General features: G+C 38.3%; 3 protein-coding genes across 3 annotated transcripts; 2 read left to right on the top strand and 1 right to left on the bottom strand.

The window, feature by feature from the left end:
- Positions 1-12128: 12128 nt before the first annotated feature.
- On the top strand, positions 12129-37604 carry LOC139744313 (polycomb protein eed-like). The gene is made up of 11 exons (XM_071654760.1): positions 12129-12290; positions 22421-22612; positions 23233-23391; positions 24465-24590; positions 25137-25218; positions 26053-26144; positions 26600-26733; positions 27402-27507; positions 29000-29158; positions 30570-30643; positions 36980-37604. The coding sequence occupies exons 1-11, from the start codon at positions 12135-12137 to the stop codon at positions 37104-37106; spliced, it is 1407 nt and encodes a 468-aa protein (XP_071510861.1). The 5' UTR covers positions 12129-12134; the 3' UTR covers positions 37107-37604.
- A 7014-nt stretch (positions 37605-44618) lies between these two features.
- Positions 44619-52524, bottom strand: LOC139744304 (eukaryotic translation initiation factor 1A, Y-chromosomal-like). The gene is made up of 5 exons (XM_071654752.1): positions 52361-52524; positions 49449-49532; positions 48530-48633; positions 47589-47825; positions 44619-45851 (listed from the first exon to the last, which is right to left on the bottom strand). Exons 1-5 carry the CDS (start codon positions 52374-52376, stop codon positions 45846-45848), a joined length of 447 nt encoding a protein of 148 aa, XP_071510853.1. The 5' UTR covers positions 52377-52524; the 3' UTR covers positions 44619-45845.
- A 7517-nt stretch (positions 52525-60041) lies between these two features.
- On the top strand, positions 60042-104043 carry LOC139744303 (ribosomal protein S6 kinase alpha-3-like). The gene is made up of 3 exons (XM_071654751.1): positions 60042-60232; positions 63771-63812; positions 103621-104043. The coding sequence occupies exons 1-3, from the start codon at positions 60173-60175 to the stop codon at positions 103756-103758; spliced, it is 240 nt and encodes a 79-aa protein (XP_071510852.1). The 5' UTR covers positions 60042-60172; the 3' UTR covers positions 103759-104043.
- The last annotated feature ends 5489 nt before the right edge of the window (positions 104044-109532 follow it).

Raw genomic sequence — 109532 nt, 5'->3', positions numbered from 1 at the left:
CGTTTCTAAGCGCACTTTGCTACTCATACAAATAGACTAGAAAACACAATAACATTAACAAAGCTGTAAAGTTAAAGAGATTTGATTGGACTGTACTTGTGTTCAGCAGAAGCAAAGCATTAGAACTCTGGAGAAATTCTTGAGACATCTTCTTCAACATCCGAATGTGACAGGATGATATGCCATTATGATTACAGCATGTAGAGTGAATATGAATAACATGTTAAGTAATGTGAATGAAATCGGCAAATGTGCAATCAGTAGAATAAGAAGTAAGTGATTTGATTTTATTGACTTCTGTTCAAATGTTATTTTTTGTTGCTGGTAAGATACTGTTAAGTTTCAGAAAGCATACCCTTGCAGCGTGAGGATCAGTCAACTTTGTTGTGAAGTCATGGCCGAATCTGTTAAGCCAGGGTGCATTTGTAAGCCATTGCGCACTGGACCCTGGTAGATCCCTTGCTAAGTCAATGGAGGTCTTAGAATCCTGGATCGAAGTGGGTCAAACGATTTATTTTGAATCAATTAACAGTCAGTGTGCAAATTGGTTAATGTGGTGAAATGAAGAGTTTATATATGATGTGCTGTAGGTGAGAATGCCTTGAATTTGTGGACGCAAAAAGATATTGCCTTTGTGCTATGATTAAAAGAGGCTGCATGTAGAATTGTTAGTATTTAGGGTGTGTTTTGTTCACAACATCAGCACAGACAAAACACCTTTGCAGTTTCCCAACAGGTTTTGTTGAGGTGTAGGTTGTTATTTTGTTTTATTTGTGTGCCATGATCTTTTTTGTTTCATAAGAAATCTAAGCAGGTCACTTAGAGGGTATATTGCTCTGTGCTTTTCAAAATGTACACTTTGTAATGTTCGGATTTGTTTTTGATGAGAAAAATGATAAGTTTTACCCTTACTGCACTGTAAAGGTTATATATATCCCTCTTGTTTATACCTGTACATGTACAGCAATAAATGTATGTTTATGCATTATTGGGTAATCTAGAAGGTCAAATGAAAATACTTTTGACCTTTTTTTAAAATGCTGGATCAAGAACTCACTGACGTGGATGAAGTTGAGCAAGAAATCATTTTCTAATTCACTTTGTTGCCTGTATGTATGATTTTTTACTTATATCGTGTTCATAAAGAGAACTTGTACACCAAAGTATTTTAGGTGAAATAGGAGATAACATCTCCAACCCCTTTCACATATTTTGTACTCGGCACACAAGGTTGAATAGTGTAAGGTTGTTTGCCTTGAAGCAAACTGTATAAATGGAGTTCCAACATAGATTCGTGGGTTTTTCTTTCAATGCTAGAAATATACAACCAGTATGTCTTCAGTATTCAGTCTCTATGTGCGTAGACACTGAGCTGTAGTATTTTGCATTCAGGATCACTCCAAGACTGGACCTAATTGTAATTTATAACTAATCCATTCAGCTGTAACAGTGTGCCTCTGTCCAGCAGAGAGGCTATGCATGCCAACACAATAGGGATTGAAGCTATTATATAATCTAGCTCTATTCATTGGTTAGTAGTCATCTATGCCAGTCAGCACAGAAAGCATGCCAGTGGCTGTACCAAGAAGCATATAGTACAGAGTGCTGTAACGCTTGAAACATTTCTGTTTGTTTTTAATGTATAACCAGTAAAAGCTTGACTTCCAGGAACACATGTAATGAGAACTTGTACCCCACTTCACCACTGTGCTCAATACTGTAAACATGGAAATTTTGATGGAGCATAAATTTTCATGTATTTCTCTCGCTACTTTGGGCCGGTGCAAATTCTAAAACTCACAGTTTTGAATGGATTGGCAATTGCTTAACACAAATTCAAGAACCACAAATATGTTTTTGAGCTGCTCAGCTTTAAAAATTAATCATGTGAAAATATTGATGTTTATAGTAATAATTAAAAACACCCACATATTTTACCATAGTGCCAGAACTCCAGAAATGCTTCCACAAATTTTATCATCCACATTGTTCTTGGCTTCTCAACTCTCAAATATTGATGATGCCATAGTTTATTGTTACTAACTATCTTGTTGCAAGTCTATGTATTTACTATCAAGCATTTCCTACAAAACATGTGAGACATGGTACAGTGTGTGCATGACTAGTAATGCTGTTTATGCAAACTCTTCAGGGTTGTTCCTGTTTATATTTTCCTTCCATGTACACCAAATGGCTGAATAGTGTAAACTAAACAGGGTATTATATTCAATGTGCCTGCAAAAAGGTGCCTTACTTTCAGAGTTGCATTATTTTGTGAGATATTTATGCACACACTAATGAAAAACAAAAATGCATCAGGATTTCTTCAGAACAAAAATGATATGCAGAATTTATGAAATGCAGCATAGTCAATATTAAATTAGCAACTACAAGAAATTATGAGGAAAGTCTTGCTATTTTGAAATGCAGTGAGAAAAAAAAAACTTTGATTATCTTATCTTGAAGGCTTACTTGATATGTAACTGAAGTGAAACAGATTAAAGTCTTTTAAAAGGTAATATGTTACCCAGTGTATATATTACTCACAATCACCGCTCCAGTGTTATTAAATATGAATCTTGATGAGTCTGTACTTTAGGATGAAATATGAAACGAGTAATGGCTGTGACAATGATAGGCAATGAATGACATAAATCCCACACTTGATAGAGGATGTTTTTATTTCCTGTACAAAATCTGACACATTGTGTACTCCACAGTTCTTGAACTATATACCTGTGTGAAAATCTTAATGTAAATTGTATATCTAATTTGAATGCTATATAATACTATACTTTGTCATACTTCATCCTGTGGTACAATATGAACATTCCATGATACTTCAATTTCTTGCTGATCAAAAGTGAGCTTCTTCAGTGTGTCTAGGATAAAGTGGTACTATTTTATGGTCCATCAAATTTGAACCTGAAATGGTATCATTCTCATTGAGAATGACTCCTTACTTGGCATTTTTACACAAGTTTCAAATACCCATGTGAGATTTTTTTTTCAAGTCATGCATATGGATATGGACAACTTAAATTGCCTTCCAGCTACATGGTATTAGACTTTCAGGGAATTATCATTTTTATATTTAGAAAAACAGATAACAGATCAAATACAGATGCAAGCATCAGAACAATTTGAATTATGCAAAATACAGTATTAACATTATTGCAGTCTTGCACATGATTTAAAATAACCCTGTTTAAAATTCGGTGAGTAAAAGTTTCAATTTAGGCAACCAAAGTCATTGTGCAAGTAGCATCCAGGAGATAGTAAATCTGTAATGGCACATCTCTTGAATCATAGCATTACCTGAAAATATTGATGCCTGTGATTTGAAGGAAAAGAATACTTCAAAGCAATTTTGTACACAATGACTCTTATTATAAAACACATCAAAGTTGTATTATACATATTTTGTGGAAATTGGTTATTATGCATTTTGTGCATGAATTATCAGGAGATCAAAATCTAATTATGCTGGCAGAAAGTATCTTACTGAATTAAAATTTGAATTAGCGTTTTGTATAAATTGCCACTGGGCATAATTTCCATAACTCTGGCATGTAAGGGGTCAAAATTCAAAATGATAGTAACACAAATTATGAATTTAAATTGTAGCAGTAAAAAACCTCAGCCAATGTGCTTCAATTGTTATTTATCTTTCCAGTATGTTCCAGGATGACTGTTTTTTTTTTTTTATTGTGCATTGTCTATATGTGAGTAAGTGACAAAATTCAAACTTTATTCAAAAAGCGTATGCATTCATACATTGAAAATATGTTTTAAGTCTGTAATCTAAGACAGCTTTGTATTTCCAGGTATTTTCTCTGATATGAATGACACCAATCCATTAATATTGTATAGTAACCATGACAAAACTACCTTGAAGCTAAATTATACTTAACAGTATGCCAGTTTTGTAAAAGTATGTATTCTCCATGCACCCATCATTGAAGATGTACGTATCAAAGGTATTGCTTGTGACTTGCAGGGAATGAATGCCTCTTGTAGGCATGAGACAGTGTCAAGTTCAGTAATGAATAATTGACATATTATCAACTTTTTGAGCTTGCTTTGTTGTTAGCTTCTTTCTCTCCCCCCCCCCCCCCCCACTTTTCTTTTCCTCTTTGTCTCCGTCTGTCTGTCTATCTTTCTGTTTATCTCTCTAGCTTTCCTTTCTTCTTTCTATCTCCTTTTTCTTTCATTTTTCTGCCCATATGCTTGACTGACCATCTCTATCTGTTTTTATCTTTCAATGTGACAAATTTTGGCAATATGTGCATATTCATGTAATTTTCTATGACATCTGTGTCATTGGTACTTTGTAAACTATAAGTTTGTAAATTCAGACGTGCTGCACAGTGAACAATGGATCATAATGTGAATAATGTGAAATAAAATCATGAACTTCACACGAGGACAGTTTTCTGCCTTTTAGTGCAGTAAGTGTTGCTTCTCTGTGTTGTAATGTGGAGAGATACTCATGCTTGATTTAAAGCACAGATTTGATAGCAGATCGAGGTAACTTTTTTTTAAAAATCGCATCCTCATATTAGATTAATCTTACTATCTATCTTTATGAAACAGGCCCCTGAACTAATTGTTGTCTTTGACGGGGAACTTGTGGATGAAGACGAAGAAGAAAAGACAATTGTGTTTGTGCAAAACTTAGGTCTATGGATATAAAGTTAACAATTCCATAACTGTGGGGTCCTAATTCTCTGTGTCAAAATTTTAATGAAACTTGTGTTCCCTCTTCTATTTCTTTTGACTGCGGTCGTTATAACCTAACAGATTAAATTTGAACATGGAATAGATGTTTCCTTTAACTTATTAATTTCATTCAGATTCATGCCAGGTTTATGCCAGATTTACTTCTATATTTATTAGTATAGATGATTCATGCATTATAGATCTGTTTATTTTTGCTGATCAAGGTACTAGTAGTTTATTAGAGCAAGTGTTGAGAATGAAGACGACTTATTACATCCCTACATTACAGTCATACACACATACACAATGTGTACAGGCTCTACATAAAGAAACAGAAATTTAGGTAAGTAAATAACCAAATAAATCAAGGAGGAAAAAAAAATCAATTGTTGTTTTTGTTGTTAGTTTCCATGTCACACTTTGATGTCTTCATTTGATGTACAAGTAAAGTGACTTCCCACGTGTCCTTAATATCAATGTTTTATTACTTAGTACATTCATTCTTCATATTTCTCTTCTTTTGCCAAGTGTTTATCAACAAAAACTAGAATCTTTAGGGCCTAGTAACATCTGCGAGGGAACGGGGTCGTTCACATCCATTGCATAGGTTACTCTCTTTGGTACTGAGCTTATCCTTCCGTGTACCAGGGAGGTGGATCTCTTTCCACCTCTCTGGGTGTACTACTAGTCAGGTTCCTTATGTAATTTTGCCGTTGGTTTTTTTTTTTGTGTGTGTGTGGGTTTTTTTTTTTTTGAGAGTATCAATATTATACATTTTTGGAAAGCTTATTGTATAAGAAATCAGGAAAACAATGTTTCCATTTGCCCCGATACCTATATGGCCGCCATCTTTGATTTTTCCAAAATGGCTGTCATAAAACAGGTTTTCTTCAATATATTGGCTTCTAAATAACCTAAAAGTTTGATTTTGACAGCAAAACCACCATTGCAACAAATTTGAGTTCAATTGCTTCAAAATTGTGGAAGACGTTCAGTCCACAACATTTTCAAGAAAATATACCATTACCATGGCAATGCCTTGGTGGGTACAAATGCAAAATATGTCTTGCATAACACACCTATAGATCAATATACGTACCAAATCTGAAATAAATTGCTTAAATTCTGTGGAAATAGTTCACTCCACAAGGCAACGCTTCCCCCAGCAAACACAAAAAACATGTCCTGCACATCTACACCTCAATGTCATCATGTATACCAAATTTGAGTTCAATTGCTTCAAAATTGTGGACGTAGTTAACTCCACAAGATTTTCAAGGAAATATACTGTTACCATGGCAATGCCTCGTCGGGTACAAACAAAAACTATGCCTTGCATAACTACACCTGTAGATCATTCCACAAAATTGCCTTTAATAATACTGTGGAAGTAGTTCACTCCAAAAGGTTTTGGAAAAAATGTGGTTACCACGGCAACGCTTTTTCCGACAAACACAAAAAACATGTCTTGCACATCTACACCTCACTGTCATCATGTACCCCAAGTGTCGTTGAAATAGCATCAAAACTGTACAAGGAGTTCGCGACGCAAGATTTGCAAAATAAAAGGGTTCACACAGAGCTGGGAATAAATTCAGGGCTGAAGAAAATGTACTGGCAAATTAAAGGGTCTACACAGAACTGGGAATGAAAAGGTCATAGAAAATGTATTGGGAAATGAAATGGTCTCTATAAAATTGGGAATAAAAGGGTTATAAAAACTGTCTTCCCAAATGAGATGGTTAACACTGAGCTGGGAATAAAAGGGTTATAGAAACTGTCCTGCCAAATGAAAGTGTCTATACTGACCTGGGAAAAAAAGGGTTATAGAAATTGCCTTTCCAAATAAAAAGGTCTGCACTGAGCTTGGAATAAATGGGTTATAGAAACTGTCTTGCAAAATGAAAGTGTCTACACTGAGCTGAGAATAAAAGGGTTATGGAAATTGTCCTGCCACATGAAAGGGTCTACACTGAGCTGGGAATAAGAAGGTTAAAGAAATTGTAATACCAAATAAAAGGGTTTACACAGAGCTGAGAATAAAAGGGTTGCAGAAACTGTCCTGCCAATTGAAAGGGTCTACACTGAGCTGAGAATGAAAGGGTTATAGAAAATGTCCTGCCGAATGAAAGGGTTTACACTGAGCTATGAATAAAAGGGTTATGGGAACTGTAATACCAAATAAAAGCGTTTACACAGAGCTGGGAATAAAAGGGCTATAGAAACTGTAATATCAAATGAAAGAGTTTACACTGCTTGGAATAAAAGGGTTATAAAAACTGCCCTGCCAAATGAAAGGGTCTACACCAAGCTGGGAATAAAAGAGTTATAGAAACTGTCCTGCCAAATGAAAGTGTTTACACAAAGCTGGGAATAAAAGGGTTGTAGAAACTGTCCTGCCAAATGAAAGGGTCTACACTGAGCTGGGAATAAAAGGGCTATAGAAACTGTCCTGCAAAAATTAACGAAAGGGTTTACACTGTGCTGAGAATAAAAGGGTTATAGAAATTGCCCTGCCAAATGAAAGGGTCTACACTGAGCTGGGAATAAAAGGGTTATAGAATTTGTAATACCAAATGAAAGTGTTTACACAAAGCTGGGAATAAAAGGGTTATAGAAACTGTAATACCGAATGAAAGAGTTTACATAGAGCTGGTAATAAAATTATTACCTGGTAATAAAAGGGTTATAGAAATTGCCCTTTTAAATAAAAGGGCCTACACTGAGCTGGGAATAAAAGGGTTATAGAAACTGTCATGCCAAATGAAAGGGTCTACACTGAGCTGCGAACGAAAGGGTTATAGAAATTGTAATACCAAATAAAAGGGTTTACACTGAGCTGGGAATAAAAGGGTTATAGAAACTGTAATACCATGGACCTACTGTAATAGGTCCATGGTAATACCAAATGAAAGCGTTTGCACAGAACTGGGAATAAAAGTGTAATAGAAACTGTAATACCAAATGAAAGAGTTTACACAGAGCTGAGAATAAAAGGGTTATAGAAACTGTCTTGCCAAAATTTAATTATGAAAGGGTTTACACAGAGCTGAGAATAAAAGGGTTTACTAAATTGCAGTGCCAGATAAAAGGGTCTATACTAATCTGGTATTAAACGGGTTATATAATTGCCCTTCCAAATAAAAGGGCCTACGCTGAGCTGGGATTAAAAGGGTTATAGAAACTGTCCTGCCCAAACTAGGAGTATCACTAAAGGTGATTGATACCCCCGCTCCCGCAATCCAGATTCCTATGAAAAAGAATTGAACTAGGGTTTGATAAAAGGTTATGTGTATGTGTGTAGCACCTTGTGAGCACCTATAGTGAGTTTGACTGACTTCACAATTGCGGAAGTATTTCACTCCACAAGATTTTCAAGAAAATATGCAGTTACCATGGCAACACCTTGTCAGGTACAAACACAAAGAGTGCCTTGCATAACTACACCTATATATCATTATAGGCCCTACAAATAAATTGCTTAAACACTGTGGAAGTATAGTTTGCCCCACGAGGTTTTGGGGAAATTGTGGTTACCATGGCAATGCTTTATTCGACAAACAAAAAAAAAACATGTCTTGCACATCTCCACCTCAGTGTCCTTACATCAGGGCCAAGAAATCCAATGGTACAAAAATCGATAAGCTAAATTAAACAATAAACGCACATAACTGACATTTTCTATGTTCTTTATTGTTTACGAGTGACCGGATAATAACATTGCAATAGTGTCTACGGCTGAAGGACCAACATTCTGCTCCTCATGACAGAAATGGATTTAATCTTTTAGGCAACTAATCTTCTTTACAGAAGAAGAATTCCAATGACAGAGGAATCCTCATTAGATTCAATCATGAACTTGCTTGACTGTTCCTGTTTCATCAGCTGTATTACCGGTAATCAGGCATGAACGTTCCATTAAAGGACAAGTTCACCTTCATAAACATAAGGATTGAGAAAATGCAACAATATTAGTAGAACACATCAGTGAAAGTTTGAGGAAAATTGGACAATCGATGCAAAAGTTATGAATTTTTTAAATTTTTGTGTTGGAACCGCTGGATGAGGAGACTACTACAGCTTATGAGTCATATGCGTACAACAGTATAAAGAAAATGTAAAAGAAAATTCAACATATTTTCACTTTTTTCGCATAATAAAAGAGCACTTGACTTGCCTCTTTCTAAAGGCAGGGGGAATAGTATTACCCATAACATTTGTCGGTAACGAGTCAGGGGAATATGTACTTTTTTCAAAAGATGGGATTTGGTGAAATTCTCTTTGTATTTTCCTTATATTGTTGTACGCATGTGACATCTAAGTTATTCATACACTGCAGTAGTCTTCTCATCCAGCGGGTACTGCACAAAAACTTCAAAAATTCATAACTTTTCAACGGATTGTCTGATTTTCCTCAAACTTTCAATGATGTGTTCTACTAATATTGCTACATTCTCTCAATCCTTATGTTTATGAAGGTGAACTTGTCCTTTAAGTTGTGTATAGTGTCTAACAAGAGAACAAGCACGCTCCTCATGGCAGAGATTAGTTTAATCTCTAAGGCAGCCAACTTTCTATTATCATCGTCTATTTCACGCTTCTTCTACGTGCCCTCTTCATTTTGACACTTCCAGCCGCAACGAAAAAGAAAAATAACGATTAAAAAAAATCTACCATTTTCTTTTCATTGACTGTTTTAAAGTGAATAGACTTATAGACGTTGAATTCCACTTTGATAGTATTCATTACGAACCAACATACTCCTAATGACAAAAATGGGTTTATTCTTTGAGGCAACAATTTTCTCTACTTTCTCAATCATTGTCTCCCTCAGTTCAATACATTTGTGCTTGCTCTGAGTGTCCTCATCATTCTGGCACTCACTGCCTCACCAGCAAAGAAATACAATGGTAACAAAAGACAAGCTAGATTCAACCATTTAACTCATTTGAATTACATTTTCTGATTTATGAAATATTTTACAAGTGATAATGAGGAGACAACATGCTCCTAATGACAGAAATGTGTTTAAACTGGGAGGAAACCAATCCTTTTTTATAGGCCCTATTCAAGTTCAAGTTCAAGTTCAAGTTCGAATTTATTCGTTTTTCCACAATAAAGTCATACAAACATAAATCTCACTTTCTTGAGTGACAGAAACAATGCATGTAAATTCGTACAAAGAAAACAACAATAATGGGAAAAACTAACAGTATCAATACATTGCAATTGTTGCAGAGGTAACGAAAATGAAAGAATTGTCAATATGCACTGTGTGAAAAAACGGAGGGACCCACTAAAAAGACAATGCTTGTAGAGTGTGGGCCCCTCTTGTATTAAAAACTCGATGCAAAATTTGACTAAATATAGCAACAAAGCAGCACGAAAAGTTTGGCATAAAAAGTTTAGCAGCCCACTAAGAGACAGACGGACAAACAGTTACACACAAAACAATAACAAACAAAATAATGAGCATGAGACAAGACTGGGACAGCAACAAGACTACTTATAGGGAAGAAAACTGACTTGACGACACGACAGGAAACAAGACTACAGCGCGACGAAGAGGTAACAAAATAGACAGTCCAACTATGCAACAGAGACAACGATCCTCGGAGGTTTGAGGAAGAAAGAGAAGAAGAAGAAAAGAAGAATATACAACAAACCCTTCAACTGCGAGGTATAAGTTAAAGAAGATCTTATAATAATCAAAGCTAAGGCAAAAGTAACAATAATAAAAAGAACGGCAATAAAGATTTTGCGGACAGGTAACAAAATAAGCCTATGAACTAATCTGATTCAGGGGGTCGTCATTATAGGATTGCAAAAGAAAAAACTTCAATCTCCTTTTAAAGGAGCGATATAGAGGGAGCAGATTTTATATCGTGGTTCAGGGAATTCCAATAATCAGGTCCACTCAGTGTAAATAAGTGTATTCTTTGTTAGAATCGTTCGAAGAAGTGGTAAATGAAACTCGTTAGAGCGTCGGGTGGGGTAATTATGGAATGATTGATTTTTTTTTTTGAACATAGAACCAAAGATAGGTGGCAGTAAACTGTTATCATACATATACATAAATTGGCCTAAGTTGTATAAAAATAATTCGTTAATTTTTAGTAGCTTATTACAGTTAAACAATACATTTGTATGTGAACGAGTGGGAGAATTGGAAATGATACGGAGGGCTTTCTTTTGCAGTAATAACACTCTATTCAGCAGCGTCTGATGTGTATTGCCCCAAGCTAAAATTCCATAATGAAGGTAAGGGAGTATCAAAGAGGAGTATAACACAAACTTTGTAATGTCTTCATATAACATTTTAGTCTGTTCATAACACCTATATTACGAAAAATAATTTTGCAAATATGATCAATATGTATTTTCCAAGAAAGTTTATTATCTACAAAAATACCAAGAAATTTGAAATATGACACACTTTCTAAATTACAATCATCCAGAACTATTTCTGAATTCAAAGAATCAACAGTATTGCTGAAAAGTTTGTTTTTTGAACATTCAATGACAGCTTGTTAGCTCTGACCCAGTTGGTCACTTTTTTCAATTCTGTATTAACTTGTTGAACAAGAACATCGATATCGTTATGGGCAAGAAAAACACTGGTGTCATCAGCATAGTGTATAAAGGAAAGTACCTCTGAAACAGAGGAAAAATCATTGATATATATTATGAATAGCAGCTGCCCTAAAAGACTTCCCTGTGGAACACCACACTTTACATCTCTTATAACTGAATTATTATCTTTAATTGAAACAAACTGTTTTCTGTCAGCTAAATAAGTCTTGAACAAGAAATCCAGTGATAAAACTGGTAAGCTAGATCTAACCATATCAAAACTCAATTAAATGATATTTTTTGTTTCTGTTTCTATTTCACAAGTGATCAGACATGAATGTCCCACTTAGACATCTGTGTCCAACTAAATTTGAACAAAATACTCCTCATGACAGAATATAAATAAATGGGTAATATAATCTGTTAGGAACCAACCTTCCTTCCTTACATGTATCATCTCCATCGTGATAATGATGGAAAGTAATCTTAGTAATGTGACTTCCCGCGTGTCCTTAATATCAATATTTTATGTACAATTTTATTCATTCTCTTTATATCTCTTCTTTTGCAAGTGTGTATCAACAAAAACTAGAATCTTTAGGGCCTATATAGTAACATCTGCGAGGGAACGGGGTCGTTCACATCCACTACGTAGGTTACTCTCTTTGGTACTGAGCTTGTACTTCCATGAAGTTCCATGTACTGTACCAGTACCAGGGAGGTGTAGTGGATCTCTTTCCACCTCCCTCCCCGTATTCCCGTGTGTCCGTATGTTCTTGTACAAGCTGAAGCGATGGTGGCGCGCGCCAATCTCAAATGCGATGAAGCAGTAAATCAACATGTCGGAAAAGAATAACAAAGGCTTCGGTGGCGACGTGAATGAAGACGTTGCTTCGGAAAATGGCGACTTATTGCCTAAGCCACCCTTCAAAAAATCTAGAACGTCGGGTCTTAGCGATGAATCCAACACTTCAATAAGTATCGGTGAAAACAATGTGAGTATTCTCGAAATTTATCCAGTGGAGTGGAAGCACGCTTATAGTCAGTCCCATATATTTAAAATTGCGTAGCGTGGTAATTCGATGCAAGATTAGCTCGTTATAAATTTACACGAACGTTAACGTTATTTCTTCTTCCGAGTAAGTGCAGTCCACCGTCTGGTGTATTTTCGCACTGTTTGGCGGGTTGGAAAGAGTTCCTTATGCCCCCCCCCCCCCCATCAACTTGCACAAAATAAACGAACCACTGCACTATTCCCCGATCCCCCTTACTAACATAGAGTAACTGCGGCCATGCGGCAGTAAGCGGCCGTGCAGCCGTTCGCGGCAGATACAACATATTCGGTATATACCGCTAAACACAGCATTGCACTGTTATATGCACACTACACATATACTAACACACTACCAATCAACAAAAACCAACGAATGAAATGAGCACGATCTCTGACGAAAGTGAAATTTTCTCACCTAAATGACAACATATCGCATCCAAAAAAAAATTTCAGTAGACCATCTACTAGAGTAAAATATCCCGTTTGCGGCAGTTTAAGCATTGTTAAGGCCGGGTTTTTCCAACTTGTAAACAAATCAGGCAAATTATTTTCAACCATTTCATATATCATAGACAATATTATTTATTAACGCAATTGTTTTCATAAAAGAAATTTACCATTGACCAACGCAGTTTTCATGATTTGCCAGGGCAAAACCCGGCACAATTTTCGCCGATAAGGGCGATATGCGACGTAGTATTTCTGCTTGCGGCACGATGTACAATCCCTATGCAATACGCGCGTGCTCCGCGATCTTTAGCTGAACGCCTTCACATGTCTCGCGAACATTGCGTAAGCGCCAATTCCCATTGCGAAAGCACGTGAAAATAGCTGGCGCACATGCATTGGCCGCAAACAAGATCGCAATTCTGGTGGTGTTGTGGATGTCTTTCTCGTGTTTTTCTGAATTTTTTCGATGGTAACATCCACTTTCTGACAAAAATGGCGGCCCACATCGGCTCGCGAAAGTTCTATTTTATGTGAGGATATGTTTTCAAAATCCATGATGAGCATCGGGGAAAACGACAAAAAAATCAAGTTTCTTGGACCATTATTTCTTAATTGTTATGTTAAGAAGTACCGAAAATTTTATTTTGGATGCGATATGTTATCATTTAGGTGAGAAAATTTCACTTTCGTCAGAGATCGTGCCCATATTTTTGGTTGGTTTTTGTTGATTGCTAGTGTGTGTAGTGTGCATGTTTGAGTTTTATTTTATTTTTGAGTTTGAGTTTTATTTTATAACAACAACATATGTACAGGAAAGTTTGAATACATGTTTATACATCAATATTAATACATACTACATTTAACATTCTAAACGATCTAAACAAAACATATTGAATATAATCTATAATATGAAATTATAAATGATCATGTAATCTAAAACTATTAATCTTAAAAAAGAGCTACAATATGGCAGTGTTGTACACAATGAGGTTGCTAAAAGAACCAAGAGGTAGCACAGGTGCTAGTACGTGTAGGTGTTGGTCCTTTTAAACATGTATTACGTAATGAACTATTGAAATACATTTAAAAATACTGTTATAACTTTATTAATTTGTAGTACCATTGTCTATACAGATTTAATGTGTTTTGCTAAATTACTTCGGAAATTTTTCCTGGTATTAATACTCCTTAATTTTTTTGGCAAAGCATTCCACAATTTCACTCCGATATAAGAAAGTGAGAGTTGGCCATACATAGTTTTGCATTTTGGTAGATAAAGCAAGCCTTCTTTTTTACCCCTTGTTGAATAAGAATGTTGGATGTTTTGACAATATTCTACTAGATCATGTGGCATATTTCCCTTTGATAAATCAAATATAAATGTACAGATGTAAAGTCTATGCTGTTCAAATACATCCATTACTCTCAGTTTTTGAAATAGGGGATCAGAAGGTGTTCTGAGTGGACTGAAAGTGATAGCTCGCATGGCCATTTTCTGACTAAGACGAAGGCAGTTTAGATAAGATTTGCATGTACTCCCCCACACTTCAATTCCATATGTTATGTTGGATTGGATAAAGGATTTGTAAAGTAGAATAAGTGTATGTTGGGGGACACAGTGTCGTAATTTAAACAGAATACCAACCTTCCGTCTTACACATTTATTTACAGCTTATATGTGACTTTTCCAAGTCAAATGACTATCAATACATATTCCAACAAAAGATGCCTCATTCACTCTACTAATGACATTATCTGATAGATTCATTGTTCCTTTTACTGTAACTTCCCATTTTTTACTTTTTATAATCATATAATTTGTCTTTTTTCAAATTAATTGTCACTTTATTAGAATTGCACCAGTCTTGAATTTTCCCTAAATGCAGATTGATAATCCCCATGTCAACTTCCCTCTGGCCAACATTGAATGTATGAAATATATTTGAATCGTCAGCAAATAGTTTAAAATTAAAAAATTAAGTTGAATTTGGTAGGTCGTATATATTAAGAAGAGCGTTGGCCCGAGAACTGATCCTTGTGGTACACCACACTTCAAGGTATTCGGACTGCTGACTGTTTCCTTGTAACATATTACTTGTGATCAATTTTCAAGATAACTCTGAAACCATTGTAAAGGTTTGCCGCGAATGCCATAAAAACTCAACTTGCTTATTTAAGAGGATCTTGTGGTTTATTGTGTCGAAGGCCTTTTGGAAATCAATAAATACACCAATAGTGTGTTTACCTTTATTGATAGATGTTAGAAGTGAATTCACAAGGTTGATTACAGAGAGCTTAGTACTGTATTTTTTACGGAAACCATATTGATTTTTGTATTTTAAAATACTGTGTGTGTCCAAAAAATCCACCAACCGCTTGTTGACAATTTTTTCAAAAATCTTCGCAATTACTGGCAATACTGAAATTGGTCTGTAGTTGCATGGTTCTTCCCTAGAACCTTTCTTGTAAATTGGAGTAACTTTTGCTATTTTCAGAGCATCTGGGAAAACTCCATTTTCGAGTGACAAATTGAAGATATAAGCCAGTGGCTCAGAAATTAGATGCGCTGAGTCCTTTAGCAAACGTATTGGTATATTGTCAAAACCATGTGCTTTCCTTTTATCCAATGCCTGGAAGTAATTGCAGATTTCCCCAGGTGTAACTGGTGCCCAAAATAATGATTTTTCATCTCTCAATGAGAGATATTCCATATGATTTCCACTCTCTGCTGGAATCACTTCTGCTAACTTTGGGCCAATGTTCACGAAAAAGTCATTGAAGGTCTCAGCTATATCTTTTTCAGTTGTGATAATCCTTTCTACTCCATCAGTATTTGTTACCAATTTATCCACTTCAGTATTCTTTTTACCTCTATTTCCGCCATTTAGTAATTCATCGACGGTTTTCCAGGTTTTGCTAGTATCATTCTTATGCTCATGAAATAAATTACTGTAATACATTCTCTTTGCATTTTTCAAAACAGTTCCAAGAGTATTTCTGTATCTTTTGTACTTTGCGGTATGAATTCCTTCAAAGTTTAGTGCCTTGCATGCCTTACATAACTTATGTTTTTAGCTCACCTGAGCCGAAGGCTCAAGTGAGCTATTGCGATCACTCTTCGTCCGGCATCCGTCGTGCGTCGTCCGTCGTCCGTCGTCCGTCGTGCGTAAACTTTTTACATTTTCATCTTCTTCTTGAGAACCCCAAGACCGATTTTCACCAAACTTGGCAGGTAGCATCCCTAGGGGGATAGGATCTCAATTTGTTCAAATGGGCACCATGGCCCACCTGTGGGGTCCCAGGGGGCCCAAACACCCTAAAATTAAGGAATCTTTAAAAATCTTCTTCTCTAGAACCAGAAGTGATAGAGCTAAGTTAATACTATGAGTTAGTACATTGATGACTGTAGTTTCAAGTTTGTTCATGGGGGAATCAGGGGTGCCCCCCTTAGGACCCAGGGGAGGGGGTGGGGAGGGGTCCTAATGGGGCCTAAATTGTACATTTTCATCTTCACTTTGAGATCGCCATATCTGATTTTCACCAAACTTGGTAGGTAGCATCCCTAGGGGGATAGGATCTCAATTCTTCAAATGGGCACCATGGCCCACCAGGGGGGCCCCCAGGGGGCCCAAACCCCCTAAAATTAAGGAATCTTTAAAAACTAGAACCAGAAGTGATAGGGCTTAGATAATACTATGAGTTAGTACATTGATGACTGTAGTTTCAAGTTTGTTCATGGGGTATGCGGAATCAGGGGTGCCCCCCCCCCCCCTTGGGACCCAGGAGAGGGGATGAGGAAAGGTCCTACAGTTGTAATGGAGCCTGAATTGTACATGCTCATCTTCTTGAAAACCTCATGATGAATTTTGACCAAACTTAGCAGGTAGCATCCCTAGGGGGATAGAATCTCAATTCATTCAAATGGGCACTATGTCGCTCTTTGGGGGCCCCTAGGGCATCCCCCCTCCCACATTAAGGAATATTTAAAATCTTCTACTCTAGAACTAGAAATGATAAAGCAAAGTTAATACCATGAGTTTGTACATTGATGACTTTAGTTCCAAGTTTGTTCATTGCAGATCCAGGGCTGCCTGCCCCCCCCCCCCCCTCCCTGGAGTTGAGGGGGGGGGGGGATCCATATGCAGACCTAAGTTTCCAATGTTCTCAGGTAAGAGTGTGCAAGAATGCATGGAAGGTGAAATTGCGATACTCAGGTGAGCGCGTGACCCCCGGGTCTCTTGTTTGTTGATAGATTTTAAGATTGCTGAAGTCACCCATGGTTTTCTAGGGGAGTTTCTCTTTTTGCCTATAAAAACATTTTGAATCGGCGCATACTTGTCACGTATGTCTTTCAGAAATTGATAAAATGTCAAGTAAGCAATGTTAACATTACTACATCTATAAACTTTACTCCATTCTACTTTGCCCAAATCCTCACAGAATGAAGCAGCATCATAGTTTCTATATGACCGTGTAGTCCTTTTAGTTGGGCTTCTCTTGCTTTCACTGGAAAAATGTTCAAAAACGACAAACACAGGAAAATGATCGCTTAAATCAGTTTCTATGATCCCTGAGTGCATTCTGAATTGAGAGATGTTGGTATATATGTGATCAATAAGAGTAGAGCTGTCCCTAGTCACTCTGGTGGGAGATGCGATTATTTGATGTAAACCTATGCTCTCCAGGGAGGTCAATAATTCGACAGCTTTACCATCTAAACTTGTTGGTATTAAATTCACATTGAAGTCACCAACTAATATGACATTCGACTTGTCAACTGACAAATTATCAAGAACACTCAACAAGCTATTCTGGAATTGGTCCAGATCTGTATTTGGTTTACGATAGATAATGTCCACTACAATTTTGCACTCTATGTTAATTTCTATCCATAAACTTTCTGCAAACATAACTCTATGATTCAACAGGTTATATTTCAGTGTAGAATTAATGTAAGCTCCCACACCACCTCCCCTTAATCCACTATCTCGGCATTTGGCTTCAAGACTATAACCATTTAAAGAGAAAATATCTGTATCGGAAACATTCCAAACTTCTGACAGTGCAATGATATCAAATTTGAAATTCAACGTATATTCAAAAAGTAAGCTAAGATTACTGATATTTTTAGGAAGTGATCGTATATTTACGTGACATATGCTAAAAGAATCATGTAATTTGTCCTGAAAACTGCTGTCAAAAAGATTAGGGTCTATATTATATGAAACAATATTGGGTATATGATTGTCATCCATAGATAGTATGGTGCATAGTGAAAACTAAACGGCATTTCACTAGTAAACAGTTACAAGATTCGAAGCTTGAAGTCGTCATACTTGACATCATCACACCCAATGTCAAACAAGTCATCAGGTGATCTGAGCGTCACAAAGTCATTGTCTCCCATCTTGCAAACGATGTTTCCTTGTCTCGTTGTCACCCCCTTCACAGTTGGTGTGTTCTTTGCTCTCATCAGGAGAGCATAACGGAGAGGTGTTAACAGTGCAATGCTGTGTTTAGCGGTATATTACCATGTATGTTGTACCTGCTGCGAACGGCTGCACGGCCGCTTACTGATGCAGTTACTCTACTTCTTAACATAACAATTAAGAAAAAATGGTCCAAGAAACTTTTTTGTCGTTTTCCGGATGTTCATGGATTTTGAAAACATATCCTCACATAAAATAGAATTTTCGCGAGCCGATGTGGGCCGCCATTTTTTTTTTTTCGGAAAGTGGATGTTAAAAAAAAAAAAAAAATCAGAAAAACACGAGAAAGACATCAACAACACTGCCAGAATTGCGATCTTGTTTGCGGCCAATGCATGTGCGCCAGCTATTTTCACGTGCTTTCACAATGGGAATTGGCGCTTACGCAATGTTCACGAGACATGTGAAGGTGTTCAGCTAAAGATCGCGGAGCACGCGCGTATTGCATAGGGATTGTACATTGTGCTGCAAGCAGAACTACTACGTCGCATATCGCCCTTATCGGCGAAAATTGTGCCAGGTTTTGCCCTGGTAAATCATGAAAACTGCGTTTGTCAATGGTAAATTTCTTTTATGAAAACAATTGCGTTAATGAATAATCTTGTCTATGATATATGAAATGGTTGAAAATAATTTGCCTGATTTGTTTGCAAGTTGGAAAAACCCTTAACTCTTTATGTGCCACGTTCGCACGTCCGACTCAGTCGACGGCATGCCAACTTCGCATATTCTGCTGAACAGACAAAGCCGCCAAAACCGATCGATAAATCGCTAATCACTGCTAATCCTGTGGCACAATGAAAGCATTTCTCGTGCTTTTGTTCCTCTCATATACGGCTTGCATTCTATGTGGTGATAGACTATCAAGCGGTGTTCCTGACTAGATTTGCTCGTACATTCTAAGTTTCTGTCACGGTTTTATGTGCAAAAGTCATGCCTTTACAGTAATGTAGCAACTGGTCATTCAAAAGAAAAATTGAAAATAGATTCGCCATACAATTTATATCGAAACAAAGCTTGACATTCTTCTTTATCTTTGCCTACTATTATGCCCATCTTTACAGAAATTTGTAGAAGTTATACACATTGGAAAAACAGAATTCTTTCTCAAAGCATAAATACCTTTGTGTCTCAGAATAACGTGGCACACAGGGGGTTTCCACCATGGCACATAAAGAGTTAACAATGCTTAAACTGCCGCAAACGGGATATTTTACTCTAAATAAAGGTTATGGGATGTTTTCCCATAAATGGCATAACCGTTATTTAGTCCATTATTAGTAAAAAAAAATAGCAATCTATCCATTTTGCGCAAACTAGTGGGGGGGGGGGACATAAGGAACTCTTTCCGGCGGGTCTGGTGTGGTGTATGTACAGTGCCGTATAAAATAACTACATGATAACTAAGTCACAAAGTGCAGCTAAAAAACAGCATTCCCCTTCTGTCGGAGCTGGAGTTTCTGTACCTCCTGCCTGACACTGTCAGCAGAGGTACATTTGATGAGGGCTTCTGGCAGAGAGTTCCACAGCCTTATGGAGTCAGGAAAGAATTATATCTGGTAGGGTTTGAAGCTGTTGAGAGTGTCCACGGTTTGATGTTGTTACCGGAAGTAGATTGGTATGAGGGATGTCTGTGAGGTGATTGAGGATGCGATACTATGGTACATCACCATCATCTTGAGCTGAGCTCGGCGTTCTTGAAGAGATGGCCACTGGAGTTGGTGCAACATTGTTGTCACGCTGCTTGTCCTGTGGTAGTCTCCTACGACAAAGCGGGCATATCGACGTTGAACCATTTCCAGCCTCTTGATATTTTCCTGGGTATGGGGGTCCCAAACTGTGCTGGCATATTCCAGGATGGGACAAACTAATGCCAAGTAGCACAACATTTTGGTTTTTTGAGGGCAAGGTCTGATGTTTCGTTGCAAGAATGCACTGATGCTACTTGCTTTCTTGGTGACAGCTTTTATGTGGGGAGTCCAGTTCATGTTGTACTTGAGATGGATTCCGAGATATTTTGCTGTTTCTGCTTTTGCCAGGATCTGGCCATGGATGTTGTAGGACCACTGGACAGGTTTCCTCTTGTTTGTGATGGTGAGGACTTGGCACTTGAGGGGGTTGAATTCCATAAGCCAGTCACTCTCCCATTTTTGCAGGGCGTCCAGATCCTCTTGCAGGTGTTTTGAGTCGGCCTCTGAGTTGATTCTTCGATAAAGCATGCAGTCATCAGCAAAGAGCCTGACGGTGCAACCGAGCGAGACATACTCAGGTAGGTTATTAATGAACAAGAGAAAGAGGAGCGGGCCTAACACACTACCCTGAGGGACACCAGAGGTGACCTTGGCAGCACCCGATGTTGACCCTTCAAGGATTACTTGTTGGCTCCGGTTGTGAAGGAAGTCGGTGATCCATTTGTGGGTGTTGTCACTGATGGCATAATGATGCAACTTGTGAAGGAGTCTGGCATGGGGCACCTTATCAAAGGCTTTTGATAAGTCAAGTAGAATGACATCATGTTGTTCTTTGTCATCAGTGCCTTTGGCGAAGTCCTGAATGGCAAGAATGAGCTGAGACTCACATGAGCGACGTTTGCGAAAGCCATACTGGGCATCAGAGAGAATGTTGTTGTCTTCCAGATGATTCATGATAGCACTGTGTATAATGTGCTCGAGAATTTTACATGAGACCGACGTTAGTGAGATAGGACGGTAGTTTTCCGCTTTGTTTCTATCACCCTTTTTGTAGATTGGCGTGAGGTCTGCTTCTTTCCAGTCATCTGGGATTTTTCCTTGATCTAGGGATGTTTGGTACAGAAGTGTGAAGGCTGGAGTGAGCTCCAGAGCCAACACTTTCAGGAGTCTGGTTGGTATCTTATCAGGACCTGATGCTTTGTGTGTTTTGTGTAGTTCAGACAAAAGCTTGTAGACACCGGCAGGGTTGATGGTGATCTTGCTCATTGGTGGACATGGCTTCCCAAGGTTTTTGATGTTGTTTGTGGGCTCTTCACTGGTAAAGGTGGAGGTGAACTGGTGATTGAGTATGTCTGCCTTCGTTGGACTATCAGAGTAGGTGATGCCATTTCCTGATTTCAAGGGAGATACTCCTGATTGGTCACATTGCCTGCTTTTGATGAAACTCAAAAACGTTAGAAGTAGAACTGAGTCTAGCTCTAGACTAGCTAGATGTGTAAAAAGAGTAAGAAGACTATATCAAAGACTCAAACCTGGATCTCGTGCTCAAGATCATACTGAATTTAACAATGCTGCAGCTGCTGCTTAATCACATAGAGTTTATGTCACATGACTCACATTGGGTCATTGAATGTTGTGACAGGCCTACACTGGCTACAGCAGGTTAACTGTTACACAGTAAATTACACTAGACAGCTGAACTGAGCGAGCACCAACAGTAGTGCAACACTGTCGCTAAAGAAGTTCAGTAGGCCCTAATGTAAGTAAATGTAGCATGTTAGACGGAAGGTACAAAATACCAAATAAATTATGTCACTACAATTTTATTGATGTTATAGTAAATAAGATCACAGACACTTTCTACATTCTACATTAATTAGTCTAAATTATTTGCCAGAGTGGGTAAAAGAGATAAAATTCCTTTCCAGATGGACAATCAATATTTGCAAATGTGTAAATTTACAGGGGTTTTGGGGTTTTTTTTAAACAGCATTTAGTTGTATGAATATCTAGTATTGACTTTGTGTTGTATGCTTGAACAGTAGACCCTGCCTGTGGCTTTATAAATTACATCAGACTCGGGGACTGTCTTCCGATGTCCCTGCATATAATTTTTCAATAGTCAGTCAAGTGTCATATAGATCTATGCTGAAATGTATCAATGATTTGTCAATCTATGTATTTTGACCCAACACATGTTTGCATTGTAATGTATACTTGCATCATCCTTTGAGTCACACAATCTTGGATTGTCAGATGTTGTTTTATAGTGATGTAATTTTAGCAATGGCAACTTTAAGTTTACTTTACAGTGGCTATTGGAACAATGCAAAGCAGTTTGAAATGTTTATGTGTGTAGCTGCAGTCAAAGGAAGTTTTACAGTCTGAAATGTCTTGTCATGATACAATTCAATATCTGCCATTTTCCTTTGTGCTGTCAGCTGATGGATATTGATGACTCCAAGAGTGAGACCACGACCCAGTCCCTGGACAGCACCAACTCTCGTTCGGAGACACCCACAAGTGTGACTAACACAGGTCAAGGGTCATCACTAGTGTCCAAACGCTGGGGTCGGGGGAAGTGGAAGGTCAAAAAGTGCAAACTGCAGTACAAGTGTAGTTGCTATGTAAAGGTAAGAGAGCTCTTAAACATCAAACTTTGTAATGAGAGCAAAAGCTTGCATGATCTCAAGTCTATTTTTTTTTTACAGATTTCTGAACAAACCTCACTTTCGTAGTTTTCGAAAAGGTTAAAAAAAAGCACTTGTTAACCGTTTTCCCTGTCAATAAGCATGTGCTGGTATGTCTTGATATTATAACTGTTTTTAAAAAGAAATGCATTTCTGTAGTCTATGATGTAAATTTTATCATGAAAAAAAAAAATTATCACAATTTCCAAGATATTTAATTCTTGTGAAAGGAATATAATTTGTCTTTCCATTTAACCAAATTCTTTCAAAGGATGTTCTGTTCATGTTTCAGCTTTTAAGGAATTCAGAGAAAAATCTCAGAACAGGTTGCACTTCCAAACAATCCAGAATTTGATGTAAACATTGTTTCAAATGTGGTACTGTGTATACCAGCCACATGAATCAGCATTTTGTTCTCCTTGGCAGGGCTTGCAATATAGTGGGTTATTGAGCTCTTTGTTACTAAATAGATCGTAGAGATACTCAAGATATTGAAATATCTCCCTGTTGTAATATATTCGATGCAGCTTTCTATTTTCTTTTTGTTCCGGTATCTTACCTAGGAGGACCATGGTCAGCCCATTTTTGGTGTGACCTTTAACCCCTGCAGAAAGGACAGTGACCCCATAGTGTTTTCTGCTGTAGGCAGTAACCGAGTTTCCATCTATGAGCTTCAGGATGATGGGAAAATCAAGCTGCTCCAGAGCTACCTAGATGCAGACGTATCCTTTTTACTAACCCTTTGCTTGTTAGCCCGTTCCATACTGAATTTTGAAGCCCCATAGACTTAATGCACAGGCCAGCAGGTTCTGTATGGAACAGGTTAATATTTTGGGCAGGGAGTGTGCCTGGCTATTGCTTCTACAGTCTATGATACTTCTGAAGCCCAGTGAGTCTTGCTGAGCAATGTTGTGTCTTATTATGCCATCCCCTCTAGTAGACGATAGGATAGGACGTAAAATGGAGGTGGTGTGAAAGAGTCAAAACTCATGCATGTAAGAGATCCCGCTTTATTTATTCATTGCAAAGAGCAGTGGAATAACCTAGTTCTATGACATTTGCTCCTTTACAATTGCTCCCATGAAATATCTGCATGCTAAGCCAAACATAAAGTCTACCCACAAACACAAACCTAAACCTAACCCTAACCCTAATCCTAATCCTGACATCAAACTAAACCTAAAGCCCTATCACTACCCTAACCCTGACCCTTAGTCATTGGAGAAAATGAGACTGGAGCAATTCTTGCAGGTGCAAATGTGTCACCGCATAACCCAGTGATGTGGTCCACCCCAAGTACATTGTTCTGGACCCATGGAAGACTAGCTAGGACATCTGTATATGTGCTACCCAGCCATCTTGCCAGATTGAAAAACAAATAAACACTCTAACCTTAAGTTGTCTGTATACGGATGATATCACAGTCCCGCAATAATGTTTCTACTCTTTGCTCGGGGAACTGTGTGTTGGTACATTTATGCTGTGGAATAACTCAAAGGAGATTGCAGTATCTTTGGGGCAATGGATTAAATAAGGTCACGCCAGGCATCAAAAAGACTTTGGTGCAACCATAAATGCATCTCTCTGTAACATGTGATACAATATATTTTCAGTTCTCTTGAGTCAACTTCAATATATAATCATATTCTGTCTTGTCGAAATAATCTACAACTGTAAGAATTGGATTTCTACTTAGCAATGAATGTGGATGTGATCATGTGAAAGACAGAGACCATAGTTGCTTCCCTTCCAGCCCTTACCTTAAGGATTCCCTTGACTATGAATGGCATCAAAGTCTGATGAGAACTTCTACACCTGTGCCTGGACGTACGAAGAAACAACGGGGCTCCCTCTGTTGGCAGTGGCTGGCTCAAGGGGTGTCATCCGCATTCTGAGCCCCATCACACTTCAGTGTATCAAGGTGAGATTTAAAGGAGAGTCTCATCCTGGACTGTTTCTTGACTGTGTTCAGTAATTTGGTGATCATATACAATATAGCAGGTGGAAGATGAGGAGTATTGACAAGTTTAATGTAAGTTGATATGTTATGCCACCCAAGAGTGGTCATTCTGATCACATGACTGCATACAAAATCCTTTGTCGCTCACAAGTTATGATTTTGCTTGTTTCAGTCGTAAGAACAATTGACTTTCTCACCCTTGGAAGGTGTGTCAGAACATATCCTTTGTATTCACTTGACAGAGAGATCATTAAAATGAGAATAGAATGAAAAAAAAAAACATGTTACACCTATAACAGGTCATCAAGAAAATCAATGAGATGAAAGAGAATACTTACCATGGTACCAGCAGTATATTTCTGTGTAGCCCACTTTTGTGGCCCAGGCAACAATCTACTTTTAAGCTATAAATATCCATCACTTCAGCCTCAGATGCACAGGAGTATCATAATTGTGTTGAACAATATCAACATTGTTACTGTATTTAACATTTCTCTTCAATTTCAGCATTACATCGCCCATGGCAACGCAGTCAATGAATTAAAGGTTCATCCACATGACTGCAACCTTCTCTTGTCTGTGAGTAAAGGTGAGTATTTTTTGAGTGTGTGTTTCCGTGATTATGTTTTGAAATAAGGGTTTGGAAGGAAAGTGAAATTCATATTTTTCATGTGCAAATCCTTCAAACATAAGTAGATATTTTACTCAAGTTCTGCTACTGCTACAACTGCAACTACTGCAATAGCCAATTCTGGTACTGCAATTAACCTTAACACTACCACCACAACTACTTTCTCTGCTAATTCCACTACATGTTGCACTATTACTACTGCTTCTTCTACTACAGTGCACTCCCATTATAATTACCACGGTTATAATGAAATTTTGGTTACAATGAAGTAAAGATTCATGCCCCAAACATTATCAGCTCTTTATTTTTTGTTATTAATATGTTCAGTTACGATAAAATTTCAATATAATGAAAGAAAACTGCCAGTCCTGAGGACTTCGTTACAATGGGAGTCAACTGTACTGCTAATCGTACACATACTATTATCACAACAGCCACTTCCTCTACTACTACTACTACTACTACTACTACTACTACTACTACTACTACTACTACTACTACTACTACTACTACAACTACAACTACAACTACAACTACAACTACAACTACAACTACAACTACAACTACAACTACAACTACAACTACAACTACAACTACAACTACAACTACAACTACAACTACAACTACAACTACAACTACTACTACTACTACTACTACTACTACTACTACTACTACTACTACTACTACTACTGCTTCTACTTTGCTACCATTGATGTCACTATAACTTCTCTAACCACTGTTGTGATGATTAACAGTACTGATAACTTTCACTTATTATCTCCTGCCACTCAGACCACTCGGTCCGACTGTGGAACCTTAAGACTGACACGCTAGTGGCCATCTTTGGTGGGGTCGAAGGTCACAGAGATGAGGTGCTGTCAGCGGTAAGTAACAAGTAGTCACATCAGCCACTTGTCTTGGTAGGAGTACTGGTGATGTACCAAAGATAAAGATGGTGTATGGCACCTTGATGGTCTCGACATAGATGAAAGAAAATTTTTTACAATGTCATACAACTATTCAGTATTTTGCCTGTATTATTTTGTGACTGTTCAAAAACAACAACAAACAATTATGTGACTGATTTGACCTGTAAGCATGATGGTGCAGTACAGTTTTAATGTATGCTTTTATGTTAACATTGTCTTTCTATTTTCCACAATTGATGTCTGTTTTGGAGAGTCCAATGTTTACTTTTTTCTTTGTTTGCACACAACTCTGATGAAATCGGCATATACATGTATTACAAAAGCATGTACTAGCTTCTCGAGTGTGAACAAGTTTGTGGTGGTAGTAGGTGGGGATACACAGAATTTCTTGTTAACATCTCCCCGAACAGGACTTTGACATTGAAGGAAAGCGGATAGCCTCTTGTGGCATGGACCACTCACTCAAGGTGTGGAATTTCTCTAAGGACAATATACAAAGTGCCATTCAAGCCTCCTATGCTTACGTTGCTTCCAAGACAAACAAGTGAGTTCATGTTTTTAGGCGTCTAGTGTGTTTTATGCCGACAGACATTATTATGAATAGACTGTGAATTGAAGAGATAGAGGCACTCTGCAAGTGAGATCCTGGTTTTGTTTTTGTATTAATGGCACAGCCAGAATGCTATTTTTTTCCCATCCAAGGTGTGAAATGTTTCTTACATTGGCAAAGAATTTACACAGCCATGAAGGAAACAGCAGGTCCTGATATGATTGCTATAACATCAGATAAGTGGTAGAAGTAGTAGCAGTATTTTTATTGTTCTCAATATCATTACTATAAAGATATAAAATACAAATGAGGGTGTGTTCAGTCAATATGAGGGTATCTTGCATGTGGAGCAATGCTGAGAGCAAAAGAAGGTAGTTTTGTAAGAAAGGAAATTTGTTCATAAAGAAAAAATATAAACTCAGGTTATAATCCATCTCTTTGGTTTGATTTCTTTTGTGCTTTGTCCAAGTAAGGCCAAAAAGAATGTTAATGTCAGTGGACTCTGTGAGATTGTTGTTAAGGAGATTTCTTTGCTTGTATGAACCCAAATTGTGACTTTGTGACAGTGACAATTGTTGGTACTCAATGAATGTAGAAATTTGCTTCGCAGCGTTGATAAAACTGGTGAATTTCTCCTTCCTCCGTACATTGGCCACTGTCAGACCTTTCAAGTCACTCTATGTCAACACCCCGGACTTCACCACCCGTGACATCCACAGGAACTATGTGGACTGTGTCAGATGGCTGGGAGATTTTGTCCTGTCCAAAGTGAGTTGATTGTGTTTTTTTGTTTGTTTGTTTGGGGTTTTTTTTATGCCTCCGCCACGAAGTGTCGCCGGAGGCATTATGTTTTCGGGTTGTCCGTCCATCCGTAATGAATTTTGTGGACAGCATAACTAAAAAACCATTTGAGGTATCCTAATGAGACTTGGTATGTATATACATGAGTGGACGAAGTTGTGCCTATCAACTTTTGGGGGCACATGCTCAAGGTCAAAGGTCAAAAGGTCATGGTCAAATGCTCAAAATATCACTATTTCCCCCATATCTATGCAATGCCAGGAGGTTTTTTTCTGGAAACTTGGTGTATACATGTAATGCCAAATAAAGATTCTCCAGAGAGTTTCAAGTCATGAGGTCAAAGGTCAGAGGTCAAGTGAAAATGTTAAGAGTTCACTTTTTTCTCCATATCTTGGAAATGGTTCAAGCTATCTTCATGGAAATTAGTGTAAATGCATGTACTGACTAGCAGTGATTATCTAGGGAATGTGGGGGTCATGGGTCAAAGGTCATGGGTCAAAGGACAAGGTCAACTCCTCATAATTTCACTTTTTCGCTCATATTTAAATGCAATACTTGCCAGATTTTGCTTGAAACTTGATATATATACATGTATAACCCAATAGGGATTCTCTTGGAAGTTTCTTGCCCAAAGGTCAAGTGAAAATGCTAAATTTCATTTCTTGGTCCATATCTCGAAAGTGACTCAAGGTATCATCATGAAACTTAGTACATATATCTATGCATGTTCTACCTGACAGTGATTCTCTTGGGAATTCTAGGGTCATAGGGTCAAAATTCCAGGGTCAAAGGCCAAGTTAAAATGCAAAAATTTTACTATTTGATAGTGAAATTACACTTTTTCTCCATACCTTGAAAGTTTAATCAATGCATAGACTTATAAAAAAAGGGTCAAAAGTGAAGTAAAAATCCTCAAATCCCCAAATACCTGTGCTCTTAGGCAGCATAGCCATCCATCCTATTAAACCTTGTTCATGGAAAGTGAACATTTAACACATTTGTGACAACCCTGTCATTTTACTATTTTGCCAATTATGTGAAACTCATCACACATTGTCAAGACATTGTACTATACAGTGTAGATCTATTAGGAGAACCATGCATTAAGGCGGAGGCATACCAGTCGCCATCATAGCGACATTTCTAGTTGTTTTTTTTTTATTACCATTGTGTGACAGTTTCTTTATCAACATTTGATGATAGCTGACAATGGATTTGAAAACATTGCACCAAATGACTGAGTGTGGATGTTACATAGATCCCCATGTTCTACGAAATTTTATGAACCATGTAGAAGTCTCAGACAGAAGTGCAAAGAACAAATGTGATTCAGTTATGCAGTTTGCTTCATAGATAGCTCACAAGATTTAGGAGCGTGATTGAGTATGAGTACAGTGTAGGAGGATTGTGTATCGCATGAATACCATTCGTCTGTCCCACTTCTGTCCATTCTGTCCAGTCCTGTGAGAATTGCATCGTGTGCTGGAAGCCAGGTCTCATCCATGACGCACTAGACGCCATCAAGCCGTCCATGTCACAGGTCACCGTTCTCCATCGCTTTGACTACACCCAGTGCGACATCTGGTTCATGCGCTTCAGTATGGACTACCGACAAAGGGTGAGCGTCTTGAAATGGGACGGCCGAGTCTGAGTTCATGTGAAATCAATAGCCTCATTGGCAGATCATTACGATGTTAGGGGGAGGGGAGGCTCTGGAAAAGATTAACCCTAACTAGGCCGGGCTATTTAGGTAGATGATAGAGCGGGGGGGCCTCCCAGGCCCCCCTTCCAGATCTCGGCTGTTGACCGCGCGATCGTGACGAAAATTGGCACACACATTGCCTATGACATAATCTAAAGTACCATGAAATTAATTTTAAAAAAGATTATAATTTACGCTAAATTATGCTAATTTATGCATAATGATGCATGAAATCAGACAATTTTGTATAAATCACTAAATAAAGCTCAAAACAGGCACATTTTTTGTGTAAATATTCTTTTTAGTGTCCTTAGCAAATGTAAAAGAAAAAAATTGTGCTATCAGAAAAAATTTCTAAAGTATTTTATTGTTTTTTTGAATTTCTTTATGTATTTTGTTGTTTTTTTCAACTTTATGTTTTTCATTGTTTTTCCGATGAAATTTGTCCGCGACATTGTTCCGAACAAGAAAATATGTTACTAATTGATTTTAATCAATAAAACATCAAAATAATGCTTTTATGAAATTTTGCCTGTAAGCACAGTTTGCATTGAAATTGTACACGAATTCACGTTTTTGAGCAATTTTTGGTCTGACATGCACGTACATATTTATGCGCAACTTCGGAACCGCGTGCCCGGGCATCGCAAATTTGGTGTCAAAAGATGCGGGAGACTCGAAAGAAAAAAGTCATGAAACGTCGCGGCGAGGGGGGGCCTCGGAGGCCCCCCCCCCCCCCGGCCTAGTTAGGGTTAAGAGAAGTCAATTGGAGCTGAAATTCAGCACTTCAGCGTAAGATGTACCACTTCTAATTTAACCCATTGAGGACAAGTCCCGAGCATACTCGGGCAGGTGTCTATGGGAAATGCGTGTTGTAGCAAAATCAAGCCATCCTCAACGGGTTAAAGTCAGTCATGATAATTAGCCCAGTTGCTATATCAGACAGGGACATAACCTAAATTGATTGTGTGATTGTGTGGCTAGATGTGCAGTGCAGTCGCTGGAAGGGAGATTATGCTCAGAATGTCTTTTCAGAAATGTCAGCCGCCCACTATCAGCTACTTTGACAGACAAGGAGGAGATTATCAGAGTCTTTCAGTATGATCATAGCGCTAGAAGCTGGACAGACAACATACCCTTGACCTCAGAACTGTCGTGTCAACAAATGATGTCCATTCCGGACAATTTCACAGGCAGTAAAACCAGACCCTTTCGTCCGATGGACATCAACTGTGATAGCTTTTGGCATTGTGCTATAATGATGAATGTAGACGTCACATATCATGTTGACATCACTGCTCTTCCTTTCTCTCTCGTGCATCACCAGATCCTGGCTCTCGGCAACCAAATTGGCAAGATCTTTGTCTGGGACTTGGAGGTGGAGGACCCAGCAAAGGCTAAGTAAGACTTTGATGATGTTAAAACACTAAATTGCTTTTTAGATGCATGCTGTTTGGTACAGGGAGTACAATGTACAGTGCACTCCTGTTATAACAAACACGGTTATAATGAAATTCCGGTTACAACGAAGTAAAAATTTAGGCTCCAACATCATTAGCTCTATGTTCTTTATTGTTCATTTGTTCGGTTATAATGAAATTTCAACATAACGAAAGGAAACTGCCAGTCCTGGTATCTGGTCTTCGTATCGGAAGGACGTGTTTTCATGAGCTCCCGGATAAGTGCACTTTTTTCCAGTCAAATAGCAGATTCACAGGACGTTATTATACCATTCTGACGGCAAAAGGACGGTGGTGAGAACTACGTTATTGATTTTTCTTAACTATAGGACATTTTTTAGATTTTGGCCATTTTATCCAAATATTTTGGTCAATTTCTTCACTTGACTTTGTTTATTTTCTGAGCGTGAGCGCGGTATATAAACACTTTGCGCATATTTTCACCTTGGATACTACGCATGACTGTGAGCACGAGTATGCGCAAATTTTGTGTGCGCAAGTGATTTGTGTCAGCTCTACGCGGTATTGCTAAGCCTTCTGAACTGGACTATTATGACGTCACAATGGTCATTGTTGATATAAAATCCCTCCGCGTAAAGGAACTTAAAGCGGAACTCCAGAAACGCGGTCTTAACAAAAACGGTGTGAAAGACACTTTAGTGAAAAGGCTGCAAAGTTCAATAGACAATGAAGTAAACGTAGATTTCCGTCAAACAAATGTCAGCAATGGCAGTCAAATTGACAAGGAGACAAATACGGACAACAGTGATCTTTACGAGCTTTTTAGCCAAGTACTATCAGCCGTTAGCGAACTCTCCATAAGAATCAACAAACTCGAAGCTATCGCAAGAGTTAATAATGAGGAGCTGGTAGAGGAGAAATTAAATCTCCACGGAATAGTGGGAACCGTTTCCAAAGTGCGTCTCCCTGGCCATGATGAGGGACACAAAACGGACAAAACTACCTACACCATCCCGACACAGAATCCATTCGATGTCCTCGCGGATGAGCACGGCGATCTACCTGGGCCTTCTCCTGTGATGTCAACAAGCGACCAAATCAAAGAGTATCGTGAAAGGCACCATCTCCGCTATCTATCTAAGCGACCTGAAGTCATCCTTGGAAACACGAATGCTGGTAAGTCTTCTGACGAATTGTCGACAAGCGAACAACAAAAGCAGTACCGAGAAAGTCATCGCCAAAGACGCTTGGATGTTTCTGTGCTTCCTGAGGCTGCTACCTCGGCGTCAATACCAAATAGCGGCCAGGTAAGTGAGTGCCCGGAAGACAATAGACAACGCCATGTCACTGAGTTACCAGATGTTGTCATCGTAGGGGACTCTATGATAAAGCACATCGACGGCCGTCTTCTGAGTCGAAGACGCAAAGTGTTCTGCCATCCACACCCGGGTGCGAAGGTGGCAGATATCTCCGCTAAGAAGGTTACCGAGGGTGTAAAGGCGAAAGGAGACGTCATTCTACATATCGGGTCAAACAACGTTTCGCACCCCTCGCATGGCAATGGAAGTACATCCACCGCAGATGACATCATAGCCTTAGCAGACGGGATTTCAAATGAAGGATGTGAAGTTGCCTTATCTAGTATCGTGCATCGTAGATGGGAATCAGCTCATCAGAGGCGCCTCGTCGATGGGGTGAATGAGCGTCTGCATACCGCTGCCCGTGAACGGAGCTGGGGTTTCATTGACAACAGCAGCATCGGTGACAGGCATCTTGGGCGAGATGGGGTTCACATCAACAAGGCTGGGCAAGCTGTTCTTGCTTCGAATATGCGAAATTTCATCAGGCGACCCAGAGAGCAACCCACTGCATCTTCTCAACAGAGATCGTATGCTGAAGTGGTGGGATCCTCAACACCGAATTTCAGGATGATTCCACCTCGAGGGCGGCTGAAATCGACCCCCACCCACCCGTGGCTTCCACTGACAAAAGCTCAACAGGGTTGGCACGAGCACCTACGTCTCGTGACGGCAACATGCTGTTAACCTCCCGCTCTAACTTTGGTGAACACTGTGCGGGTTCTCGTTTATTGAAGTCAAAATCACAACCAATTTCTAACAGTGCCTTGAAAGTTTGTACCGAAAATTTGAATTGCAATGATAATGTTAACACTGGCGAAGCACAAAATTCTCTTCAGGAGCGACCACATGAACTAATCAAAAGTAAAATCAATAATTTGATGAATGGTTCAATTCCTCCGCTCAGAAAGAGGGGTCTAAAATTTGCCCATTTGAATATTCGTAGTTTAATTTCTAAAATTGATGAACTTAGATTACTTCTGAGACATACATCACTTGATGTCATTGGTTTGAATGAGACATTTTGTGATTCCATGATTGATGATTCTGAATTGCATATCGATGATTATGTCCTATTACGTAGAGACCGTACAAGACATGGTGGCGGTGTGGCTGTATATATTTCCAAAAGATTCAACTATAAAATAAGAGACGATTTGAATTCATCTACTTTAGAATGCCTTTGGTTTGAATTGCATTATCCAAATAAGCCTTCCATCCTTGTAGGGGAATTTTACAGACCTCCGAATTCTCACGTCGATTTCTTTGACGAATTAGACAGGACTTTGGACTGTGCTCTCTCGGAACATATGAGTTGTATTATATTAGGTGATTTCAATTGTAATTATATGCCACACCAATATGATGTGAATGCCGAAAAAGTTATGTTTTATACCAATATGTACGGACTAAGTCAGTTAATTGATACTGCCACAAGAGTTACAAATACTGCTTCTACTTTAATTGATTTGATATTTGTATCAGACAAAGAACTTTACAGTGAATGGGGAATATTTGAGACTAGCATTGGGGAATATTTGAGACTAGCATTAGCGATCATTATTTGGTATATGCTATTCGGGACTTCAGTGCAAAGATCCATAAAAAATCTGAATGTGCGGAATTTCGCTCATTCAAAAATCTTAATGAGGAGGAATTTTATAGTGATTTGAGAAGCGCTCCGTGGCAGGTCATAAAAGATATAGACGACGTTGATGATGCGTGGGATATGTGGTTGACTCTTTTCAATGATGTTATCAACAAGCACATACCTTTGCGCAAAAAGCGGATAAGAAAACATGCATGTCCATGGATATCTGATGAGATTGTTAAGCTCATGACGGAACGTGATAAAGTTCTCAAAGCTGCTAAATCTAACAATAGTGATGATCTTTGGAATACCTATAAATATCTAAAAAACAAAGTTACTCATCTCATGAGAATAAGAAAAAACAGTATAACACTGACCAAATTTTACAAAATCGTAACAACAGTAAGAAAATGTGGAAGAGCTTGAGGGAACTTACGCCTAAATCATCACCCATTTCTCCCAATACCATAAAGGTTGATGATGCAGAAGTATCGGACAACGCAAGTATTGCTGAAGCATTCAACAATTTTTTCATATCTAATGCTACTAAAATTACAAAAGACCTGCAGAGGAATACTTCGCAAATGATATTTGATGAGGACAAAGGCTTTGTTCCATCTCATTCTCAATTTAATTTAAGTATGATAACGAGAGATTTTGTATTGAGACAGATCGAGCTTCTTGGCATAGATAAAGCAACCGGAGAAGATCACATCGGCTGCAAACTTTTAAAGATGACAAAGAATGTTATTGCAGAATCTCTTTGCGATATTATCAACAAATCCCTGTCTACGGGAGTTGTTCCACGTGAATGGAAAAAGGCTCGGGTAGTACCGATATTTAAAGCGGGAGATATTTCTTCGTTGAATAACTACCGCCCCATCTCAATCTTACCAACAGTGAGTAAAATTATCGAAAGGGCCGTACATCAACAACTGAGCGAATTCATGAATGCGAATGATTTACTACACCCTAATCAATCTGGTTTTAGACCATTTCATTCCACATCAACTGCTCTTGCAAAACTTGTGAATCAGTGGTCTTTGAATATAGATAATAATCAAATTTCTGGAGTTGCCTTCATAGATCTTCGGAAGGCATTTGACACTGTAGATCATGACCTACTTTTACATAAATTAAAGTGTATAGGGTGTAGTAAGACGACTGTAGATTGGTTTAAATCCTATTTAAGTGACAGACAGCAAGTGACGCAATTCAAAGGAGCCAAGTCCCACCCTTCAACTATTAAATTGGGTGTACCTCAAGGGTCAATTCTTGGTCCCCTTTTATTTTCAATATATGTCAACAGTCTACCCGAGTGTACTTCAGAAGGTGTTATAGATATGTACGCTGACGATACGACCCTCACTGTCAGTGCTAATGACGCAACAGTTTTAGAAGAAAAGATAACTGTTGCACTAAATAAAGTAATGGGGTGGATTAAGAAAAATCGGCTCGTCCTTAACACTGACAAAACTTCTGTCATGATTATCGGCTCCCGTGCTAATCTCGGGAAAATTGAAAATTTCAGTATTTCATTAGATGGTAGTCGGATTAAAAGAGTTCAGTTCACTAAATGTTTAGGTGTTTTAATAGATGAAGAACTGAAATGGTCTAAACAAATCGAAAATGTATGTAAACGTACCCAAAAAAGTGTCTGCATGATGAAGAGAGCGAAGGCCTTTTTGCCCCAACAATCCCTAAAATTACTTTATAATAGTCTAGTGTTACCACAATTTGATTACTGTTCTGTTGTTTGGTCAAACAGATTTCAATACCATACAACTAAGCTAGAAAAAATTCAAAAGAGGGCAGCAAGAATAATTTTGGACAAAACATATGACACACCGTCGGCTGATTTATTCAAAAGTCTTAAATGGATGACACTAGACAAACGTTTTGATTTCAGCCGCGTTATGATGATATATAAATGCGTCCATAACTTAGCACCTTCGTACCTTCAGGTGCACTTAGTTAAGCCTAGTGATGTACATGAACATCATACAAGGCTAATAGACAGTGGAAATCTATGTGTGCCAAGATTTCGCTCTGATTGTCACAAGTGCAGCCCAATCGTATCCTCTGTACTTGAATGGAACAGGCTAGATCATTCAATTAGATCAGCTTCTTCCATATATTCATTTAAGAGATTGTTTAAGCAAAGTTGCTATTTGTAAGTAACACACGAAATTCATTCTGGGCTTTATCATTCCTGTATAATAGCGCTTTTAATTGTTATTTCGGCATTCTGGTGAACTCTTGCTGTGGCATGTACTTTTTATGTTACTTTGCAATGTACAGTATGCTGGTATGTATCTACACTGTATTATGTCATCTTCTGTATATACGTTTTGCTATTTAATGTACATATGTTCATCAATATTATTCAGGGCTCCATGGAAGACCACTATTTATTGGTGAATGGACTACCCTGACAAAAGATTAGAAATAAATAAATAAATAAATAAATAAATAAATAAATAAAAGTCCTGAGTACTTCGTTAAAACAGGAGTCCACTGTACAGGGAGTACAATGTATTTTGTTTGAAAGGCCATTTCGTATTCATATGAAAGATAGAGAATCTTTTCCACAATGGCTATACTAGGATAACTGGGGAAAGAGCAGCCACACTGCTGCACTCGTGCAATGGCAGAGGGAGCTGGAGGAGGCTTACGGCATCAGTGATCGCCAACAGGCAGTGATGTCCATGGCAGAGCAGAGAAAGAAAGATGGAGTATAGTCCTAAAGATACAAATCAAAAGTTTGATGAATGATGACAGATGATGTTGCTCATCACAAACACTCTGTCAGAAAGGAAGGCCCACGCCACACTCTCTTTCCCAATGCACACTATGTGATTGTCCTATGCATGTGACTTTCCATGAACTGTCTAATGCTATGGTCAAGTATATTCTTAGGTGTCATCATCTTGCTTCAAATGACTATGAGGTACCCAATAATCAGACATTTCACCAAAAGTGGTGACAAATGAGATTCAAATATGAATTCCATTGTTGTTTTTATGTTGTTTAGTAAATAGAATACCAGTATACATATATACATTTTAGTCAGAGGCAGTTACCATTGCATGCTTTGTTACAGGCTGCTCCTGTTGAAACAAAGTCCTCAGAACTGGCAGTTATTTGTTATATTGAAATGTTGTTATAGCCTAAATATTGGGACCTGAATTTTTACGAAATTTTGTTTTAACTATGTTCCTTATAATGGGAGTGCACTGGCTTGATGCATAGGTATGCTCTGCATCAATGAAGGCCAGGTAAATGAAACCAAAGTGTGCTCATTTGTTCCTTACGCTTAGATTTGTAGTCAAATTAAAATCTAAATTCAATTCCGACTGTTCTGCAGGTGTGCCACTTTCACCCATCCGAAATGCGTGGCCGCCATTCGTCAGACCGCCCTCAACCATGACGGGAGCATCCTCCTTGCCGTGTGTGATGATGGGACCATCTGGAGATGGGATCGCATCAAGTGAAGTGCTGAAGGAGTGGTTGCCGACGTTCATAGACCAAGAAATCCTGTGAGGAAAAAAAAATCCTCATCTGTATCCGTAACAACAGACTTTTCACGCATCTTGGAGTGACAAAGAGAACTGACATCTCACAGTTTGTGCATTCCATATATGAATTAGTATGTCATGCACCTCAATGGGGAAAAGGAAGCAACACCAGTATTTATATTTTAAGGTAGATTGAGGCAAAGGTAAGGTATCTTGACCTTGTATGTCAGTTTTTCTTTGACATTATTGTGCAAGAGTCAACCTTTCGTGTTTCTTGGGGACTGTTACAAGAAATCTTGTTTTTTGCTAACTCGCTTTCAATCAAGTAGCAAAACTTTGAAGTGCATTTTAACAAAACACTTCAGACATGTGCCAAGAAAATGTAAAGAGTACAACTCATACACCTTTCTACAGGAAAATATAATGCAAAAAAGATCCCAGATTTTTAAATGTTTCTCACATATGTCCATTCATCAGTTGTTACAGTGGTTATATTGGTCACATGAAAACTTCAATGCTTCTCTGATACATTATCTATGAAGCACTCTGGTTTTCATAAAGTGGCACAAAATAAAGACTTTTTTATACATGTACTTTTTATGGTACAAAAGTGCCATCATATCAAAGATGTAGTTATTTTTTCCTTTAGCTTTGTTGTTGTTGGTGTTGTTTTTAGGGGGGTCTAGATCGAAGATTGATGAACTGGGGAAAATGTGGAGGAGGAATGAAGTAATGTAGAGCACAGAATTTTTGGTGCCAATTTACAATGATGTCCTAGATAAATACATAGCATATGACTAAGCCTCAATCGTGGGTTTGTGGGTTTATTTATTGACAAGAAGTACTTTGTAAGAGCTCCTCCGAGAAGAAGAGCAGGTGCTTTGTGGCTTACTCAGTTAATTTTTACTCATCCTGTTCATTCCACTTCTATTATAATTTGTTGATTGACAGACAGGAGGTAGTGGGTAAGTTAGACAAATTCTCCCCCTTTGACATGTGAAATTATGTACATTGTGAAAATGTAAATAAATCCTTTTGAAGGAAACATGCAAACTAATCTTATTTGCCTGAATTTCAGGGTTTTTTTCCCTTTGTCTGTCAGCCCTCTCAATCCATGGCAGACACAATCAGCCTCATAAAAGTCACAAAATCCCTCTGGGTCAATAGAATGCCCCGCACAAATCCTTCTCTTCCTTCTGCTCAATTCTTTTTGTGTCATGTTCGCACATCTGACTCAGTCGACTATGGTGTGCCAAGTTCGCATATTTTGCTCAAGCGCGCAACCCCGCCCAAACCCATCAATAGATCGCCAAAAGCCAGAACACAATGAAAGCTTCACTCACAATACTATTCCTGACACAGATGTCAACCTGGCAAAAGATTACACAAGTGTTGTCCTCTTATGGAGTCATTTGGATTTGTTGAGATGATTAACAAAGTTGTGATATATGTTTATGAGTGGTGTACCTGACGTATAGCAAAAAAATACAACTTGTAAGTCCTTGTCTGGTCGTAGGTACCCTTTAAAGGACAAATGAAAGTTAGACAGAAGTCATGACACTGCCTACAGATGAATTTGCTCCCAGGTGAGTGCAAATCATGTAGAAGATATGCAGGGTTTATTGTACGTATAAGTAGGCTTTGTAGTACAGAAATCAAAGTGCACTTCCAGTCCATGTTCAATTTAGATTTTTAGTATATGAATGAAATTACACAAATGGAAGGATGTAAACTTCATCCCACTTGGACATGAAGTTTCTAAGTTTTACAGTTTCATAGAACAATGATGTTGTCAAACCAGAAACATTCGCAGCATGAAACTTTTGTGAATTGTCGCTGACATTTTTTATGTGCTGTGTTTTGTGTAGAAAAAGAAAATAACTTGTGCTTGCATTATACTTTCATGAATCCTTACTCCTTGTGAAATTCGCAAAAGTTTCATGCGTGTGGAAATTTTTGGTTTTACAGTATGAGGACCACCCATTCAAATCAGATGAGGTAAGCCTGTTATTTCACCAGTCCATCATTAGTCTGCGCACAAATTCACAAAAATCACCTGTGGAATAATCGAAGAGCAAAACCTAGTGTCTTTCACGTCAAATCATGTGTTTTATGTTGCACTATCTCAACCATGATAACTTTTAGGGCTTAAGGTACATATATTGTAAGGTAAGGTATCGTAAGGTTTTATAGAGGCTTTATAGGTAAATAAGACCCCCCCCCAAAAAAAAAAAAAAAAAAAAATTATGATACATGAGATGTTGCCATTATCACCTGTAATTTATGTAATTCTCATGGAATTCATATCTACATAATTATGTACAGTTTAATGAGATCATGACATCACCATTACACCTCCTGTATACACCATATAGGCCTACTGTATTTGGGTTCATAATTTTAGTGAATTGCACAAGTTGAGTGCTATCCAATTTTGAACAAGCGAAAATATTTACTCTGATCCAGACATGAATGCGATGTGCATGCGTTCATTTCTCCATCCACTGCTGTACTCCACGGTCACAAAATTGTCTCTGTCTGCAAAAAAAAAATAGACTCGCCATAGAAATATATGGCATATACAGTGATTCATTAAAAGACACCACAGTATAATGTGAACAATTTCACAGCAACATCTGACAACATTATGGACAGATTTTTTGTGTATAATTACACAAGAAAATGTGAAATACCACCTTTACTCGTATATAAGTCCCTATTTTCAAATTCATGAAGGCCCACTCAAAATTTGAATGGCAAGTCACCCAAGTAGTCAGCTGTTGGATGCATTGACAATACATGTACTTCTACAGACATCGAACTTTTTCATCATGTGGCTGTATGTTGCACCAAACAAGTTTGTTGGATTCCTGCCATTTCTGGAAAAAAAAAAGGAAAAAGAAAACATGTGACTCATCCTGGCGTCAGTCAAACTTGCCACTCTATCAAAACACCCAATACTCACTGAACCAGCATTACACTCTTGCATTTCCATTCGAGTTCAGCCCTTAATATTGGTCTGACGCCCCACCCCCCACCCCACATCCAACTGTCGCTTACATTGCAGTGTTGCTACAGTATCCACCAGTACCCAAATCCTGTGTGAGGTTTGTGTGTCACCAATCAAAATACATAGTAGCCACAATGTGTCGTATCCCGATTTCCTTCATAATTCCGTATGTCCCCCAAAAAAATTACAACGGGACCCTATTTCAGGGTATGAAACTATAACTCATTGCCCACATCTTACAGAAAATTCCATTCGATTTGCTTCAGTGGTCAAAGAGGAATGAGGAATTTTGTTGAGCATATGTCGGGAATCTCTTCCCTCCAAGTTCTGTCTATTGTGTTCACACACGAGAGCATCCAAGTGCTAAACTTGGAAGAATCAGACTCATGACATGCTTTACAACAATCCACATTTCTCTGTGACCGCTTAACCAAATGGAATGAGGTTTTCTGTAAAATAGAGCTAAGATGTTATATTTTAAGACCCTGACGTAGCATTTAGACAGTTTAATCATATTGGGTGTTGTCAATGCGAAAATCTGATTGTAATTTTTTGGGGGACTCTGGGTGCGTTCGAGAGCTCTCCTAAAGCGAACTGTACCAGACCGTATCCGCGCCAGAGGAGCACCCGAACGCTCCTAAAGTGTACCGTACCATACTGTACCGAGTCAAAAGTGGACCACTTCCCGACGTGCTCCAAAAGTGTACCAAAGCGTACCAAAAGTTTGTTGTAAAGCAAGCGCGTATCATGCGCATACGTCACAATGGAAAGACATCATTTTCTTTGTTCGGGACAGCTGTAAGTTGTTCAAGCGCCAGGTGGATGACATTCTTGCTTCAAAAATGCGTGACCTTTCCTAAAAACAACTCGCGAGGTACGCTTTCTCGACAGAGTGCTCAAACGCTTCAAAACTGGCACAGTTCGGTACGGTACGCTTTGGTTCAGTTCGCTTTGGTTTGCTTTAGAGCGCTCGAACGCACCCTTACTGTACATGTAGAAGTGAATTTTGGAATTCAAGGACCCCTCCCCTCCTCCCCCCCCCCCCCCCCAACACACACACATAACACCACCACCACAACAACAACAAAAAACCAAAAAATACATGTACATTAAAAAGAAACAGGCCTAAAGAGAGTAGACCGAGGTAGGTAGGAGAGAAGTCTTCCGAAAGTAAATTAACATTTATGTCTGACTTTTCACAAATTGGATCAACACAGGGTAGTCAACCTCACGAGTCCATTCCGTTGGGACTAGCTTGCCAAGAAATCCAGATGTTTTCGATTCAGCAAGCGCTGAGGGCATTGACTGCTCAGTGACTGCCATTCCCCCTACTTCAATAGCTCAGACTTGCTTCTGTCTTGCCTTTACTAAACCACAGCCAGTCACATTATTATTATTTTATTTGGCAGAAAACATGTAACACATAATCAATTACAAAACTCAAAATAATCAATCAATACACTAACACAAAAATACCCAAACACTGAATGCAATTGACAGGGCTGCCAGGCATTGGGCAAAGTTAACTAAATAACTGTAGTCCGTGGACCGCCCTAACCTATATCCCTTCCAGGCGCATTCAGAGTTACAGATTTATGTGCCACTGATTATCATAATAAAATATTCATAACTGTACCTTTTAAATCTCTTACATAAAAATACAAACTATGTAAAAATCCTTATACAAACTGTATTTCACAATATCAAATCACAATTTACAAACTCATGATCACACCGATAAAAGCACAAATCCTGACAAGGAGGGTAAAAACTTTTGAAAGGGGATACAATTCGCATCTGAGTCTACCTACATGTGCATGGAAATCAGCTCTGTCATTTAGGAGTGTGTTTGATTCGACCACCCTACATTACCATATACATTGTAAGTGTAATAGATTTTAGTGCTGTGTACTAATGTTTAGTGCTACATCATCATCATCATCGTCATCATTTATCATCATTATCATTCTCATCATCAATCATACAATCATACCGTTTCCATTCTAATGACTATGGCAAAAAAAAAAAGATGTGTACCATGTATGCAGCTGTGAGAATGACATGTGATAAAATTAATTTAATGGTATTTTGAAGTGAAAGATATTCGTTTGACCATCTTTTGAAAATTTCATACTGCTACATGTATTATTAACTAGAGAAAACGCACATAAATTCATTAACAGATATCTGAATGATGATATTGGGACCTGAATTTTTACTGCGTTGTTACAGGAACTTCGTTATAACTGGAGTGCACTATACACACATGTAATTTACTTGGTTTTATAAATGAAGACCAAATGCAAACAAGAATTTGAATATCCACAACCAACTATGAGCAATATGTTTTCAGTTTATTTTTCATACACATATTTTTATAAAATGTAGTCAACTTTGCTTAAAACTTATGCTTTGGGACTGACAAAAAAAAAAGATCCTCTTCCAAAAATCAGAGGATAGCTCTCAAAATTACTTCCATCATTCCTCATGCAGTGGGAAGTGTGAAAAAACGCAAACGAAAATGTAGTCCTTGATGCAAACTGACATTTACTTGGAGTCCTAAGAGTCGGGGGGGGGGGGGGGGGGGGGGGAATTGCCAAGCACTGATTTTCTCAAATTTTTCCATCGTCAAGTCAAGTGAATCATGCAGTCAATTAAAGAAGAAAAATGTATACTGTATGAGCTGTAATTTTCGCGTACAGATATTTTCATCAGATGTTGTTTTCGCGAATTGACACTGATGCTATCATAATGCACTATTACCCTTGCGCATGGCGACATTTCCGGGTGTTGTTAAATTCATGGTCCAACAGTGATTTGCGAAAATAACAGCTTACCGGTATACAGTATTCTGACAAAATAACTTAAAATCTATGTTGCATATCCATTCACAAGATTGTTTTGTTTTTGGTTTCCTCTACAGGAATAAAATTGATAATGAAATCCATAACAGATTATCTTGGGAAATTAAATCTGCTTCATCAGCTAAATATCAATTTTGCAATACATGTATTTAAGTTGACACCTTTCATCTTTCTTAAGACGAGACACATTGCAATATACATAAACACATCAATCGCAAAATAATATGGTACTAAAAAGGAAAAAAGAGTCATCAATACTTTTTTTATCTTGACAATAAATACAGTTGTATGATTGTGATTTTCTCAATTTCAAGAAGACAACAGGAGTTGTCTTTAGCAAGCCAAATTTTCAACCAGAACACATCCAGATCAGCACACTATACATCGAAGTATAACTATGATTATGCACAGGCCTTTCAAGCAAAGTAACACTTCCGTGTACATGTATTTCCCTAAATCATTTTCAGGACCAGTTTCATCTTCCTCATACGATACCTCTGATGAACGTTTCTTGATTGGTTTTTTTTTTAATGTATGTGAAAATGAAAAAAAAAACTACATTCATGGAGGTCAACTAAAGGGGAATGCAAAGTTACCACGTACAAGTGAAACAGACTAAAGAAAATAAATGAGACTTTGCCCTAAATCATCCATTCCTATCATGACAAAACTTGATGACGCTCCTTTCAGATATCAGACATGAAGACACAAGTATCTATACAAACTGTCCTATGCACACAGGTAATTTCCTACAGATTACAGAGAATATATAATGAAAATAATTGCATACACGCATGTGCATGTAGAGAAAAGTATGAAATGACATGAAAATGGTGATACAAGACATAGAAACATTATGCATTAAGTTGCCAATTTGGAGAGCAGAGCAGCACACAGGCCGGAAGTGAAGACTGAGGTTTGGCTTTCTAATGGTACAAGCAGAAATATTCAATCAGCGACACTGGTTCAACTTGACAGTTTTTAAGAGGTGCTTCAGTCGAAGTGTTTTTTCTTCAGCTCCAGTAAGCATCATCCTATGAGCCTCTTGCACCTCATTCTTAATATCAACATTAAAATTATGATAATAATTGTGATTTACATAGCACATAACAATTACTCATCAATTCTCACAGCAGGACAATTTCCTTTTTGCAGACATTCTCGTTTATATTTTTCAGTTAAATACACCTAGCGCCTGCTACTTTTTGTGCACTTCAAAGACAATTGTACTAAAGTCTCCTGTGTTTCACTGACAGCAGATCCACAAAGAAAGGAGAAAGTGCAAACTTGATTTTACTTTGCAAATATGATGACATTCTGGGAAAAGAAAAAATGGATTTATTATTCTTTGATTCCCCAAACCCTGCATTTGTTTGTTTGTATGTCTGCAGTTTTGATGTTGGCACGCCCAGCTTAATATATTCATAACATTAAACTCAACCTGGGCGAAGTGTGTAAGGCTGCGGTTCAAAACGACTGACTCAAAAGGAGATTACGTAACTGGTGGTGTTTATAAACATTCGCGATCGTGCACGTGTGATCGCACACACATGATCATAAAACATGAAGACCACATTGTTAAGTGATTACATGGGCAAATTCGTAACAATGTCAACTGAACTTTTCATACTTTGGTGTACAATTTGTTGACTGAAGTCAGAGGAAAGTTGATTACATTGCCAGCAGTCATTCAGATTTTGTCAAAGGCATTTCAAAAAGTTTTGTATATTCAACATGGCTTATATTTCAAGAAGATGAGGTTTATATTCTTATTCGCGAAGTAACTTCAACCTTGTCACACAAAATAAATTAAAAGGGTTTCACCAACATACCAATTTATTCTCCATTATAATTCTGATTTTTAAAAATTTTATTACAGTTTTGCTTGGCGAGGTCGACAACAGTCATCTCAGTAGAATAAAGGACTGCCGTATCAAGTCCCCACATGCTAACATATTTGTGGCATCATCAGTGGAAGAAAACGACACAGAACTTTCACATGCTGCTGGCTTCACTGCATCGGAGAGAATCCACCTCGTCCCCAATAATGATCTTCACGCGACATCCACATCTCCCTTCAGAAGGCTCCAACCAATAGACATGTTGATCGATTGTTTAGCTCCTCCATGGCGCGCATGCAGGCATATACTTCTCAGGCTACATGCATGGCTCTAATTTGTGTTTTACTGTAGGCATGCAAATTTGTGAAGTCAAAACATTTTTTTTTTTTGGACTCCTGCAGAAAAGTTCAGTGTCTTGTTTGTTTCAGATGACATACAATGTCTTTGGCAGAACATGGTCTTCAAATTCCGCTGGCTGACTTGTGCAATGTGATTCAGCGAACAATTTTTCTAAAACTTCCTAAAATTTTCCTTTCAATATTACCTTAGATGCAATTCATCCTTAAATAATTTGCTACACATTCCATTACTGGATGGGGCCTACAGAGCCTGAAAATACACAAATATTCAGCACAGCATATGGTCAGTGATGGAATTCTACTCTGGAAATGTCAACACATTGGTTATCTGGTCACTATGTGAGTATTGTTACGCCTTGTCTCCACAATGGTTATACAGGTGAATACCTCGCATGTGTATTCTAAAATATGTTTTCACTCATTCTGGCTTTCATGAAATGCAACTAAACTTCTTTGATATGTGACACCACACTTCAATGGAGCACAGTCTTGGGTTCATCTCAGTCTAAGAAGGCTCTCTTTTGTTAAGTGTACAGGCCCTTTATAGTAGCAGGTAGTCCCACAGGGAAAATCACATTGCACAAGTCTTGAGATCGAGGCACGCATTCCTACCATCTTGGCTGTCCTGGCATCTGACACTGCTATATCTGTTATATGGAGAGAAGAGAAAAGCAAAATCAGCAAACCAGTAGTGGAGTATTTCTGGTGAAAATCAGGTCAATTACAACAGATTACTCGTTTCAATTGGTGTGAAAGCTATGTGGAATCTCCCACATTGTATCATTATGCCATGAACAGATGCTGCAGTACACACTCATAAATATTCTAAGGTGTCAATAAGCATCAACAATGCTATGTTCATTTTAAAAAAAAATGAGGGGGGGGAATTATTTCACGTACACATAAAATACCACTTACGTAGTAGAAGATCAGAGGGATATTAATTCACCATGAGGCACATTAGGTACACTCTACGAATGAATTTTTTGTCATGCAACTTGTTGGCTATCTATTATTATTTCAATCTGAAACATCACAGCATTTATTTAAATCGTCCTTGCCCACAGTGTATTAAATAGCCATGCTCACAAAATCTAAACAGAATTTTGCAAGATGCTAATATGAAATCCAAAGACACTCAACGATGACATAAAAGAAAATAAAGATGCTATGCCTTCAACCTTCACTAATTTGTGTGCCAAGAAGTTAATATTATTATTAATTACACTTCCGATGATTCATCAACTAAGATATATAGTGACAATGGAGGAGCTGTGATACCTTAACCCTAAAAAGACTGGGGGGGGGGGCCTAAAAGGCCCCCCCCTCGACATTTCGCGCGATTACTCAGCAACACGCAATGCTCTCGCCGCGATGCTCTATGACTTTTTTCTTTCGAGTTTTCCGCACATTTTGACACCAAATTTGTGATGCCCGGGGGTAGGGTTCTGAAGTTACATAACTTTTTGTACATGCACGTGAGACCGAAAATGGCTCAAAAATGTGATTTTGTGTACAAAGTCAATACAAATTGAGTTTTATCACATGGTTCATATAAATATGCTTATTTTTACTCTCAATGGCTAAAATCAATTTGTTTTAGTAGTATTATGCTTCAAAAAGGGCCTGCTACAAATTTTGCTGAAAAAAAACAAAAAAAAACAAAAGGTCGAAAAAACAAAGAAATACATAAGAAATTCATAAAACAATAAAATAAATAAGAAATTAATTTTGATACCGAATTTTTTTTCAAGTACATTTGCTAAGAATGCTACAAAGAATATCTAGACCAAAAATGAGCACTTTTGGAGCTTTATTTACTGATTTAGATAAAAAAGTCTGATTTCTCTCATAAATTAGCATAATTAATCAAAATAAAATAAAAGAAGACTATTTTGGAAAATTTAAATATACAATCTTTTAGATTACATCGCACACTACCATTGTGCAAATTTCCGCGGCGATCGCGCGATCCATGGCCGAGATCTTAAGGGGGGGCCCTTTAGGCCCCCCCCCCCCCAGTCTTTCGAGCTACCAAAATAGCCCAGTCTTTTTAGGGTTAAGTTGTATGGGCATGTGGGTGTCAGGATAGGTCTGGGCTCAATATCCAAGACAAGTTTCTGGCTCTAATAGTTATGTTTTTACACTAGAGATCATTCAATATCTCTTCTCTGTACCTCCTATTATTACTGGGTCCTTCAGTGCAACAGAACAGAAGTCTTGCAAAGAATGAATTTAGCCTTATCCGAAAGTGCATCCTACTTTCGAATACACTCACTACAAATTGGTTCTATACACACGTTAACAAATGATCAGGACTAATTAGACCCCACATTATCGCTGATGTTACCACATGAGAAAAAACACATTGCAAATACACTCACTCCTGCAATGTCGTCCCCTATTTCATCATCAAAGCCTTGGTCATCGAACGCCACATCATCGTCCTCGTTCTCCTGGCCAAATGTGACAGACTCGTTGATCTTGGCCGTCTCAGGCAGCTCGCCATACATCTTGAGGTTCCTGGCCTCGTCCACATTGTACTTGAGGATGACATCGGCTTTCTCATCCTGGTAGTCACGGAGACCAATGAGGATGATGTCACCCTGGTTGATCCATACCTGAGTTGCAACAAAACACAGGTCACTAAATGAGCCTGCTCAGCTTACAATTGACTGCACTATAAATTTTGCAACTACCAGTTGCTCTGAGTGTGACTCCAGGTTGGTCCACGAGGGGTTTTAGCATGTCGCTGCAACATGCTAAAATTCTTGTGCAACATCCTCAAAAGCCAGCAACATGCTATGCAACATCCTCAAGAATTTGCAACAAGCTCAAAGTAAAAGTATTCAAAAATGTGCAAAACATGTGCATACCATAAGAAACATCAAACTAACTGGTACATTTGTGTGCAAAACATGAGAGAGAACATTGAATGTAAGCAGCACGAAGAGAGATAAGCAGCAAAATATTGCGTACTACATACTCATTGTGTGCGCTCCGCGCATATTCAATTTCTGCAATATTCTCAGATTCTGAGCTTGCAACATGTTCAAATTTCAAGTTGTGGACCACCCTGGACTCATAATGAATTATGTCCTCAATTTTGACATTTATAAAAGAACCACAAAATTAAAGTTTCAGTTATGTCGTTACACCAAATGTGTGACACAGCACTGATATTTCTTTGCCAGAAGCTATACATGCACTTCCTCCAAGTTTCCAGATTTTAGCTATTTTTTTTTCTTTTTAATCATGAGGCCTTGATGTCAACTTAGTCTTACTTTTTTTTCTTAATTTCTCTCTGATGTGAACTTCGTCTTACCTTCTTTCTTAATTTCCCTCTGATGTGGCACAATCTTTTCTTTCCATCGAAGCACAATGCCTCTAATCTGCCATTTCCAAGCATTTTGATGACCTGTGCATATTCTGCAGATATCATAGAAAATGAAAGGCTATAATATTCAAAATGCACAAATGATTGCAAGGAAAGAGGACATCAAATTGCTGCATTGCACCTGAAATTTTCAGAACTTTTCACTGTTAGACATTTTATTATCAACTTGACCATGAAAGAATGACTTTCCCAAATATTTGTCAAATGTCAGGCTTACATGTGTACAAATTTGTACCTGTGGTATGGCAAAGAGAAGGCAAGCAATCAGTATTTCTACCATTAAATTTTTACATTAGCTGTAAGATACAGCTTGGAAATGATTTGTTGGGGGTATTTATCTATTTTTATCTACATTTTTTAATGCTTTTTTTTTTCCAGTCAGAGATTTATGCATAAGTGTGCATGGAATTGTACACAAATCCAGAACCTCAGTATCAGCATTGGTTTCATACCTGGATGGCACCGAGCAGTTCTTGTGTACTCGCCTTTGGGGACAAAGACTGACCATCACTTACATGCAATTAGTTATTGCTTAATAGTTTTACATCTATACAAACTGTAGCTATGTAGAGTACTTTGGGAATTTGAATACAGGCCATTGAATTTTAAGTATTTATTGACCAAGCATCTTGTCACTCTCTTCAAGCCTAGTGGACAGGGAACAGAATGCAAGAAGATACTAAATCAGTATTTTGGACATGTTGAGCTCAAGCATTATCAATACCACCATCATTCTTTAAACACAGTTCTTGATATCAAATGTTACAAACCTGAAGATTTAACAATGTTTCTTTTTGATACTTTTTTTTTTGGGGGGGGGGGGGGGGGGGGGGGTGTGCCTCCTTACCTTGACCATCCTCCTTGAACACCAGCTCACGCTTCTCTGATTCATTCTCATTCTTTCCCCTCCTCCTGTTTTTACCTCCCTTTCCTTGGAAACAGAAAGAAAAGAGTACATAAGCATAAATGAATGGAAAATGTACACTTGAAATAGAATCCTCCTACATTTAAATGTCGGTAACCGGTATCAATTATTCACATGGTTGTAAGGAATATTTTTCTGTGCAGGCTGTATGAAAAGTCATATTTGTTTTGTTTTGTTTTTCAGGCTAAGGGGTCTCATAAATAAACATTCTATCAAAGCAAGAAGATATCAGACGACTAAAACAAATTCACTGCTTGTATAAAGAACTTCCGCAGATTTTTACTCTGGACATTTATGATTCAAATTACTTCAGCAGTACACACAGTACCGGTACACACACTACAGACTGGTATAGTAGTGTAGTGTAAAGTCTGGAACGGAATGACTGTCCATACATCCATTTACATGCAATTATCAATGCACTAGAGTACACTGAATCAACCCTTCTAAATGAAACAATAATAAGTTCACAGAACACTGAAATTGTAGGCCTACATTAAGAATGTAATTTACCCAACTTGTACGGGTAGTAGTACTAGTACATGTAGTAGTAGATTACATATCAGTTCGGGAAACCCACTCACAAGGGGGGCCCCTCCTTATAAGTAACCCGTCCCCCTTATAAGTAACCCCGTCCCCCTTATAAGTAACCCCCGGGGCACCCCTTATAAGGAGTCTCCACGCTTTTTTGCAATGCAACGCGAAAATGAAAGGACTGCGGCAATTCGCTTGATTATGTCCATAAAGCTTCACAAGTTTCCTAGTTACTCACGAAATTTGAGCAAAATCGGTTTGAGGCATCATATCTAAAATCATGGATTTAAATGCCATGTCAAACGACCCATGCGAATGCTGAAATGCGAGCGATTACTGGCGTGAGTGTCGCCAGGCGCGGCGGCGCGGCAATGCTTGAGTGCAGACGTGGCGACTGACTCAGTCGCCACGTCTGCACTCAAGCATTGCCGCGCCGCCGCGCCTGGCGACACTCACGCCAGTAATCGCTCGCATTTCAGCATTCGCATGGGTCGTTTGACATGGCATTTAAATCCATGATTTTAGATATGATGCCTCAAACCGATTTTGCTCAAATTTCGTGAGTAACTAGGAAACTTGTGAAGCTTTATGGACATAATCAAGCGAATTGCCGAAGTCCTTTCATTTTCGCGTTGCATTGCAAAAAAGCGTGGAGACTCCATATAAGGGGTGCCCCGGGGGTTACTTATAAGGGGGACGGGGTTACTTATAAGGGGGACGGGTTACTTATAAGGAGGGGCCCCCCTTGTGAGTGGGTTTCCCGAACTGATATAGAGATTGCATTTACAATAGGTGAAACACACAAAAAATTCAAACATGATACATGGCGGCACATGCCATGTCATAAACTCATTTAACGTTAACGACGTCGGTCATAAACTCATATCATTCACATTAGGGCCTACCATAAAAAAATTAGATTCTAATGTAGTAATAAACATGATAAATGATTACAATTCCGTGACTCAACAACACGTACGCAACTTGCAGGTGGTACAGGTAGCACACTGTGAAAGTAGTATTGTACCACCACAATGCCCCCAATGGCGTAACTGCGACCAGCAGCCCCAACGTACAACGTACAGTGTTGGGGCTGCGCCGTTTTGGCCTCGATATTTTAATGTTGTACCAATCGGGTGCCGTTCCGGCGCTGTATTTCCTTAATTTTTCAACAAAAACTACTGGGAATACTTACATGGGTGGACTAAACCTAAATGATTCACATCGGCGACTGTTTGATGCATTTCATTGCTTATGATGCAGAAAATGCTGTCTTATAAGGCAAATATCTTCAGCTCACCGATGCTCACTAAAACTCACAATCACTTGCACATGCGCACACAATGCATTCAGTGCAGTGCATTGACAGCTGTATTACTCGCTACATGATGCATATTCACCGTGCGATGATGCATTATTCATATCCTTTTGCGTCCGTAACGTTGACGTCATTGTTTACGCATGCGTAGATGCATACTGATGGATATACACGTTCAAAATAGCAGCAAAGCTCTCCACTAGGGCAGACCACCTACTCCTAAAAAATGTGGAAAATTATTCAGTTTCCAGATAAATGGTGAGAAGGACCAAGGCAATGGGGTAGTGTATATTTCATTTTATATTGTCACTGTGTTTATGATGGACATTTAGCCATGGTTTATTTGTGAATTTGCCGTATATGTGGCAATAGGGAGTTGTTCGTGATTCTCACTTGAACGAAACTGCGGGGTAGCCGCCAGGACCCCGCCGCAGAGCGGCGGGTCTCCGGGGCTACCAATGGCGATACCTTTTTGTGTGAACTAAGCCCTGGTAACTTTACGATCCCCATCCGGCCCCAGATCCAAGCGTGCCTACTACTAGTACTACACCACCGACCACTGTTAATTATCTACTGACACTACAGTACTGTAGCGCACAGTCTCTGTAACGTTTAGAGATTCTCTGTAACTTGTTAGGACGTGAGAATGAGTTTCCCAACGCGACGTGAACACATTCAATATGGCACGTTCGATTCACATAGATTCTACGTGAAGAAGTACCTATTTTATGACGGAGAGTTAAATCATAATCATACAATATGTCTGGAAGTACTGTACTACTGTATATTTTACTATCTACTGCAAGTAAATTGGTAAAATTTTACTCATCAGACAGTAAATTTACTAGAAACCAGACCAGATCTAACGTTAGTATAATTGTGCCATCATCACAGGCATCGATAAGCAAAATGCAAACTGTTCCTAACCAGACCTCTGCCACATTCACGACATTATCTTCGAACTATTGTAACAAACGCTTACCTTTGTTTTTGGGCATAGTGTGTATTTGTCGTAAAACAACTGATCAAACTTGGAAGCAAAGTCTCAGGGTGTTAACCAGAGTTTGACGTTTTATTTCTGTCAAATAACCTCACAATGCGTAGCCTAGGTAGAGACCTACGGAAACACGCAGTAACTGTCCGTAGCTCGTAAGTAGCTAGCTAGAGCGGATAGAATGAATGGATTTCCGTATGTGTGCGTACGCAAACGAGTACCCGTGTAGCTAGCAATACTGGTTGCGCGTTGTATCACACCATGTAGCTACAACACCATGATTACACCAAGGCAGTCATTGATCAGACACAATACACATTGCATGCAGTGCACTAGTGAGCACACGTGAGTGTTGACTGGTATTGCGCGCGTTTCTGCGTTACAATGGAAATTCGTCATCTTTGACTCTCAAAGCCTGAGGTTTGACGCTCTATTAATGTAAAGACCATGCTCAATCAGTTGGATATTTAATAACTACAACGTATGGCTAACAGCAATATCATGCTTTCATTGCGCAAGAAAAGTTTGCTCGGTATTGTGGGCATGGATTTCCTGGGTGATGCATGCGCTCATATTTTATGGAAAATATAGGGAAACTGCCAACATACGAATAAATCTGCAAGTCACCAGCATTGGTTGTAATTTTATGTTCGATAGAAGTATTCTCCATAACTTTGTGAGGTTTTAAGTCTTATTGCTCTCATGGATTTTGCTTCCGGCAAGGATTTCATATAAAGTAATACCGTAATAATCTACATCATGTCTTTGTCTTGAGATGAAATCAGAATTAGAAAAAAAAACTGTAAAGTTACTGAAAACAGCCTATCTAATTAAAAAGCGGGCCAGTGGAGCAAAAAATAAAAATGGAGTCAAAGGGACCTTATATATTACGAAATGAAATGAAATAAGATTTAAATAAATTCAAATTGAATTATATTCGATCAGATTAAATCGAATGTATAGTTGATATATAGATTTATGAATTAGATTATCCTAATTCTCCCCGTCTTCAAATGTATGTTCATATACACTTTGAAATATATTGATTCTTATATTATTGTATTTGAAATAGATATTTGAAATTGAATTAGATTTGAAATGAATTGAATTGAATGAAGATTTGAATTTGATTAATTGTTGTTGTTTTTTAACATGATTGTACATAGGTTAAAAAAAATACCTGCTCTGTTAGAATATCCAAACATGAGTGGTAGGCCCTATAGGCCTATAGTGCAATTTAATAAATGTAGATAATTTACAGATGTGTAATATATACGAAAAGATAGATAATTATGCAACATACGGTTGATGTGATTCGAGGCCCGCTATTGGTAGGCCTCAAAGCTACCGTGGATTGATGTATACGTCCTTTCCAAAATCCAGTGTCGTCGTTTAAAAAGGCACCAAACGTTTATATTGTGGGTAAGGAAAGGAAACAGATGGTGTAAATGTATAGCTATGGAGAAAAGAAAAATTGGATAAAGGGAAATGCATTTATCACACCTGCATTGTAAACTCTTCCTTATAATCATGATGTTCCCTCAACCAACCTTCCTTGTATGCCACTTTGCACATAATTATATAGGCCTACATAAAGTGATGTATGGTGTTTTCAGATGTCATAACCGGGACAATTATTGTTCCTCCATTTAATAGCCATAGCGACACAAAGCAGATAATTATGTCAATCATCAGTCAGAATCTAGCCTTTACTATAACCTTTAATAGTTTCAAAGGGGAATTAAACAGAAATTGAGTGAATTGAGCGATAGAACACATCAGTGAAGTTTAAGGAAAATCGGACAATCCTTTCAAAGAATCTGTATACATGTATGAATTTTAAAGTTCCAGTGCAGCCGTGTATTCCAGAAAACTTCAGTTCGTGACATTATTCGTCACAACAATAAAAAATGGATAAACGATATAGAGAATTAAAAAAATTTTTTTTTTTAAATGAGTAGTGTACATTCCTTCGACTTGTTAATGACATTATATCAAGGGTATATTCCCCTGCTTTCTGAAAGAGGTAACGCTAAGTGGAAATATGTTGCGTTTTCCTTACGTTTTCTTTGAGTGATTTTCCATACTACGTATACAGTCTTCTCGTCCATTCTATGGCTTCACCTAACCTTTAATGCTCATAACTTTTCAACGGATTGTCCATTTTTTTTTCAACTTGACTTGTTTCTCTTTTTTACAGGATATATTGGCTTTCATTCTCCTTCATGCCATTTGAGCACTCTGACTGAGTGCTAAAAAGGGCATTATGAATACCCTCGATAATTATCATTATCATCATTATTCAAGGACGCTTCATAACATGGACAAATACCCCGAGAGGCGAGAGATGACATGACCCCAGACCCAGTGGCGGATCAAGAGGGGCCCGGGGCGCACTGATGGGCGCGCGCCCCCTCTATATTTTTTGTTAAAACAAAAGAAATAAAATGAGATAATTTTGTAAAGGCGCCTCCCCTTTACCGGAGTTTCTGGAGTCGCCCCTGATACCCCTTATTCAATCTATTCAAGTCTTAGGGGAATGTTTATCATTTCTCTCTTCTTCTTCTTTTTCCTCTTCTTCTTCTTCTTATAATAATAATAATAATAATAATAATTATTATTATTATTATTATTATTATTATTATTATTATTATCATTATTATCATTATTATTATTATTATTATTATTATTATTATTATTATTATTGTCATTATCATTATCATTATTATCATTATCATCATTATCATTGTTATTATCATCATCATCATTATTATTGTTATTATCATCATCGTCGTCGTCATCATCATCATCATTATTATGCATTCATCCTTATCTTTATAACTTTCATGATTATAATTCTAAATGTATTATGACCATCAAAGTGTAAAGATTGGTTACAATAATCATAAAGATGATGATCCTCATAATATGCCAGCTATATCAGACACCTTTTAAAAAGATTCATCTTCTCATAAATGAGATGTAGTTTAGGAGTTAGTTTCCATGACTTGATTCCCTCGTATAAAACGTGTGTGTGTGTGTGTGTGTGTGTGTGTGCGTATCTCTCTCTATAAGCAAGATTATAAATCTCATCCTTGATATCATTATACTTCTCATGTCATCAACAGGGATGCCAAGTTCAAAAAAAATTTATGAGTGAGATTTTCATGACTCGGCATCTCGGCATGCGAATGTGCGCGAGCGAGGGTGTGGGAGGGGTTTTTCCCCCCTGTGGCCTCCCACGGTAGGGATCTTTTTCAATTTTTAGCTCTTGATGGTGCGATCAGGTGCATACTTAAGTGATTATTTTTTACTTATTTTGAAAGACAAAAGGGAAATATACCTTCAATTGCAACTATCACTTTAATCTTTTGAGCTATATGCTCATTATTATAGGCCCAAGTTGCAGACTTCGCCCGATGCGTGAGAAAAATTGGTGTCATGCGTGAGATCGTGAGATGGCCCCTAAATGCTTGAGTCTCACGCAGAATGCGTGAGACTTGGTAGCTCTGCATCAATTCTGATGCCACAATATTCAAAAGGTAACCATATCGATCGGGAAGACATGCACAAACAATGAATAATAACCATTGATGTGATGGATACTAGTTTTTCTCTTTTATTTCACCTCAAAATAGGGGAAATTTGGCGAAGATTTGTATTACTAGTATTATAAATATATATCTATATAAATATATATATATATTTATAATGTGAGACTTGTGAAACGATGACAGCGAAATCTTGACTTTTTAAGCACATAACAAACGCTGAAACTACGATAACCTTCTTATCTCACATTCAACTTTGCTTTAAAGTCCTAACAGTTCTGTCTGTCTGTTCTCAAGATTTGGCAACAATACTCGAATAATTTGAACATGCGGGCATTTCACGTAGCCGGTAGGACCTATAACTTATGTATTTTTGTACGATATTCTAGCTAAAACAAAAGATAATGCCCCTCCCACCCATCCACCCCACCCCCCCCCCCCCACCCACACACACACGATCTCACAAACACTGAAAACGAGGAAAAAACGACTAATGTAGGGACAAAGATTCTCTCTCTTCATCTCCACCTATAGTGATTGGTGACTTGAGTATACATCCACTTGATATGTCGTATTGTTTGGACAATATTTCCGAAGCCATTACCCTCGTCAAGCGTTTGCTTATAAATAATCATGGTCTCCTTGCATGTATATCTGTTATATTTAAAGTTGCTTAATTTGTCTTTTGAACGGCAGGTATATAATTTGCATAAATGCATAAAATAACACCTGCTCGTTTTCATTTTTCATTGTTATGGAATAATGTCGGACATTTTATTTTGAATCAGTCATATCTGCTTCAATTGTTAGATTTGAACAATATAATTGTACTCTATCAATTCTTTCAGTTGACTTTGTATTACATCTATGTTTGAAAAAGAAATTCAGAAATGAAATCAATCAATCAATCAATCAATCAATAATTATTAGTGAATGATGCTAATCTAATTCATCATTTTTTTTAAAGTATTCAAAAATGTGCCAAAAAAAGGAGTGTGCTATACCTGAACTCACAAAAGATATCGGGTTTACCTTATTATGGAAATACTGTTTTCATAGGCCTACATGCAGCGATAAGAAATTATATACAAACTGTACATGTATTTTTAAGCGACCTTTTCAGAAGTAAAAACATGTTTTTAGTACTACATGTATATGTTGAGTCACTCCGACCTTCAAAAATAATTCAGACTACCGCAATGGTAGTTTGAGATAGATTTTTTCAAAATCATAATTATTATTGGGCAGTGGAGGAGGTGGTAAGAATATGTACCTTTATAGGAAATTGAGAGAGTCTCCTATGAATCAACTACAATATATTCAATACTGCTTCATGCTAAACATTATAATATTTTGGATAAAATGACGTCTCTGCTTTTGACGGCATTTCCATTTTAGTCTTGTACTATTTATGAAATGACGTTGCAAGGCAATTGTGATATCACAAATAAATTCTGACATCACTCGCTGTTTCGAATGTCAATGTGAAATGTATATATACAACAATTTCTAACAATCAAAACAATTGTGATATCACAAAGCAATTCTGACGTTACGCGCTGCTTCGTCGGTCACGAATAATAATAATAATAATAGCTTTACTTGTATAGCGGACAGGTCCACTTTTCAGTGCTCATGGCGCTTCAAAAATGAAAAGATATCATATATTTACATGCATATACATATTCAAACATTTCAACAAAGAAGAAAATGGTAAACAAAAACAAATATATACCAAATAAAGAATACAACATATACCAATTAAAAATACAATATTGATCCAATATTAATGGCATACATCAATTACAGTCCTCAGTATGAAAGGAACAGATAAGTTTTAAGTTTGGATTTGAATGACTCTGTAGATGACAGTTCCCTTAACTGAAGAGGTAACTGATTCCACAATTTTGGTCCCATAACGGAAAAAGCACGATCACTATACCCATGTTTTACTCTGGGTGTTTGGAGTAAGAATGTATCTGATGATGAACGTAGCCTTCGTGTCGGATTGTATTTTTGAACAGAATTACTTATGTATATGGGGGAAAAAGAATGAACTGAATGATGTACTAATAACAGAATCTTGAAAATAATCCTTTTTTCTACAGGTAACCAATGTAAGGAACGGAGAACTGGTGACATGGAATCAAACTTATTAGTAAAATTTGACAATCGGGCAGCAGAATTTTGCAACCGTTGAAGTTTTGTGACATCTTTTTTTGGAAGATTACACAATAATGAATTCGAAAAATCCAACCGAGAAGAACTCAAAGCATGAATAAGTATCTCAGCTGCAAATTTAGACAAATATTTCCTTATGAAACTTAAATTACGCAACTGATATCGAACATTCCGCTGAATATGAGTACAGATGACTTCGAAATGACATTTCCTGATCAAATATGACACCTAAATTACGGGCTGTTTTCGACGGAGTAATGCAAGTGGCAGTGCTACCAATGTTGACATGACAATCCACATGACTGATAATCAACTTTGCTTAACATATGCTTTGATCCCAATAACAGAAACTCAGATTTATTATCATTTAGTTTAAGGCCATTGAATGTAAGCCAGATTTTCAGGTCTTGCAAACATGCTTCGAGTTTTGCGATGGCGGATGACAATGAAGACACAGTGGGTTTAAAAGACAAATAAAGTTGTATATCGTCCGCATAACAATAATAACTAATACAATGCTTGCGAAATACTTCACTAATTGGTTGCATATACAGAGAAAAAAGCAGCGGGCCTCCAACAGAACCCTGGGGTACACCAAACTTTGTTATAGTTTTACAAGAGGTAATAGAATCACCAATTCTGACATAATGAGATCGATCACATATAGTAGGATATAAACCAATCAAGAACAGTTCCTTTGATGCCCAAATATCTCAATCGTTGAATCAGAATAGCATGATCGACTGTGTCAAAAGCTGAGCTCATATCAAGCATGATAAGAGCAGTGATGTTACCACCATCTAATTCTCTGAACACAATATCTGATGTTGACTAACTGTGTTTCTACACTATGACCAGGCTTGTACGCAGATTGAAATGAATCAAGCAATTCATTATCTTGCAGATACGTTGTCAGTTGTGAGAAAACAACCTTTTCAAGCAATTTACTTAAATAAGGTAAATTTGAAATTGGGCGGTAATTTTTTAGACACTCCTGATCTAAGCCTGCTTTTTTCAAAGTTGGATGAACAACTGCTTTTTTACACACCTGTGGAACTACACCTAATCTCAGGCTAGCATTTATGATTCTTGTGATAACGGGTGCTAAAACTCTGCCACACTTCTTAACCAAATCTGTTGGGATTGGATCAAGTTCACATGATTTGTTAGGTGAGTTCTTAATAAGCTTTTCTATCTCATTAACAGTGACAGACTGAAACTCACTCAATTCTGACTTGACTTCACAAACAATGTCATTTGGCTGTTCACAACAAGTTGGGAAACTTGGGAAACGAAATCAATTTAATGAAAATAAAATGGCACAAATAAAAACAATTAGTTGTGACATAATGTAATCGCACCCTGCTTCATACCCTTCGTAACATCGCATCCACCAATTCTTGCCTCATATTTTCTCCTTCTTTGTTTAAATTTTTGATCCCAAATATAAAAGAAATATATAGCTTCTGGTTAAAACTATGGGTCTCGGTATCTTCAAAAGACGTGACAAGTACTATTTTGGAGTCCCCTCTGCCAACAGTAGTTTTAACCAGAAACTCTCAAGGCAAAATGGTTTTGGCTTGTTTGTTTGTTTGTTTTATTATTTTGTTTCGTTTTTGTTTGTTTGTTTGTTTGCTTTTGCACACAAACTGTTATTTCACGTCTTTTGTTAGCTTCGGGCATTTTTGATGTAACAAGTTAGTAGTCGAGAAGCAGATAGCAGTGCTCTTGTGATTCTCCTCTGTTTCGAAAGAGATACTAGTATACCGCCACCTTTTGTCCCCACAAACCATGCATAAGTCGTCCATTTTGTGGAGCGCAGTGAGTGAAGAGGCTACGGGTGTGATACCAGTCAGCGCGCTACCAGGCCGAAGAGAGCGAGATCGGCACGGCAAGCACGGGCATTAGCTAGCGAGAGCGATATAGATAGGCAGAAAGTCAGCCTATTATAACGGTGTGTGTGATCGGTGCCATGCATGTGAAATCATAACCCGAAAAGTCGTTGACACCACCTTCTCCCCGGACGTAAATACCATCTCACAAAATTTTCCTAGGACTCCATTCCAAGATGCCGCTACACCAGCTAGCGGACCCGTGGCAAAAAGTGCCAGTCAAGCAGCTTGCGGAGGTATGATATTTCATATTATTTTTCTAATTTAGAAGGTGCATGTTAAAGAGTTCGCTATTTTGGTTTGGTGGGTCATTGTGGCCTGTGGAATGTGTATAAACCTACACCGGAAAACGGGATCACCGTTGTGTTTAGCGTACCTCATCCTCATCGGCTCACCAGCCAGCCAACCCAGGGCAGAGTTTGAGTGCTACCTACCTGTCGGTACCAGGAGTTGCACGACCACTCCAGTAATAATGCTTCTGCTGTACGTGCAGAATCAACATTTGATGTGGGACCATTTTTTAACTAGCTTGTACTGCCATGACTACACGTAAAATCACTAACAGTTAGTGTCTCGGTCTGCTTGCCCGCTACCAAATGTGGCCATATACACAATTACACAGTTGACCTAGAACAATTTTGCCTAACTAGAGTCTAGTATAGTACTATGACAGTGCAAATAAATTCTTCAAAAAATAGTAGAACTGTCTACAGTTAACCTAATAAACCTCAAAAAGGAGAAATGCAAATGGAAGAGTTACTTCAGGGTTGGAACCGCTAGCTGGTATCTTCTTAAAAATCAAATTATTGTTTTAAAAAAACCCAACTTATCGTATTAAAGTCAAATATCAATGTACCAGTATTTTTTTACTATTGTAAATGTTGGATTGATTGGAAAAAGTGATCAAGGGAAACGGAAGAATGTGTGTCGCCATTAATTAGATCCCTACTTCAATACTGAGCACATAATGTCTTTATCCACTTGGATTACCTGGAACTAGACCAAGCTTGACACTCTTGGAACATTCATTGCTGTATTACACAGAATTTCAAGGATAGGGGGTCTAGAGCTTGTTGGTAAATTTTATTACCAATGGAGCGAAAAGCTGTTGGCAGCTGTGCATATCATCCAGGGATATTACTGGTATTATAATAACCATATTTCCATGGTACAATGTGTGTGTGTCCAACTACCAAGTGGTATTTAAAAGTTTGATGTGATTTTGGGCAAACCACATTAGGGCCTATGTACTTGCCTCCTTTTCCAGTATGTTGATGTGATCACGAAAAAAAAAAGATGAATTCAAAAAAAAAAAAAAAAAATCAGCTGTTGAATGGTAGGCCCTACTAAATATGTATGTGAATGTTGATATTTGTCTAAACAGAAACAGTAATGATCATCATTCTTTTAGTTTTATCTTCATCATGAAATATGTTGATAGTATGTCACCCAAGTATCATAGTGGACCATGATTTTTTTCCCTTCCTTGGTTTTTATGCAAAACTCATCTTTTCTTCTGAATGAGAATGTACAATATAATTACTAAAATATCAATGTCCTTTGTGAGTTTCAGAACACATGCACATTTTGTATTTAAATGAATTGAACCTGTAATTGGAAATTGAATAAAGTTATTGACAATCTTGTTCAACTTCAATTCATCCTTGACTAACAAAATATCTGTCAAAATGACTGAAATCTTTACAGGAGTGTGCTCACCCAATTCAGTATAAAAGAGGCATACAGTTGAACCTCTCTTATCCGGCCTCCCTTTATCCGGATCTCTCTATTATACGGACGCAATCTCGCCGTGATTTTTTTTTTTTTTATAATTACGGGAGGAAAGGGGGATTCCCAACTCCTTGAGAACTCCTACACAAACACACATGAATTACATATACTTGATACATTTCTTAATAATTATTTAGGTAAATCATCCTAAGAATTTATAAAAGAAAATGATTTCATTCTTGCAAACACGAACCTCTATTTTGGGGTCTGTTCCCGAGTGTAACAATGAAAAGGTTGCAGTATACACATCACTACATGTGGTACTACAATGGGCTACATCAGTACATGTGCATGTATGTACATGTATAAAGCATCGAGTCTCCCGTATCCGGCCAAATCCCTTATCCGGATGAGCCCCGGTCCTGACTTGTCCGGATATGAGAGGTTCAACTGTATGTGTTACAGCATCAGTAACTTCTTTTTGAAAAGAAAAATAAGTTTAAGCTTTGTTACAAAATCACTCGATGTACTAAATCCCCTCAGGGTGTAAAAAGCAAACAAAAATAATCATCTCAAAATGATAAAATGCAGGATGACTGCTTAAATATTATCCGACAGATTTGACACAAAGACCTGTATTTTTTAAGATTATATTTTTTGTGTTCCCTCTCCCTCTTTTCTCTGATGGATTCCCAAATCTAACATATGGCATGAAATAGAAGTCCCTTGTGTGAGAGAGCCTACAGCTATAGTATGCACTTCACATAGAACCCCACTTCACTGTTCACTAGAGAACAGAATCAACACCTAGTGAAGGGCTCAGCAGAACATGTGCACCCTTAAAGAGCAGTAGAGAAGATATGAAGCAGAATTGACCTACATGTAGAAGAAGTTTCTTTCTTATCAACAGCTTGATTATAAATGGTGTCAGCAGCTTTTTGAGATGATCGTAATGAGCGGGTTAACCATTCACTGTTTATACAAAGGCAAAGCAGCAGATATTCACCAAACAACAAGTAAAAAAAGACTTCATTGTATGATTGCAATGTGGGATTTGATATTGATGATATTTATTGTGTGCTATAACTACAGACATCCGTCTTTTCGCTGGTCTTTAAAAGTCTGCTGTGAGTAATTCCATCACATAAACACAGTCACACCTTCAATCTTTGAGGCCACCTGTTTGAAATGGCAGCCTCCCCTGTGGACAGGCTGCTCAGCTCAGGGCTGTGACAATATCCACACTGTCATTGTGTATTCTGTACTAGCTGTCCGGCTGCATACACAGCAGCTATTGGTTCATACGTAGCTTGGAGTAATGAGTGAATATATGCCTGCTGTAGTAGGTCTAAGGGGGAAAAAGATAAGAGGGACTGTTGCAAATTACCTTCTTCATTTTGATAATAATGTCTTTATTTCTGGAGTGAAAATTTTTTTCTTTATATTTGTTTTTTATCTCAGTAGAGCTGCATTATTATTTTTTCTTGTTGCATGAAAAATACAAAGTTCCTTGATCTATTACTGAGATACTAGAGACATATACACTGCAGTTTTCCATGCCTACTAAAGGAGCTGCATATTGTAGGTCATAGATACCCTTCACAGGCTGCCCATAAAAAAGGGAATTTGTATGAGTTCTTTTTGGTATCATTCTACTATTGTAACATGATATATTGTTGAATGGATAGCCTGATTTTCCACAAACTGTTGCTGAGTATTTCACATATCATTCGGCATTCATTGAATCCAAGTACATACATATGTGTGTCAGATTTTGTGTGTTAACCGGTTGAGGACAGGCTTATTTTGCTACAACACTCATTTCCCACAGACACCTGCCGGAGTATAATCGGGACTTGTCCTCAACGGGTTAATAAACCACAAAAATTTCGACAAGTATGCAGTCATCTTTGATTGTTTGGATCCACCACACAACCATGTTTGTGAGCTGCTGCTGATTTTAGTTCTTTGTTTATTTACAAGTGCTCAACAATGCAGGCTGTTTTACAAATACGTTGCTGTCTTTTTTTGTTCCTTTTGCAGGGAAAGAGCCATGAAGAAATGCTGGACGTCAGTAACAGTCATGTAAGTATTATACCATCTGTCGTCATGGTTACCTAAGAAACAAAACAATAAGGGATGCATTGTGCACACACAGACAGTATTAAATTAGAGTATTGTATTTTTTGCTTTGATGAGACGTGGTAGTATTGACAATATTAGTATGGTAACAAAGCCAACTGCTGGCTGTATATTATATTACCTCAAATAGCATTTAGAATTGTTTAGAAAAAAACTTTTGTGCTGCATCAGGGGAAAAAAAAAGTGAACACAAATGCAGTCCCTTTACACATAGGCGACTGATGACTGAGAGTTTCTGCACCGCCAAGAATTTGACCTCTCAGATTTTGGCAAGCTCCCAGTTACCTCGGGATTACTCAGCAATAATATGAAAAGTATTGTAATGTTAGAAACTGTATACCTCATGGTATTAAAGCACATGATCATGAATGTTGGACAGTTTAATGCCTTTTGCTGATAGTGTTAATTGGTTTTAAAAAGGTGTAGGCCTACCTGTGTAGTCTTTGAAACATTGGCTAAATCTTACAGCCACATACAACTGTACCCTCTTAATGGAGCATGCAGTCCAGCCTAACCAAAAAAATGCTGGAGGAAAGCTGTGTTGAATCTTTCCATACAAATAAAGAAATCAAAGTGGAGTGAAATGATTGATTTAAGGCTTGTAAATGAACATTGTATTCAGTGATCTTCATGTGTTTGCTGTAGCTGACTGCATTGGAACCCTGTTAAATACTCTTAACCAGTAGTAGACTGTGTCAGATGTTGTGGATAAAACAAGGTACCATGCAAAGCAGGATATGTTTCCCTTGATAGGTTGTTGGTGAGGACTTGTCCCCCCCCCCCCCCCCCCCCCCCCCACCACCACCACAGGTAGGCTAAGCAAATACTTCAGTTTGCCACTCCTGTGTCACACTCTCCCTGTGATCTCAGCCTGTGGATTTCCTTCCAATTAATTTTCCCATGGGGCCTGGTATCTGAGCATTAACCATGCATCATTGCAAGCTCCCCCATTACCGACACCAGGCCCGGGCTTACCAGTGCAGTACACAGTGTCATGTGAGGGATCACCTGATGGGAATTGTGTCTGAAGTGAACCTGACTTAATAACCATTTAATGGCTTCCCCTCAGAAGAGAAGCCATTGTAGTTGTGATTTGCGTCACCAGGAGATACGGAGGCATCCAATTTATGATGGGTATTTGTATGGAAAGCATTCTGCCTGACAGCCAAATATAAACAGCATGGGTTATTAGCTCTCATCCACATGGCACCTGAGTACCCACTGGTGATGCCAAATTAGTGTCCTATCAACATTTTCTGCGCTGTGTTGTTTTGAAATTGCTCAGGCAAGCTTCTATGCCAAAATGTGGTTGACAGTGCAATAACGAAGGGACATTTTGAAATACATTAAAGTACTCTGTAAAGATTTTTTCTGCTACATTGAATGCTGTTGACATTGAAGATCATAATAATGTGATTTTGCAAGGGCACCCAAACAAATAGAGAAAGGCAACCAATGAATAATGTGTTCTATGCTTCTGCACAAAAGGGTGGTTTTGATACTAAATTTTGGGTTTGTTCAAATGATAAAAACTCTACTTCAGTGCCAAGCTCCAGAAACACAAATTTTGCCATGTTGAATTACAAATCAGGAATTATTCTCATTTGTTTGGTTGGTTTTATTTACGGTAAATAATATACCTGTTGTTGTTTTTTTGTAATAATATACGTGATGTAAGGAGGTATGGTGATCAAGGAGTATTTTTTTAGTGTAGTGAAGATGAGTAGGGAAATGTGATCACAGTTTGTAGACACAACAGGAAAGGGTAAATTGCACAGTACGAGGGAGAGTCTGGTGCTAGCGTGCTCTCTCTTTAGCCCAAATCAGCAGTGTCACTGTAGGTTGGTATCCTGACAGGATGTGAAAGAGGGGAAAACAATGGTCGGATAGAGCCTGTGCCACAGGAAGCTTAGAGGGGAAGTGGTGGAATGGGGTTGATATCATGGCGAAGATGGTTTGGGAAAATAGGAAGGTATCATGCTGTCATGCAGCTTAAAGGACCTTGTTTAATCCCCTCCCTCCCCCTTTCCTTCTCCTCCCCCCCCCCCCAACATGCATGTGTTTAATCCTCTTTTTGTCCCCGCCGAACGAGTTCGAGCAGGGGACTATGAAACGGGCTCCGTACGTGTGTCCGTACGTGTGTCCGTCCGTGTGTCCGTCCGTGTGTCCGTGTGTGCGTCCGTGTGTGATCAAAATCTTCAATTTGCTACTTCTCTGTCATTTATGAGCCAATTTTGATTCTGTTTGCTTTATATGATAGCACTACATGGGAGCTTTGAAACTTCTACACAGAATTCCAGTCGTGACCTTTGACCTTGACCTTTGACCTATATTGTACATTTTGCTACAAAATGCTACTCCTTCGCCATTTCTAACCCGATTTCGATTCCGTTTGCTTTATATGATGGCACTAGGTGAGGGCTTCAAAACTTCTACACAGAATTTTGACCTTTGACTTCTTTGACCTTTGACCTTGATTTTTGACCTATATTGTACATTTTGCTACAAAATGCTACTCCTTCGCCATTTCTAACCCGATTTCGATTCCGTTTGCTTTATGTGATGGCACTAGGTGAGGGCTTCAAAACTTCTACACAGAATTTTGACCTTTGCCTTCTTTGACCTTTGACCTTGATTTTTGACCTATATTGTACATTTTGCTAGAAAATGCTACTCCTTCGCCATTTCTAACCCGATTTCGATTCCGTTTGCTTTATGTGATGGCACTAGGTGAGGGCTTCAAAACTTCTACACAGAATTTTGACCTTTGCCTTCTTTGACCTTTGACCTTGATTTTTGACCTATATTGTACATTTTGCCACAAAATGCTACTCCTTCGCCATTTCTAACCCGATTTCGATTCCGTTTGCTTTATGTGATGGCACTAGGTGAGGGCTTCAAAACTTTTACACAGAATTTTGACCTTTGACTTCTTTGACCTTTGACCTTGATTTTTTACCTATATTGCACATATTGCTACAAAATGCTACTTCCGGCGGGGACATATATTACGCACCGCGTAATTTCTACTTTTCCTTGTTTTTTTTTAATGCAAAACCTTCCTTTGAATGTATGGTATCTATAAGAATTTTGTCCAGAATGGATCAAAGAATTTTATTCCAGAATAGATTCTTTGATTAAGGTTTAAAGATCGCTTCTTGCATACTGTGCTTTATAGCTTGATGTTCTATGAAGTACAGTGGCTTTTAATTTGCTCTATGATATAGGGGATTATTCATTTGGGAAGTTGATGCCATATGTGAAATGGTTGGTCATGAGCTGTCATGTTTAGTGACAGTGGTGCTCCATTCTTTTTTGAGACTTCTAAATTTTATTTGCATTCATTGGCTAGCTAATGTCAAGATACTCAAGGTAATGCTAAGTACATTCACATGGCTCTATTCTAGTTCAATACTAGTAATGGCTGCTACCTTCAAGGAGTACTAGATAGGGCTGCTACACCAAAGAACGCCAATAAGGGCTCCTTCTTCCAAAGAGCACCGAGTGCTAAAGACTAGTATCTTCTAAGAGCATTACTAATGGCTGCTATCTGCTTCTACATGTAGCTTAAATACCAAAAAGGGCTGCTATTGTACCTTTGAAGAGCACCAGTAAGGCCTACTACCTCTAGAGAACACCAATAAGGCTTGCTACATGTACCTTACACCACTTTAGGGTTAAAATTTTCAGAGTGCCAACAAAGGCTGCCACCTTCAATAACCACTGAGAGCTGCCACCTTCAAAGAGCACCATTAAGGGCTGCCACCTTCAAAGAGCGCCAATAAGGGCTGCTACTTTCAAAGAGCACCAATAAGGGCTGCCACCTTCAAAGAGCACCAATAAGGGCTACTACTTTCAAAGAGCACCAATAAGGGCTGCCACCTTCAAAGGGTACCAACAAGGTACACTGTACCTTCAAAGAGCACTGAGGGCTGCTACCTTCAAAGAGTGCCAATAAGGGGTGCCACCTTCAAAGAGTTGCCACCTTCAAAGAGCACCAATAAGGGCTGCCGCCTTCAAAGGGCACCAATAAGGGCTGCCACCACCTTCAAAGAGCACCAATAAGGCAGGATACATTCAAAGGGCACCGATAAGGGCTGCCACCTTCACAGAATGCCAATAAGGGCTGCCACCTTCAAAGAGCACTGAGGGCTGCCGCCTTCAAAGGGCACCAATAAGGGCTGCCACCTTCAAAGAGCACCAATAAGGGATGCCACCTTCAACGAGCACCAATAAGGCAGGATACATTCAAAGGGCACCAATAAGGGCTGCCACCTTCAAAGAGCACTGATAAGGATGCCGCCTTCCATGAGGGCCAACAAGGGCTGCCACCGTCAAAGAGCACCTATGAGGGCTGCCACCTTCAAAGGGCACCAATGAGGGCTGCCACCTTCAAAGAGCACCAATAAGGGATGCCACCTTCAAAGAGCACCAATAGGGACTGCTACCTTCCATGATGAAATAGAGAATTACATGAAGTATTATCCTGTTTCAGGAGGAAAGTTAGTGATTTCCCACCTTTTTATAGAGACAATACACTGTACACATCGTATGGGAGTCAATACATCATTTGTATTTTAGTGAGTTCATTTTGCTAAAATCAATTGACTTCAAAAATTCAGAGAAATAAAAACACTGGAATATGTCACTTGAATACAGTATTCCAAGACTTTCAAGGAGGCTATAACTTCCTCAAGAAGGACAACAGTATCTGAAGCTCTCGACTCAGGGCTACCATTGTCAAAGCACTCTCATAAGGGTTTCTCAGAGTTTCGACCTTGAATGAGCTCCAAGAAGGCTACTACTTACTTCCGAAGCATTCCACTCTTTCCAGTGAAGGTGGCTACACTTCAGCATTTAAAATGTATATATGAGAACTATTACTGTACCATTAGGCACTTACTTTAAGTTACAGGAAATTCATAGAATCTGTCGGATTGCCAAATTCAATGGCAGCCTGATCTGAAGTAAGACCTGCCTACTCTTCTAATTTCCCAGTCATCAACTGTGGATAAGAGTTTTGATACCATAGAGTGGGAAAGCTACATTTGAGAATCCTTGGAACAAATTGTGTACCACTCTATCACTGATCTCTGTGGTAAAGTACAATCACAGCCACAGAATTTTGATTGGAGTCAACCATTACTGATGAGCATAAGCCTCGATGCACTCATTCGCTGACCGATGCTATTTGTGGTTTTCAAATGTACCCTGGTAGGCAGCGTATGAATCCGGTCACCCATGAATCCCCACGCTAACGTCTTTAAGTGCCTTTCACAATAGGATGCATAAATTCTCACTTTCTCGTACATATATATACATGTAGTCAGCAAAGTTGACAGTTTACCGAATGTGATGAAATGATACCCGTACTGGGCACTCAAGGTTCATTCACACTCTACAGATAGCACTTGGTCGGTAGATCGCAGTTAATATCATTTTTATTTGCTGCCACTCTTGATGAAAATTAAATAAATTCAACTGGAAGCCAAGCACTTTAAAGGGGAAGGCTATTAACTGATCAGTGGGAATCAGTGGAAATGCTGGGAGATGATTGTTCCAATCCTAATGGGATTCATTCAAGAGTTCATTGTATAGGGCCTATCTATTGTTGTGTGAAAATGATTTGCTTCAGAACGGTCTCACATTCAAGTAATGTGCAGATTAATGCTCCGTCACTGACCAGGGCCCTGTTTCATAAAGCTGTTCGTAAAGTTACGAACAACTTACGAGCGACTGGTGATCAGTTCTGATGTGCTATACTTATCAGAATTTCCATAATTCAGCACAAGAACTGATCACCAGTCGCTCGCAAGTTGTTCGTAACTTTACGAACAGCTTTATGAAACAGGGCCCAGGGACGCTAACCTGGAAGCATTAAACTGCACATTACTTGAATATGAGACCATTCTGAAGCAAATCATTTTCACCAACAATAGATATACAATGAACTCTTGAATGAATCCCATAAGGATTGGAACAATCATCTCCCAGCATTTCCACTGATTCCCACTGATCAGTTACTAGCCTTCCCCTTTAAATCTCCAGTGTGTGCATCCATAAACGTTGACTAGACCGTGACTCCAGGCATCCTCACGCAGGACTTGCTGTAAAAGCGGATTTTTTTTTTTTTTTTTTTTTTTTTGCATATTTTTTCGTGCTTGGCTAGGTAGTATGAATTTGGCATCTTCATTGATTTTTGATAGCACTAATGGTAGTGACAACTGAGCGAGCACTGAAGAACAGCTCACCACTGTGAGAAATAAATTTCATTGCCATTGTCATTGTCATTGTCATTGTCATTGTCATTGTCATTGTCACTGCTCTCAAGGCATGGGCAGCTTAGGGCTTAGGGCAGCAACTAAAAGGTAACTGGTCGACATTACCATGTGCAACAAATTCACTCTTGCTTCAGAACCAACATAAAACTACTATTAACAACATTGATATCCCTTTAATACCTACTTTTACAGCGCTTGAAATACTCACCAGTCATCGGCAATTTGTTGCCATGCCCCTCCCACTGGCCAGAATACCCCTTTCAAAATCAAACAGTTTACAGCCACAATATTTTGCTACTCACGTATCATACCCCTTTGAGTGGATTTGTGCCCTCTCAAAGTGGCCTTGACCCAAATTTGATGAAATTTGAGGCCTGCCTTGAGATCAAAAACAGAAAAGAATATTATATAACAAGCAAAAATTTACACACTATTAGTTTTTTACTGGTTTCTTATTGCATTAAATGCATGAAAACAACATGAGAATTTCCGCTTTTGCAGTATTGTGGCAAGTTGCATCATTGAATTAAAAAAAGAAGATTTGGGGGGATTTTAACTTGTGGTTTACACACACGGCATAAGGCAGATTATCATGAGGGTTTCAAAATAAAGTCATGATGAACTGATGATTTTTTTTTTTTTTTAAATATGAGAGTTATTGGATTCCATATCACATTGCAAAAAGTTTTTTTTTAGAAAACTATAGTTAAATATTTCTCCTTCTCCCGACCTTTTTATATCTAAGTGTTCACACCCCAATTGATTTCCGCAGGATGTGCTGACAGTAGTACTTTGTACAAATGTACACGTACACATGCCACCCACTGAACAAACGTGGATGATACTGCTTGCACGCACTCATCATATAGGGTTGAACATAGAAGTGCGCATAGTAGGCTACAAGTAGGCATACAATTGTATGTGTGCAGCTGCTGCCTGCCCATATTGCATACGTACGTTTGTACGTACATCGCTCTCATATTTACTACTCAAACAACTAGAGGACAATATTTTGGTGGGTCGTTTAATCAACAAGAGTTTTTTGGCACATGAAATTTTACAAAAATAAACCTCCATGAAAATATTCAGCATAGAGCTGGACTATTGTCTGATGCTCCCATGCCCCACACATTGTGCTACTGTTAGCCATTATACTAGTCTAGTTTCCATACTTACGTATCATAGTCTAAGAAGGCAAGCTTACCAGGAGTGGTGAACTTTGTTCTGTGGAATCATGACAGAAAATTCAGAGTAGTGTAGTGCAGTATATATGACCCCGTTTACAGTGAGTGAAAAGGCCAGGCTTGGCTGCGGCTGAGCCCTGCCTTCATTTCACTGTAAATGCGCAAAAGGCCAAATGTGGGGCCAAAATCGGCTGCGCATTTGGCCAAGCTGTGGAGGTAGTCTCGGCCGTGGCCGAGCCCGGCCTTTTCTCACTGTAAACGCAAACTGGGCCAAATGCGGTACCAAATTTAGTCTGGCTTCCAGACCCTCTGCCCGTACTATTTTGCTATTCAGGATATTAACCCCCTCAACGTCGAAAACTATTATAGTTTAAGGTGGTTTTGTCCTGCGAAGGATTTTTCCTTCGGCAAAGGCCTTTGCCGAACGGCTACTTCGTCGCCACAGAATCCAGTTCGCAAAGGATCTGGAAACCAGACTATACCCAATTGCGTTTGTTTACAAGCAGAGCGCCACTATGACAAAATATTGAAAGGTTTGAATTAAAAGCTCGGGCCGAGCCGGGCACTGTAAACAGACAGAATTGCGGGGCTCAGCCCCACAATTGAGGCTGGGCTCGGCCGCGGCTCGGCCCAGCCCCGCACTGTAAACAGAGTCTAGGTTGCACTTGCAGCTTTGTATTTCTTGTTGGCTTAAAAAGGTATTCTTGATGATTAAACTCTGAAATTGCAAGCAAAAACCAAACACACAATACAAAAATTATGGTGGTCAAACTCTTGCTTTGCATGTCCACTCATTTTACTCAGCCTTGGCTGAATGACCAGACTGACACAGCCATGGTCAGTATGAGTGGTCATTACTACTTCTTCCTGTCGGTGACCTTGCTTTTTATTGGCATCCATAAAAGAGGTACACTGTACTTCTACAGGTGGAGCTGTATACAATTGAACAACTAGACTCGGAATTTGTCAACACTGACAAATTAGGTGATCCGATCTCTTCGAAAGTCAATGATTTGAGTCCTGATCCCAATAGGCATGACCGTAAAGGTTCATCTGTGGTTATGGACATTGGCCGTGTGATGTTTGGATTCTCATTTAAAAAAAAGGGAGTCGGGTTTGCCATCTTTGGTACCATATTCCGTATACACTATAACGAAGATACAGAATAAAGTATATTTGACCATTGACCCCACTTTGCACAGCCAAGATGGCATCTGAGAAAGAAATGGTTATTTTGTGAAATGATCCTGGTAACGTGATCTTTGTGTGTGCAAAATATTGGAAAGATAGGACATGTATTCACCAAGATACAGGATGAAACATTTATGACCTTTGACCCTAATTTACATACCCAAGATGGTGTCTGATCAAGAAGTTGTTATTTTATGAAATAATGTAGGTGACATGAACTAAACATGTGCAAAATATGGGATTGATAACCATTGTTGTTCTTCATCTATTGCACAGAATGTAGTAGAAAGAAAGAAAAATAAAGAAAAAATTATGTTATTTTATAGAAATTTGAAGGAGAAGCATTAAAAAATCAGAAAAAGATAAAAATAGGAAGGGAGATTAAGACTAAATAAAGAAAAAGAAGAAAAAAAGAGTTTGAAAAAAAAAATATTGGCAAGGGTGAGGCTCGAACCAGGGACCTTAGGATTACGAGTCGGATGCGCTATGCAATGACCTATTTCATGCTCCATAGGCCCTGTGTATTAAGCAAAATGACGCTGCATCGAAGCCACGTGCCATTTTCAACCAAGTTTTTCGACGTGATGCCGGCCTCGTATGAAAAAATGGAGGGCACATTAACGATAGCCCAAAGTCTCAGCTACAACATACTAAAATCTGGGAAAAATTCACCGAAGCATAAGTGAGCTAATGCTCGAAAAAGATAGTCATGTCAATTTTCACTGCCAGAAAAACTGCTCTCCCATAGAGATAACACGTAAACTGGTCAAATTTGACAAGATTACATTTAATCCATTTTTACGAGGTGATGCCGCCATCCAATCAAAATGTTGTAATTACATTAATGAAAGAACATTTAATAAGCTACAACATACTGAAATCTGGGTGAAAATTGGCAAAGGATAAGTGAGATACGCCCAAGTAAACTTGAAAATTGATGACGTCATTTTGAAAATTTACTTTTTTTACTTTATTAAGAAATTTGATATCTTTGAATCACTTTTTCAGTATCGCCAACCCATAAACTGACATGTACAACTCATCAGCTTTCAGAATATGTAAAGAAAATTGGGGGTCACCGTCCATCCTGACGAGTAAAATCGGATTTAAAATTGGCGGTTTTGGGGCATTGTTGTACTGTATATCGCCATTGACGCGCGCGCGGAATTTCAACTTTGACAGTCCCGTATGACGTCATATTGAGTCGGATTGACTTGAAACTTGCTAGAAATATTCCTTGACTTTTCAGACATCCGATAAATGTAAAAAATCGGGAAATTTCTGTTGCATATGAGCTGTACGTGCGTATATGTGCGCGCGCGTACGCGTCCGTCCAATTTTTTCAATTTTTCAAAAAATGCTCCAAATGGTCTGAAACGTATGCAAAAAAAATTTGAGCTTGATTGGAGCATACAAATATTTCAACGCGCGCGTACGCGCACGTCTTTACGATGCGAGGAATTCTGAAAATATGGGTAGAATTCCCTTGAATTGAAATTTATGTGACGTAAATTTCATTGAGAAATTCCACTCCATTAATGAGATATGATTGAAAATGTGTTTTCATATAATGACGTCATAGTGACGTCACGGTCGACTGATCACTACGATTTTACTTGACATGTCGTCTTTGGGACATGATACACATATGGTATAAGTTTGACATTCATAGGCAATGCACTTTCTGAGCTAGTCTCTACACAACTTTTGCGGAGAAATAAAGAAGAAGAAGAAGAAGAAGAAGAAGAACAAAGAATCAGTACAGATACAGAAGGTGATCCGAGAGGATTCTCGGATCACCTAATAACTTCTTTTACTCTTTGTTGGTTGTTGTGTAAACATGTGTACAGACTGTATGGTTTGTACAGCAGTTATTTAAATCTATTGAAGTATAATCTCTATGGACACATGCCATAAATAAAGAAGCATTTTATTTTTTCTACTCTGTCAAAATGGCTATATGATTATTGCACTTTTGAAAATCTCTTAGTTGGTATGCCATTGACAATTTTTACCTCCGCCAAGGGAGGAGGTTACATGTATGTTTTCATTACCGTTGGTTGGTTGGTTTGTTTGTCCGTGTGCAAAATAACTCAAAATGTTGGGAACAGATTTGAATGAAACTTGCAGGAAAGGTTAAGAATGACACAAGGAACAGATGATTAGATTTTGGTAGTGATCAGGAATTTTTATGGATTTTGTGAAGGATTTTCGGTATTTTCGCAGGTAGGGTCGATGAACTTAGAGTTCAAGCTGCGCATTTTTGAGGTTTTCATATCATATGTGCACTATAGTGCATGTTCTAGTTTCTGCTAGGGTGAGGCACGCTGCACCGCTGAGGGTTGATGATGTAACAAAAGGCTTCTATATTGGGAAATTGAGCGATTTTCAGCGTGCATATGTATGGTCAGAAATCACTGATCTCTTTGGAAGAACAAGTTCATTGGTGGAAAGTAGCTGCTTGTTTTTTATGTTACTTTGTGATTTGAAGAAAAATTTATGTGAGAGGTCATTGTCATGACACTGGTAGGAAGAAGAGATTGAAGTATTGTGGAACAAATATTATTCGCAATTGAAGTGATAATGTGTAGAAATTACTGCATGGATTTCATGCTGTGGATGAAACATAGTCCCACCTATGCACATCTATATTTGCTCTTTGTTTCTTTCTTTTATCGGTATTGATACATGAATGAATTAAATGTACCTCTGTACAATATACACCTACAGTCAAACCTGCCTTAGCGGCCACCTGTCTATAGCGGCCACTGAAAAATCCCCCTGAGAGAAAAACCCTGTTAAAGACCCTGTGTATAGCGGCCACCTGTCTAACGCGGCCAGCGGCCACAAAATTTGTTTCACGCGGTAGATTTTAACCTGTTTGTAGTGGCCAAAGAGCCGATAATGCAGCTTGTTTTGTAGTCATGCCAGTCATTCATGGGCAATGTTTAGTGATGGCAAGTAATATTCACAAGTAATATTCGCCATCGCTGCATTCATCACTCATTCAGTCATAATAATGCACTAGTGTTTAACTTTCTTCACGACTGTACACATGCTGATGTGCAACAATTTCATAAATACCGGCATTGTTCAATGCATGAAACACATGTGTGCATACGTACACACATTACATGTACATGTAAGTACTTATAGATGTATACAACGATGATACATGTACATGTAGGCAATGTACACAAAGTTGGACGACCTGTCTATAGCGGCCACCTGTCTATAACGGCCACTTTTTTCGTCTCCCTTGGGTGGCCGCTATAGACAGGTTTGACTGTATTTGAGCAAGCAAGAAAAATACTTGGATTCTCCTTCATCCCTGACAAATTAAAATCTTGATTCAAGTAACAATGTAGACTTCATACAGAGGAACTTCAAAGAAAACCTTCAATCTAAAGGAATTTTTAGGCAGTCTTTCTTGTTGATGTTTTTTTTTTCACTCTTCTTCCCTCACAACACCCTCCCCAGTTTCATGATATTTGATATCATGTATCACATTACAGCTCAATCTATGAGCAGGTTCAGGGTATAGAGCTTCAGGTCTGCCTTGAACACAAGGATGAATGTTCCATTAAATGGTTATAGCGTCATTTGATTGCTATCAGGCATACCTGTAAGAATTTTATCAGGGGAATGTTAAGTGTGACCATGATATGCATATTAAAGGTGTGCTGTGATCCTTTAAACTGTCCTGACTGTGTCCTATCAAGATCCCACATACTGTCGTAATACTTTATAGTATATGGGTATTAAGTCAAATACTAATCACCCATTGGATGAACATGATCATGTGACAGCAGAGCATTTGTAATGTTAACCCATAGGGAAAGTTTTTAGGGGAACAAACGGTAAACAAACGAAGGAGTGCATTGTAGTAACATTAAGGCACACACTTAGGGCTCCTACTGCAAGAATGAGGTGCCAAGACATGAAAGCTCCAAGCGGCTTGTGGATAGTTGGTAACTAGCTGTGGACTCAATCTCATTCATTGGTAATGCTGCGATCAATGGCTACCATGGAAAATTCAGTTAAAGGTATGCATCATTCATAGTACTTTGAGACACCCATATCTTTATGTGTTATGATAGCTGATGCCTTTTGTGTTGTTGTTGTTTTTTAGATAAACATACAGACTGTTCTAATTCTTATTTTAAGTGCTCTATTAAGGAGGTCCCTTGATAACATTTTGAAACTCTTGAGATAGATATGATTTAGTATGTTCACTCCCATGCCATTCATATCATCTGTATAATGTGTGTGTTGTGAGTACAATGTATTGCTGTGATTCACCCAATGTAGCTGTTTAGTGTACTCCTTTTCCTTTTTGTTTTCTTCTTCTTCTTCTTCTTCTTCTTCTTCTTCTTACTACTACTACTACTACTACTCTTTCTACTACTACTAACTACCTCTACTCCTACCACTACTACTTCCTTTACTATAGCTACTATTACTATGTGTGTACTACTACGCATACTACTGCTACTACTACTACTACTACTACTACTACTACTACTACTACTACTACTACTACCATAATTATGATAATCATTATATTCATATCATAGAGACGAATCCAATCCAGCTTAACAGTGTTACAGTCCCTTGTAGAGGAAAAAAAAAATGTTATGTAATGCTGATTATCACGAGGATGTTATACCTAGATCTAATTCAATTAGAGTGTGAAACAGTTCCAGGACATCTGTGGCAACTCATGCAAACAATGCGTAGCGAGGGTAAAACCCTGATCAATGCACACTAGGTTGAATACTGCCAAAGCCCACAAACAAATAAAAAAAAAATCTTGCGCAGCTGTGCTTCACTTTCTGATAGTGTGATGCAGAACAAAATTGTCAGCAGAGAAACAGATATATCACTTGTGTGCATTTTGGTGCAAGCAACTGTAAAGCAATTATGGAGGATTGGTTTTTTCTAAGTACTGATTCAAATACTATATTTACTCTCTTTTTTTGGGGGGGGGGGGCAATTATTAAAAGAATACATTAACCATATTCACAATTTATAGAAATATGTGTATACATCAAGTTCAAGTATTCAGATTAAAATCAGTTTATCTTTTCTTTTTTTCTTTTTTTAGTCTAAACTGGTTGTAAGGCCCTTCCTTCTTTGCCTAGCAGTATGACAGACAAGTTGGTCGCTAAGTGGTCTTCATACATGTATATCCAGGTTTGATTTTGATCAAAAGTACAAAGCAGTCTATCGGGAACGAGTGTAAACAAGGAAGTATTAGTTCGTGAATCTTTCTCCAAGTTGATCTTGAGCACATTTCCCATATCCCCAGGTTGACTCAGATGTCCCTGGTATGAATGGTTCAGTAGCTTTGATGCATAACATAGTTTGTGAACGCTGGCACTACTGTAAAACGAGGAATTTTCGCATGCACTTTAATTTCGCGAATTTCGCGAGCGCCAAGATTCGCGAAATTAAAATGCACGCGAAAGTTCTTGTTTACACTATATGCATTGAACGCCAGTGGCACTTCGCGAAAATTTCATGCCGCGAATATATCATGTTTTACAGTATTTGCATATTGTTGGTACATGTACTGTGATCAAAAAGCAATTGCCCACTGGACAATGCAATTCATAAGCTGATGTAATGCAAGGGCTCTTCATTCCCCTAAGGCTTGAGTTCATCATGCACTTGTTTCATAATTGATTGGTTGCAGTTGTTAGGACTTGTGACCTTCTTATTGAATTGTATGTACCTGTACTGCACACATTATGATGCAGGATGACAGTAGGCTTCTCAAATGCCATATGTGGAAATGTTGAAAATGCCATAGAGAGTCTTCTGCTTTAGGCTGCCTGCCTCATGAGGAAAGTGCAGTAGCATGTCTCATAAGATTGTTTCAGATCAACCTCCATTCTGTGGCATGTGGAATTATGAATCTCATGAGATATCAAATCAAAATTGACTTCAGAGTAATGTTTTATTTAACTGATATACAAAATTTCAGTTGTTCCCTTCACTTTCCCAAATGTCAAATCAAAAAATTAAGCAAGGAAAACCTGTCTGGTTATTGTATTCATAGTCCAGATTGATGATACATGTAATTGTGTTTGTAGTTTTCAATTTCAACATGCACTTTTGATAGTGTGTAGGATGCTCTTGACTAGCAATCGTGAAACTTTCGCATGAAGAAATAACAACTCTAGAATATGATATAAAAACATGTTTCACTTTCAGTGCATGTAATTTGATTCAGTTTGTATTTTGAATTGAGACCTCAGTAGGCGTGTTTTTTTTTTTTCTTGTTCAGTAATAAACCTCACTTGTTATACATCGTTTTAAATTAATCTTCAAACCTTGAGCATAATGAATCCCAGAAAAAAGGGTAATGATGATGATGTATACGTGCATTATGTCAAAAACCTTGTGGCAGTAATGACTGCATAATCGAAGGACAAAGAACTCGTTCACATTCTAATTATATTCTGAGTGTTGTTATTGAGAGATAAAGCAATAGCCTTATCTCTATATGTTTTCATTCTTGGATAACATCCCCTTTTCCCCCAAAGTTTTCTCTCCCCCCCCCCCCCCCCCCTCAAAAAAAAAAAAAAAAAAATTTTAAAATTCACATGTCTTGTTGGCATTTCATAATCCATAATAGTTCCATTCACACAAATAAAATAGCAGGATTTTGATCACTATCCAAAATGATGACCCTTGCCCTTTTGTTACCAATCTGGTAAAAGTGGTGTGTGTTTCAAATGATGGGATAGAAATCTCTGGATTATTTGCCCCGTGCTGAGACACTCATGGTGGTGCTATTTCTCAAATTATCAAGATACTTCAGAAATAATCACAAGGTTTCTTGAGATTTGGAAGCGATGTTCTTATATCAGTGAGATTGTTATGTCCTCGCTGGCAAAAAAAGAAGAAAAAAAGATTAAATAATGATATGGATCACAATGCTCATCTCAAGACTTGGATCCCACTCATTCACATCAGTGAAATGCCACTGTTTTATAGAATTTCCTTGGGCAGCCTGGACAGAAAAGACTAATGGACTTAAAAACAAAAATAGTTTAATTAAAACAAACAACATACTGCATTCTGGCTTTAGAGGTAATCCTCCTATAAAAGTCGTATCTTACAGTGAGCGAAAGCACTCAGCCGTGGCCGCGCCCGGCGTTCATTTCACTGTAAACGTGCAAAAGGACAAATGTACATGTAGTACCAAAATCGGCCGCGCATTTGGCCAAGCTCTGGAGGTAGTCTCGGGCGCTGCTCGGTCCAGCCTTTTCTCACTGTAAACGCAAACTGGGCCAAATGCGGTACCAAATTCTCGCTATCGCCAATGACGTAAAAAGTACCCGGATGTGGCTTTTTCGTCAAGATTTAGTGCACTTGGTAGCAAGGGCACTTCCGGCGCGGGGCATAATTTGCACAACGCTAGCGTGCGCGTACGTGTACCTTACCTATAGCGCCGCGCAGACCACACTACATCTCTATGGTACTAGTACAGTAGGCCGCTGTACCGCCCGAGCCAGCGAGTGGCCAGGCCTGTCATGCTCGTACACTGTATATAGTCCCCGCCGGCAGCCGGCCTTGCATTAGCATACACCACTGCACGCAGCGCATAACACATACCGGTACAGCGTACTGCTTGATCATGCGATCGATGTGCACATCACAAGACACAGATCAGTCATCTCTGCATACGCTGAAAATATGCTGGAAAATATTCACCCACCTGGATATCGTCATGGAATGCCCATATTTTTTTATTTGTTCTCTGTCGAAATGTCCCGAACACAATCGGGAACGAACAGTGATCTTGAACTTATCCTGTCTCCGAAGCAATTTCTGCCAAGTAAGTACGTACAATGTACGTAGGCAGTAGTAGGCCTACTACCAAGTGCTACTATAATACCACTACTAGTAAGTCGCGCGTGCACGTACTGCGCTGTGGAGTCACCCGCAAACTTCACCCACGCGGCCACGTCACGTCTCGCATGCCAGTAACGGTCCTATTTCTGCAGATTTTTTTCATTTATTGTCTTGCGAACAACACATGGCAGCTTCGCAGCAACAACCAATAGTCGTATTAACAGCAATTTCTTAAGAATGGAGAAATTTCAAATCATATTAAAGCTGTAATTCAAGTCGAGAAAACCGGAAGTACACGTAGAATACAGTCGGTTGTGTGTGTAAATAGCATTAGTCACGTATCACGCGCGTACGAACGGTAGTGACTTTGCTACCGGACTATCCCATAATGCACCGTTAATGACGCTTAAATCAACATCCGGGTACTTTTTACGTCATTGGCGATAGTGAGAATTGCGACTGGGGTGCTCCAAATAATTGTTTGTTTACAAGCAGAGCACCACTAGTCTGTACTATACAAATGATGCACAGGATAGAGTGTGTTAGTGTAGGCGTATAGTGCACTCGAGGGTATTTACAATCGTGAAACATGCACGAGGCGAAGCCGAGTGCATGTTGCACTACATTGTAAATACCCGAGAGTGAGCTACGCCTCCACTAACGCCACGAAATAATCCTGTGCATCATTTGTTTTATAAAATGGGTCGAAAATTCGAAAACTAACAGCATTTGTCAGCGTTTTTCACGTACCTTTGTGGGTCAAGACGTCCGAGGATGTTCGTCCCAAACATTTACGCACGTCGCACTCGGAAATCCCGCACATGTAAGTACTGTACGTATAAGCGTATACGTACGCCACATGATTGTTGTGCACAAGAAAGGCCGGCTGGCAGCCCGAACGAGAAGTTGTTTACAGGATTGACAGCGCGTATGGTAGCGCGCGACGCACTTGTAACAACTGATTAAGTGCGCACTACTAGTGTAAACATTGTGACGTCAGTGACTTTACGCTTTTTAGCAAGGCCGTGCATGATAGTAAAAATTAATGCACGCACACGTGACTCATTTCAGCGCTTCCAATTGGCTACATTCTTGAACCCATTTTATAAAACATAATATTGAAAGGTATGAATTAAAAGCCCGGGCCGAGCCCTCCAATGTAAACGGACAAAATTGGGGGGCCGAGTACTGCAATTGAGGCTGGGCTCGGCGCAGCCCTGCACTGTAAACGGGGGTCCTACTTTCAGAATGTGAATGGGGTTCAGCAGTAACTTGCACATCATACACATGAAGTAGATGCTGGGTGTAACCAGCAGAGTTGTGATGGCCCATTGCATGTCTGGAATATTTTATGCCAATTGGAAGAGTGTTGTCAAACAAAGCTCATTGTTGAGTCTCTTATGTCTGGCATTTCTGCTGGAAGGGCCAAGTGTGTTGTACTCTGAAATCCTATCTCATACAGGGAAAAGCTGGGCCTGTGGTACAGTAGCTTGAAATCTAACTGAATTTTGTAGTATGTTGACCACCACTGAAGTCTCCCTTTTCTCTTTCAAGATCAAGTTACCAAGGAGTTTTGTGAGAGGAGAGAGAGAAAGGGAAAGTATTGGTCAGAAGCATACATACCATGATACTTTCACTCAGACTTTACTTTTTTTTCTTCTTAAAACAAGTGTAATCAATTCAAAAGATCGAACTGCTTAAAAAGAATGGAGTTTGAAATAAGAATTAATTATGCCATCATTTGAATTGAGGCAAAAGAGCAGTGATTAAAATCCTTCTGATAAAACATGTCAGTGAAATGAGCATAGAACACTTGATGCAATAATAGATTTATAATAACGCGTAAAAAAAAGTGGTTATACATTGTGTGCATATGTACCAAATCGCGTGTGTGCAAGAACATGTTACAAATTGTCATAACTGAGGTCGTTCAGACACATTGCTAAAAGCAATCTACAATAATTGTAGGGTTGATTTTTCGTTGTTGAATTTTGTGCGCTGTACCCAATATATTTGTTATCATGTGAAGACTCATCTTCAGTATTTATGGGAAAGAGGGCAATTTTCAATTTGATTCCTGCTTCAATGTGTGTTGCGTTCAAATCCTACTACAGCAAAAGGTCAATGTCAGTATGTCATACATAAAGATGATTATGAATGACAAGCATTTCAAAACATTGCTGTAAGTGAAGAATTTTCAGGCTAGTTTGAAAGAAATGATTGATTCTCTGTGGATAGTTTTTCCAGTTTATATATACACACTGCACTCAAAGCAAGCCAGTAAAAATGAAGTCATTTAATAGTGCGTACTACAATGTAGTATACTGAGCTACATGACATGTTTCAGCGTTCACATTTCAATATTTAGCAAAGAACCTACGGTAATGTATTAGTCTACCCATGACGATAATGACAGTGGACATGCCATTATATTTCACAGTAGTTCTATTTTCATGAACTTTGTGAGTGGGTGTGATGTTTACAAAAGTGATAACACAGCAAATATTGCCTCCTGTTACGCAAATGTCATGCAGGGAATAATTTACCTTCTCAAAAGCAATTTTAGTCGATTGGGGTAGATTTTCAAAAAACTAGTGTACACTTCTATACATGTAATAAAATTGCTACACAAATAATATTTTGTATAGCAGTCACACCAAAATGCATAGCTAATCGCTATGCGATACCAGGAAAATTATTCCCTGTCATGTATATTGTCTCAATGGTGGGGAACATACTAACTTTGCTTATAAATCAAAAAGGAAATATCAGGGAATAATTTCTCTTCTTGAAATTGAATAGCGATTTTAATCAATGGACATGTATTTTGAACAAAATAGTATTCAATTCTATGTAATGGAAGGTGCAAATTGAATTTTGTGTAGCAGTCATATGTAAAGTGCATAGCAATTTGCAATGTTATACCAGGAAAATTATTCCTTGGAAATATTAATTTCTCATTCCATCATTGCACCAACATAAATCACTCTCAAAGTTGTCTTACAGGATCGGATTGGCAAAATATTATGAATGTAAAATATATCTTGTATAAACAGATGCCACTCCAAATCTATTCCATGGGTAGCCCACAAGTAAGCTGTGATATCCCTTTAAAAAAAAAGAAAAAAAAACTAGAAAGGAAAGGGAAAAATAAAAAACAAATAGAAAGAAAAGAGTGATTTTACTGCTTGTAAGTTGTACAAAATGTGGCTTTAAAATCAAATCTGTTTCATTTCATTTCATTTCATTTATTTCATTTCCAACAACATTTTCATACACAAAATAACACAACATCAATACAATGTCGTAACAAAGAAAAATATGTGAAGTTAACAATAATACGCATGAAAAAAAGCAAGAGAATATTGAATCAAAACTAAAGTTGCAGGAAATGGAGGAGACATGCTAAAAAGCTAAGCTTGTATTTTACAGTCTCCTCGTGGACAAAAAGACTAAATAACATCGAAAGGCAATTAGCTGGACATAAACGGTGCACAACACATACAGTCCTATACAAATAAACAAACAAACAAACAAACAAACAGACGGACAAACAAACACAAGCAACCTCTCTTGTAAAGAGATCTGTTGTAAAGAAATCTGTTAGGAATGTACTCAGGGAAGGGAAAAATTGAGTTGTCAAGAGGGAACTATTACCCCCCCCCCAACACACACACACACACACACACACACACACACACACACACACACACACACACACACACACACACACACACACACACACACACACACACACCCTCCCCCCCCCCCCCCCACTATAAATTTGGGCAGAATTGTCCGTAGTATTCTAGACTCGGCAAATTATCCTTCAGGAAGTTGGAAGTACACTTTCACTCCATGTTCAAGTTTTGGTCTGATGGCTTCACAATCCAACAGACAGAATGGGGGAAGATTCATCGCATCCAGACATTCGATATAATAAGTATGTAATTCAAAGTTTCTGTTTCACAAAACAGAGATATTCATTAGTAGAACATATAATATTCAACCAAGGAGAGGCTATGATGTTCTAATTTCATGACTCTCCCATTGGTTTAAATACAAAAATATAAAGTCATGTTTTGAGTCATATCTTCAAAGTTATAACAACACAACAATTAAATGGTGACAAAGAATGCAACCCACATTTCAAAAAGGAAATTATATAGAAGATTTTATATATCATGCATATAATGTCAGTTGGAAACTTGTGAAATGGTAACATCTTTACCTCTTAATATCTAATAGGCATTTACATGTCCAAATGGTTAGTATTAAATTGTTTCACGAAACATGTGGAAAATTTTTATTTGACTTTTTTGTCTGATTCTGTTGTTACCAGGTTTTTGTTGTTGTTTCTTTTTTTCAGGTTATTGATGTAGATAATTTATTTTTTGTAGCTAAAGTTATTTTATATACCAGTAAGTACTTGGAATACTCTACATTTTTTAAAAATATGTTTGAATTGTCAGGTTTTACACTACATTGTGATATTCTGCAATCCCAAATGGGATTGAGGAATATCACAATGTAGTGTAAAACCTGACAATTGTGTTCTTTCATATTTCTGTGACCCAGCTATCACCCATGGTGTCAGTTTTTGTTTTTATTCTAAGCATCTGACAGCACAGTCTCCTGTGAACACTTGTAAATAAATCAAAAAGACATATTTTATCAGAATCCAGTGTGTGTCACGATGGGCCTCCCTCTTACTATAACGTCCAATTTTCTTGATTGCATTTGCTTGCAGATTGACAAATATATCACGAGCTGATTTGTTGGTTGGCTTTCATGCTTGTATATGAGCTCTACCTATAATACAAATGATGGTAAAGAATAGTACTAGTAGTGTGCAGAGAGTTGTAATGAAATGGATTGTAACATTGTTTATCCAGGGAGGTTTATCAGCAGTCATTGATTGTGGGTGAACTTGGTGGAAGTGTGTAAGCCTATGAGAAGGTGCTGTTATTATGTTGTTGTTGAACAACAACAGTAACAACAACAACAACAACAACAACAACAACAACAACAAGCTGTTATTGCTTTTTACCAGATTAGTCTATAGTCCAGGCATTTCTCTTTTAACCCCCTATGGAGCAGAATTGAATTCACTATTGAGCTGTCTTTTTTCCTTCACTACTGTATAAGTGGATATTTTCGTGTGACTAATTTTTCGCGCTTGGCCGTGTAAGAAGACTTTCGCGTGTTTTTAATTCCGCGGAATCAAGATATCAAGTACTGGAACATATGGTACGCAAAAATATTCGCATGCTTTTATTTTCGCGCTAGCTTCTGGTTGCGCGAAATGTGCGAAAATTTCAACACCGCAAAAATTTCCACTTTTACAGTATATCTGATGAATTCATACCATTAGCCACATGATGGTGTGTCTCTGATGTTTATGGAAATTTAAGATTTATTGATTGTAAACTGCACATGTTGGACACAATTGCATGATTTTTCATGAAAGTAAAAGTAAAGACATAAACTGCCTTGAAGCTAGACCATCTAATCTGCCACAGCATAACCACTGTAACCATGAACCTGACCAGAGTGTGCCCTTAACAAGGTGCTATCAATTATTGACCAGAGTTGACACATACACATACTAGATGCATAGTGACAAGTGATGATGTGTTTATTATTAACACATCCTTTCCTGTTCACCTGACCTTGTTGTGATTCCTGAAAATAAAACGAAATAAAATAAGAGCAATGTGCCCCACCCAAATATAGATAGGTGCTATGCCCCCTATGATATATTTAATGGAAGGACATCTCCCTCCAATGCAACATAAATGGAAGCGAATTATTCAAATTAGGTTTCAGGAAGGAAATGATATTGTATTTGGAAATGATGGGTATGGTGATTAACTGTTGTGTGCAATCTACACATGTAGCTGGTGACAGTGAAAGTAACCGATTCACCACAATTTGATCAATGCATACAGTGTAACCTATCTGGTCTGTGTGGGCCCTTGTCATAGCCCTATAAATCTTTGGAATGGATGCGCTGGCTCTTCAGTCATGCTAACGACTTCCTGAAGCTAGTGTATGCCGCCCACCGACTTTGTTGTTGGATGGCTTGTGTTCTCGGAACTGTCCGGTATGGTTGAATCTAATCTGTTCCTGTTGTAGCAAGAAGACCATCAGGGCTACTGACTGGAATCTGTATTTCTGCTTGCAGGGAATCCAACTGATTAATGTGTAAAAGATGTTACATGGCATCCTTTCCTTACGATCGAGAGAGACAAAAGTATTGACTCTCTCCCTCTTGCTCTCTCATTGTCTGCAAATGTTTCTTTATTTTCAGTCTGTCTCTTGTCTGAAAGAATCTTAGCACCATACAATGAAATCTGCATTATGATTGATATGAGTGGAATTCACACTGGTGCAAATTAACCCGATACAAAACTTGAGATTATTGCCTGCGTAGACATAAAAATCTGACAAAAAAGCCCAATCAGCACCACAATCCAAGTCCCAAGGAATCTTACCATTTTTTTTTTTCAGAATTATTGCGATAATTTGAGAAATAGCATAATGATTCTCATTGCGGCCTATGTGAATAGCCGCATTTACACCTACTAACTTCGCAATTTTTAAAATCGCGATATTTTTATTCCACCGTTTACACTTGCACAAAAACATGCGAAGTTTGAGCTTCACAAAACATCACGATTTTTTGGTCGGTAGTGCACATGTGTATTTACCTCTCTCTTCCACTCCCGGGTTTATGGTAGACGAGTAGAAGCATGTGCTATTTGTATTCGCCGCAGTGCAGTCTGATTTGCTTGCAGCTGGTTGGAACGTTGAGCCAGGGCTTTTTATCAGTCCCATGCACACATAAATTTGTGTTTCTCTGGAGTGTAAATTTACGGTAAAACTATATAGTTTGCTATATATTAGATCACATATGTAGTAGGTGTGTAAAACTTCAGCTAAGTATGAGAAAGTTTATGAAAGCAGCATTCAGGAGGATCATGAAATTTCGACGATGTAACGAAAGTAAGAGGCAGGCTCGGATTTTTAGGTATTTTATCAAGCGATGAATAAAATACTTTGTCTCTTCCCTGCTCCAATGAGTGTTATTACTCTCCTTCATCACTAATTACAGCAACAACAACAAATTATATAACAAAACAAGCTTCCAAGAATTTGGGATATAGAGCTCAATAATTGTTTCACTTACAAGCAGCATTATTAATAATTTAGCTGGGCGTGGGTGGCTGCTGCAGCTGGGCTTGGATAGATCAAAGTCGGTATCCCTAGGGCTTTTTACACTTGTGTTTCTTAACCCCGGACTTTCTCTGACCCAGGACTATCGTTAGTCCCGTACCAATTTTTTCAGCTTTTTACACTCGCCAATTAGTCCTGTACTATCTCTTGTCCGGGGCTAAGGAGAAAACTGACCTTTTTACACTTGTATTTCTTAGCCCCGGACTTTCCAAACCACATGAATATTCATAATTACGCTGTGTACTGTACACGTACACGCACGCACCGGCAGCACTTGATTACCTCGTTTCTGATTGGTCAGTGAGGGTCGGACTTCGTCTCCGTCGCTTAGCCCAGGATTATTTTTTCGTTCTGTTTACACTCACTTGCTTGGCACCGCAATTGCGGTGCTAACCCCTGCTATTTTGCAGGGCCAGATAGTACCGTACTATCGGTGGGGCTAGCCCACTTTGGCAAAAACGAGTGTAAACAGAAAGTGGGCTAAGGATAGTCCCGTACCAACGGTGGGACTAAGGGCCCCCCCCCCCCCCCCTTAGCCCCACCGTTGGTCCGGGGCTAAGCAAAAATTTACAAGTGTAAAAAGCCCTCCTATGTGCTTATTCTAGCTATTCAAGAAAACATCTTGATATTCAATGTGGTTTTTTTCTTTCATTTACAGCATAAAAGGAGATATAATTTAATGCAGAGGTACACTGTATGGTGTGAAAGTCATATGTCATAGGTCATCCTGATGTCCTAGTTGCATGCCATTACTGGCTATTTTGATGTCCCCAAAGAGCAAGTAGCACCATATCACTTAGATGTACTGTCATTCAAAAGATCACTACTTTCTCATTGTTGGTCCCACTCTGTAAAGATTCCCTGCCTCTCAAAGGTCATTACAGCTTTCATCCGCCAAACCCACTCTTTGGGGTTAATACTTAATTTCTCATCAATGCCTCACTGTGATCACTGATAATCAGGTGACATTTCTAAGTGGTGAAACTGTACATGTAGGTCTTTCTTCTTAAGGACCTCTGAGCAGAGTTTGAGTAACCCCCCCCCCCCCCCTTTCGTGAATTTTGGGACTGAAGTGAAACAAAGTGGTTTACTTAGATATGAAGCAAAAAAAGACATTGAATCTTTTGTGTATTGTACAATTTTTGTTTTGATTTTGGTATTTTAATTGATATGTGTGTATGGAGAATTATATTCCGATATGAGACCGAACAGAATGGGAATCAAATGGGTAGGACAACTCCACTTTAATTAGGTAGGGTGAACCCCCTATCCAAACCAAGAAGGTGTTCACTTCCCTGATTCACAAGCTGTGGCTTTACCCTGTCCCATCTCCCGTAGCTGCCAAACCGTGCCTACCCCATGTAGGGGGACAATATGGGGAAAGTGTTGCTCCTACAGCTAGTGCCAAGTTTACCCTCCTAATCTCAGGGCGCAAGTTAGAGCAAATATCCGGTTCCGCATCCCATTGGATTGGGATGAATGATCATAAGAGAGGGTAAACATTGTCTGGCTAGTTCATTACGACTTGGGAGTATGATGGCCAGTGAGGGGAATACTGCAAAATTTCATATCAAATCTTAAGTGACATTATAACTGAAATGATAAAGAATTGCTAAATTTGGTACCTAAAAAGTGTAGCACTTAAACAGTATGTTGTTTTAACATTATTCATTTCATGGACCTTCCCCCATCCCCCCCCCCCTGAGTTATCAATACATGGCTGTACAAAGACTTGCCTTGAGACAGTGTATACAGTGCATGAAATAGTGCCCGTGTGCATGTAGACATGTGATACTAGTATGCTCTTAGTAATAAAATATGATTGGAATTCAGTCAATAAACTCAGAATTGATATCATTGTAAGTATCAGAGGTCAAAGAGAGAGAAAAAAAAATCTGTAGAGAAAATTTCCTGCAATTCAGTTAAACAGTGTACAGGTGTAAGCTTATGGAAATCTTAATCAATTCATCAAAATGATTTTTGAGCTTAATACATTATATGTCCAATGTCAAACATCAATAATTCAAAGATCAATATCTAGGGATAGCATTTTGTATTTTTCAGTGAGTAAACTATAATACTGACAGTGCATATAGATTAGATCAGCCCTAGGGCAAATATAAAGAGTAACAAAGGGAAAATCAGCAATTTGCAGAAATCTCATTAATAAATTTGTTAACCTGACCCCCCTTTTTTTAGCTCACATTTCAAATGAATTTCCTACCGGTAATTGGGTTTTGACATTCTGTTTAAAATGAAAAGTTAAGCTTATACAAGACCTTGAATGCGAAGTGCAGTCATATTCACTGGCCATTGCAAATTGTGTGGAATGCAGACCCACATTAGTTTTAGTTTTATTCACTTTTATAAGTCCCCTCAGGAACACCATCCTAAAATCCTAGTAACATTTCATTGTACATGTACATCTATTGCCAACAGGATTGATAAGAGTTTACATTTATCTCTTGTGGGGTTTTTTTTGTGTGTGTATGTGTGGGTTTTTTTTACCTATCTGGAATAACCAATGACACATAGAAATTAAGAATAATACGTAAGTGGTATGTTCAGTAGGTTTAACAAAAAAGTTCTAGTGTTTCTCATCCTTGTGATGACAAACCCATTAAAGGCTTTCTGCAGCATTGGTCCTAAGCTTTTCATTCAGTATAATACCACAAATTGAACTCTAAATTTGGAGATCCATGTGTTAATACCAAGGTCCAGTTTACCTTTGGGAGCAGTCATTTGAAAAATGTTCAAGATATCGCCTTTCATGCATATGTGTAGGTCTGTTGTACCACGAAACACCCTCCCATATATTAAAAAGTTTTGCAATAAAGCCTAAAATATAAGGAGATGTCAGTATATTTCTCAATAAACTGTAGCAGTATACGGAAACATTTTTATTATAGCTATTGTTCACATTTTCTATATTTAACAATACTTAGCATCCATTGTACTTATTCAAATTTTCACAGTGGTTGTTTCTACCCCTAACTCACATTTAATAACTATTTTAAAGCACTAATGCACTGGGTTTTTGTTTCATCTGCAAATGGTAAAATATGCCTTTAAGACAGGATGATGCCATGGTGGTAGAAGCAGTACACAGTCTAGAAATGTTTGTCTCTATGGGGGAAACTGTCCATAAATTTCAGCTGATTACTGTACTTAGCCTGTGGTAGTTCAGCTACTTCCTCCTTCCTCCAGATTTATTCTGTGTCGTCCCCCCCCCCCCCCCCAAATCGATGTTGTGTGATAAGAACTACTGTAAAAGTGGATATTTTCGCATGTTTTTAATTCCACGTTATCAAGACATCACGCACAGGAACATATGACCAGCAAAAATATTCGTGTGCTTTTATTTTCGCGCTAGTTTCTGGTTGCGCGAAATGGGCGAAAATTTCAACACCGTGAAAATTTCTACTTTTACAGTAATTGATAAAAATCTTGCCTCCATGTAAAGTGCATTTGCACACATTAAGTGTTAATATCCATCTTTTTGCACACCCCTCAAATGTATTCTATTATACCACAAATTGTACATATGTACATCATGCACTTGATATCAGATTAGTTTATGAAATGTTGATTCTGAGCCCAAATTAGCCTTTTTGTAACCTTGAGAGGTAAAAAGGCAAAGTTGTGATGGAATGCAAAAGTTCTTAGATGCTGATAGTGCTTTTCATAATCATTTCAATATAAAAAGGACTCTAATATGGACAAGTGCAACTATAGAATTGTATGGCTCAAAGTCCATATCATAGAGTGTAACTATATGTTGGCTGTTGGTATACACTGTAATGCAACCACTTTCTGTTCAAGCTCCTTCAACATTGATCAACAAATCTACTCGGGTATGCTACATGTACCTTTAAAGAGAACATGTCCACCCGATATTCTTTCATATTTGTCCAGAGATGGTATGGTGCATTGAATTGAGTATGACTCAAATAACAAGCTCAAACCATCCACTCGTTGAGCATGAGAGATAAACACATTCATTCAAATTTCCTGTTGTTAAAAGCATTTTTGAGTGACTTTTCCGCAGGCATTGTAAAGTGAGCTGAAGTGCAATACCTCACTTAAAAAGTGAGGGCATCTTTAAATTTTTTACCTCCTTGTTTTCACATAATTTTACAGATGAGCATGTTGGTCACAAATGCATGCATGTACCGGAGGTGATGATGTCATTACCATCTTTCCATTCCTTTTGGCGCAACGATGTCATATAAATATCCTGCTTTTTGTCAATAATTTAGTAACTACAACCATTCACAACCATTTGTGGGCTATTGTAGCAGCAAAGCTTGATTGGAAGATATGAACTGCTTCTTTTTTAATTTCTATCAGAAAAATAGTGACTTTTATGAATTCCAACACTTGCAAGGAGTCGTATGATACATGGAGGCACCTTTTCCCTCTCAAGGCTTTTAAAAAAAGGAAGCATAAATAATTAAGTTTCTCTTCAATAATTCAGTTCCTTGCTACGCATTTGTCTTGCTACGCTGACTCTGTGTTATCATACACTGTACTGTAGCAGCAGGGCACTAGCGTTATACTGTTTGGTAATCAGAGAGAGAGATAGAAAAAAAATCATTTATGTGACTTCATTGATGTCTTAGCACTACAAATTACTTTTGCCCATTGTCTGGTAACCCAAGGTACAGTGCTAAAAATTTTATTTTTTTTCTCTCTTTCTTTTTGGTACAAAGGTTTACCAAATACCACATCTTTGAAACAGAAAGAAATAAACTTTTAATTTTCCAAGGTTCAAAGTAATTTCCCCATAATTGGATTGCTTCTAGGAGTAATAAAGTTCACAACTTGCCATGAGCTAAGCGGTGGAGATACAGCATTATATTTGCTACTTCTGATGTCAGGATGTTGATTTTTTTGTGTTTTCTTGCTGCAGGCATCGTAATGAAAATTCTCATTCCATAGCAGGGTGTGTTTGATTACCATATGCATTGAAATGCCGCATGCTGGCTCCCTCCGCAGATCACCCCGGTTTCTATGACCTCGGCTACTTCTAATCATGGCACTACTGGCAGAAGCTAAAACTATACAATTTATCCACAAGTACCCTAGAACCGTTGTTGTTGTTGTTGTTCTTCTTCTTCTTCTTTGTCTTTGTGTTCCTATTTGTCTTCCTCTTTTTCTTTTTTTGTTTATCTTTGTTCTCTTTTTACATAGTAGCTCTTCTTCCTATCTCCCTTCACTGTGCTGTCTTGTATCCTTTCTTTATCTTTCCATCTTCTTTTCTTTTCTCTTTTTAAATCGTGTCTGCAGAATATTACACACCAGTTAAGTGAGAATACTTCCCTCAATTGAACTTTTGACAGTTAATCATCTACATGATTTTTTTTATAAAGTTAATGGATGGGTAATTAGGTTTGAGAGGTATGCCTAATTAGTTGCATTCACACATCATTCCTCAACTTTAAGGTTAGCACAAAGTTTATATCTTCGATGATTAGCTTGTAGTTGAGTCCCACATAGACACAATCACAAGTCGGCCATCTTAAAGATTAGTTGGTCATCTTATAGAGTTAATGATTAGAACTACAAGACCTCCTAAGGGTTTATGCTCTACTGTAAAAGTGAAATTTTCGTGCATTTTGCCCAACCAGAAACTAGCGCGAAAATAAAAGCATGCGAATATTTTTGTTTGCTATATGTTCCAGTAGTTGATGTCTTGATCCTGCAGAATTAAAAACACGCGAAACTCTTTTTATCCGGCCAAGCACAAAAAATTAATTGCGCGAAAATATCCACTTTTACAGTATTCATGAGCCACTGCGGTTACCTACTTATAGTGTAGCATCATGTGGACACATTCATCTATCAACTTACGGTAAAAGTTAGTGTAAACTCTCTGTAAATCCTATTCCCCCCTCAGCTTCCGGGTTAACCTCCAGTGCGTGTTGAACACTACTGCATTGTCGCACATTATCAAGTTTTTCGCGAGTGGCACGTGCCTGTATTTCTTCCGGTTTTGTGGTTTAATCATCGAGTGGGACTCTCACTCATAAAATCAGTCTTTAAGATTAGGCAGGGTTCGATATTGGCGATGGTCCGCTGGCCATTGGCCACCCGAAATCACCTCGGACTCGCTAAAAATCGTAAAATTCTGAAGTTACTAGTCCGTCTGGCTAGCCAAAATATTGCTTCAGTGTCAAAATTGATTCTAAGTAGTCCGCCTGGCTAGTTGAAAAAAAAAGTTTAGTACGACCCCTGTTAGGTGTCATGTGGACACATGTCTTGGTGTAATACTTCAAGCTAATCATTCTTCGAAGATTAAAACTTCGAAGATTGCACGCGTTGTGTGCAGAGAGGGCATTTGACACCATAGGTAAGGGCAGATCAAGGCTGTGATACTTTATACTTAGCTTTGCACATGTGTGGCATTCAGACTTAGTCATGTTTATATGTTTGATCTGCTGCATGCTTTGCAGTCTATGTTTTAAAGACCATAGTTAGTCATAAGCTCTGAAATGTATCTATAGCTAGCTCAAGAGATTTAACCAAGAAGCTCACTGTCTTCAGTAGACGTAAATTCTACACAGTTTACTTGAAGTGATGAAGAGAGCATATTGTAGTAGTCCCGTTCACACATGCCTAGAATTGATGGTTTTTGAAAATCAATTTACACAACCCAATATGAAACTGTTAATTCTTGTGTGAGGACATACACAAAGAAAAATCATTAACTCTCACGATCTGCTTCTCGATGTCAAAATTGGTCCATCTTGATTTAAAAAACAACAACAAAAACCTCTTATGGTAATTTGCTGTGCGAGTTTTCTGTCTATGTGATGCAACTCTCTACGCTAGAGCCACACACAAGGGTATTCTGGTCATGGTCAGGCATACCAGTTTGGAGGTTGAAAGTACTTGCTTGCAGCAGATTTTTTTTTCATGGTCATATATGAATTGTAGCATATAATTTTTTTTTCTTTTCTTTTTTTTTTTGGGGGGGGGCATTATATGCATAGCATGCAAAGACTGATAATTGTTATGTGTAAATGGGTCTAAGGGACTGATCTGCCCAAAAAACTCAACTGTCACTATCTCACCCCATAATTTTCTTCATGATATCATGCAATGCCCTTAAACCCCCGTTCCACTATCACGATTTGGACCTCGATCTGTCCCGATCTAGCAGATCGGGAGAGAGCGGCAAAAGCGTACGGGGATCGGAAGCATCGTAGCAGCAGCGTGTGGAGGTCGGGTTGGAGCGGGCATTTTTTCAGATCGGGAAGAAATTTTGAACCGGTTCAAAATTTCTTCCCGATCTCCCCGATCAAAATTGACCTATTTTAAATCGTACAGCAAGCGGGGAGAGCGTAGTGACAGCGTAAACGCAGCGGGGAGAGCGTAGTGACGGCGTAAACGCAGCGGGATGAGCGTAACAAGGTCTTTCTGAGCGTAGTAACATCGGCACAAGAACGGGAAGTAATTTTAGCTGTAATTATCGAAGAAGAAGAAGAGATGAAGAAAAAGGAGAGAAGAAAGGAGCGAAGCAGCTACCCAAAAGGCGAAGAAAGAGAGATTGCATGTGATGCTGAAAGAGGAAGAGGACATAGCAGAATTTTGAAGAATATGAAATCATCTACAACAGCTAGAGGAAGACGGACTATAAAAGCAAGGACATCAAGAAAAAGCCTTGGAAAAATCAGCACGTCTTTGTTTATACAATGCATTGCTGCAAAAGAACCGTGAGTTGAGGAGCCTCTTCGAGGTCCACAGTATATTTCTTCGGTTCTGACTGCAGATCAACAGTCGAATCGGGGTACATCGGGGCACATTGGGCACTTTTCAGCTCTCTGAACGGGGTAACAGCGTGATAAGATCGTATAGATCGTTCAGAGCGTAGATACAACGTGCATCGATCGGATAACATCGGCAACATCGTACTGACAGCGTATAGCTACATCATTCTAAAGCGTACCGGCAGCGGCAGAGATCGTAACGTCTCATTCCCGATCATCGTAGTAAGAGCGTAGCAAGCACTTGGTAGTCGCAACTGCAGCGTACTTAGAGCGTTCTAACATCGTACTGTGTCCAGATCGGCTCAGGTTTTACACGATCCTTCCCGACCTGAGAAAATTGTCAAATTGTAGCGAGAACGGCGTAGCGGAACGGGGGCTTTATGATGATATAATAGGCCAGTCTTCATCAGACTGAAGTTTCAAAATAGCATGCCATTTATGGGTAGGAAATTAGCCCAATGTCAAATTAACCCGCTATTTGTGCAGTGAAGGTGCAAGTAGTGCGCTATTTGATCGGGCAAATTTTCCCCAAAATCTTAGTGTAGTTTGTGAAGTAGCTTGCTAATTTGTGAATTGGCATGCTATTTGGGTTATGTCTCCATCAGCCCGAAATTTTCTCAATCCCATCATTTGAACCAGGTACTGAAACCACAGAACTGTACAGCTGAGTGAGCTGAGTAAAGATGCGAAGCAAGCTTGTGTGAACTTTGGACTAATTTCCCAAGTGCCTGATTTCAAGTTGATGAAGAAGTACATTCATAATATCACACTATTTTCCTAAACTGCAAAATAGCCCACAAGTTTGAACTTAGGTCTGATGAAGACACACCTAATGATGTTGTTCTCTACAGCAGCGGAAGGATTGCTTGAGGTGATAACCACTAATGTAAGCAAACTTGATTCCAAGCATATCGAAATACATCAAGTATGTACATATAGATGGCGTATCATGTTTACCAGATTCACTGAGGAAGCATATCCATAAATTTTAAAACGTCAGTAATCACTGCCCATTATCGAGGGGGGGGGGGGGTATAGTTCATATCCTCTCCTTCAGCAGCTAATTTGGGAAGCAGCAATGTTTTATGTGTGCTGTCCTTCCTTTCGTACATAGTTGGAATGGTCCTTAGCTGATGTGTGATCCATCTCTAGTAGCTACGAGGAATCATTAGGCACTCTGGTATTTTCTCTGTATACACATGTTGCCATTACTTGGCATGGGGAGCTTAAGGGGGTGGGCTATCAAGCTCTTTTCTCTGAAAGGGAAATGTGCCATCAAAGAGTGTAGTGCTTTTAAGTAAGCCTCAACTGCTACTCTATAAACAATTGGTCACATGATTACAAGGGTCAGGGGTCATTGGTGCTTGAAATAACCACTCATTATGAATATAGCAATGTCCAGTAGCTCATGTTAGCATGAAATCACTTTGTTTGTTTGCCAATATAACTTTATTTCAATAGGGAAGCTGGCTAATTAAAAGTTATATGACTATTTTGCTATAGGCAAAACCATATAAATTTGGTACAAATAAGCAAAACTTACAAGAAAATTGCAAAAAAAAAAAAGAAGAAGAGAAAGGTCAAGGCTATATATGCTAAAATGTTTGAATGAGATAATAAGCATGCTCTTGGAAACATATTAACCTTTATGTGTGACAGTAAATACTGAAGAACTTAGGATGCCCAAATCATTCTTTCCATTATTAAACTTCTTGATGATGCCTCCTTTCCTTTCTAATTGTGATAAATCATAATGCCCTGACATGTTTTTCCTCCAGATTTGCCCAGTACTATGATATTGTCTTAGGCATGAGAGAAGATTATAAAACTTTGAATAAGAAGGGGGTGGGAATTGAAGTCCCAAAATGCATACATGTATTACACAATCATTACAGAGGATATTTCTTAACAAATTCAATGTGTGCCAGTGACCTGCCTGAATCAGAATAATTTGTGGAAACATCAATTGGTCTTAAAAGAGAAGCCCGACTGCTGTTGCGAAAGCACTATTGGACGTTTGTTAAAGAGCAGCATCCGTCAGTCAGTTGCGGAATGTTAAATTAGTGACGGGTCTCAGGCGCCCACCTTGGGAAGATTCCTGGCACAGATCATCGAGGCTCGTTGCTGACCGGATACGAGAAACGGGCACCGTCTGATGTGGATGAGGAGCAAGTGTGAGGCGATCCGCTGACTTTCCAAAAGAAGGGGGTGGGGTGGGGCGAGTCGACTGTAATATTGGAAGGGGAAATACCTCTGTGGCTGTCTGTGAATCACTGCGCGGTACTGTCATATTGCAATTTCCTGGAAAATAAATAACATCCGCAGTGTATCGGGGCTCAAATCTGCTGAGTTGTAATGACACTGACATAAGGTTACTACAGGCATGCCTGCATCATTCCCCCTTACATGCAGAACTCTGCATCTATGCTCCTGTGTTTCACAGGGACTACAGAGGCAGTTTTACTCAGGGCCAAAAGAGGGGAAAGTGCTCTTTGCGAGTGTTCATGTTGGGTAGATCACTCGGCTCACCTCTGTACAGTGTAGAAGTGACTACCAAAGAGAAGGCGCCATGCATACTGTAAGTAGTGGACATGTCTTTAGTGCTTTATTCCAGGAATGTTTCATGCAGTGTCTATTCATAGGTAGTTTTCTTCTTTGAAGTTGTTTGTCTTGATGCCACATCAGCAATGGCACAAATTTTGAACCTGCTGAAAGTGAATAATTATATAATTACTGTGTATCAAAGTTTCTTCTAAAACTGGTTCAAGAATGTAGCCTATCAGAATCATTGTAATGAGCAACAACATGTGTGCTCTTCATTTTAATGCTTATAAATGCATGGGAGTGCAAAAAGTGCGACAAAAAAGTGTGGTGCCTCTCACTGATGTCACAGTACACACTTCAGTAGTGCTCACAGTAAAGTTACAAACGTGAGTTCAACCACTGATTTTATATACTCTAAAAACTATTTCAAAGTTTGTGTTCAGTATTTTTAGAACATTCCTGCAGATATCTTGGCTTTTGAGCAAGTTCTTCATGTAGTTAAGTGGTATTTACCCTTAAAAGTAAATGAGAAATAGTTCATGGACCCATTTTATAAAACAGATAATGCACAGATTTAAGATCGTGCTGTTCATTGCGATGCAGCACACTCTCGGGTATTCAAAGTGTCATGCAACATGCAGGAGCCATGTTGCAGCCAAGTGCATATTGCATCATTGTAAACACCCTTGAGTGGGCTGCATCTCCACAAATGCACTCCTACCTGTGCATTATTTGTGTACTTTACTATCAAACTCTTCAAAGGATTAACTACTATTAGAGAACACTCACAAATTTTTCATCATACTGTGTACTCAACAACACTTGATCATTACTACAATTCAGAAAGGGACAAATATACAGTGTAGATTTTGCCACATCATAAGCTGTGGGCTTCAGTTGTCGTTGTTTTTAATTCATTGATGATATACTGTCGTGGACATGTTCAGTGTGTGAAATACTGTACCTTGGACTTCTGCCCAGTGGAGATTACCTGATTGATAGTATTGTCATTTCATGGTAATGACCTTCTGCCTCTAAAGCCATGTAATGAATTCCATGAATGCAGGTCTCATGTAATCCTGTGTTTATTGCACATTGGATTCATTTAAGTGCTGGTTGATTCCAAACAGAATTGCACATTATTGTAATGTCTGTTGGCGAGAGAAACCTAATCTTTATGATGTGATGTCAGGAGGTTTTGCATTATTTCACCGGTCCGAAAAGTCAAGTGAGTGGGCAGTAGAATAAGGGACGCAGTGTGACCTTTTATTACGAGGACTGCCAGAGACGAAATGGATTTAAAGAAGGTATTTGAGTGAATTTATTGTCTATTTTTAGCCAGGGAAGGCATTTTTCCTTTGAAAGGTCAAGCAGGGCAGGCATGTGCAGAAAGCTGAAGACATTCTTAATGGCCCTGCCACATGCCTGACAGGTTATTAGCCGACCTCAGACAAAGTAATTACATTGTCTGTAATTGGGACAGTCTACAGTCATTGCCGTGCATCTAGACAGGTCCAGATGCTTTTTGGGACTAATTAAAAGCATTTATAAATGTGTTGATGAACCCATCTGGTTTTGAGATTGCCCACACTTCGAGTTGTGTGTGGGGTCATTTTGTAGGGATGTGGTGATGCTTGATGCATTTTACTGTAGTCTTAATTTCAGGGTTTTTTTTTTTGTTTTGTTATTGTTGTTTTTTCCCCAGCATGATTTTCCCTTTTAAGTTTACATATGTTAGTGTGTCTTTCCTACAAATGTATATCTGTTGGTGTATTTTATGTTGACTACGGAATCCACAAAATTTTCTGTTGTTTAGATGAAAAAATGATCTACCTTTTACAGTGTCTGTAATCTGTATTTATTTGCTGGTGGATACATTGTACAGGGGCAGTGCTCCACACTAGCATTTTACTCTGGTCGCCCGTTTGAGCTACTATATCTCATTCGAAATTTTTGTGGCCCCAAGTAAAAGGAAATTTAACATTTCATTTTGAATCTTAGCTGTCCAGTCAGGCCACCAAAAGATAAGCTTTTTGGAAACTTAGGGGCTGACGTATTTTTAGTGACCCCGAACCACTTGGCTACCACTAATGTTGAGCCCTGAGGGGGACTTCACATGAGCCAGTCAAATTGTAGAGACAAATATCTGGTGATATAATGTTCTCTGTATGATGGATGCCAGTTAGTGGGATACTCCTGTTGATTGGATTAGATTTTAAAAAACAAAAACAAAAACCTGTTAATGCACTAGAATTTTTCACCTCTTGAGGAGGTAAAGGTATTGTGGTCCGTCTGGTCAAATGTACTCTGCCGTAAACAATTTTCCCATGAAGTCCCAGATACCGCATTTCTGTGGTTAGGTGTTGTGTCTCTTTGTAATTTCCATTTTTCTCATTTATATGCTAGTATTTCATAAGCTGTACCATACCAAAAACTTGCCTGTCATTTGAATTAAATTTTACTTTAATTCCGTCTGCATGCAGAATCATCACAATCCACTGAATTACTGAATTTTTAACTGATTCTTGTCAGTTTGGGATGCATTTTAAAAAGGAAATAAATATGATGCTTCACTTCGGGTTGGCATATCCTTCTGACATTGTACAAATCTAATTGATAATAAAGGATAATATAGATTGCATATGATCTGTAGTTAGTCTTGTGATCCAGTAGTCTCATCACCAAAATTGTAACAAATTCATAACTTTTGGACTGATTGTCCGATTTTCCTCGAACTTTCTTTGATGTGTTCTACTACAACTCTGGTACTAGTAACTACTACTATTATCTATTGCTGCGTATACTCAATCCACATGCATGTTTAGGTTTCACTTCCTTTTGACTTTTGCCATCTGATATGTCTGTAGTGCAGGATAGGCAGTGGAATTGCCAATTTGATGAGGGCAAGGTGATGATTTTTGCTGCAAAATTCCCTTGATGCATGGAGCAGAGAGAACTTACCCTGTTTTATTGCCAAACGCTTTACAGGGGTCGTGCAATTTTGGAATACACGCTGACCATAACAACAAAGCGATGGTAGTTAGATAGAGCAAAGATATTGATATGTGCCGATTGAGCCCTGCACTTGTTTGTCTCGCTGCGCACATCCTGTACACCATGATTGGTTCCTTACTGTAGGTAGAGGTCAACCTTTGTCTCTTTCATCTTAGATGGAAAAAAAAAAAATGTATTTCACTTTCTACAATTTAGCACTTCAGTCTCATATCAAACTTCTCATATTCATTTTATTCCCTCTAATATGATATTGCTGTGTGATAATATGCTTTGGAAAAATGCTGAATTATGTATTGTGCTTAGAAGGTTTTGATATAGCACAAACTACAAATTAAGATGGAGGTGGTCATCTTCCTTAGGTCCCTGGTTGTTCATTTAGTTTACTTAAATGCTATACAGGGGGTGGGGTGGGGGGGAGAAGAGATATTAACCAGGTGCTGAAAATTCCATATTACCAAAATGTTTTCTGAAGAAGTTGTTTGACAAGGCCTCAGGGGATGAATAGTCTCACCTTCTGTGGAGAATGGAGTGACGAATTGTAAATTGATTTTATAAAGGAGCACCCCAGGTATGACAGCACAATATGAAAAGTTATCGGTGTGTTTATTGTCAGTAGAGGTGATTCGATGCCTGCCATTGAGACAGGAAACAAAACCCTCAGCATCAGGGTAAATTGCTTTCTTTATATAGGAAGACACAAGCAAGACACAATTTCAATTTCATGAGTGTTTGCTTTAGAAAACAAGTATTTGTGTCTGTGAAGAGCATTTCAAATTGATTTTCTCATCTTATCCACGCAATAAACAAGATCAAAGAGACAGTTTTAATCTTTGTCAACAACTCATCTGAATTAAGCCGTAATGTGCCATGTGAAATACTGGCCTCAGACAGAATGTAGCACTTGTGGAGTATGGTGCACACAGTTTATTTCTTTATTCATAAGTCACTTCACAGAAACAATAAGTAGCAATGGTCTGCATTTGTCTCTGAACCATAGACTCTTTGAAGACATGGATCACTATTTTGATTAAAAGAGAAGTTGAAAACAAGAAAAAGCTCAGGTTTAATGCATGATTAAAAACAGAGCATTTCATGGATGAGGTATGGAAAATAACTACTACATTGTATTGTGTAAAGATCAAACTTCACACAATACAATGTATAGTGATGGTCAGTATAGTGCTAGACAATATTTGTATTGACAATGCTGAAAGGAAACCAACTTAGAACTTCATGCAGGGCAAGATTGTGACTCGCAAGTTATTGAAATAATCTTGGATTTGATTTAGATAGGATTAGAGTCAGAGGTGGAGTTCAAATTCTAAGGCTACATTCTCAGTGAGATGCAATAGCTGTGACAGAATACCTGTGAAGAATTCAATAATGATCAGACTGCATAATGGGTATTCATGAACAAAAACAAACGCTTATGGATTTGAAAATGGCTTTGCTACGTCTGCACATTTACCTCAATAACCTTTGGCTTCTCTTTGCAATTATACGTGCAGGTTGTATCTGAAATTAATGTGAAGCAGTTATTTCCTGTTATATGTGAAATATGTATACATGTATATGTGTGTATGTGTGTGTGTGTGTGTGTGTGTGTGTGTGTGTGTGTGTGTGTGTGTGTGTGTGTGTGTGTATGTGTATGTGTGACCTAACAAAAGAATATTTATGTATTCCATACGTGATGTATAAGGTAACTTCAGAGCAATAGAAGTTTATAATACAGTGTACACGTATGTGAAGGAATGTCTAATGTTTACAAGTGTAAATGTCAGGTTTTTCTGGAAATACAGGTTCACTGGCATTTCCTGTCGCTTTATGTAGTCTAAAATTACAGACATTATAGATGTGTGGGTGTACAATCTTACAGTACACCGCCCACACTGTTGTCATGCCCTGGTTTAGAAGCAGGGTTCCGGGAATCCAGTCCTTAGTGGCATATTTCTTACTGTGTAAAGAAGGAATAATGACTTGCTGTAGTGCCTAATGCAATTCCCTTGTGCCGTGTAGGTGTTTTATGCGGTGTACACACAGTGACAACAAGTTGATGATGGTAGATTATTGCCTCTGCTGACAAAATATGGCACAGAGCTCTGTAATTTGCTTTTCATGCCAGGCATCAACAAACAAACAAACAAAAAATGTCTTGAGTTAGAATTAACTAAAAGACATTCTCATTGAAAATGATGATGTGTTCAGATACCACAATGTTTTTAATCATTCTGTTCACACTGTAACAAAATAAAAAGTATTGCAAAATTATTACAATGGAGAAATGGTGTTTACATCAATTATTTTTTTTTTCCTCACAGCACAACAGGTATCAGGAATCTGCTTTATGTGGCAATTGCCATGATGAACTTTAAAGGAATGGGAGCTGGAAAGCAGCCGCAATGTGCAATGGGAAGAGAGAAATATGAAAAGGAGACTCTACTCTGTGTTTAAGTTGCCTCTGATGCCTTACATTTGCATCTATGCTAATTAAACATGGTGATGATGTCATCACCTCACAAAATTTATTTCATAGTTGTGGCATTTCTTAACACAATTAAAAATCACATTTCAGAAATATGATGATAAAGGACAGATTGTTGAACGTTTGAATGCAAATTAGAAACAATATGTCTTCATCTGCTCTGTAACCGCCTTGCAGGAAGACCAAGAGATGCGGGAGATTGAGTTGACAAGCATGGCGGCTGAAGGGCTGGAGAAGGCCGATCCATCCTGCTTTGAGCTACTCAAGGTCTTGGGGCAAGGATCATTTGGAAAGGTAAGTGTGACATCATTTTAATTTTATTGATATTTTTTCATTTAGTGGTAGTATGGTCCCTCTTAACAACATTAATGTAGCCCTCTCAAACGGACCCTGAAATTCTGGGAAAAAAAATTGCTGATGCACATGGATGTGGGAAATTGGGTATAAACTTTGTGATTTAAGTGCATGAGGCGCCACTAGTCAGTCACCTTGAGATAAGATAGTAAATTAAAAGTAGGGCATTGGAGACATTGGCTCCAATAATGTGTTTCCCTTATGAGGGCTCCCTCTGAAGCTTCAGTGATCATGACCTAATTCTGTTCAAAGGATGCCATCACCTCACAAAATCTCTTACAGTTTATAGGGCTACTGCTTTTTAAAGGTGGGATTTCTCTTGCCCGTACTGACAAAACATCCTGCCATGTCCCTTGTAGTTCCAGCAGAGAGGAACTTGTGTCCACTTTGTTTTTGTGTTGTGTTTATTCCACATTATATTTGCATAATGTAGCATTAGCTCTAGTTTCATAGAATAAAAAAATTAAGCATTTTGGTGACATGGAGCTTTAGAACACAATCCTACCTTGTGATCCATGTTTTTAGTTGTATCCCCCCCCCCCCCCAAAAAAAAAAAAAAGTAACACCAATTATAATACATGGATGTAGCAGGTCACAAACTCTTCCATGCCAACTCACAGTTGCATTGCTGCATGAGTGAGTAGACAGTTGTCCTCAATTTTTATGACGCTAAAAGCAATGCTATGGGACTAAGGTCATCTTTCTTGTGGTTCTGTGTTAAACACTTGAAAGCCTCTTTCCTGGAATATATACTGCCAGTTACTTTAAAGGGGATGGCTAGTAACCGATCAGTGGGAATCAGTGGGAATGCTGAGGAATGATTGTTCCAATCCTTGTGGGATTCATTTTAAGAGTACATTATATATCTACTGTTGTGTGAAAATTATTTGCTTCAGAACGGTCTCATATTCAAGTAATGTGCAGATTAATGCCCCGTCACTGACCAGGGACGCTTACCTGGAAACATTAAACTGCACATTACTTGAATATGAGACCATTCTGAAGCAAATAATTTTCACACAACAATAGATATAAAATGTACTCTTAAATGAATCCCACAAGGATTGGAACAATCATCCCTCAGCATTCCCACTGATTCCCACTGATCAGTTACTAGCCATCCCCTTTAAGTACTTTACTAATCACAGTTTAAATTGCAATTATGAGACAACAGTGAACAACTGTGAACATTTTAGAGTTTCAATCAGTTTAGAATTACAATCATAATAAGGTCTGTTCACACCAGTTTGCTTATTTTTTTTTTTCAATGGTGTTTGTACCAGTTCACACACATCATTTAGCTCCTGCTGGCTCACTTCTAATCAGCAAGGGACATTGGACAATAGAAATCTCTGTAGCTTTGCGATCATACTTTAATTTATACTTGGAATGATGGGAGAGAAAAGAGCCGTTTTCAATTTTGGATCCATTCAATATGATATGGAGAGCAAAGCAAAAATCCCAAATTCGCCCAGCGATTTTGATCGTAATGCTAGTAGCAGTAATTCATGCAATGTTTTATTTCCGCACATGTTCCTAAGGAAAGAAAATTTAGATTACAGCGCAAAAAGTTCAAAAGATGAATCACAGTGATTTAACTCTGTGTGAGCTGCAGCAGTGTGTCGTACTATAATAGCTAGGATCCTTGGGACATTGGCTACAAATGATTGATGAGAAGGCACACAGAATGCAAAGGAAGTGAACTGTTAAAATGGTCATTATGAACGGAAGGAACAAAAATAAAGGAGAGACAGTGGAAATTTAAAAAGAAATTCATGTGATAATGATGTCACAACTTCATGTAAAGTGAAGTGAAGATTCTGACATCCCGTAAAAAAAACATACGTTTGGCAGGAAAGAGGTCATTTGATAATTATAATATTAGTGTACACTTCTATAGCACAACAATCCATCAAAGAGATGCTCATGGCACTTTTAGGCTCTAAGGTTCAGAAAAGAAAGAGGGAAAAGGGAAAAGTATATGAAACAACTTGTTTTTTTTTTCCTGTGGCATATTAAACAGATATGTTTAAAGAAAAGTTCTGCCATAAATGATTCAAATGAGGATGTCTGGCGAACAGTGACAAGGATATCATTCCAAACTTTTGGTCCAATGTGGGGAAAAGAATGAGTTCCCCATGAATGCATAACTTTAGGTATGTAAAAGAACTAGATGATCTAAGCTTGTGAAGAGGGTTATAACAATACAAAGAATTCTGAAGGTACTAGGTGCAGTTGAGTGGACCACATGATAAAACAGAAAGAGCAATTTTGAAGATGATTCTCTTTTCAAGAGGAAGCTAATGGAGAGAATGTACACTGGTGTAATGTGAGCAGTTTTCCTAGTATTGACTATTAGGTCAGTAATCTTGCAGCAGAGTTGTTGATGTTGACATGTGAGTATACCACATCAGTCACTAGACTCACATCTTTCTAAAAAATGAAGAACCTTTACTCCTGTCACTACCAGAATGTATCAAAGATGATACATGCACACTTACCAATATCTTCTTACACAAAATCAAATCCTATTCCTGCTCAACTATAGCTGACAGCATAGGAGTCTAATGGTGTCATTTCATGTATAAATAATGTGAGAATTTGAGTTCAGATTTGATTTCAAATTTAGGTGACCCAGTTACATTTATTATTAGGTACACATGGACACCCAAAGAGACTTTCATCGTGCATGCTCATTTCAGTATTTTGCTAGTACAAATGTATGTTAAATTTATTTTCTTTTATTAAAAGATACTTTTCTTGATCTAGAACTTTGAAAGTCCACGAAATTTGTTTACAGGCTCTGGGTAAACCAAAATTTTTGTTGATCAAACTGAGATGATAATTTTCAGACTCAAAAATAAAAGATTATTGGATCCTGCTTTAGGGGGCATTATGTAGATTTAGCAATGTCAGCAGTAAAGCATGTGATTGAATGGAATATAATGTTTTATTATGGGATATAATGTTTTTTGTTTTTTTTTTCTCCCTTAGGTCTTGTGTCTCCTTAATAAAGTAATTATGATCATATACTGTATATGCCGAATATTTCGCAAGGTTTTTATTTTCGCGAATTTCGCGAGTCAGGTGCTCTTAGCAAAATTAAAGACACACGAAAATATTGATTCTGATCCCAATATGAATGTCACGTACACGTATACATTTCTCCGTTCAGTTCAGTACTCCACGATTGCGAATTTAACCACTCATGAAATTGTCGGGAAGTGCCGATTCGCAAAAATTTAGACTCGCTTAAAGGGTGTGTACAGTTCTGGTCGAGGTGAGAATTTAGCTTTTAACGTTTTGTGAGATATTAAAAAACCACTCTATGAGATGTCAAAGAGCATGCAATTCTAAGGGGTATCAAAAGTTTATTTGATGAAAATCGGTTTTAAAATGGCTGAGATATCCAAAAACAAGGTGAGGCAAAGAGATCCTAATAAAAGGCGTGGCCTAGCTGTTGCCTTTTATTATTATCACTTTTTTGGATATCTCAGCCATTTGAAAAACAATTTTCATCAAATAAACGTTGAATCCTTCTTAAAATTACATTCTCTTTCATATTTCATAAGAGGTTTCTCATTATCTCAGTTAGGAATGTTCAAAACATGAATCCCCACTTCAACCAGTACTGTACAGTCCCTTTAATATATGGCATATATACAGTGATGTCTCCCCAAAGCTGGATGTATGAAATATATCCCTATATAAGCTCTATGCATTGTGGTATATTTCATATTGCATTGTCTCACATGACCAAATCTCTGTTATAGTGTGATTCATGGTCTGCACAGCAAGTTTGATATTTTGTTTTTAGATATCAAGCTTACAAAGGTCCTTGGATGTATTAAATTCATACATCTTGGGCACAGTGAATTGATCATAACTAATTTTGGATCACTTGGCTCGAGATACATTTGGTGTGTGTGTGTGTGTGTGTGTGTGTGTGTGTGAGCAAAGATGTGCCAAATCCGTAATTATGCAGCCCCTCTCTCACATGTGGGAACATGCAGAGAAAATGGATGACTGACCAGGTTGGCCGGGATGATTCATCTAGCTACAGTATCTGTCGGATATCCTGTTGTTTGAGAGAGTGCGTCCACTGCCAGTTTCCTGCGAGTGAAATTCAACCACTTCAGCTTTTTATTTGACTGAGGAGTTACCATGTGTGATACTCTCTCCTCAATTTTCTCTTCCTCTCTTCTCCCCCCCACCCCCCCCCCCCGCCATTTCTCTCTCGCTTTCTCTCAACGTGTCTATTCTCTGTAAAAGCACTTCCATGTTATCAATATTTGATGTCAAATTTGTCGCAAGGGAACCATGCTTAACACATGTCACGGCAAGCTGAGAGCCTGATAGTGAGATTTTTCGGATCATGACTTGGCCCGATGGGGCACCCAGGTAAAAATGCGCGATGTGGAAGCTGCATTGAGAATATTCACCATTTGCGTGCGTAGTTTCAGCATTGCATTACATCAAACAGTCAAACATCTACATTTGTATGCTTGTGTAAACATGTGTGTGCTTTCTGTATTTGGGACAAGTGGGGGGGGGGGGGGCAGAGGGATAGAATAGTAATCTGCAAAAGTCAATTTATTGGATTGTCAGGTGTGATTTAGATATGTTGCTTCTAGACCAAACACTGGCATAAAGGTCATATCCATCATGTTGGTAGTTGATTGAAGGTAGTAGGCTGTGAAATCTTATAGTTACATACGTACACATTCTCTGTGAGTTCAGATATCTTTCATTAGCTGTCCTTGGTAACCCCAGGGCAGTTTGGAATCGTGAATATAGTCAAACTGCATGTTTTAACATGATACATATGATATAAGTATAATATTTTGCGAATTGGGATTTGTAAGTCAATTTCACAAGTAGTTAAATTGCCGAGCAAGATATTCCCATCTCAGATACGACATACAACTCACATGCTATTTGGAGGCAATATTTTTGTGAGTTGTTAATTTTGCAAATATTGGCACCTACTTTCCATACAATATACAACACATGTGTTATTGGAAGCAATATTTTTGCAAGTTGTCAATTTCACAAATATCGAATAACTCCTGAAATACACAAAAATGAGAATGCTATTAATTGTTCTGCATATATACCATATTTGGCTGAAGTTAACACTTGAGAGGCAGAGTCTTTCTGTAGATTTAACTTGGGGGGGGGGGGGGGGGACTCCCATTTGCCTGATTTCATGATGCAGACTTGTCACACTAAATTAGGCACAACACAATTCAAGAGTGTTTTGTCTATTTTCTGCACGTGTGTATGTCTCAGTTTGCACACAGTGTGACCGATCAGTTATGTTACAAAGCCAGAACCTTCATATGAGACCTGTATGTTCTTGCGCCACAGTGAATGAGTGATGTTTGGGGATAACGCAGAAAGAGTACATAAAGTACACTGTAGTTGATTTTTTTTCTTTCTTTTTTTGCTGATGTTTGCATAATTCTTTTACTTTGGTTGTGATAAAGAAAAGTGTACATCACTGCTATTAGATTATTATGATTGTCTGTGTGTGACTGTCTAAACTGACTGTGATGTGATAATATATCCATCATCCACAAATTTTGTCAGATACTATGACGTTTTCTTATGTGTACACACACAGAGATTAAAGGCATAATTTATCATTTGCAGATGAAACAAAAACCCAGCATTAGTGCTTTAAAATAATTCTAAAATATGAGTTTGGATTAGACACAACCACTGTAAAAATT

The sequence above is a fragment of the Diadema antillarum genome, unplaced genomic scaffold (assembly GCF_040938485.1).
Source record: "Diadema antillarum isolate AM-2024a unplaced genomic scaffold, OU_Dant_1.0 seq00001157_RagTag, whole genome shotgun sequence".
Taxonomy (NCBI): domain Eukaryota; kingdom Metazoa; phylum Echinodermata; class Echinoidea; order Diadematoida; family Diadematidae; genus Diadema; species Diadema antillarum.
Note: the sequence above shows the minus strand (reverse complement) of the source record. Positions and strands in the feature narration are given on the sequence as shown.

Excerpts from the sequence above, each read along its gene's own strand:
- LOC139744313 (XM_071654760.1), top strand. The coding sequence starts at position 12,135 with ATGTCGGAAAAGAATAACAAAGGCTTCGGTGGCGACGTGAATGAAGAC. Across the intron at positions 27,508-28,999 it reads GAGATTTTGTCCTGTCCAAA|TCCTGTGAGAATTGCATCGT; the intron begins GTGAGTTGATTG and ends CATTCTGTCCAG. Across the intron at positions 30,644-36,979 it reads GAGGACCCAGCAAAGGCTAA|GTGTGCCACTTTCACCCATC; the intron begins GTAAGACTTTGA and ends ACTGTTCTGCAG.
- LOC139744304 (XM_071654752.1), bottom strand. Across the intron at positions 48,634-49,448 it reads GTTCAAGGAGGATGGTCAAG|AATATGCACAGGTCATCAAA; the intron begins GTAAGGAGGCAC and ends TGATATCTGCAG. Across the intron at positions 47,826-48,529 it reads GAGGGAAATTAAGAAAGAAG|GTATGGATCAACCAGGGTGA; the intron begins GTAAGACGAAGT and ends GTTGCAACTCAG.
- LOC139744303 (XM_071654751.1), top strand. The coding sequence starts at position 60,173 with ATGCCGCTACACCAGCTAGCGGACCCGTGGCAAAAAGTGCCAGTCAAG. Across the intron at positions 60,233-63,770 it reads CAGTCAAGCAGCTTGCGGAG|GGAAAGAGCCATGAAGAAAT; the intron begins GTATGATATTTC and ends TTCCTTTTGCAG. Across the intron at positions 63,813-103,620 it reads TGGACGTCAGTAACAGTCAT|GAAGACCAAGAGATGCGGGA; the intron begins GTAAGTATTATA and ends ACCGCCTTGCAG.